The 141,751-nt window shown below is 39.4% G+C and overlaps 12 protein-coding genes and 1 long non-coding RNA gene across 20 annotated transcripts; 7 read left to right on the forward strand and 6 right to left on the reverse strand.

The window, feature by feature from the left end:
* The first annotated feature begins 2,549 nt into the window (after positions 1 to 2,549).
* Positions 2,550 to 38,124, forward strand: rorb (RAR-related orphan receptor B). The gene is made up of 10 exons (XM_023803252.2): positions 2,550 to 2,841; positions 24,452 to 24,537; positions 25,097 to 25,238; positions 25,825 to 26,235; positions 27,558 to 27,679; positions 28,923 to 29,055; positions 29,211 to 29,318; positions 30,136 to 30,246; positions 30,922 to 31,034; positions 31,678 to 38,124. The coding sequence occupies exons 1-10, from the start codon at positions 2,835 to 2,837 to the stop codon at positions 31,831 to 31,833; spliced, it is 1,389 nt and encodes a 462-aa protein (XP_023659020.1). The 5' UTR covers positions 2,550 to 2,834; the 3' UTR covers positions 31,834 to 38,124.
* A 393-nt stretch (positions 38,125 to 38,517) lies between these two features.
* Positions 38,518 to 60,100, reverse strand: trpm6 (transient receptor potential cation channel, subfamily M, member 6). 2 transcript variants are annotated; one of them, XM_023803250.1, is made up of 39 exons: positions 59,964 to 60,100; positions 59,371 to 59,450; positions 58,402 to 58,440; positions 57,764 to 57,998; positions 56,805 to 57,018; positions 56,495 to 56,619; positions 56,095 to 56,266; positions 55,506 to 55,680; positions 55,303 to 55,426; positions 54,079 to 54,151; positions 53,052 to 53,152; positions 52,657 to 52,791; positions 51,424 to 51,474; positions 51,099 to 51,239; positions 50,644 to 50,772; positions 50,285 to 50,550; positions 49,909 to 50,137; positions 49,631 to 49,783; positions 48,670 to 48,792; positions 48,437 to 48,565; positions 47,797 to 48,048; positions 47,522 to 47,696; positions 47,312 to 47,426; positions 47,014 to 47,207; positions 45,893 to 46,025; positions 44,898 to 45,784; positions 44,379 to 44,485; positions 43,706 to 43,832; positions 43,510 to 43,556; positions 43,306 to 43,370; positions 42,695 to 42,720; positions 42,124 to 42,174; positions 41,888 to 41,953; positions 41,084 to 41,370; positions 40,270 to 40,352; positions 39,787 to 39,992; positions 39,635 to 39,686; positions 39,340 to 39,449; positions 38,518 to 38,758 (listed from the first exon to the last, which is right to left on the reverse strand). In XM_023803250.1, the coding sequence occupies exons 1-39, from the start codon at positions 59,979 to 59,981 to the stop codon at positions 38,676 to 38,678; spliced, it is 5,778 nt and encodes a 1,925-aa protein (XP_023659018.1). In that variant the 5' UTR covers positions 59,982 to 60,100; the 3' UTR covers positions 38,518 to 38,675. The 2 variants fall into 2 exon arrangements, with proteins under 2 accessions (XP_023659018.1, XP_023659019.2); XM_023803251.2 differs by lacking the exons at positions 56,805 to 57,018; positions 57,764 to 57,998; positions 58,402 to 58,440; positions 59,371 to 59,450; positions 59,964 to 60,100 and having other exon boundaries at positions 56,085 to 56,266; positions 56,495 to 56,697.
* LOC111839388 (uncharacterized) lies at positions 50,342 to 57,139 on the forward strand. Of its 2 annotated transcripts, XR_011984859.1 has the most exons (4): positions 50,342 to 50,486; positions 52,729 to 52,955; positions 56,150 to 56,371; positions 56,538 to 57,139. It is a non-coding gene; the product is annotated as an uncharacterized lncRNA (long non-coding RNA). The 2 variants fall into 2 exon arrangements; XR_002837091.2 differs by lacking the exon at positions 52,729 to 52,955.
* Positions 60,101 to 61,619: 1,519 nt separating the features above from the next.
* Positions 61,620 to 63,372, reverse strand: LOC140581845 (uncharacterized). Its single transcript, XM_072705386.1, has 2 exons — positions 62,852 to 63,372; positions 61,620 to 62,204 (listed from the first exon to the last, which is right to left on the reverse strand). Exons 1-2 carry the CDS (start codon positions 63,236 to 63,238, stop codon positions 62,055 to 62,057), a joined length of 537 nt encoding a protein of 178 aa, XP_072561487.1. The 5' UTR covers positions 63,239 to 63,372; the 3' UTR covers positions 61,620 to 62,054.
* An 855-nt stretch (positions 63,373 to 64,227) lies between these two features.
* Positions 64,228 to 68,804, reverse strand: carnmt1 (carnosine N-methyltransferase 1). The gene is made up of 8 exons (XM_023803188.2): positions 68,487 to 68,804; positions 67,615 to 67,810; positions 67,355 to 67,521; positions 66,908 to 67,048; positions 66,114 to 66,292; positions 65,801 to 65,914; positions 65,246 to 65,349; positions 64,228 to 64,895 (listed from the first exon to the last, which is right to left on the reverse strand). Exons 1-8 carry the CDS (start codon positions 68,633 to 68,635, stop codon positions 64,701 to 64,703), a joined length of 1,245 nt encoding a protein of 414 aa, XP_023658956.1. The 5' UTR covers positions 68,636 to 68,804; the 3' UTR covers positions 64,228 to 64,700.
* A 1,160-nt stretch (positions 68,805 to 69,964) lies between these two features.
* LOC111839390 (alpha-1-antitrypsin-like protein GS55-MS) lies at positions 69,965 to 72,420 on the reverse strand. 2 transcript variants are annotated; one of them, XM_023803256.2, is made up of 5 exons: positions 72,310 to 72,420; positions 71,519 to 72,154; positions 70,881 to 71,148; positions 70,473 to 70,623; positions 69,965 to 70,265 (listed from the first exon to the last, which is right to left on the reverse strand). In XM_023803256.2, the coding sequence occupies exons 2-5, from the start codon at positions 72,132 to 72,134 to the stop codon at positions 70,068 to 70,070; spliced, it is 1,233 nt and encodes a 410-aa protein (XP_023659024.1). In that variant the 5' UTR covers positions 72,135 to 72,154; positions 72,310 to 72,420; the 3' UTR covers positions 69,965 to 70,067. The 2 variants fall into 2 exon arrangements, with proteins under 2 accessions (XP_023659024.1, XP_023659023.1); XM_023803255.2 differs by having other exon boundaries at positions 71,519 to 72,406.
* Positions 72,421 to 73,481: 1,061 nt separating this feature from the next.
* LOC111839392 (nicotinamide riboside kinase 1-like) lies at positions 73,482 to 77,600 on the reverse strand. Of its 3 annotated transcripts, none has more exons than XM_072705404.1 (9): positions 77,233 to 77,600; positions 76,936 to 76,985; positions 76,688 to 76,778; positions 76,310 to 76,358; positions 75,806 to 75,977; positions 75,533 to 75,606; positions 74,934 to 75,047; positions 74,463 to 74,546; positions 73,482 to 74,063 (listed from the first exon to the last, which is right to left on the reverse strand). In XM_072705404.1, the coding sequence occupies exons 2-9, from the start codon at positions 76,962 to 76,964 to the stop codon at positions 74,053 to 74,055; spliced, it is 624 nt and encodes a 207-aa protein (XP_072561505.1). In that variant the 5' UTR covers positions 76,965 to 76,985; positions 77,233 to 77,600; the 3' UTR covers positions 73,482 to 74,052. The 3 variants fall into 3 exon arrangements, with proteins under 3 accessions (XP_072561505.1, XP_023659028.1, XP_023659029.1); XM_023803260.2 differs by having other exon boundaries at positions 74,934 to 75,040; positions 75,535 to 75,606; positions 77,233 to 77,598; XM_023803261.2 differs by lacking the exon at positions 75,533 to 75,606 and having other exon boundaries at positions 74,934 to 75,040; positions 77,233 to 77,599.
* Positions 77,601 to 77,642: 42 nt separating this feature from the next.
* Positions 77,643 to 85,815, forward strand: ostf1 (osteoclast stimulating factor 1). Its single transcript, XM_023803258.2, has 10 exons — positions 77,643 to 77,821; positions 79,665 to 79,711; positions 80,144 to 80,194; positions 80,415 to 80,478; positions 80,979 to 81,032; positions 82,903 to 83,010; positions 83,229 to 83,278; positions 83,703 to 83,781; positions 84,327 to 84,425; positions 85,177 to 85,815. Exons 1-10 carry the CDS (start codon positions 77,788 to 77,790, stop codon positions 85,233 to 85,235), a joined length of 645 nt encoding a protein of 214 aa, XP_023659026.1. The 5' UTR covers positions 77,643 to 77,787; the 3' UTR covers positions 85,236 to 85,815.
* Positions 85,816 to 90,108: 4,293 nt separating this feature from the next.
* cd8b (cd8 beta) lies at positions 90,109 to 95,198 on the forward strand. 3 transcript variants are annotated; one of them, XM_023803194.2, is made up of 7 exons: positions 90,109 to 90,229; positions 91,617 to 91,976; positions 92,229 to 92,315; positions 93,005 to 93,091; positions 93,394 to 93,427; positions 94,078 to 94,118; positions 94,487 to 95,198. In XM_023803194.2, the coding sequence occupies exons 1-6, from the start codon at positions 90,184 to 90,186 to the stop codon at positions 94,094 to 94,096; spliced, it is 633 nt and encodes a 210-aa protein (XP_023658962.1). In that variant the 5' UTR covers positions 90,109 to 90,183; the 3' UTR covers positions 94,097 to 94,118; positions 94,487 to 95,198. The 3 variants fall into 3 exon arrangements, 2 of the variants coding, with proteins under 2 accessions (XP_023658962.1, XP_023658963.1); XM_023803195.2 differs by having other exon boundaries at positions 93,394 to 93,418; XR_002837081.2 differs by having other exon boundaries at positions 93,394 to 94,118.
* Positions 95,199 to 103,913: 8,715 nt separating this feature from the next.
* Positions 103,914 to 108,033, reverse strand: dnajc25 (DnaJ (Hsp40) homolog, subfamily C, member 25). Its single transcript, XM_023803295.2, has 4 exons — positions 107,668 to 108,033; positions 107,235 to 107,387; positions 105,747 to 106,214; positions 103,914 to 105,328 (listed from the first exon to the last, which is right to left on the reverse strand). Exons 1-4 carry the CDS (start codon positions 107,941 to 107,943, stop codon positions 105,209 to 105,211), a joined length of 1,017 nt encoding a protein of 338 aa, XP_023659063.1. The 5' UTR covers positions 107,944 to 108,033; the 3' UTR covers positions 103,914 to 105,208.
* Positions 108,034 to 115,030: 6,997 nt separating this feature from the next.
* Positions 115,031 to 117,567, forward strand: tal2 (T-cell acute lymphocytic leukemia 2). Its single transcript, XM_023803296.2, has 2 exons — positions 115,031 to 115,270; positions 116,182 to 117,567. Exon 2 carries the CDS (start codon positions 116,225 to 116,227, stop codon positions 116,513 to 116,515), a length of 291 nt encoding a protein of 96 aa, XP_023659064.1. The 5' UTR covers positions 115,031 to 115,270; positions 116,182 to 116,224; the 3' UTR covers positions 116,516 to 117,567.
* Positions 117,568 to 126,420: 8,853 nt separating this feature from the next.
* Positions 126,421 to 131,599, forward strand: LOC111839406 (UDP-glucuronosyltransferase 2A1-like). Its single transcript, XM_072705422.1, has 6 exons — positions 126,421 to 127,191; positions 127,544 to 127,692; positions 130,058 to 130,189; positions 130,481 to 130,568; positions 130,682 to 130,901; positions 131,162 to 131,599. Exons 1-6 carry the CDS (start codon positions 126,471 to 126,473, stop codon positions 131,442 to 131,444), a joined length of 1,593 nt encoding a protein of 530 aa, XP_072561523.1. The 5' UTR covers positions 126,421 to 126,470; the 3' UTR covers positions 131,445 to 131,599.
* A 3,508-nt stretch (positions 131,600 to 135,107) lies between these two features.
* Positions 135,108 to 141,081, forward strand: LOC140577624 (UDP-glucuronosyltransferase 2A1-like). Its single transcript, XM_072705421.1, has 6 exons — positions 135,108 to 135,836; positions 136,208 to 136,356; positions 138,076 to 138,207; positions 139,858 to 139,945; positions 140,059 to 140,278; positions 140,525 to 141,081. Exons 1-6 carry the CDS (start codon positions 135,116 to 135,118, stop codon positions 140,805 to 140,807), a joined length of 1,593 nt encoding a protein of 530 aa, XP_072561522.1. The 5' UTR covers positions 135,108 to 135,115; the 3' UTR covers positions 140,808 to 141,081.
* Positions 141,082 to 141,751: the final 670 nt, after the last annotated feature.

Raw genomic sequence — 141,751 nt, forward strand, 5'->3', positions numbered from 1 at the left:
TTGGACGAGTACCACCTACCCAAACATCATTGCAGAACATGTACAGCCCTTCATGGTGTTCCGCGATGGCGGTGGCCTCTTTCGGCAGGATTATGCGCCCTGCTACACTGCAGAAATTGTTCTTGAATGTTTGTGGAACGTGGAAAAACAGTTCAAGGTGTCGAAAATTCCCCAGATATCAATCCGATCAAGCATCTGTGGGACATGCTGGACAAACAAGTCCGATCCACGGAGGCTCTACCTCGCAACTTTCAGGACTTAAAAGATCTGCTGCTAATGTCTTGGTGCCAGATACCACAGGACACCTTCAGAGGTCTTGTGGAGTCCATTCCTCGATGGGTCAGAACTGTTTTGGTGACACGATATTATGCAGGTGGTTTTAATGTTATGGCTGACCAGTGTAGGCCTTCATGTTACATGAGCATGCAATAATGTTACCTGCACGGTAATGACTGATAGTACAGCAAAAATACACAAAAAAGTAATGTGGATTCCTCTATTTCAATCAAAATCACTACATATAATGTCACTAATTTAAGGTTTTTCCCACCCATCCATTTTAAGGAACCGCTTATCCTATTCAGGGTCGTGGTAGGTCCGGAGCCTATCCCAGAGGCTACTGGTGCAAGGCAGGGAACAACCCAGGATGGGGCACCAACCCATCGCAGGGCACAGCCACACGCCATTCACTCACACCTATAGGCAATTTGGTAACTCCAATTAACCTCAGCATGTTTTTGGACTGTGGTGGAGAACCAGAGCACCTAGAGGAAACCCTACAATGACACAGGGAGAACATGCCAACTCCACAGTCCACACACATGGAGCTACAGTAGAAACTGAAAGTCTCGCCCCAGAGGTACGAGGCAACAGTGCAAACCACTGCACCACCATACCACCCCTGTTCCATGTCTGTGATTGTGCGTGTGTGTGTGTGTGTGTGTGGATAGTGTCTGAACAGTTTCTCATGCATCACGCCATCACACTCCCTCCTAGTGAGCCATTAACCCCTTACATTTTGCAGTTACAGCAGCTCTTCTTGTTATCTGTGCAAAAATAAAGCCTACAATATTGCTTTTTACCTGTGGACATGAGGAAACAGTGGTTCCCAGTGAAACAGAAAAACATTTATTTGCAGGAAGTGCAATAAACTAAACATGCAAACAGCACTAATGAATCCTGAGAGCCTCGTGTCAGAGGACAAAGTTTTTCACAAGACGCTGCAGCTACATCATCCACTGCACTATATAAGAGGGGGCAAACTGGGACCTCCGTGCGCAGAAGATTTTCCAGTTTAGGAAATGCCATCTAGCTGCTTGAAACTTTCACGCAATATAGCATCACTGCAGGTGTTAAAGTCCATAACACAATCTAAAACAAGTAAAATATTAGTACAGTGAAATACCTGAAGCAGCATTATGAAATAACACAATACTATAATACAACATTTTCTCATGGGACTGGAAAAAAAACCCAGAGCAAAACATCTGCATCGGTCAACCTTAAAAGGTGTTATATAAAACTTTATTTCCAAAGGCCAAAGTGTTCTGACAAGTGACGTATAATCTGATTCACACGTCTTTGACATGAATTAATAATCGGTAAACATGCACGTTACCGTACAGCACCACGTGTAGTCTATTTGAGAAAAGTGAATGTCACATTCTGAAACCCCTAAATTTAATCTAAGATGGATTAGTGGGTTTTTATTGTTTGTCATGCTAAGACTTAAGAACGATTCCAGTTATTTGGACGATGAACTATAGCTGTACCTGATTGAGTCATTGTTATTAATGTAAATATTCCTAGTATCTGCTTATGTACTATTATAGCTTCCGCATTTTTTCACGTTCTGCATCCTTCAAAGCACTCGAAATGTCAAGAAATAAGTAGTGCAATTACCACAATTATCAGAATTTGCACCGAGAGTTCTTGATTTAAAAAGAAATCACATTTGCTGATTAAAGATTATTTTTATTCACATATAGATACAATGGATGTAAGGGGAGCATAGTTCATGTTCTTTACGGTGACAATCTCAATTCCACATAATATACAAAACCAGATGAACAGATTTTCAGCATGTCCTTCGTTATATAGTGAATTTTTAAAGGATTGAAACTAATTTATTTATTTTTTATTTGATCCCCGTATAGCCATATGTTCACAACCAAGAAATCAACAACATGCAATAAATATATATTAAAAAACCAGGGCAACAAGTAGTTCAAAGGTTCGTTTTCTACACAGACAGACAAGCGATCTTGGGTTCGAGTCCGAGAAGATGCCTCCTTAAAACGAATCGCTTAATTCGGACGTCAAGCTGTAAATTTCTTGAAACTTTGCACATCGCTTTGAATAAAATCCTGAAAAGCCACGATGCAGCGGAAGAAAACGTCAGATTGACTTTTCTAACGCAAGCAATGTATCTAACGCTGCCTCGCCACATTCAGGCCAGACTGCGAGTGTCAGGTAAGTAAAACTTAACGATTGGAGACTCTAGAAAGTAGGAGGAGCGGGAAGTGTCAGTCCAATCCGGTCTCCTATAAGCCTCTCAGGCGCTCTCTTTTCGCTCCTGGAAACAGTGAAAACCTCACTTGGATCTGCGGACACAGATGTCATGTGAAAAGCCGCATGCTCTCTTTTTAGTACTGTTGATCGTTATTATCAAACATTAACTCCGCTCGTCGCCCTCTGGAATGCCTTTTTTACAATAAAAAAAAAAAACTCCTGACTCCTAGGTGCTTACAAAACTAAACTTTTACTAAGGATCCTGTTTTAAATGTTTATGTTCGTATCTTCATGACTGCATTCAGAAGCGAGTCGCCACCACCATGCGAGGTAGGATTGCAACTGTTTCTGACAGCTCATTTAATCCCTATGCCACGAAATTCGTCTTGTTGATCGTATTTTGTTTTTCGTGTATTTTTCAAATAGAGATTTAATACGCTTACTGCTTAAAAAAAATCTGATTCCACTATAGCCAAAAGCTTGCAGCTACCCCGATTATTATATAGTATTAGACATCTTATATTTATTTATGAAGTATCTAGACCCATTTATTTATCAATACCTTTATTGCGGTGAAGAAGTCAGAATCAGAGAGAGTAAATAACATCTTTAAGGCACCATGCGCTTCATGACGGCTTGTTCCAACGCTTTTATCGTTTAGCCGGTGCGACTTCGGAATACATTGCGCAACCTGGAATTAATGATCCTGAGATTCAAGTGTTACAGCGAATGGTGAAACAGTGCTGCGCAGTTTATTGCAGGACATGTTTTAGGACTTTTAAACAGAATCGTTTCATTTTATATATGACAGACACAATAGAATATGCATGCATTATATGTTAAAAGTAGGCGGAATTATTCAGTTAATTTGGTTACATCGCCAAGTCTGGATTTGTGCAAAAACGGTAGTATGTTTAAAGTATATCACGTTTGGGGACATCCAAGTAATATACAGAGCACTGGTAAATGTGGATAACGCTTTTCGATATTGCTGGATGTCATGAGTTCCACTGACCTATTTCCGTCAGTCAAGCGCCTCTCCGCGCCGGAAAGCCGAAGTGCAGCAACCGCGCCGGTACCTTCGGACGAGCTGTGGAAGTTGAAGCGCGTAGCGGTCCGTGTGGCTTCCTCTCGGGTGCGAGATCATGTGGATCGGATAAAAGGCTTTAAAAAATGCCGAATGCCGTTTCCGACCTCCTTCATTACACGTCTGACGATTATAAGGCGTTTAAAATGGTGCGTGGTTATATACACCGATTGGTTTTTGAAGTCTTAATGTTTAATATACTATGAAGTTCATTTCAGAAAGCAGCATAGTGTGTAACGATGTAATAAGTAAACAAAGATAAACGTATTTAGTTCAAATAATTACTTAGCAGTTGTGCGTTTTTTCTGTGCATTCTGATATAGGCCTACATTAAGAACCAAAGTACCTTTAACTTTTCTGATGTATACACGCCGCCTTATTAGAGCCTAAACACGTGTCTATCACTCACAGGTCAATACATCCAATAAATATGCTAAGAGAGCAACTATATAATTTCATAAGCTCCTAAATGTTAATTAAGATGTAAATGCTTTAAGTGTGAAATAGTTTATAAAATAACTGATTTGCAAATGGTTGTTTTTTATTGCTGATTCTACAGTTTTTTTGTTTTTCATTTCGCTGAATTTGACACTTTTAGTCCTATTAATTACATATTGAGAAAGAAAAACTTGACTATATTATTGTGTATATATAGGTGTGTGTGTGTGCGCGCGGGCGCGCATGTGTGGTTGCTTTGTTTATAACAGAAAAGGGCAACTGGAGACTCATTTCAGACTGCCATACAAATCTGTGCCCTTTCATTTGTATAAACACTGCTCAGAAATATTGTAAATCCTTGTGTAAGTATGTGTATACACGTGGTTTAACTTTTGTTATAAATCCACAGACTATCTGGCATGGGGTGATCCAATATCTGAACCTTTTAAGCACTTCATTATACAAAAATTGAGCCATTACCCATGTAAGCACTGGTACAGCAAATATTGTCGATACTGTGCTTTAATTTGCATTGTGGCTTTTCTATTTTATTATGCATTAAAGTAATGTATGTCATAATACAGAGAATTGCAACAGAAATTATTAATATTGTGTAAAAAAAAACTGGGATATTCTTAATGTGACAGAAACAATGTATTATATTCTTAGCAGCACAAGGTAACTAATGACTAACACTGATAGAATAGCCAGTATAATGTAAAAATAATCTATTACAATTTCATCCTGGCTGAAATAAAGCATTAAATGTAAAAAGAGACATTTCAATTGTGTAAATGTCAGTCTGTCTTACATAATCTTATTGTCTGTCTTAGTCCCATTGTATCTCTTGTCTTTGCTTATGGAAGATCATGTTTCACGCAGGTCTTACTTCCAGACTTACTAGTTTCAGTGTTAAAATTCAGAAGTACCATTTACAGTGTATTAATACTACTGGAAATGTATGATAAGCCTAACCCTGAAACATTTAGATGTCAAGATTCCTGGATATTACAAAAGCATTGAGGTTGAGCATTAACACAAATATTAAATTTTAATGCTTAAAATTTTTTCTTTATATATATGTGGAGTTAAAACTATTCCACAACCAATTTGAAGCCACAGAATTATTTTTAAATGAGTTGAAATGTGTTCTGTTTTTAATATGGTTCTTTTTTTAACTAAGTAGCAAAGCAATGGACCCTAAGAAATGAACGTGCGATATTAGACAAAGGTTTTTTCAAAGTAAATGTGAAACTGGCCAGGGACCATAAAGGTAGGAACATTCTATGCTGGTGAAGTCATGTGAAGTCAACAATATTCAGTCTAAAAGCCCCACTATACAAAGAGGGATCCTGGCAAATCTTGCCTCTGTAACGTGAGTTTGAAGTGAAAATGTCTGTTCAGACAGCTCTCTCAAAACGAGATCTCCAGACAGCGCCAACATATTAATTATTGAATATTAATGAAATATGAATTACTTTGTTGTTTGGAAGTTTAGCGTTTACGTAATTTTATACCACTTATATATGCCACAATTTAAGATCATTATTTGTATATTACTAATTATTATGAAAATAATACATTTAAAACAGACTTAGCAGTTGATTTGACAGAGTGGTTAAGGAACTGGGCTTATTGCAGGAAGGTGCAGTCCCAAGTCCGTTCATGTTGGTGCTATGACACCTCCAGTGGTATGAATGATAAAAAAATGTTTGTAAATTATTTATTTAAATCTAAAGCAACTGAATAATGTATTAGTTTAGGTAATGAAATAATTTATTACCTGCCTTAACTGTAAATCATTTTATCCTTATGCTTTTCAAATCACATAATTTTGTTGTTGGTGTGTAGCAGTGTGGTTCTTCACTTAGCGCCTATAATGATGCCAGCAGAACAAGTTCCCAAGTGGCTGTTCAGAAGACGAAAAGTTTAAAAACTGATATTTCTGGTGGAAATGAAGGTCAGGGCCATCCTTGGCCCTCCATACGGAACAGATGCTCGCAGGAAGATCACTGTGCTCAGTGCAGTGACATAGCTGGGGACGTACTTGCACTGTCCTGTTTTGAATCTCTGTGCGTTACTTAGACTTTCACGGCTATGGGCAAATCGGTGTCGTTCTCGCAAACATACTCCTTCTTAAGTCAGGCTGCTTCCGCCTCATGGAAATCTGGACGAGCCGTGTCTGAGATTCAGTCACGTTTGGTTCACTGGGTTGCCGTATCAGAATGGTGAGGTTACACTTGGAAGTGAAGCGTCCTTTTATTCCTGGAGTACAATCTCAGCTTTTCTGACTCCTTTGCAAGGGCCAGCCTGCTCCAGGGCTTGTATCAGCTTTCATGTACTGCAGTCCCGCCCACTAAAAATCACAAACTTACACACACACACAGATACACAGAAGCGGTGTAACTGGTGGTAGTGCCTTAAAAATATTCCAGCTCAGGCATCTTGAAAAGTCATAAATTAAAGTTGGTGGTTCACAGTTGGCAGTCCGCTTGTTGATATTCTGAGACAATTTAAGACGGATCACTTTACCTGCCTTTAGTTATTCGGAGTTAAATTTCTTTTAATCTTTTTGTTCCCACAAAAAAATTAAGTGGAAATGATCTAAACTCATTGGTTTTCTGTACACACCAATTCCAGTTAGTTTCTGCAGTCGTACTTATAAAGTCTCTGATATTGTTTCATTCTCAGCTCTCCAGTTTCTTCTCTTCGTTACGTATTTGTGTCCTTTGGGTCCTTTTCAGGAAACGACAGCTGTATTCACAGAGCATATTTTGGCTGGGGAGCAATTCTAACGAACTGCCTTTTTGTGGAGGCCGATACAGATGCTCGAAGAGATGGAGAAGTTTATCTGTTTGAACAAGCAATGCACCTCAGCACTGTCTCCAGTATTGCACGATATGTTATTATGCTATACTCTTAGAATTAAACACAATTCTCCACAGCTTATTATTATTTTTTTTTAATTTGCAGAAAAATCAAAGGGTTGGCTTTTTTCGTTTAGTTTTTAATTAAATGCTTTCATCTTAATATGGCATGTTTTTGTCAAATGTGTCCTCCTACAAGGCATTTAGCTGCTTAAGGTTGATTGATTTATTTCCATGTGGATTCCCCTGTACATATCCAGATCCATTATTTGATGAAGACTTCATTCACAGAATTGGTGCAGGTTGATCCTTGATCTGCTGGCAGAGTTTCCTGTACTGGCGTGTTTCTGCGGAAAGACTTCCGACTACATAATAGGTCACTTCAGTGTAGCTACTAGTAATCCTTGATGGTTGCCTTCATAAATACATCATCATTAACATATTAAATAAGCTGAACTGGGACATTCAGCCCCTCTGCCCAGCAGGCTGTGGCTCTTCCAGAACCACACTTAATGTAACAGTATCAGCCACTAAAAATGTATGAGGTGTAGCTGTCTTTGCATGAATGTAGCTGCATCCAGCTGGTTGTCTTACTTCACCCCTGCTACCATCTAGTCCGCGGGTCCCTGTGTGCTTTGCAGTCTTAGACAAATTGCAGCCTAGTCGACCTATTTGTGGAGAGGACAGCCTCCTATATCTTTAAGGATCTCAGTAATAGAAGGGAGCAGGTAGGCAATAACAAAGATTTCAGTGTTAGAGATTTGTTCCCAGTAAAAGTCACTGGATGGCGAGTTACCTATTGTCACATCAATGGGCTTTGCTGCACTGAGCAGACATCGACATTTTGGAGCATTCTGAATGGCATTGGCCTGACCTACAAGCTTCATTGAACTTCAGAGGCTGTGTGCTAAAACAAAGCAGTAGATATTGTATATGGAGCCATTTCCACAAACGATGTCACAATGCCAATATCGTTCAGTAGCCTACTAACGGTGGACGTCTCTGGTCTGAATTGCCTTTCTTTTAGCTTTAGTCGATTGTTAGTTGGTATTGTAGTTGGTTTGTAGCTATTTTTTTAATTTTTTTATTAAAGTTTGTGATTTGGGGTTCCATTTGTTTATGTTATTTTTCTTTTTTGGTGCAATTATTTGTGGTAGTTTTTTCCAGTAACTATTGGCTTAGATTTATGTAATTTACAGCTGATTACCCAAATCATTAATCCCTTTAAGAATGGATGTGTTACAACACATGAATAGTACCTGATAAAAATGTATGACAAACATATGGTGTTTCTGTATTGTGTCCCTAGTTATGCGTATGACTGAAAGCAATTTTGCATGTGTCATTGAATGGCTCAGTACATTTTATAAACTTAATTAGTAGGAAAAAACAGAAAAGGTGAAAAATGCGTTTTAAAGCCAAAAGTAGAGAAATTACCCCGATAAACAGGCTTTATGTCTACAAATTTGTGCATAATGTTTATTTTACACAAGCTCTGTCACTTTTAAAATTCTGCAATCCTGAGAAAGCCCTTTTTTATTAACAGCTAAAGTATCTCATAAGTATGTTTATTTTTATTTAAATTCCCTAAAGCTCTGAATTAAGTGATGGAAAAAGTAAATAAACAGCGCTGGACTCATCTTTTTTTCCTAAATATAGAGCTTTTCTCATTAAAGTTTTTTGGTTTAGTTTTATGTGTGATTTTTCTGCTTTACGTGTTTCTTAATTGTAGGTGCCATATATTAATGTACCAACCTGAGCAATGAGGCTTCACAGTAAACTCGCAAGGAGTCAGATTACTGTGTGCTGTCAATCACTGTCTGGTTTAATTCACTGGGAAGTAACCAATGGGGAATTGAACCTATGAATGACTGACAGGGAATGATAATCCCACCCATTGTGGGTTTCGAAGTTGTACAGCACCCATCGCTACTTTAAACCAGCAGATCCCTCTGTGTACGCAGATCAAGGTCACACTGGTTACAATGGGCCTCTTGACCCTTGACCTCTTGCACTTTTCCACCCATGCTGTGTGGGTGCAGTGTGAGCGCCCGGATTGCTCTTTGAACCCAGCTTCACAGTTCCTCTGGAAGCAGTTATATTTACTGACCACTCTCTCGATGACTAGATACTGCTATTCCAGAGGCACTTGTTTCCCTACTGTACACAAAGACGCCAACGAATGCAATGTGAAAACCTGTCTCATACGATTCGTTAGCTTATCAGCCGCTCCCTGAAGCTGAAGCAGCAGAGCTTCATGACGCTGCTCTTTGGACAGACTGGTGTCCGCTCTTGCAGGCCTGCCCCTTTGGCTACTCATCACTCCTGCTCTTTGAAGGTTTGTGGGGTTTTTTTTGACCTTACTTATTGTTTCCAAGGTGAGCTGGCAGGAGCACTAAGAGCAAACGCCGTGCGTCTTCCTGCAAGTGGACATGCCGCCAGACCCCAGAGTTAATTTTAGTGCTGGTGTTGCTGACAAGCTCCGACTCTCTACAGAATCTCAATAGCTGAATATAAATAGGACTAATCTCTTCTTGTCTCTCCTGAGTGTGTGAGGGAGCCTCTAAACGCTATCAGCGGTTACATAATGCCGAAATCCGATCTGGTGAGCTGTTCATTCTGGTTTGCGGTAATGCCAGTGTATGGTGGCAGCCCAGGACGCCCTCACATGTGCGAGGCCCGCAGGTCACTAGAGTGTCTTTTGCCAAGGCCATGCGATGAAAAATCGCTCAGCCTTTGAAGGGGGTGGGCGGGGGGACACTCATCATCTTCAAAGTTGGAAGAGGGTTAATATCCCAGTGTGTGCTTGTTTATGATGTTTATCCAGCCCAGCGTCTGACGCAGCTGGTCTGCGGTGCCCCTCGTGACTTCACGTCTGCCTTGAAGGCCGCGAGTGTGCCTTTCCTCCGAGATCGCCGCTCTATTTCCGCACCGTGGGTCACGTCGCTGGCTCTAAGCGAAACGCCAGTGCCAGGCTCGCCTGCACAAGTCGGTAGAGTAGCAGCCGTCCGAAAAAGCCCTGGTGGATTTCAGTCCTTTGTCCACGGTAAAACCACGCCAATTACATTCCACTGTGACAGAGCTCCCGGTCACAGCTGGCAAATGACATAACAGAGCTCAGACAGTGATCTGGGTTACAGGGCCCAGCCCACATCTGCCCTGGCAGAATTATCTAGACTCCCTTCATGTTTTTCTGACCTTCTTCCGGTTCACTGGGAAGGTGAGTGCAATTTCTTCATAATACCTACAAAGTAACTTCAGTAAATCAAATAAGCCATTTTTGCTCTGCCGGATCATATTCTACTGATGATGAAAGTTTTTACTGAAGATATGTTTGCTTTCTAGTTACAATAAAGTCTTAGAATATGTGATGGTAAAAACAGGTTGCATAAATGAACATGTTGAAATAGACAGTGGCTTTAGATAAACACCATTCAATGTAGATTTGGATTAAAGCTTGCTCCTTTGTGCAAAATATCTTGGTGTAAATAATAATAATAACAATAATAATAATAATAATAATAATAATAAGTCTTACATACATGTTTGCATGACATTGAGGTCCCAAACTGTCTTTGTGATAAATTTGCTCTTTTAATAAGAGCCCCTTGAAGGCACTATGGAAAAAAAAAAAAGTTCACTGAATTAAATTGTGTCCCACAGCAAGGCTATTACTAAGGTATCCTAAGCGACCAGGCAGTGGAAGTCCATTATAGTACCTTCTCCATTGTGCCTTTTTGGTTCAGGCCAACAGTAATGAGCTATAAGAGGCCCTCACTGTTTCCGAGGGAGCGTGGAGAACGAGTCACATCATTTCCATGAACATCTCCCTCTACACATCCTTTTTTATACTTGCGTCTAATTCTCTGGTAAAAATAAAAAGCATAGTTACATTTATTACAAATAATATGAAGGCTGCACTGGATGAGCAGTTGGAAGACTGATGGATGAAGACCTTTTTGATAATTGTACAGCGCATAACAGCCATGAGGAAAAAAGAGCATTGTGTTAAATAGAATGATTCAGAGAGTCATCAGTTGGGAGGATCCAATTCTTGTAATTTACCATTTCCTGGGTCTGACGTTCTCACTAACCTCCTTAAGCTATGCCTACTGCATATGCACCACGACCCTGTAATAGAGAAGCGGTTATAGATGAATGGATACTTCATATGGCTAGTTTCAATGAAACTATTGTAGTGTAGCTTACTACAAATTTAATTAAATTTTAGCTCAAAATTTGTGAAGGAGGATATGGAAACAGAGCAATAATCGTAGCAGAATTGTATTCAGCGGTCAGGTAAACACTCACTTTTTCAGTACAATAATATATAATAATTATCCATGCAAACTAAATAGATGTCACCTCAGTGTCCTTTGTGATAGTTGCAGCCATACATTATTGTCTGAGAGAATAAATTATTTTCCTACGCATGGTAAATGTTTTGCAACTCTTGTACAATAGACTATTTTGCATTAATAGAAGGTTGCTATTTTCTTGCCATGTTGATTTTACGTGTCCTACTTTACGCTGGGCAGCACTACAGTGCGCTCAAACTAAGAAGTATCTTTTGAACAAATGCGCGCTAGGAATTAAATGCATGTGCATTTCCAGCTAATGTTACCTGAAGAGCAAAATATACATCTAAGACATGGATTTAGACAATGAATTTAGCATGAATCTAAAAGTGTGGCTAAATGTGTAATTAATACAGACTAATCCCACACTGCATCGTAAGAAAATCATCCGTGTAGATCAAGTAGTAGATTTGTTTTGGGGTATCCGTCATTGGTCACATGAAGGTGGATAAGAAGAGGTCGGCCAGAGAGCAGTGGCGTGGAACACTTTCTGGGTGTGTCCTCTGGTGTTTGTGTGTGTTTGCAGTGGCTCTTGGCTGTGTTCAGAGAATGGGGGAAACAGTACTCTCTAGAAGGAGAAGCTATTCTCTATTGTCTTCTTGCACCCTTGGCTTCCTTCACTCATGGAGATTACCATGTCTCCACAAAGGCGGAGGCAAAGGCCACGGCTCTTCAAGCATTCATTATGGGTGTTTAGTAGCGCATCAGTGAGTTAAGTAGTGTAAGTGGACTGGGGTGTTCCTGGGGAGGATGTCTTAATCTGTGAGAACAGGGTCCTCCTGACTTTGCCTTTTGGGTCACTGGTCTCTGCAGCACTTGTCAGAGAGGCTTAGAGGTCAGTATAGCCTTCTTGACCTTCAGTTCAGGACTGTGTCAGTCTGCCCGTGCGCTTTGACCCCAGGTTGCTCAAAATTCAAGAAGACCTCAAGACTGATATCTTCGATACCAGCCATCTTCTCCTGTGGCAGAGTCCAGTTTTTTTAGGATCCTAAACCATGAAGAGATGATTTGAACTATTTATGTTGGTAGTTAAGGAGATGAAAAATCCTTATTCTTTACAGTATTATGTTTGAAGATGAAGTCATGAAGTCATGAAGATACAGGTGTCACTTAATCCATTAATTAATTAATTGATTGATTGATTGATTGATTAATTAATCAATCTGTGTGCCTGTAATCACAAGGTCCTTGGTTCAAACCCGGCCTCAGCTTATCTGCAGGTCCTTGAGCAAGACCCTTAACCCCCAGCTCCCTGGGCACCACTGTGTGTGGCTGCCCTTCACAGACAGCTTACTCCACAAAGAGCAAGTTGAGGGAGGCATAAAAGACAATTTCCCCACAGGGACAATAAAGTATCAATTATTCTTATTTACCCTAATGACAGCCAGAAGTGACTTTTCCTGCTATTCATAAGACCTATTAAAGTATTATACCAATGAATACAAATGATCATTTCTGCTGAAATTAAGAATACAAGCAGAATTTTAAAAATTAAAAAGAAACTTTTTCTGTTTTCTTTGGATTTATAATCTTTTGTGAAAATACAGGCGTGTTTGGAGGGTGGTATTGGCCAATCAGCTGTAATAAAGCTACGTGACACAGCACTTGCATGTTGATGCAGCTGAAAGACCGAACAGCTAATTAGGCACCACTACAGATACCAACTATGTATTCAAACGTGTCGTGCTTTTCTCCTCGACACTCACATTTTTGTGTTTTATTTTCGCCTCAAAGAAAGGAAATGATTCCATTCACTAGTCACTTTTGTCAGGTTTACTTGATTCATCCTCCAGTCTGTTGGAGGGGACCTTTTGAAGGAATCAGTGTATGTCCCCTCACCACTGTATGTCCCCTCACCAGTGTATGTCCCCTCACCAGTGTATGCCCCCTCACCAGTGTATGCCCCTCACCAGTGTATGTCCCCTCACCAGTGTGTATGCCCCCTCACCAGTGTATGTCCCCTCACCAGTGTATGCCCCCTCACCAGTGTATGCCCCCTCACCTCCGACACGTTACACTGATAACGCAGCTCTATTAAGAGTTTTCTGCTGGTATTCATTTGACTGGCAGGGATATGGCAAGATTAATTTTTATTTACTCATATTTTTAAAATTACCCTATCTGTAAAGCATTTGAATCAGATTTTTTCATCAGCAAATTTCAGATATCTGTATTGGTATCTGACTTTCTAAATAAATATTTGTGTTGAAGACTGCAGGGCAAACTCTGCAGATGAACACACTCATTTGTATGACTATTCATCATATCAGGCTACTTGTGTTTTCTCTGGCTCCCAGTAAACAATGCTGGTCCCAGTGCCTGACCGCACTCCTGCTCCTAGCCTTGCCTGAGCCCCTGTGCCTTTTTCGTCTCCATGGGTGTTTTCCCCATTATATTGATGCCAAAATGTCTATCTTTTGTCATCGCTCCTTCCCGCCGGTGGTTAAGACCATCTCCACTCCCGTCCCTAAATAAAGGCCCTATTGCTTCCTCCCATACCTGTGTCACAGGTTCAGATGGCTTTTATAGGTTCAGTTTATTCAGTGGCTTGGCGATTCTGTTGTTTGGACAAATTTGAATCCTTTGTTGTCTACGGGTTTAGTTCAGTTTTGTGGTGAGCACAGATTTTGTCTTATAAAGTCATGGTGGGAGGTTTTATGTGTTTAGTCTTTCAGACCTCAGCCAGGGACACTCGGCATGCTTTCTGTTAACGGCTGCCGTGAAGGTAACAGGCTTGTAGTCACCGTGGTTAAGCTGTATTATAAATGACAACATACAACAGGTGCAGTGACACCAAGTGGGTTGAAACATTAGATAGAGTGTGATGATACTGACGTCACGGGTGCTCTGCCCTTTACAATAATCATTATACACATTTACTGTGTCTCCACTTCACTTTTGAAAAACGAACTAAAATTAACTAAGTTCTGCGGAAGCATCTGGTATTTTTTATTTATTTTTTTTGGCCAATGTCTTTGGTCTAAAAATGTTTATCAAAAATAAATCAGTTCAAGCACGCAACAACAAAGATGTGTTAACATGCTGCAGGATAATCCAGTTTTTGCTTTTGTTCTGTTGTTTATTGAGAGTCTCTCGAATTTCCCTGCCGTCTAGAGGAAGTGCTACAACAATGAAGCCAAGTCAATTGATCAAATCTCCCTTTACTTCAAGGCAATAAAAAAGACGATACTAATCTATTTTCACTGCACCATGAAATTAATTCTTACTGGTAGATGATCAGTCCAAAAAAGATAGTATCTTTTTGTTAATTTTTAGATATATTCCTTTTTGTTTGATGTTTGTCCTTTTATTAGTATCTTCAAAGCGCATGAAGTCTTCAGGGTCAGGAACATTTCTTTCAGTGAAATATCCTTGGTGAATTGATTTCTTATGTGGTAAAATAGGATTACATAGCAGTTAACGTGACATCTCTTTTTTTTTAGCCCAAGGTAATGTCGAGAAACCTTTCTAAACGATATTGGATTGTTTTCTTTTTTTCTTAATTTATGCAGTGATGTTCTAATAAATAGCACAAATATTACTGGAAAAGTTACCCGAAAAATGAATATATGTTATATATTAATTATAATTTAGTGAAATTAAGTTCTGCAAAAACTGCTATAATTTATGGTGATTAAGTAATGTCACGTGATCTTTATTTTGGTAAAACCTGTTGAAAGAAGTTGAGGCAATTTTCCTTGCTGGATATCATCATTATGTTTATAGCTATAAAAGAAAATAGTTGTTTTATTGTAATGTAGAAGAGGAAAAAATGGAAGCCAGAAAACATTTTCATCAAACAGGTCGTTTAAAATCAGAAATTATATATATATGATGCATTATTTTGGGTGATGAAATCCAAACATGAAACCCTAATACAGGAATTTCGTCGGCACCAAGCCTCACTTCCTTAATGGAAATGCTAAGGTGTGGAAATATATTTATTATCACTGGTTTAGTATGTAGCCTGTTAGCCGTGACATTGCGTCGGAGATGCTCATCCCACCTCGTACCCTGGGTTGCCAAGGACAGTCTACAGCCCAAGCCCCTTCTCTCCGCCATCTCCCCTCAGTAGATAAGTGGATGGATGGATTATTAGTTGGAAAGTCATGCACAGAATCATGGGTTAAATTCAAGACCGAAGCCCTGAAGCTCTGGGCTCGCAGTGCTACCCAGTGAGTCACTGGCCCACCATGGACTGAGCCATATAAATTAGTACTGCATCATATGGAAGAAAATAATTGTGTCAATTCTATGCATACATAGTAGCTGATTATGCTCTTTGGCCTGTCAATTAATTCATCAGTTGCCTCAGTGATGAAATTTAAATTGGCACCAACACAGAGTGCAGAGCACAGCTGATATTTATAATGGACAAGCCTGATGCGCACTGGCAACTCATCTGCTCTTCAAAACATCCGTGGACAGCGTGTGATTATGGGGACCTTGCTGTATACACACACTGAATTGAATTATCACGGTGCTCATGTCCCCTAATTAAGCTAATTAAGTAACTATTTAGAGACTGAGAACCCCCAGAGATGGAGAGCACCTCTGATGATTTAAAATCAATTAGCTCACTTCATGTGGCACTTCATATCACTGGGGCAACCACGCGCACTCCGGCTCAGAAATGCGTTCATCCCATATTGAGTGCATTATGTTGCGCATATGCAGGTCCTTTGTGTTGCAGTCGTCATTTTTTTTTGCAGGTTGGTCAGTTGATATAAAGAAAATATTAAATCAAGCAAATGGCCTGCCAGATGTCTCATACTATATATATATATATATTTTTTTTTTTTCTTTTAATTCCTCCTTGGTACAATTTGTTCCTTTTTTCCACTCCATTTGGTTCCTCTGGTCTGATAAACAGTACATATACAAGTATTGTCCTGCTAAATGCTTTTTAATCTGCTGTGTACAAAATTCAAAGCTTATATAAAACACTAACCGATTCTATTAACATATACCATAATAACCAAGGTCGCTGTTGTTATTCCCAAATACCATTCTGCAGTTTCTTAACAGCCCTTGTTATAAATCTAATGAATATAAAGAGCAGAAGGCCTACGTTTGTTCTGGGTTCTGTTTCGGTTGTTGTGCTCTGATAGACTGAAGGCCAACATGAGAATCGGTTATTTAAAAGTGGCCAAAGCAGTGTGCAAACTGCCTGATTCATATAGTTCAGATTGCTACCATTATAATTCAGTCATCAGAAGGATATTGTGCAATTTTTATAATGTGGATCGCTGCCTAAATACGGTAGTGTGTGTGTGTGTGTGTGTGTGTGTGTGTGTGTGTGTATTATTTACCAGACAGCCAGCATAATCCGCAAGGCAGGGGGTATGCCCTGAACAGGAAGCTAGTCCATCACAGAGCAGCATGCATTATGGGCAATTTAGACACATAGGGTCGGTACTTTATTTATCCCATGACAGAAATTGCACCTAGCTGGCCTCATCTCATTGTCCTTTGTGAGGAAACCCATACAATATGGGGAGAACATGCAAACTTATGCACAGAGAGGAGAATTGTAACCCCCCCAGCCCTGTAGATATGAGGAGACAATGCTACCCACTGCATCACTCTGCCTCCCCCAGATAATATAATATTTATATTGTTTTTTTTTTTTGTCTTTTTTGACATTGCTAAATGTGTTAATTAATTTGAATACTTTGCACACAGTGAGTTTTCATTCAGGAGCTGTAAAATGGCATCAGAATTTCCCACACTGCCATTTATAGCGGAGCAACCCTACCTAACCAACAGGAATGAATGAAGTTTCCGTGCCTAATAAGCCACGCGTAGTAACGGTGTTAATGATTGTGCACACCCGGGAACAAAGAGGGTTCTGATGGGATTGACGAGCTGAGCCTTACTTAAAGCGGAAACGCTAGCGCGGCACTCCTGTTCTTACGTAATGGCCGGCCGGCTCTCTGGGCTGGCTTTAGGGGGGTGCCTTCGGAAGGACCCCCTGCAGGAGTTAATAGCCAGACCAAGAGTCTGTACACTGCATTGGCATTATCATGCTGTGATGGTTACTATTATTTTGGGGGGGAAACTCGAGACTGGAGCATTTCTCTTTTGTCACAGAGTCAATTGAGGTTGTTTTTTTTTTTCTCTAGCTACAACACCTGGACAAGCACAAGAAATGCATCCACAAAACTCGAACGAGTTTGTTCTAAGGATCTACGCTCTTGTGTCCCATTCTACTTGTCAAGTTGACTCTGCCATTAGTTGCTGCAGTATGGCGATCCCAAGCTTAATTATGAGGATCGTTAAACTTAATTTGCCGCCCTCGTCGTCTAACAGCCAGGTACACAGGTCATAAAATACATGTCTTGCTCTCTGACTTGAACAAGAAGTAAAATCCATGAGAGCTGGACAATTGCTTCTATGCTCTCATCTTCTTTATGCTTAAAACAGTGAATTGCCGAACCCTTGACTCCGCCCCCTTCCCTGACACATGGGCACACTCAGATAAAAATGTACACAAAAGGTACATGATCAGTAGCTGAAATTAATTCCTTGTATAGACTTTTAGCAGTGAGATGTTGGCTAGAAACACCGGTTCAGCACACATAGTATTTATTACGCTTAAGATCACACACATAGTGTCCGTTACGATTCACCACTAGCTTAATATTAACAGCAAGCTATGTACAAATGTGACAATCACTTTACTGTGCCAATGTGCCAGTGATGAATTTGGGACGTATCTGTTATAGGAGAATGAAACCCCTCGGAATTTGTCAGTCTGTCTTTACACGTTATTGATGATTCTTTGAGAAACAGCACAGCAATCTGTGATGATCAGCTAATGGATTCTGCAGTGCTGCAGATAAATCAATTAAAATAACTAGGCGAAAATAGATTAAAAGTGTCTCTGTTCAGAAATTCTCTTGCATTGTGAGATTGTATATTAACCAGACAACTGCAATTATTATATACCAGAGCAAGAGAGATTTTAACCATGCATTTTGGGTTAATGCCTAAATTATCCATTTCACGCAGTTCTGTAGATGTATATTAGACAAAGGCCAATTATGTGACTATCAGAAGTCACCCTGGATTGTAGGATTCACTGTCTGTCCAGCTGCAGGTTCAATGTCGCCTGGAATGGAAAAATATTTTATGGCGGGTCGCCATCAGTCAAAGCAGTAACGACTAAATGTATTTTAGATTATTGTATTGACAGTAGTGATTTTATATTTCCAACAGATTAACATTCTGGCTTTTGTCGTCTTCCTCTTTTTTGGGGTCCTGCATTCGGGACTCCCCATCTCCGTGTCCGAAATGAAGAGGGCTACGTCCTGACAGAAGAAGCTTTATAAAATAAGTTTGACGCCCCGGTTTGCAGGATCAATAGGAGGAGCCCGGTACTGCGCGAGCTGGGCTTTGGATCCGTGGGCATCTCAGGTCGAGCGGAAGAGGATGCCAGGGCGCATTTGTCAAGCACACGGTGGCTGCTGGACATGCCGCATTCATTATGCATGTTAGGGTTAGCTGGCTTTATCTTGCATGGCATTCGATTGCTTCATTATTTATTGTATTAAAGCTGTATCAAGGTTACGCAGTACAGCACTGCTCCTCGTAAAACAGCATATGTAATACGTATTAAATATGGTCAAGTTAGGAGAGTACGGCAGTACAAAGAGATGGGGGGAACCTCTTAAGTTGCAGATGGACAAGACAAGGATTGTGAAAGCCTCCACCAATGCATAGCTTTTTTGCTGCCTGGAGAAATCGTACACCGGCTATGAAGCTAAAGCAAGGCTGGACAGGAGCTCCTGGTCTCTGCAGATGAATCAGACACAAAAGTGACCACAACAGACGACGCGTCACCCTAAATCTAGCTGAGCTGCAGCCCACGGCTGACTCAGCTGTTTGAAATAATTAGCCATGGTTGGAGGTTCCTGTCGTTAGCGACGGAGAGCCAGCTCCGTCGAGGCCTTCATTTCGGCAAGAGACGGAGGCAGAGTGCCTCACAAAGTGACTTGCTAGGGGTGAGCTGAGCACCTGTATGCTTCTAGCTACACGGGGCCAGATGTGCATCAGACCTTTAATCAGTGCTGCTGTGATCTCCGACGCGCGAGAATAAATAAAACCGGACTGCAAACCATTTGAGGCGGAGAACCTCATGCCCACTGACCTCTGCTTCCTAGAATGAACTTTGTGGCCCATTTATGTCAGTGGAGCATGTGACGCAACTGGGAATGACTACATTCGGGACAAAGCGTGAGGAAAGTAATAAGAAACCACATATAAATATTTCAATCCAATTAAGAAATGAGAGGCAGGGAGGCAAACAGTGCAGAATTGGAGCTTGTACCCATCAACATGTGCACCGAGTGATTGTGGTATGTGCAATATGACAGACATTTTGACATAATTAAAACACAAGAATATGAGAAATATTGCAACAGAGAAGCTACAACATAGTCAGTTCTCATGATTTGGCTACTGAATAATTAAGCATTGAATTAGTACTTCTAAGAACTGTGGCTTCTTCATTACCAGCAAGCTTATTACAAATCCCAACTAGGTCTATTTTTTCCTTTGTTCTGATTAAGTTGGTCAACAAATACTTTCCATTTGTCTATGGTTTCTTGAATCGTTACCGGTACCCTACTAACAGTGGTACTATGTAGTCACGATGGTACACCTTGTCTTCCTTTGAAAATGACATACATGAATCAAAGCCTTCTTAGTCGCTGTTCTTCAGGGATTAAACTCATTCCATTATTTTCCATGTTTTATTGTACATGATATATATAAATGAAGCCTCTGTTGTGTATAATTCACATAAAACATTGGGACGTCATCAGTATAATTAATATCATCTTTGACTGGACTCTACATCATTTTCTGAATGTACGCAGGAATTTGCTCAGTCCAATGAAATCCTGTGGTGAATCAATAGGTTATGTTCATTCATCCATATAGAAACCTAATAGAAATTAATTTCTGACATTAACTTCTGTCCATGGAGATGAATTTACACAACAAACCCCCAATGCTTTTGGTCCCTCCCCCTAGGAATAACTCTTTCATTCTTTGGGTTATTATCTTGCATATTTATATACTAGATTTTGAATTTCATTTGTGTTTACATTGTGTTGTCAAATAAGTTACTTCCTTTCCTAGCCCTTGCGAAATGACCTGTTTTTGGAGCTATTTATAACACATGGTCATTGGACATGGTCTCGATGCAGTAATAATGTGAAGGCTTACAATGACTTTCTCTGTATGCGGTCACCCTGACGGGAGTTCTGTGACCCAGTTTGGAGTTGGCACCGCTAGTTTGTGGGAAGATGGCTTGGTTAAAGTGGGTCAGTAAAATTACAAGTCTATTAACCCTGACTGTTGCTTGGATGACACTGGCCTTGCATGGACACCGACTACAACCATGACCAAAATTGACACGTACCTTTGTTGCACTGTAGAGACACACTTATTATTCATTTTTATTCATTTTTCATGTTTTTCATTAATATCTTCAGCAACATGTTATAAAGTAAATATCCTAAGGTCTGATTTCTCATTCCAATATAAATCACATCCAGGCACGTCTTTAACCTCACTTTCCTTTGGGAAAGTCTTTTGGGTCAAAAGCTATCTGCAAAATCTACTGCTTTGTAAGTAAACCACAGCGGAGAATATCTGCTAAACAGCTAGGCTCTGTAGATGATAATTTAAATAGAAGAGCATTTTATTCATTTTTAAGCATTTTGTTAAACAGGTTTTATTTTCAATGACACATTCAAAGCCAGTGACGGTTCTCATTAATTCTCCCACTGCACAATCTATTGTCTTCTTGAAAGCGTTGTTTTCGCATTCTTTATATGAGCGAATTAATAACTGCCATTAACCTGACGAAGGCAGGAGTCTGATAAAAGACTCCTCCAGATTGTTCCTGTCACTGCTTCTCCATGGTAGGTTCAATTGGTAAGGAAGTGAACAGAAAACAAAAAAAAACTTTCTCTTAGATCCTCCTTAGAAGTTCAGGTCCATGTTGACTCACTACTCATTACTGATAGAAGCTCGTGCCAGTCAGTGTGCGTCCATCACAATGCACATGAATTGATTCTTAAGCTGTCACATGACATCGTTACCTGAGATAAAAGAATTATTCTTTTAATGATACATTAAAATATGCAGTTACATTAATTAGAAAAATATTGTGCTTTTTAGAAATAAATTCACATTTGATTTCCACTGTTTAATCCAGGTTGAATAAGAGATTAAATATTTGTGTCTCACGATTGTGTACCTTTACAATGTCATTTGCACCCCAAACAGTGTGAGTGTTTCTGAGCACTTACAGGTACGCAGACCCATAATTCCAATTAGTCAAGAGCTTTTAAGATATTTTCACCTACTACTCTGAGAAATCACAAGTACATGTGTTTGTCAGATTCTGTATATGATACGAATTACCGCAAATTAGTCTCATATTCTATATATGCATCTTTTTGATTTCGGCAGCATTTTTGTAAATAATGAGACATCCCATGTTTTTCAACCACATAATCCGTTACACAAATTGCCAGAGACACAGTCACAGTCTGCATTCTGCAGCAGTGGCGGATGATGGTCCTCACCTCTGATTACAGTCTCACTCCTGCACTACTTTAGCCTGCCCCTGATTCTCAACAGGGTCCAAGCATCTTGACCTCACACTTCACTTTATAGAGTGCGCTCAGAGTGCCTCAGACACCTCCTGAGAGGCTGCCACAATCGGGGCAAAGAGTGACAACTACAAGGAGGTGAGGACATCATTGATTTCTACCTTCTATCGAGGCTTCTTACTCAACTATCTTCAGATCTTGCCTTCCCACCTTCCTGCCTGTTACACATTTTCCTTCTTTTAAATATGATTGCAGTGCAAATTGATGAGACATTTGGATGATGACATTCATAAAACATAAACAACTTATATCACATGTAAAATATATGTGTATAATTTTCCCTCTTTCCAAATTCACAAAACAAAATGTCAATACCCTGCAAACTCACACTGAATAAGCAGTTGCAAGGTGGATGGATGGATGGATATTCAAAATAGAACAATATATAGTGACACGATACTTCTGGGTTTTCTTTAAAGATGTTATTTAGTTGTTCTTTGCAATTTTCTTACAGTGGGGCAAATTGATTTTTGTTGATATTCTTACTGCCGTTTTCAAAATATATAACTAAATTATACAAAAAAGCACCATATGTGAGGAAATTAATAAACATCTTTTTAATATTATTTTTAATTTGGAAATGCCAGGCCATTTTGTGAAACGTGCACCGCAGGATGTTTCTCACTGAGTGCTTTGGGTATTATGGAAGAAAAAGCAAATGACCTTCTGTTAAGTATCCAGAGATTGAGGGTGTCCAGCCTTTCATCAGCATTAAAACCCATCCGTGACTGAAACTTAAGCCAGAGAGGCTGATTTTGCAACTGGTCCTAGATGATGAAAGTTGGCAGGGACCAGTCAAACAGGTCCCCGGCAGACTGGTCCGTAGCTTAGCGAAATGGAACATTCCATATCCGACACGTATTCCCGTTCTAATCTTATTATGAGGTCGCTGTCTCTGCTTATCCTGTCAACCCAGAGACAGCGGTTGTACATGCATATCCACTCTTCTCACACACACACGCACACACACCCATCTCACACACAAACACATACACACACACGCTCAGCAGGTCTCTGTGATATTGCCGAGCACCTTACCATACTGACACATTAGCATAAGGCTGCAGAAAATGAAAACTGAACTTGTGGGTAAGTGTGAGGTTTGCTGTTGGCACGTGACAATGTGAATAAGTGTGATAGCAGTGAGAAACGTTAGCTTTTATGTCTGCATATCCTTGTCTCTCCGACCCTTTACTGGAGAAGCAGTTATTTCGATGGATTGATGAATAGATGTGAATAGATGATGAATATCTTACACTACAAAGATTTTGAGATGGATCGTCATCCACTCTCCACAGACCCTCCTCAAAATCTTTGCAAACAAAATCATAATTGCATTTTCACTGACTATATTAATTTTGCAGTAAACCTTAGGATTTATCATACTGGTATCTGTGGCCAACATGTAGAAGTGGGTACGATTTAATTTGCATAATGCTAAAGCAGTAATTATCCTTTCTATCAATGACGTTTCATTCATTCTTGTGTCTTTCTTGTATTCCTGGTCACATCTGTACTGTAGCTGTTTTCTCACTTTAGGATTTTACTTGAACAGAGTTACGAATTACTAAAGTTGTTGTACAGTGTCCCTGTATTTTACACTTCAGTAGAATAATTCGTGGTCAGACCTTAACGGTGGTTTTCACCATGTTGCTGCAAGAGAAAACTTTTTTTTTGCTACCTGACTGAAACAGACTAGTCCACAGCTATGAAAGATAAAAAGGGATTTTCTGTATCTGCTAAACCATACTGAAGTACAGTAAAGCAGGTGTAGAAATGTTTTAGGATTAGGTTGCATAGCTAATCTCTTTATGGTGCGTGTGCAGTCTCAGCAAGTGCTATATGTGTTAACTCACCTGTGGATACATTGTGGGACAGGTCTCAGACGGTTAACTCTCATCCGTGGGCCGTCAGCAAAGCTATCACATGCACTGAGTATGTGGCATTAAACTGTGCTGTGTGAACTAATAAATAGCATGAAACCTGTGTTCAGTATTGATACAACTGGATGAGATAAATTCAGGTATTTTTCTTGGAAAGTTGGTCAAAACTGATACAGAATGGAGTACTTGGTTAAAGAGCAGAATTGACAGCTAGTTAGAATGGATACGTAATAATTTTCAATCAGTCAAGCAATCATTTAATAAATCACTCAGTCACATTCCAGTCGGAGTATGAATGTATGATCCAATACGGTAAGAATCAACCCATTATCCATTATTATTTAGTATTCTGATAGGTATTCTGTCACACAAAACACAGATTGTCTGTCTTCTCTTTTTGCCTTATATGCACACATTACAATTTTACAATTTTTTTCAGATGGAGTAAATCATAACGTTTCTGCAATGACACTGAAGCTGTACATAGTATATGATGAAACTTACCAGGAATGCGACAGGAATGATCTGTATGGAGATATGCTGATTTGAGTTCCGGTGTGATAAACAGGCCTCTTCATTGATGGCTTAAATACCTGCAATGTTATTTACTTTTCAGCCCAAATTGAAGTTATACCATGCAAAATCTGTGGAGACAAGTCGTCTGGAATCCACTACGGGGTCATTACATGTGAAGGCTGCAAGGTGAGGAGGACATGCTACACATTAGTGTGTTTGGAAGCACATTCCAACTAATCTTTAAAAAACTGTATTTTTTGCATAAATACAGTTAAGGAAGCCAAAGGGTAAATGACACCCACAAAACAAACTTCGATATAATCCATAACCTGAGCTCATCCTTAAACTGCAAAACAAGAAGTTCTACAAACTTGACAAACAGTTTTGTACCATCTTTGTCATCCTCACATCTAATTGAAAAACACTCAAACTAATATTTGTCTTCCTTTTATACCTCATAGCTAGGTTACTTTGGTGAGCCTTAGCACTCTCTTTCCACTCATCATAAAGTGTGTGATTATTCTGTATTAGTTAAGTAAATAGCTGCTTACGTCGGTATATCCACTATGTCAGTCGGTCAACATGCGTCAGTAATGTGATGAAATCTGTATATACTTATTCCAAGTAAAAGGAAAATTTAAATCCATAATGAATCGATTCTCCCTTTTCCCCTTGTTGTTAGTAGATATGTTGAATCGGCGCCATTTTATTTTCGGTAATATTGTCCAATTTTGGGTCCATGCAGGGATTCTTCCGAAGGAGCCAGCAGAATAATGCTTCATATTCCTGCCCTCGTCAGAGAAACTGCTTAATCGACAGGACGAATCGAAATCGATGCCAGCACTGCCGTCTGCAGAAGTGTCTCGCCCTGGGAATGTCTAGAGATGGTGAGAAGAGCACCCTGTGCCTCGGTTTAACAAAGTCTCCAGCTTTAACCCGAAGTAAACTCGAACTAATGTCTCGGTCCCACCACCTTGCAACGTCTGGGGTCTGAATGACAGAATGAATATTAAATATCAATTCCAATACAGCAACTAATATACCAAACCCCAGCTACAACCTTTGTATTGCTGGAAAGTTGCAGTAACTTCTCCAATAAAAGTGAAAATAAAAAAAATAAAAAAATAAAAGTGTTATTAGAACAAAAACAGTTTCAATATATCCACTGCAGGATTTCAATAAGATCCCACAAAGCAAATCAGCAGATTATATGTTTTTGATGAGTAAATATCTGGTAGCAGCAAGGGATTCTGAGCCCCCTGACAAGATGCTACCTTGGGCCTCCTCAGTACCTTCTGCCAAATGGGAGGGGGGGTGCCCTGGGACCCCCACTCTCATACAGGCCCAGAAAGGCATTCCCTCCTGGTGATGACCCTGGAGAATGCAAATAGTTTTATGCTATGCAGTGCAGACCTCAAGTGAGACCTTCGAATAAGTGAAAGCCCCCCGCCTCACTCTCTTTGTCCCCTACAGCGGTGAAGTTCGGCCGCATGTCGAAGAAGCAGCGTGACAGTCTGTATGCGGAGGTGCAGAAGCACCAGCAGCGGCTGCAGGAGCAGCGGCAGCAGCAGAACGGCGAGGCGGAGGCCCTCGCCCGCGTCTATACCAGCAGCATCAGCAATGGCCTCAGCAACCTCAACACGGAGATCGGCGGCACCTACGCCAACGGGCACATCATCGACCTGCCCAAGGTGCCGGCCGGCACCGGCTTCTACAGCGTGGACTCCACACAGCCGTCCCCGGACCAGTCCGGCCTCGACATGTCCGGGATGAAGCAGATCAAGCAGGAGCCCATTTACGACCTGACGCCTGTACCCAATTTATTTACATACAGTTCGTACCCAGATGGGCAGCTGGCACCCGGCGTCACCATGTCTGAGTTAGGTAGGCAAACCTCATCGCTGTCTACCCCCGTAAAGAACACTCTTTGTTTGTATATACCTGCCTAAGGAACCTCATGGCTTTTATGAAATAAAATAAATGAAAATACATTTTCGGCAACAAAAGAGGGGATGGAATAGGATGTTAATGTTTCACAAAAAAATGTGTAAATGTGATTTCTGATATGCAGTTTCTTTTTTTTCTTTTTTGGGGCTGGTAGTAATATTAGAAGCTGGCCACAATGCCAAGCCTTGTGTTTGAGGAAGGGTCCATATGGGCTGAATGATGACGGTGACTCATGTTGATAAGCACTGACTCAGAGATGACTCCGCCTTAAAGGGACTTCAACATGTATTAGGGTTAGCCGCCCTATCAGTACATTTTAAATATACACCATATATAACTATATGCCTAAGTGTATATATACCGTATATAAGTATATGATGATGAGGCATGGCTGTACTTTTCGAATTGAAAATACTAAGACATCAATTGAATAGTCATTATTTGTCCACTATGATTTCTGCTACAATGCTGAACCTCATTCTCCCGTTAATGTATCATAACTTAATGCACTTCATGCACGTTGAATCCAAATCATTAACAAATCAGATCCAAATATAGTTCTATTCATGTTTTAAAAGCAGGGAAAAGGGAAATGTGCACAAAGAAAAATAAGATGCTATTAATCATTCTCACACTCTTTAATTCCTTCTCTAAGTTTGAGTAACAGTGACATTCAAATTCAAAGAAGGCAACGCGGAATTAAGAGCAAGCCAGAGACTCGTTCTGCCTTAAATGGGGAGCATTTAATTACTTTGTGTCTTTAGATCATGAGTGGTGTGGAGGGGGCTGCTGCTCTCCCAAAGAGACGCCCGGTATATTTCATTAACCAAGTGTTGTCACTTATCAATCACAGCACGTATGCTGCCACCGCATAACTCTGTTTCTTTTTATGTGCCTCTGGAATTAAGGGAATGTTGCAATGTAGATGAAGATATAGAAACTGAAATTGCATCATGTGAACTTATCTGTTTTGCAGATAAGAGTGAGAAGGTGTCTAAATTTTTGAGTTTAATTATCATTGAACTCAATTTAAGATGGAAGGTTTCTTCGCATGTAGGGTCAGGGGTAAGGGTTACGTAGACCTGTAAAACGATAAGGTAGTTAAGCTGATCTAATTCTGTAAAATATTCAGCTACCTAAAGGGAGATGAAATTCTGTTAACAACTAGCAAGCGAAGCAGGAAATGCGTAAGGTGGCTTCCTCTGGTCTTGGGGCTGGTTCGTTCCAGCTCCTTAGCCCACTTTCTGTGTCCCCCACAGATCGAATCGCACAGAACATCATAAAGTCCCACCTGGAAACGTGTCAGTACACAGCAGAGGAGCTGCAGCAGCTTGCGTGGCAGACCCACACGTACGAGGAGGTCAAGCTGTACCAGAGTAAGGTGAGTGTTACAGAGGCAAGGACCCTGTGATAAACAAACACACCACTGCATCACCCTTCACATCCCTCACAAACATTATCTTTGAAAATCCCTCAACCATGTTAACCCCCGACAGATATCTGGTCTTTTCCTGCCATCTCAGCCCGCTTGCTGTCAGTGGTGTGCTCTGCATTTTTTCCCCTCTTTAAGACTAGACCTGTCCTCTAATGGTTTGGCTACTGGCTTGCAAGAATTCCACCGCTTTTTAAATGTAGCATATGACCTCCCTAAGGCTCCATCGCAATAAAGGAAAATGCCGGTACCATATCTAATCCAGCTAGTGCAGAAATAATCCCACCAACACCGGCCTATTGTGCTGGAAATAGCAGAGGCACAGCATCCTCCCCAATGGAAGACTTTTTTAAATTAAATGCACAGATTTGCAATTAATACCAAATAAAAAATGGAATTGGAAAATGATACACAAAGTCAATTCCCACTGTGCAAAATTGATTATTGGTAATTACTTCAGAAGGCTTTGAAATGTCTTCTCTCATAAGGAAAATCAAAACTATTTTTACATTTGCTTTTATACTTTACCTTGTTCTGCTCATGTTGTTTTTCACTTAAAAACGAGGTCCTTGTATTTGTGGTAGAACCCAGTAGTACCTCAGTTCAAGCATCATTATTCTGAGAAAACGAGGGCACTAAGGAATGTGTCAATAACATTTAATGATAAGAACACAATGTGGCAAACCAAATAGGTATAACCCTAGTGCAGTGGTTACCAGTACACCAAACTATAATTAACTCTGGATCGCATGATCGATTCCATTTACTCAGTCAGCCAGTTTTATCATGGAGGGATCCCCCTCTTCTCCAGTTGGTAAATGTTTCTGGAAACAATGGACCTTGGTTTTGTTATTGCTGATGGAATTTGGTCCACAGGGAAAAATTGTCGAGGACCCCTGCCCTAATCTTTTACGTCCTTTCTGTCCAGATGCTCATGTGTGTGGGACCAATTGTGTATTTTAGGCATCTAAATGGACACCCCCTATGTGCTGTTACAGTACTGTACTTTATTTGAAAGTTTTTAGTTAGCTCACTGTAACTATGCTGTTTTCATTTTAAAAATTTTTATTTTATTTTAAAGTTATCAGTTATCTAGGCACTTAGGGCAGCTAAAAATCAGATCAAGCTGCCTGTGCTTCTATTTCATGTGCATTTACTGTTTTACTGTATTGTTTTATTGTTCGGTCTGAAGACGCGGGACGTGCTCTGGCAGCAGTGCGCCATCCAGATCACTCACGCAATACAGTACGTGGTGGAATTTGCCAAACGCATCACGGGCTTCATGGAGCTCTGTCAAAACGACCAAATCCTCCTTCTCAAATCAGGTAGGCTGGAGGCGCGTCGAAAAAGCAGTGCGAGCTTCCGTCGGTTTTAAATTAACGTTAATCTGGCACGTAACTGGGCAGGCCTTCTGCCGCGATGTCGGGCAGCAGTGAATGTGGCCGCTTGAATACGGCTCATCTCCTCCCTGTCTCTGAAGGTTGTCTGGAGGTGGTGCTGGTGAGGATGTGCCGCGCATTCAACCCACTGAACAACACCGTGCTCTTTGAGGGAAAGTATGGAGGCATGCAGATGTTCAAGGCTCTAGGTACGGCCTTCGCTCGCGGCCCTGCTGGACACGCTCAGCCCAGCGTTCCAATTTGGGTCAGAATGTTGGCATCTGATTATTAGATAATTAGTAACACAGGAAATAAAAAGCAGAACAGAGCTCCCAGCTTGTGTGATGCTGTTTATAGGTCAGAGAAGTAGAGCAGGTTTGTGGTGGGGTGGGGGGGTGTAATTAGCATTGGAAGGGGAGGGGTAGAGGTTGTTTGTAACTTGTTACCGTTAACATGTAGACTTGGACATACAGAACCACCTTTAATGAAACTGATTTGAAAATTATTAAGCAGATGGATCTCCTATTCAAAATGTATCATCCTACTAAGACGCATCTCGAAGCACAGAAAAAAAACTTGTATACCTACATACCACATACAGAGCAAGCAATGTCTTGTTAAAATACTCTGGACAATCATTTGGTGTTGTTTTCCACAAAAAAATTAGGAATATTTATAAGAGTAATTGAATAGCAGAATGAAGAGAGCATGTAAATAAAGATATCAGATCTCAATAGTAAGTGCAAGAGTGTCAGGCAGTATGAGATGCAGGTATCTTTGAGTAAGTCCCTACAAACCTTGTGTACCATTTACTTTACAGGCACTCAAGTTGCTTAGAGATAGCCTATAGACAGCTTGTGAGGTACTAGTCATTGTTTATATAAGCATTCGTATGTAACTGTACACATTGCATAACAGTAAGTGTGTGCACATGCATCGCTGACGAGTACTGTGTGTCTGTACGTGTAGGTTTAACTCTAAGCTCCTTGGTCTTTGTCTCGCTCTGTTTCCCTTCGTTTCCATCAGGGTGTGACGACCTCGTCAGTGCAGTCTTCGAGTTTGCCAAGAGCCTGTGCTCCCTGCAGCTGACGGAGGAGGAGATAGCCCTGTTCTCTGCCGCGGTTCTCATCTCCACAGGTGAGGCTGTGGCTCTGTCACGTCACCAACCCCTGAGTAATTTCTCCACTTCCTAGTACAGCAGGTTTTGGGGTCAAGGGCCAAAAAAGCAGAGGTTAGGAATAAAATCTCAGCTGAAAAGGGACAAGGTCACATCAGTTGTTGAAAGAATAATATTTAACAAAAGAAGCAACTCAAACTAAAAGATGACCTGCAGATGAGCATATCACCCTCTTTCCGGGGAAGATGCCCCTAACTCTCAATAATCAACCTGGCTGACCCAATTTTAACAAGGTGACCAATGCAATCAGGGTGAAATGGACTGTAACAGTTTGTGACATTTGAGCCTTACGCATTTAAAGACTTGCCTCTATCTTTCTTCACATGGGGGTGAGGGAGTCAGAACCCATCAAAATCCCTGAAAGAAAGTCCTCAAAGAAAGATAATATCCAAACAAAATTTGTCCATGCGTCCCCTCCCATGCGTCCCCTCCCATGTGCCCGGCTTCCTGCACTGGATAAGCACTTGTACTGGATGTATTGATGGATGGATGGAAAATATCTGTACTTTTTTCAGATTTTTGATTGTTACAATTTTCACTACCTGTATAATATCCTTTGTACACGAGAAACTCAAGAGCCAAAATCTAAAATGGCCGTGAAGCAGCTATGGCAGTTGTCCTTCTTGTTGTTTTAGATCGGCCCTGGCTCATTGAGCCACGAAAGGTGCAGAAACTCCAGGAGAAGATCTACTTTGCCCTGCAACACGTCATGCAGAAGAACCACCTGGACGAGGACGCCCTGGCAAAAGTAGGACTCTCTCCCTGGCAGCTTCGTCTCTGTCGTCCTAGCAGACGGCCACACTCCCTAGACTATAGTCGTACCTTGTTTGTGAATAACGTGACAGAATTTGAGTAGTAACATAAGTAACAGGTGATTACGCAGCCCCCCCCCCCCCCCACACACACACACACACACAGGATCTGGGGCCGCAGGAGGCAGTGCTCATGTTCCTTTTAGGTTTTCTGTCCTTTTATCGTGCTCAGGCAAATGGCAGACTTCACAGACCCCAGTGTAATACTGTAACGTCCCACCAGAAGGAGAGCTGAAATTTCTCGTTTAGTCCCTACAGCAGTAATCCTCTGGGGGATCTCTGGAACTTCCAGTTTGATCTTTCCATCAGTTAACAAGGATGTCTAACACTGTTCTTGCAAACTCTTACTGAACCCTGTCTTGTTAAATAACTTTATTTTCTCTCAAGGGTAGTGAGCTTTGTTTGTATTAAAAATCAGGAATCAATATGTTTTTAAGAAATGTTAGCATTCCCACTAGAGGCGATGTCTTTTCTCGCTGTCGTGTCGGAATAGCCCTCGTGATTCCCACACTTGCCTGTTTTTCAATGTCCTTCTTTGCTGACGGTTTCATTCTGCTGGTGCGCCCTTCGTCCTCTCAGCTGATCGCCCGGATCCCCACGCTGTCGGCCCTCTGCACCCTACACACGGAGGAGCTGCAGGCGTTCCAGCAGTCGCATCCTGAGACGGTGAACATGCTCTTCCCGCCTCTCTACAAAGAGTTATTCAACCCGGACTCTTCGTGTGGGACCAAGTGACTGTCTCGGGTTAGCTAGCGTGAGCGTGGAAGTGGAGTGATGAGTGGGCCCAGCCATCTGCGAGAATTAGCCAGTGCTGACAGGAAAGCCACAAAACACAACACAACAGCAACGACAAGCAAAACATCTCAACTGGTACAATGGGAATGTCCAGCACTTCCAGTTTTATTCACCGATACAGTCTAAGAATGTAAATACGCACCTGCTATGAGGAGCTTTCAAAAACTGACCAGAAATGTACAGATTTTAGAACAATTTAAGTTGTCTTTTAATTGGGTAAGTTTGTTTTTCTCTTCAGTTTTTTATGATGTGATATTACTGGCTCAAGGGGAGGTGTTGATATTTTTTTTTCAAATTTGATTCAGAAACATACTGTAGATATATTCCAGTGTAGTGTGAATTTTCAGTATTAATTCTCATTCTGTTTATAATTTAGTAATAATTTAAAAAAATATTAGCCTAAAAGGCTAAGAACTGTCTATGTGTTTTTTAGTTTTTCATGTACAGAATTTGTAAAGTTGACTTTAAAAAAATGTTGTTTAACGGGAACATATAAGTAGGTTGGGTACATTTTAAAAAGCCTTGTCTGGATTCTGTAGATTTGTTCACTTTACAACAAGGGTATTACGATTATTATAGAACTGTAATTTTTTTCTTAAAATAACTAATTTTCCACATGAAGACGTATTTTGTGAAAAAGGTCTGGCTGAACAAAGTCTGCTTCTATTGTCAGACACTTTTTGTAGCTGCAATAATGTTAGTGTGTGCTGGACTGTTGTCGAACAATCGCTGAGAGCCACTTGTAGGGAAAAAAAAAACAAAATTTATATTGCACTCCAGTTGACGCTCAACGTTTACTGAAAGTTATTACAATGCTATGTTGTGACAACACTTGGTCACACAAATCCTGGAAACCTTTTGTGAATGATGTAACTATGACCTCTTAATCTGTCAACATTTTGCACACTTGGTCTGCAAAGACGTCCTGCCAGAGGCCGATTGGGAAAAGGACTCTCGGAGAACAGCAATAATTGTTTTTTTTTTATGACTCAAAATTTACGAGACGAACCTGAAGCAGGGGAGTTCTTATTACTGGGCCTGTTTAAGCAGAAACATGACACAGGCACAAAACAAAAAAATGAAGTATATGTATAAAATAATGCAAATGGTATAATCCAGCATTTAAATAGTTTTCATTTGTTTTTGCTCCTAATTAAAATAGAGGAGCAATTCTTGTTTAAGAAAGATAAAACTGCCACATTGTGTTTTAATTGCTTTTTATGTGTAAGTTATAGCAAACCATCGTAACCACAAAAATCACATAGTTAAGATCCAGTTTTCTATTTATTTTTCATCTTTCCAGACCGAAGCCAGATAGGGGTTTGCAGCAAAGGCCATGTAATACTTGAAAAGAGCGTTTGTTTTTCATTCTACAATTATTGGGATTTTTTTTCTCATTCCCATATGCATTTCTACAAACAAGACATGCTATTTATTTCATTAAAGCTGGGTTTGCCAAGAGTTTTCACATTAAAGTACCTTTTTTAATTACCCGATTGTACAGGAAGTCTGCATGATGACCAGGGGATGTAGAGGTCATGTGATGAATCTCATAGGTTCCCTTGTGCCACACCTGCAAAATTTGCCCATAGGGCTGCCATCTGTTCAGTGACCTTATAAACAGGCATGTGGACATTTTTAAATTCCACTAACATTCTTAAGCAAATGTATGCTTAAAAACTCATCCACAAAGAGATTTAATGTTATGGTGTGTGTCATCAAGCAATTGGTCCATTTAAATGAAGCTTGTTTCTATATGCAATCAATAACAGGGTAAATATCAAATGGTTTTCCAGAAAAAAAAATATTTTATCTAATAATAATTGTTGAAACCTTACTGGTTGTGACCTTATGGAAACCAAGAAAAGTGTGGCAATTGAGATATTACAATGAAAATGACATCAATTTAAATTAACGACTATAAAAAAAATGTTTTTTAAATTACCTGATAATCATGTCATATCAGGTCATGAAATATTGCATTACAGTACATTGCGGGAATACAGATGTCTAGATGAAAGTGCCCCAGAAAGTCCAGATGATGTTTGTATAACACCATTTGTTCACAGTCTACTGGAACTTTCCACACAGAGCCGTTCCCCTCGCTTCGGTTTACAGCGTCTCACAGATGGGAACCCGGGACCCTCACACAGCAAAGCACTTACCAGTGTTTTATTTTCTTCCTCAAACAGGGTAAATGAAATCATTCCACTGGAACTTCTGCAGTTTACAGTTGCAATACTTTATTTGAACTTTGTAGTTAACTGTGCTAGACAATCAGTGTGTTTTATTTAATTTTTTTGTAGTATTTATATGAAATTATCTTCATGTTTGTCTATTGTTTTTGCATTATGTAATTAAAACATATTTTATGGCCACTCAAATAACTGCCTTTGGTTAGTATACGTCCAAATTTATTTATTTTTGACTTCTCAGGGCGCCTGTCAGTTACTAACTTTTTCTATTTTCACGGCAGTTTAAGTCTGACATTTAATAATAATTGATACTTTATTGATCCCTATGTGGAAATTCTCTTCACACCTCCACCAACTTACTCTCTGTGGGTGAGAGCAAGCTCTCTGTGGGTGAGAGCAAGCTGGTCATAAAGGGCAGCCACCTGTAGCAGTACCCAGGGAGCTGGGGGTCTTGCTCATAGACCTGCAGATGGCCTGAGGCTTGAACCAGCAACCTTCTGATTACAAGCACAGAGGCTTAGCCCACTGAGCCACACGCTGCCCCCAGTTAAAAAGGTAGTTTACTAATAATAATAATATTGCTAAATTTGGAATAGTACTTTGCAATTGGTCTTTGCTCCTAGATGCAATGTTTTGTACATTTTTATATAAATTAAAAGAGGAAAAGCATAATGATTAATTTCCAAATAGGTTAAGATACAGCATTATGCCACTAGATGGAACCATCATAAAGACATTTTCACAATTTTACGTGGAAACTGGATGCATTGTGCTTTATGATGCGGGAACCTGTACCTAAGTTATGCAGTATATGTAATATCATATAATATGCATAAAGTATAACATAATATGATCCATATAATAGGGCATAGATTGTAAAAATTTAATTGAACAGCTTATTAGTCAATCTGACCAGTGCAACTTATGGGAGAGAAAGAAAATATTTTGACACCTACTTTGAATTTAAAAGATTAATTAAATTTACATTTGCCATATTTAAATAAATTTGGAAATACGAAAAAAAAAAGAAATATTCATAGAATATTCCGTTAGTATATTAATATTATACTTTTTTCAAAACCCCTCCTGTTTCTTTCTCATTTGTTAATAGAGTGCACTGTGGTAGAATGAAAACCAGTCTGAGAATCCCTTTGTATTTTGACCTAAAGATGATGTTCTTAATTATTCCTACTGTCCCGTCCATTCCGACTGCAAGCCCTGTAATGCCCAGAGCCCCCCTCCTCTCGAAGAACACCTCCGAAAGACAATCACTTCTTGATGCAGCCATTGCATGGTTGAATTTTTTCTCAGGGAACTGTATTTCTCCTTGAAAGAGAACACAAAATTGTGACCATTTGGAATTATTTACCCATGGTGTTTAAAGTAGGAAATACCCAGACAAGGCTTTCATGTGTATTTTTATATTGATGACAAAAAAAGGCTGAATTTACTATCTGAAACAACAGTACTGATTATGTGTGCTTGTTCAAGAGCAAATGGCAATAATCATTCCAAATGAAACCCATGCTTTTCTGTAAATAGATTTATTTGCATAAAGATTTCTTTAAGCCGTTGTGATGATTGATCGAAATTTATGTTGAATAATTCTTATGCAAATTTAAGTTTCTCATGTACAGTAGGTCTCAGATTGCATTGATTGGTTCTTGATGCACATTCAAAAGTTAAATTATTGAAATATATAGAATAAATTAGCCAGCACCCTCCATCCAATGCACAAGAAGCAGTGATTTCAGGTGAAATCTTCTGATTGTTGTTGCAATGAGGTTATTTTTCTGTGCGGTTTGTTTCTGATGAGACTGTGAAGAGAGACGGTCTGGGAGGAAGTTCAACACTGTTAAGTACTGTAGCAATAATTGTAAGCATTTACTATTGTCATCTTAGCATTGAATGACTGTCTTAATTTTGTTATTATATTATTATTGTTGTTGGTACTGTTTTTTTTTTTGCATGCCGTCCCATAACAATGAAATGTTTGATCTTTTGGAATTTTTTTCCATATGATGCAACGGGTGGGGTTATGGTAAGGGACTAGGAGATTTCTTCTCTTTGAATGTCCTGAAGTTGCAATTAATATGTGCTGTGGTGAATGCATTATGGTACACGTGCCTCGGTAGGATTCTCATTCACACTCTTCACATTATTGCGACTCTTCTGAAATTGGTATTCTGTTTTGGGGAAGGACAGTGACCTCTCACATTGGAGCTTATGGGTGGATCAAAGGTAGGGGTGGGGCATTGATGTCGTACTTCAAAATCTACTTATGCAGAATGCATGCGTGTAATTGGAATAGAAGTAACTTTCACTTTTGTTAACTTATTAAATAGAATGTTTCTGCGTCCCAGAACATGTAGCAACTGTAACCAAAACTTCTTAACAGTACTTAGTGTACATGTTTTTAAGAACAGAATAAGGTCTTAATAAAAGAAAAAAACAAGGAAATAAAAATAATTATTTAAGTGCCATAGCTAGGCTGAATAATTTGAACGGCATCATTGGATAGATGCGTTACCGTGTTAGTTAACTGGACAAACAATCAGAAGGGGAATTCATAAGCAAATGTAATTCATTTGTTTTGTTTTGTTTTTTCTGACCTGTGAACTTTGACCCAGCTGTAAAGGAGATGTTACGAACCTAGTCCCTGTATCAGCAAACAGTCTAGGTCTCTTTAATAGGCCTGCGTTTGTGATGTGCAGCGTTTGTCTAAGTTCTTTATTGATACAGCCTCTATAGTGTTTCTTCCTTCAAGTTGTAAATATAAAGCGAAGATCTAAATCGATTTTGTTAAATTCTATATATTTTACGCTTTTGTAGACGTCTTTCTGGGGAAAAAATAAAGGAAATTTTATTGATGCATTTCCTCATTTTATAATGCAGATATTTCATTTTTGTTTTTCTACCATAACTGATTGTAATGCATCTTTTCAAGCATACTATAAAAAAAGAATACTTTTCAAGCTCCTTTTAGTACAGACCAACCCAGTTTTACTCGCGCTTTCCTGACTTTCCAAAGAGAATGAACTGAATGTTCACTGAGCAATTTTGCATCCTTTATGCAATGGTTTGTCATGTACAGTTGGAAGTCACGCACAACACAGATGAGTCTTTTCAGAGACATGCCCAAATGGGCAGTTGTATTTTTTTACAATTACATGCTCTGGGCAGAGCAAAACCCTTACTAAGAGAGGTCGTTTATAAACCCCTCATGTTCAACGTGGCATTCCTATTATAGGATGGCTTGACTCTACCATATTGTTCACTGGGAAGGGCACCTCTGAGGTGCATCAAAGGGACAGGCTGGCCGCTGTACGCAAAGTTTGATCCTTTGTAGAGAAAAAGGCAAATTGACAATTAAAAACAAGTCAGTGCTAAATCTACACTCCACTTCTCTACGCCACCCTCCAGCAGATACATGCAAATACAAATATAAAACCATTTTTAAGAATTAAAAAACAACGGAATATTTTGAACTTAAAACGAGATTTAAAAAGGGTAATTTTATGTATATGTGACCTACGTCTTATTTTGAGATAAGTACATAAAATGCGTAATTTATACTGAAACTACAAAAAAATCCTTAGCGATCATTTGAGAATAAATTCTTCAGTTAAAAGAGACTTCTTGTGTTTTTTTTTTTTGTAATTCCCAAGTCATTTTAATAAATTTGCCTTCATGCTTATTTCTCCTAAGAAATTAGTGATTTTCCTTTATAATGTACAAAAAATATTTTGGTAGCAAATACTTTTTCTGTGTTAACATCCCAGCAAGTGGTTCAATTAAAAAAGGAAAGTGAAAGGTAAGAATTTATTGTTTGTAATTGTAAATACAAAATTATGTAAAGCATCTACTGTTTTACATTACATTAGAATGTAAAATAAAGTTCTTAAAGATGTAGTTCAATGCTGTTAGAATTCATTTTATAATGTACAGAATATTCTGAATGTTTGCTGTATATGACAATCAATGTTTGTTTTTGCTCCTTTGATGCTAAGAAATAAAGTGCATAAAATCCTTCACATACTCAGGCATCTTTATCGGTGCAAATGTATATATCTACAGGAAGAGTTGCTTTGGATTTTTAAAATGACTATTTAGATATATAAAAAAAAAAGATTATTCCTCATGGTCCTGACCAAGATAAGGGGATAGAAGATAGATGGTTGGATGGATAAATGGAAAACGATCATGCTATTACTGGTCTGTACAAAGTATATTTTGTAGTATAAGTTGATTTCACATTTAACATAACAAAACAATAAAACAATACCGGTGCGTAATATGTTACTTGCCCTTCTAGTGATGGTAATGTTGTTACAGAACATTAAGTCAATCAATCAATATAACAAAGGACCCAATGTTTCTTCTTCAGCAGAATATAAAATGGAGGTCAACTGATCAAAGCACTACTCTGTATGTTTTTGTTTTTTACTTTTCTACAGTAAAAAATGATCCAGGTCTGTTCAAGGAACCTATTGCTCAAGTTATCTAAGATGTTTTGGAAACAAATATATGCATATACATTTTACATAGTTAATTATGAAAATCATATTCATTTTCATCGGAACCCAGTCAGAGCCGAGTCACAATCATGTCAATTTCCTCTTCAAAAGCAAAATTTATCTCCCCTCTGATGGCGTTACTCCTCTTCAAGTCTGACAAGAAAAACACATAATTGAATAAAATGCACTCAGGCAACAGGAATGAATACATTATTACAAATCAGGCATTTTAATAAAGTTAAAATAAAAGCCAAATATGTTTAATAAATAACAGTTTTAAAATAACAGTATTCTTGAAGAAGATCTGAAAAGAAACCACCTTTGAAATATCAAAACATGTAAGGATGAGGGTTTTCATTTGTTTGTTATTTCTTCAACTTCTGAGGAGACGTTCCCACTAGATCTAATCACCATCTTGTGTTTACCATGAGATAGTAATTAATATATAATCAAAGTAAAATTGGGCACAGCACAAAAGAAGGTCCAACCCCCACATCTGCCTTTGTGTTGTCATAGAAATTAAATAATTTTATATTCCATAAACATTTCTTCCAAATATTCCAGGTGTAATTAGTTGCTTTTCATTCATTTGAAGTGCAGCATTTAATTTCAAGGGAAGAAGTGCAGGACTGTCAAGCAAAGGTGTCACAGGCACACAGGTCCTTCTGGCTCAGAGATCTGAGAGATGGTGCTTATTGACACAGACCTCCATGTCCTTGACAGGCTGTTCTCACCTGAGAGTTGAAGCTTTCTGCAACAGGAGTTGCAAGCGTGGTTCTGGATGAAGCTCTGGATAGCATCATTTCCGAGGTTGGCAGGGCCGAACACCAGATCGCCAGGTGCACTATGGACGTGCAAAAGAGACAATGCTGTTAGGCCCAGGCCAAATTTTGTTGGACATCATAAGACGTTAAGACAGTTTACCTAAAAGTTCTCCTTAGGAGCTTATAAGCTCCTGATGCCACAAATATGACTCATCACTATCTAATTTCCTGTTACGGTTAGTTACCAGGACAAAACCGCTCTTACGTTTTATCCTCCGATCTGATGACAGATGGATCTGTCAGTTCCACCCCAACACCTTGCAAAAATTGGATATTTGCATTGTTACATGTACAAATTAACTGCAGCAGTCAACAGACTCTGTTACAGTTCTCTAACTGTTCGTGAATGAAACAGACCTTGCAGATCGAGAACAAGAAGCTCTCCTTGGGAGAACTGGTATGTCCAGTGAGAGAAAGCCAGAATGTTCTCTTCCAGACAAGTGCTGGGGGATATCTCTTCACCATTGTTGTTGTTATACTTCTGAAAATCTCCAGGCATGTACCTTTCAACGGTGAACCACTTGTCTTCCGAACGCCAGTGCAAAAGAGACACATCAAGAAACCTGACAGCAGAATCCAAGTGAAGCACCAAGGCCATTAGTATCAATAAAAGAAATGCAGAAAAAAATGCAGAAAAACATGAACTGATTAATATTTTGAAATTAATTTGTCACCAGCACAAATTCGACTAAGTATATGTATTAAACCAGTTAAACCTTACTTCAGACATTCTCAGCTATTTTTTTCAGTGTGATAATAAATTTTCATTATAAAAAAAAACTTTTTAAAGAGTTTGCTGATAACACTTGGCTGGCAAGATTTGTATTTCAAGCACCCTACCTCAGAGAATACGGGATAATACAGGGTTTTATTTTGTTGAATATGTGCATGAGTTTCTGCGCAGCCTGCTGTTGCTGGACTTCCTGTGAGACAGTAATCAAAAGTGAAGAATTTTGCAAAGACTGCCTGCAAATGTACTCAACAGTGACTTTCAAAGCTATTGTTTCCGTGGTGATGTTAGAGTCGTATCCTTGCCAAACATGATAGTGCACCATATCTCAGAAGTTAATTTTCACGATCTTTTTGCAATCCCCAAGGTCACAAAGCTCATAAAGCATAAAAAATTCACAATGGCGTTTGATATCTGCAGAGGGATGAAGACACTGGGAAGCAGGGACCAAACGGTGAAGCTGGTATTATATTAATATATTTTTTATAAAGGGCAGCATAGAGGACACTTTCTTGTAATGCTATTGACATTGAGCCTCTCATTGAGCCCTGTTTTTCCGCTTTGGCCTCAAAAAATACTAACACTTTGAAGGGGCACAAATAATGCAGTAGCACACTCTTAATTAATGTATTAATTAACCAGAAACTAAGTGTTAATTACATACTGATCCCATGTTCGTTCATCAATAATAAATTATAATGGTTCATGTTTTTCATGCAGGTACAACATTTGTTCATGATTTGTACTTAACTAGTAATGATTTGTACTTGAGTAGTATTTGAGTTACTAAGTTACTTGTGCTCCTTCAAGTAAAGTGTTACCAAATACTGTTCTTTCATGCCCACATGTAAGATTACCAAATAATCCTGCCCCATCACTTTAACATTGAATTTGAATTAAAAAAAAATGAGAATGGGCAGCTACCCTGAGACAGAGCTGAAGAAGAGTGTTGCTGTGGAAGACACTCTGCCAGGTCTTCATCACCTCTGGGCGGAAGGTTTTGACGATATAGATGTTACCAGGCTTGAGAATGTCCCCCTCGGCCCAGGTGCAGAGCACACGCATTGCTTTTCGCAAACCCCCATGCAATCCTTCACAGGACAAAGGCTGCAGTAGGGCTGAGAAGCCACGCTGGGACCACGAGAAGACGTTAATGCCTTCCTTAGTCTCTGTGGCCTCCTCCAGGGTGTAAACACTCACCTCTTCACCGCCTGCTCACCACCAAGACAGAATGACATATAACAGAAGAAGTTCTGCAGCATTGGACAAGAGAATCTGATAAACTAATACATGAATAACAACAGTTCAAGACCAGCCCTTGTAAATAAATTATTACTGTCAAAGTGTCATTTGTATTCACAATTATAGTAGAGATATTAGAGGGACACCTTTCTCCAAAGGAATTTACAGGTCACAGCATAACATAAGCATAACAGAAAAACAGATGGTAAGTGGAGTTTATAAGTAGATGTTTCCATAAAATACTGAAGTCTCAAAATATTGTCACTGTGTTCCCAAAAGAAATTAAAAAGCTTAACAAAGAATCAGACATACGAGGTAAGGTGATGATGGAAAAATAAATTCAATGTGCTAACCAAAAATACGGAACAGAAGAGGGAGAAGACTTCAGGAATCATGCAGTGGAATGAGGGAACTCACACCATGGACAGGGAAAGAGCTAAGCATGTATGCTATTATATGGAGGAGGTGGATTTGCTCAGCACTCACCAAGAAGAGAGACAGGAGTGAATGGTATCGTGTAAGCAAGTCTCATTAAGTTATTCCTCTCCACCGCTGAAGTACAAAAACAGACGTCATTATTAGGACAACAGTGTGCCTTAATTCAGTGGAAAAAACTAAGAATGTAAAAAAGACAGAATTCAACTGACAATGTATAAGCAGTATTAAACAGTTCCATTTGGTTCTAGTTTACAATGATTATATCTAACTGCAAAATTCCCCACCTGAATAATGAGGATGTAGATCTTCAGCAGTATGAAAGGAAAGGTTCTTCACTAAAACACAGAACAATACCATAATTATTCTTGCGCAAAAGATCCACACAGAACAATAATTTCACAAGTCACCTATTTTTATGAAAATACTCAAGAGCATGTAAGGCCATTTATATATAACTGACAAACCTATGATGAAGACAAACATCCCAGTTTAATCTGGAACATAATATACATAACATAAAATATAAAAAAATGTGTTTTTTACCGTCATATAATATAAGCACCTCTGCAGTTATTTCAGATAATGTACCAGTTATCCTACAAAAGCACTGGTAGAGTTGTAGTGTATCCTGCTACAAAAGGCTTAATTTATTGAGAATATTAAAAGTTTTGATTATGCTGTATATTTGCTAATTGTTACGATGTCATGTATCATATCAGAAGACTTTTCCCTGACAGAAAACAAAAGTTTTCTTATCTAACGCTGTTGAAGTTTATTTTGCTCTCACAGGCTGTATTTTACAAACAGTTAGTGCCCTTTTACTGAACAGGTTGAGTTAGCAGTAAGAAAGCTTACCATCAGCCCAAGTGCCATTCTGAACCCTAAAATACAAACATTCGTTTAATGCGACATTTCTGTTGTACAATAAGGGTTTATTTCACAGTGACACAGACCAGCAGACTTTCTGTGTATCCAGGTACCTTCCAAAAACTTCAGATTAGTGTTCCTCAACCTGCTCCTTGGGGACCCCCCCCCCCCCAAGTCAGTCCACATTTTTGCTCCCTCCCAGGTCCCGGCAAAAATGTGGACTGCCTGTGGGTCCCTGAGGACCCGACTGAGAGACACTGCTCTAGATAACATGATTTGCATTACAAACCACATGTGGATTTGTAACCAGCCTGGCATGCTGGATAGCGCAGTGACCTCACAGGGCCAGAGACTTGAAACCAGCCCCTGCTTTGCTTTAGCATGTTAGCATGTTAGCATGTTGTCCCCATATTGCGTGGGTTTCTGCCAGGTGCCCCAGTTCCCTCCCACAGTCAAAAGACATGCAGTCAGTTGAACTGGTGTTTCTGACTCACAAAAAGTGTGCGATAGTGTGTGTATCCCTGCCTTGTAGCTCTTTGTAAAAGTAGCTCGCACTGTATGGTTGGAGACGCTATCAGTGATTATCCACAGATACTTACAAAGATGTGCGGCTGACTGACTTCACCAGGCTGTTCTGCGCATATGGACTGGCACACAAAGACACCTTCATTGGAAACGAGAGACAAAAGCTGCATAAAATAGCCGTCATCATTTCTTAGTCCATAAGCATCTGATATGTTAAGTGCACACATTATACACCTGTAGCTGCATGACAAAGGTGTGCGATGTTAGCGTTCAGTTACCTGGCATGAAAATGAACATTTCAGAGGCAAATCCATTGGCTCCAAATCTGAAATAATGTTGTGTGAAATACGTCAGTTTACATATTCACTTTTAAAATATAATTTCACCAAAATACACCTGTCGACAGAACCACTCGTACAAAGAGTCTGCACAAAGTGAATGCATGATTCATTCGGGTGTATGTGTAATACATACTTAGGTGTGTTAGGCTAGCAGAAGCAGACCAGTTCTTGTAAAGGGAATTCCCTTCTCGCCGTTTTCTCCAGCGACAAGAGTCAAAAATCATGCAGGAATGAGGAATGCAGCCATCGCTCAGTCTCACCTGAAGGAAGGAAGGTGACTTTGATCAGTGTTTGTCAACCCAGTCCTGGGGGATCCCCAGTCAGGTCCCATTTCTGTCCCCTCCGAGCCCCCAGCCAGACAGTCCAAATTTTAGCTGGGACTGTCTATGCATCCCAAGGATGGGGTTGAGAAAGACTGATTCATATCATTTCTCCAACAACAGATATGGAAAGATCACAGTTTTGTTACATCTGTATGACTTCCTTTCGTATGATCACTGCAGGTTACATATAAAAAAAAAACTATATATATATATATATATATATATACACACACACACACACACACTAAATTACTTTCTGACCATATTCAAGTAATAGCAGCAATATGTATGGTAATATGGTAATATAGTGACATTGTTTCAATGGAAAAGCTGCTGTACAGAGGGAAGGTTGACAAAGATTCGGTGTAATAATGTACAGGAACAGGAAAATAGTACATCAGCATACTAACATATAGTATAGTAGTGAAAGTGAAGCTGTATCAACTGTCTAAAATACTATTAATACTAATAACCAAACCTTACAGGCGTGTTGCTGCTGCCCTCCAGAATCTTCACAGTCTTTCGGTTTCGCGTTTTCATTTTGCTCCTTTGTCTCTTCAATAGATATATTTCAGATGATTTTGATAATCCTACAGGTGAACAACTGATTTTGAGTTTACCAGCAGACCCCATTCATAGATAACAAAGACAAGTGCTTCTCCTTCACCACGCCTTCTGTATTAGCCTTTACATATGTCAAATGTGAATACTAAGATGACAAAAAAAACTAAATTTTAGATTGCAGTAACTTATTCAGTGTTATATAGTCAGTCGTTCCTGGGGCAGGTTTATTGTTTCTGGATCTCTCTCAAAAACTCATTTAGAGGTTCCCCACTGCACCTACTGTAGAGACTCCATGTGGCCAACAAGGGGCTCCATGCAAACACATGGTTTACATGGTGGTAATCATTATCGCTGAGTTGTTTGATGAATAATAATGAACAGTGCACCTAAATCTGCATGCCAGTCTACATATTTTGAGCTTCTTTTACTTGTTCCCACCTCTCTGCTGGGAGAAGCTGGAGAGGCTGCTGGAGAGGCTGTGACTCCCCACCAAGCTGTGTCTCTTCGAACGACCATGAAGCGCCGGAATAGAAGAGTACCTGAGCCTGTGCGTATGCCTCATAGTCTCAGGACTGGCAGAAAGAGAGCAACAGTGTCTCAAGCACTGCTGGTCTCCGTCTGGCCCTTGGCTTTCTAAGTCCTGTAAGGGGGATGCATCACTGGAGGAAGGGGACGTGTCAAAATCAGGACTTGATTCACATTCTTCGTCTTCTCTGTTCTCCTCCACAGAGTCCCCATGACCTAGGGCCAGATGTGACTCATGGATTCCGAGCTTGTTGTAGAAGGCTTCTCCAAACTCGCCACTGACTAAAGGTTGGGAAGTCTGGGATGATTTACAAGGTGTCTTCTCTTTACTTCCCAATGGAGGAAAAGACAGACAAGTATGCTGGGGACTGGTAACTGGGCTCTGGAAGTGGGAAATATTGGAATTTCCTTCACCCAAAAATTCTGAAACCACAGGGTTCCAGTCCTTCCGGTCCAGAGATGGCCTGCGACTGCGGACAAGGCAGCGTAACAGCGAAGGCGGGGTGCTGCGATACTGCTTCTGCAGCTTGGGGTAGAAGTCATCCATGCTGGCTGCCAAATGAAGGTGGCTCCAGCTGTGTGGAAGCTTCTGGCAGATGTTCCCCACAGGCCACCTCTGACCTATCAGGGCTTGCTTCACCTGCCGTGTGTCCTTCGCTGAGATGACAGACAAGGTGTCCACTGCAAGGGCTGACAAGTCCTGCAGTCGACCAAGCTGAGTATCCAAGGCCTGCAGGGTGTCTCTGATAAAGTGGACCTTTTCAGCTACCTCTTGCAGTTCTCCAGTCATCTCCTCAACCCTGAAAACAGGATGTGCAGAGCAACGGGAAATTATGAATCTTCTCACTAACCTCATAAAACGACTTCTTTAGAATTCATACAGAGTACTGTGACATTTGGAATCCTACTTCTCTGATGTAGTTTTGATCCTGTTAGTTACACTGCAATCTAGAAGTTCATTCTTCTTGTGAAAATACCCAGCAACACAATTCTCCTCAAAGTCATGGAGCTTCTTTAGGTCCTCTGGATTCAAGTAAAGCTCTGTACAAAAAATACATTTGTTCATAATTCCATAATTTTTTTTTTTGGTTCTTTTACTGAGATCGTAACCTATAACCTGCCCACACTAACCTGCTTTTGCAATTAAAAAAAAAATTTTTTTAGTCCAGAGCTATCATACGGGCGTTGATTATTTTTGTGTTACCGTACAGGTAGTTCTGGCAGCCTAATAACAGTTCTATATTCATCTGTTAATGTTTAATTAAAAACCTTTTTACTCATTAAAAAGAAGTCATTTATATCAACATTTCCTTGGTTTTCAAACCTAAGCACCTGATTGTTTCTCAACACCAAGAACGCAACAGTCATATTTGTGGCCTTGGTAAGACTGGTCTAGCTAATTTGCCTCCCAAGAATGAACTTGGGGTGCAATGAATCATGGGATTGGTCTCGTTTGGCGAGAACGCAATCGACATATCCTTGACATTTGGGGAGGGGCAAGAACGACATCTAGGCATTTTTTCCATCCTCTGTACTTGTGATCTTGAATACTGGAGCTGGTTTTCACCAATGGATGATGACATAAAACAGGTACACAAGAACACAAGTACAGTCAAGTATACATATTAAGAAACACCCCCTGTCTGTTGACGATTTCTATGGTAACTTAACGGACTTGCAGCTTCTAGTGAGCAGCCTGACCAGACGTTGTGCCCTTATGGGCACCGTATTTTTAAGAGCGCATTGGAACATTATTAAATGCTACTGAAATAGTTTGAGGTGTGCAGATACACAAAAATAATCAACTCCAACTAGGAGTTGGGCCACAATGCACCAAGGTGCTGTTGATTATTTTCATACAAGCGCACATCTCATAGTGTTTTATCCCCTACTCAATACATTGCTAAGAATAACGAATGTTCATAATAATGAACTAAGAAACGTTGTGCTATATTCTGAATTTTAAGGTTGTCAGAAAAGGTCTAGTCTTAGTGTAGCACTTAATGTAATTTTTATAGCATGATCATACTTAGGCCACACTGATTTTCTTGCTGGGATCTCCTGGTCCGATTCCTGTAAATCGAGCAGATGCACATGCTTATGTGACTCAACATAATGAAGGGTGGGGGCAGCCAGGGCTTCTCCTGATAGGTCAGGATGTAACGATAGCGGTTGTATTTCCAGATTTTGTCCGATATACTTTTCATATTCAGGTACACGTTGCTGTAATGACAAGGGAATAAGCAAAAAGACAACAGCAAAGTGTTAATGCATGCAAAGGTAATTAGAACTTTGCCAAGAGAAGCAAAAAAAATATATGTACATACTTGAATAATGCTATCAGGGTATTGACCATGATGATATACTGAACAAAAAGGTACACTGCTTGCAAAAATGGAGTTATGAAAGAACCGGGGGCACACGGCTTGTTTTCCGCACATGCTGTTTAATACAAGAAGAAGACGGGGTTACAGAACTGCGTTATATAAGCTACTAGACTTCTGAAGCATTTTAAAGTCAAGCAACCCATGACCAACCATCAATCTCCCCAGCGTACACTTCCCCAAACATCATCCAGTATGGTTGGAAAACCACATCTTTGGCCAGAGTCCAGGATGGAGTTTCATTTGGAGACAGGATGGCTTTTCTGGAGACCCCAAAGGTGACTAGCACGACAGCCATCATTACCACGATGTACAACATGTCGGTCGTCTACATGGACAAAAAGGAGAATCACATAATTGAAAAAAACATCATCAGTCTGTCTTTGAAAACCATCGGTGAGGCCCACATCTTGAGCTCTGTCACGTACCATCTTTATGATCATTGTTACATATGGTCCTACATGTTGGTGGACTGTAAATAGGTCCAAAAGTCTGAGATACCAGAAGATGATGTCCAAGCAGTAAGCAATACGGCCTGCTGTTCTCAAGGGAGGGTCATGCCATCGCAATCCGAACCCAATGAAAAACAAGATGACAGCGGTGAAATCTGAGATGTTCCAGTACTCACTACACCACACTTCAAGCTTCTTGCTCAACTTCCTTGGCTCAGATATGAAGACCTTGAAGACAAATAACAAAAATGCAAATCACTACAGACCTGCTGCTACAATATGTTTTCGATTTTGTAAGCCATTCACCCATTTGTAACGAGAGAGAAATCTAAATACTACATGGTCAGCTTCAAGAAAGCACTTAGTAAATGTTCCCTATAAATTCAAAGTTTCAAATGAAAAAGGAAGTTCAGTCGAAACATTTAATTTTTATGAGATAAGCTTACATTCTTTAACTGTAGGGTCAAAGAGTTTTCTGACCTTTGAATTGAACACACTGAGATAAGATAACAAACACACCCAAAGGCCACTTTATCACGTACATTTGCTCGTCAATGAAGGCAACCCCATACGCCTTGGCTAATTAATCAACTTACATTCCCAGATGCTTCCTCACCTCTCTTATTTTTTCAATGGCAGTGGCAAAGATGCAAATGATTACTATCCATTCTTGGACAGTGGGTTCAGGCTCCATTTTCACCAGCACAGTGTAGGAATACAGCATGAGAAAGACTAAGTAAGCTATCTGCAACATGGTGGGAGAGAAGGCTGTATGAAAATGAACCTGAATGCAGCAGCATGGGTTGATTATCTTGTGAGCAAGAAATAGTAAATAGGTAGAATACATACCGTATGAAACCAGAATTTAACGACCGGGGCATTGTAAAACTCAAAGACCTTTCTTGTCCAATGTATCTCCTGTGGTGTGAGGTGTGTCGGACATTCAGATCCTTTCTCTGCATCATAGTGTCTCTTCAGGGATCAGAAATAATACCAATTGAATAAAAACAGGCCTAATGGAACATTAGTAATAGAACACCCTGAATGGGATGCCAGTCCATTGCAGGACACACTTATACACAATAGACAATTTAATTACACCAATGCTTTTTAGACTGCAGGAGGAACTCTGACTAAATGAGGAATCACATGGGGAGAACATGCAAGCTCCACACAGTACTTAAACCCCAAACCCAGAAGGTATGAGCTATTCACTGAGCTACCAAGCCACAGAACTTCCTGAAATGTTTATTGACTGTATCATCTCTCAGACTACTGCAACTTGTACTGAGAGCTAACAACTTGCAGAAGATTCAAGATGGTATTCAGTCAGTCGGACTGCTTTCGTGTCACACGCCGCCTTGTCTGTCAACAGTGTCTCCTTTAAGGTGCTCACATCTAGTTTAAGTCTTTGGCACTGGCTTTCAGAACCATCAATGGACAGGCACTCATGTGCATCAAGATGCACCTCAAGACCTGCATCCTGTCTCACACTCTTTGGCCAGCAAACCAACTCTTCCTGGAGATCCCTCCCCCCATGGGATGTCTCACTCTAGAGTCTAGAGGTTTGACATGTGGTTCCCCTGACGGTGGAATGAACAGCACTAGCTGCAGCACCTGCCTGGTTGATTCCTTGACAGCATGTATGTTTGTAATGTGCTGCATGCCTCACTTTTATGTTGTTCCATGATTCCTTTTATTCACGGACATATTCATAACCCCCCCCCCCCCCACTCCCACCCCCCATGCAGATTTAGTAAAATACTCGATATACAGCAAAGAACCCCAAAAGACCCAGATGTGTGTTTACCATGCCTACATGCCCAGTATCTCCAATTCCTTGAGTCCCAGTCTCTCGGCACGGCTGAGGATGGTCATAAGTCTGTGGGACATGTGACATCTCAGCCTGGCTCTTGAACTCCAGCATCAAGATGGCCGGGGGCAACAGGATGCTCAGTGTAATCTGATACACATTGATAGAGTCGTATTTTGAATCCATTAAAGCAGCAATCACCATAACATTTCAAGTTAAAAAATTTATGACCAAGAAGGACAGACAAACCAGTATTCATTCAAGGGCCTGTTTACCTTAAACCAGGAGTTTTTCCTCATGTTGAGGCGGCCCATCCACAGGTCTGTCAGTAACATCTGGGTGCAGCTGTGTGAGACAAAGGACTGCAATCCAGACGACGCTGCCATCTGCAGGCAGGTGAAGTTACTGAAGTCCTTCATCTCATAGGTCAGCAGTTTCATTGCCATCCTCTCATTCTGTTTAAAGGCAGTGTCCAGAAGGTCCACAGCTAATTGACCAAACTCTCTGTAAATCAAACAAAAATGTTTTTTTTTAATACTTGACTGATATTAGCAGTAGCTAAGTAAAAGCAAAATGGTGAGGACATTGGCTTCTGTTATGCAAAGACAATTGTCCATGATCATTGTGGCTCCATCTACGGATGGTACTGACAGGGAGTAATTCTTCAGCTCCTCTTCAGTGTTGTCCCCCGTGTTCATCACCCTGGCTTCATGTGCCATAGAGCGATACAGTTTGCAGGCCACCACTGCCTTGGCCATGACCTCCTCGCCGTGCTGCCACAGAAACAGCGCCATCTCCTGGCGCCTCATGAGTACCGCCCACGCAAACAGGTCGCTGAAGCTGTATACAAACGGTGAGTTGTCGCTCTGCTCGGCTTTATTATCTGTTCTCAGTCCCGGGGGAAGATCGGCACATTCCTGTGGAAGCAAAAACACGCATTTAGCCATTGCCATCTTTCGCTTCTGTTTTTTGTCTGCTTAAAATACATGGCGGAACATGGTTTTAATGACCTTGTGTCCGTATGGCTGGGCAGTCCTGCAGAAAGGAGGGCAGAACCGCGCATTGTCCTCCTTTTGTGGCTGCATTCTGGGCACTTTGCCCAGCCTGTTAAATTGACTCAAGCTCTCCTTGCTGTTCTCCTTCAAAAACAAAATAAAACAAGATAAGAATGAATTAATAGAAACCATGCAATGTTCTAGGTTACACAGTACATTTCTTTATTTGCTTTGTGGAACAGGCATATTAAGGCCTGATCTACGCAAGTTTTGCAAACTACTTAAACAGACGAGCGCACATCGTTTAGTTAAAACAACAGAAACAACAAAAACGAAACAAAAAAAAAGCAACTAAGAACCAGAAGCAGGATTCTGAATAGCTCTAAATTAAGCTGTTAATTAGAGTTTCTGTTTCTGGAATTTATTTAGAATGACAGATGCATTGAGTGAGACTGAAAAGGATGATGTACCTTCCTCTTTCCGGAGATATTGTTGTAGACAGCACGGAAACGCTTGTGCGTGTAGGTGCTGCTGTATGCACTTCCTAGCAGATATTCAATCACCAGACCAACGTCGATCAGCGAGATCCGGTATCCCACGGGGAGGTGGCTCTGGAGACCGCGACAAATGAATGTAACAAAATGACTGAAAGTCTGGGATATGCGTTCAAGGTTTTTCTTCTTCTAGGTTTGAATGAATGGTACTATTTTATGTATTGATTGTATTGTCACCTAGACGGCTGATGCACATACACTTGACAAAAAAAACTGGCTCTTTATTTTTAAAATTTCCCACCTGTTTCACATTTTCCACAAGATGATACAGAAAATTGTTTGTTGGTTCTTGCTGAAGAAATAAAAGAATGATAAAAGTAAATTGGTAAAAACACAACTAAAATATGAATGCAAGTATAAATATTAAATAATTTGCTACAAACAGATAAACAAAATAGCTTTAAATATTTAGAAACTATGCATTTGTAAAATCATTTGGGATTTAATATTTTCTGAATTATTTGGTCACTGAGATGCAAGAGTGATTTTTTTGTGAATAAAAAACAACATCTAATGCAGGATATAAAAATAAAATGTTAAAACTATACCATTCCTGCAGTGCCTGGGTAACTTCCACTCTGAGTTGCATCATTAGGTAAAAATAAAGCAGGAGTGGGAATTATATATTTTTTGCTTTTTTAAGAAATATTAATTATTCATTGTCCTGCAACAGAATAAAGGACAGCCTGGCTTTTTTTGGGTGAAGAAAAGAATTGTGTGGCCCCATAAAAATGCACTTTGTGAAACTTCTTCAAAAAGAAATCTGCTAGTCATTAATACATAAAACATCAATAAAAATTCCAAGGAAGAGGAAGCGCCTGTAATATAACAGATGCTTTAAGAGATTTATATTTTGAGAATAAATATTAAATAAATAACTGCTCTATACTGAAACATATGAAACAATTATTTGAGGCATCCATTACTTTCAAAAATGTTCCCAAATAATCCTCTTCATGGGTACTGAAAGGCACAACACTTTAAATGCTTTCTGAGAAGGAGAAAATATCGGTATATTTTTTGGTTCTATTGAAATGTCGCTGTCTGATTTACATTCATTTGCCACGAGATATCAGAAACAAAGATTAATATACTGCATAGGTTCAGACATCATATTACATTATTTCTATTCTTTATATCTGGAAGTTGTAGAATTGTAAAAGATACTTTTCTTAACCAAAGCTTTATGTTGAAAAATAAGGCACAATTATTAAATTATCATGTTATAGTAAGACTTAAGCACTTTGTCAAAACTAATTGTACACTAGACAGCCCATTTAGATAAGATTGTTGTTAATGAAACAGTATAAATGATTTTCTGGGGGGGGAAATTGGAATATCCCACAAATTTACAGGAGTCTGTAGTCAAAGGCTATAAAGACAATTCTGCTATGCTTCTTCTGCATTATGACCATGTGTGAAAACGGGACCATTTGTATATTGCACATGTGTCTGTGCTGTTCCTAGGGTTTACCGCGTTGTAGAGCTGTTCCAGTCGAGACATGGTGAGGACGCGATTCATGTTCATTCCATTCTCAATCAACAGCTTCACGAAGCTGACGCGGTCCATCACCAGGGCGTCAAGTAGGGCCTGTTCCAGGGAACCTACCTTTGGCACAAAGATGACGGGTAGATCATCAATCTCCAGACAGAAGCACTGTGCCTAACTCAAACATCACTCAGCTTCAGAAATGTAAGCTTAGTGCTTACCTCAAACATCACTCAGCTTCAGAAACATAGTATCTACCTCAAACATCGCTCAGCTTCAGAAAGGTAAGCTTAGTGCCTACCTCAATCATCACCCAACTTCAGATATGTAAGCAGTATACTTTTGCTTTACAGTCTCTAGGGTGTAATACAGCACAGTACCTTCCAATGCTGCCCGTAGACCAGGATGTGTTTCTTTGCAATGTCTGCTCTGTTCCATGCCAATGTCAGGCCTAGCTGATAGGGGGCAGTGGCTTTGGTGCCTGCACAAGATGTTTGGCCAGCATAAATCCATCAGCAGCAAAGCAACAAAACGTGCAATAAACCTCAATGTTATTCAAGTGATTCATTGTTTATAGCCAGAGTGAGGCAATATTTCACAGTGAAGCATTTGGTATAGATAACAAAGATAACAGCTTTATAAAAACATCCACGCAGGACATTCATTCATCTTCTATGTTACTTGTTCTATAAAGGGTTATGGGGTCTGGAGCCTATTCCAGAGACAATGGGCACAAGGCAGGCGCCAAACCATCATACGCAATTTGGCGACTCCAGTTCACCTTTGCATGTTTAAGGAAAGCCCACTGCACACAGAAGCAGGCTGAGCAACCCAACCCTGACCTGCAGAGGTGTCAGCTGACCATGCTAACCACTGCGCCACTGTCACCCAGGCTACATAAAACGACACATGCTCAGAGGGCACTCTCTTAGCTACCCCAAGGTGCAACCTTTTATGAACTATTTTCTCCAGAAGATCACTTGGTAAATTGTGTATCTTTACTGTTATTTTTGCTTACTGTATTATATTAATTTTATTGAAGGTTACTGTTTGTAACCTTCCTCATAGTCTTAACAAGTCTGGCTATGCTCCTCTGACCTCACACTTTAACAAGGTGTTCATGACTGAGAGGATTTTCTTTCATGTTTTCTGTAAACTCTTGACACTGTCCCCAGAAGGTAGCTGTTGCTGAAATGCTGAAACCGCTACATCTGGCAGCGACATCCTGCATTTCAGCTATGCTAATGCTGAGCTAGCTGCACTGTATACGTGAACCTCTTGAGCCTATTCGCATGCTGTATGTATCGAGTTGCAGTCACATGATTCACTGTTTGGATGAATGACCACTGAACTTATATTTTCAGGTTATAATATCAGCGTTTTAAATTTTATATATATTTTTTTTACCTTTAAGTAATGCTGTTAGAACAGATGTATCCAAGTCTTGCTGGTCCTCAGATTCTGAATCAATTATTGTTATCTATAATTTAAACGAAAAATAAGTAAATAAAACTTAAGTGATCAATATCAACATTAGGGGAGACCTAGCCCATGGTGCGATTCATTCCAAAAGAACATCAGAAAAAAAAAACTTGTAGACCACATTTTTCATGTTATTGTGTTTAATTAGTTGTATTAATTAGCTGTATTTGATTAATTAATTTCCCGATACACTTCATGAATAAGCATTTGTAATTTTTCAAATATTAAATAAATGCTAATGTGTGCACAAACAAAAAAAATAATTATTATTTAAATTGACTGACACTGCCTTTAATTGGCATTAAGTTTCTCTCCTATCATCAAATACGATCTCTTTTCTCTAGTGTAATAGGTCTTTTACATAAAAGCCCTAATCGCTACGTCAAGGTATGGAGGGACGAAATACGAACACGGTTCATAAGTCTCAAATACGAATTCAATCCTTTGAGTGATATATATCCAATTGTTCCGCGCCGGCTGTGTCCGGGGAACAAATTAATATCCTCAGTTTTATAAATATGTAAGTATGCTCCATGCTTATTATTCCAATTATTCTGTTAACGCTCAATTTAGAAATCCAAAAGCTTTTGATTTGCGGCTGACTGCAAACTATACGATTCTGTTTGATTGAGATCTAAGCGGAGCTGCGCCCCCCCCCCCCCCCCCCCCCCCCCCCCGCCCCGGTCTCAGAGCGCTGCTGCGTTTGAAAGGCTCGGGGTGCCGAGGCGCTCTCTATCCGCACTGGGCAGGTTGGCGCACAAAACAATGATTATTTTCAGCCAACAGTATAAGTGAGGCAGAGCGAGACGGGGGAAAGATGGAAAGAGAGAGAGAGAGAGAGAGAGAGAGAGAGAGAATCTAAGCAAGCATTAAAGCAGCCAGTAAAAACCTCGTTCATCTGAAATTCGACACAGTTAAATGAGAGACTATCCATTGTGTGCCTGTGTGAAAATGAACAGAATTGATTTATTAACGCATAGTACAAAAGGGCTTTGCTTAAACCCTTAAAACTGAAGTCTGAGGACAAAAAAACTAAGGGACACAGGTCTATGTAAAATATATTACAAATATAAAACAATTGCAGTCATTTCAATGAGACAAATACATAACGACTGACATAGACTGTGTTCCAGGTCTTCATGTACTTACTGAATCTCTGAAGTCTATGCATTCCATCAAAAGTTTAAAAATATTACTGGCTTGTGCCTTTCCAAAGTTGAAACCCTTCTGAATCCTGAGCAGAAGGTCTTCTTTGATATCTGGATCAAGTTTTCTAAAAAGAGACAGACAGAATACAACATATCGTTTTGGGTAAAGAACCATTGACTCGCTGTTACGGACAAGCTTCTCACCTGTCAACCGAGGTCTGTTTGTGTACGAACGCAATCAGATCTGCTGCCCTCCCTGTTCCCTCATATACGATAGTTGGTATTGGCGGGACACTCTTCACATAATCCAGCACCAGGGAGATGAGGTCAGGGCCGCCATCCATAATCACGCACAGGACAGGCATTCTCTGCTCGAGTCCTAGGAAAAGGTGGGAGAGACACACATCTTCACATTCTTATTATATTATTGTGTGTATTTCTGTGTTTGAGCTACTGGGTGCATAAATTTCCTTTGAGATCAATAAAGTATCTATCTATCTATCTATCTATCTATCTATCTATCTGTCTGTCTGTCTGTCGATCTATCTATCTATACAAACACACTTAAATAGACTCACGTTCATTCAATAATGAAAAAACAGCATTTCATGGGCACTCTGTACCACCTGGAAGGAGTACAGGCAGTTCACCATCTTTTAAACCGCTAATAGTATTTTCATCATAATTTTTTCGTTATCGTAATTTGTTCAACCGAGGGGCATAAGTACTTGGACACACACTGTAGCCCTCCAGGACCACAAAGGAGAAGCACTATTCACACACCCCTACTCACTGCCATGAATCCTTTGCAGTCGCATGTGACCCTCCACTTTTCTCCGGATTTCCAGCTGGCAGCCGTGCATTCCCACAGTGCCATCGTCAACCAGCAGAAAGTGGGAGTGCTGACTGTTCAAAGACATCCTCTTACTCAGAGGGTTCCCCAGAGTCTGGTAGGGTCGGACAACCTGGGTCGGGGAACCACAGCTCAAGCACAGCGGAGGACAACCAGGAATTAAACAGCATGTGCTGACCTCTGTAATGCTCAAACATCCATAGTACCTCCTTAAACCGTGAGGATGGATTGTTTTATATAGGTTATTGCTATCATCCATGAGAAATTAGATTGTTTTATGCATGTTAATATACACAGTTGAGTTCATCTTCACTATAGGAATAATTTAAAAAGCATTTACATCTCTCCCAATCAATTCACTGTGGTTCTCAATTATCCCCCAGGGAACAATTCCAATGATGTGTCTTCTACGGAAATCACGGGTGCCGTACAACTTAGCGGCATCGCCCAAGTGCCTTGATACACCTGGAAGAGCGGAAACAAGTGCAACGCATTGTTGTCAATGTTGAAGTCATCCTTTATCAATCAGGGTACCCAGCAACAGATGGAAAAATCCACACAGATTCATATCAAAAATTTAACAGCTGCGAGAAGACGTGTAGGTCTGTCGATTTGCGTGTCTTCACACAAATACACGCTGGCGCACAAACCTCTGTTCATCCCATCCGTCAAGATCCACGCTCCTGTTGACTCTGCAGCCTTGATCAGACCCTTGCCAAACGTGTGCTTCACCTTCATGGGAAGGTCGAAGTTCTCCATACCTCCGTGAACAGAAATGACCAGTTTTGGCATTTCCATCTGCCACTCGATCAACATTAGCTGAAGCAGCTGCTCTGGTTTGGCATCGCAGGACAGCCGAACATACTAATGAATAGCATGGACAATAGGAGACAGAGTGAATAGAATTTGCTTATTTCCTTTAATTTATCTGAGTAACACATTGACAAAATAATAAACAATTGGTATTGATTTAAAACAAAATTAATTGGTAATCTCTGCAGCTTTTTCATACCTTTGACAATATTACTTTTCCCTCACTGATTATTGATTATGATTTAAATCAGTCAAGACTATTTCTAGTCTTTTTTTAAGAACAATTCTTGTTCCACAGTATCAGTTAAAAGTCTGGATGCACCTGCTTTTAATGCATTTGTCTCTGTTTTTGCTGTGATATTCATCTCATAATAGCCCCCTTTTGCTTTGATGACAGCAAACTCTTGCCATTCTATCAACCAGCTTTCATAGTAACCACCTGGGACGCTTCTCCGACAGTCCTCAAGGAGTCTCCACAACTTGTGGGCACAAGATGGCTGCCTTGCACTTACTCTTCATTCCAACTCATCCCGAAGCAGCTCTATAGGGTTTAGGTCGGGGGATTGTGGGGGCCGGTAACCTGTCACAGCGCTCCATCTCTTACCTAGTTCACAAGATAGTACTTACTACATAACTTTAAGGTATGCTTAGGGTCGTTATCTTTTTGAAAACAAATAAATTTCATTAGGTGAGCCTATACTTTGGGCTGGTGCTATACGTCCAGATTTTGACTTCTGGTCAGAACTCTAAAGTGTTGTCCCCTGTCCCCCCTACCCTGCTTGACTTCCCCACTGACCTTGGCACGACCCGAGTGGGTGCAGTCCTGGAATTCAATTGTCCCAAAGGCATCGGTGGGGCTGGCCTGGGTGTACAACTCAACGGACCACTGCTCTGAGCCCTTGGTCCTGACTGACGGCTGTTCACTGGGGATCACACTCAAACCTACATGCTTCCCAACTCTAACTGGGGTTTGTGCCGATGCACTTAGGTCCAGCCTCTGGTGCTCCCCAACAAGCCGCCCACAGCAGCACCTAAAAGAACAGCCCTTCTCAGTAATGATAAGAAAATTAACAGCAGTTGCTTTTAGGAATATCAGTTACATTTGTTCTTGCTTTATAGCCTTTGACAGGCACTGTCAGTGAAGGTTACTGTGATATTGAGCTATGAAGAATTTACACAAGCAACTTGTCATGTTTACAGTCATGGCTGAATGTAAGGTCATAAACCTTTAAGAATATATAAGAATTACAAAATATGCAAATGGACACAGTATATAGATGTACAACAAAATCTTCTATGCTGCTTTTCTTTCTCACACTGCTCTGAGTGAAGTGATATTTACTGTATAGAAGTATTGTAATTCACATTACTATAAATATCTCACTCATGAATTAATATGACCAAGGATATCCTCAGTACTGGGGAATTGCATACCTGATCAGGCTTTGGCATATCTGACACTTTGGATAGCACCTAGAAGAAGCAAGGAATTATTCTTAATACTGGGATCTTTCGTTTACCATGAGAAAAGTATTCCGTGGAAGCAGCAATGTACTAATTACAGGAGAGAAAAAGGAAAGCATAACAAAAGTTACACTTTATGTAAACTTCTACATAAAATGTATGATGTTTTTGGTTTTCTTTTTCAGTAATATTCACTCCATCTACATCATATTAGGGCATCAAATGAATTCAATCGTAAATGTGAATGTACAGTAATTAATCATACCATTCTCCTTGACTACTTCCCATCAATACTTTCCACATTTGCATGTTACTCACTTAACATTTATTAAAAATACACTCAGTATTCTTTGCTAACAATTAAATACTGCTCTATTTCATGGGATGAAAGTTAAAAGACCTAGAATTTGACTCTGCCATCACCACACAAGCTGTTAACAGGATGTTAGACATGCACTGTTACATACTCTTTCCATGCTATAAAGGAAACTTGTTTTATTTGACTTACATTTTCATTTATAGTTGTTCACTCTACTCTACAATGTATAACAAGAATGAAAAATCTGGAGTTTATGAAACAAATGGAAACCTGTGGTGTACAAAACCTTCTGACTTGCAGTGCATGTAATCTTGGGGTTTTAGGTACGTTAAAAAGCCATGGATTTGAGCTGTAATATATTACCAAATGCATCCTTACCCATGGGCGTCGCCGCCATTAAATCTGAGGGGGTGTCCCCCTCACGTTTCATAATTATTCGTTTGGACCCCCCCACATTTAACATAAAATATTAGTTCACCCAGCGCTGTTTCTATTGCTTCACGAAAGAATCCATTCCACTTGATCGATATGAAAGTACACAAACGGCATCTAATTCATTAAAACATTTCTGGGGGAGGGTCCCCCCACATTTAAAATGCTTCTGACGCCCCTGTCCTTACCGGTGCTGTTGCTGTGACACCGGCATAAACCTGACACAGTCTCTTTTAAAGAAGGTTTCTTCAACCCAGGATCTCTTGCGCTACAAAATATTTCAACCCCAAGTTTCATATTTAACAATGAACCAATGCACTGCCTGTAGCAAATTAAAGACATTTCACAGTAACGCTCATATGCTGTACGACAATTTCATTAGCAATAATTAAAAATTAATGTCATTATTGAAGTATTTTGCATCTGTGTCGCATATTATTCCTGAAACTGATTCAGTTTTGTAAAGAGACACAAACATTCTTGGCCTGTATACTGTTAATGGGAAGTTTGGTTGAGAAAGAATCAATACAAATTCTTGCAAAAAACACATTTACACTTTAATATTTAGGGCATAGGAATGCAAAACTAAGAAAATGTATTAGTCCAACATTTTTCAACTGGAAATGTGTGTTTTCTGAATTACATTAAGTATATGAATATATTATACAAACTCCAAAGAAGTGCACATGTATATAAGCCCTAATAGGATCTAAATGCATGCATGTAAATGACATACACAGCATTTACACATAACCTTACCCTCCCCCGAGACACACATTACCTCCTGCTGGATTTCCATTCTTCCTAAAACTTTAATGGGACATAACAAAAAATGTTTTCGCTTTTTTTAACAACCACGCATGTGATTCTGGTCAAAGAAAAAAGGATGAAAAAAAAATCCTCCCTCTCATTCCAGCTAATGTGATCTTCAGGTCGGTTCTGTTTAAAGTCCAGCAGGAAGTCTCAGATTCGAAGCAATAACAGGAAGTATGACGCTTATATCACCACATATTCACATAACTAGAAACGTAATTTTATAAGCACCAAAGCGGAATGACAATGCTTAGCTGCAAGATGACTTCCAAATATTAAATAAATTAATGCAAACATTGAATTCATGATTCCTTCCTAACAACCTTGGCATCCGATGTTCACGTTTTTTCCCTGCAACTCTGACTATTACCCACATACATATTTTCTCATGATTGTTTAAGCATTTCTTTAACCAGAACAGCTTTATGATAATTGCAGTTATTGCTTAACTAAAACCCTAGAAGCTATAAGCCTACAATGGACTTTGGAAGAAAATGAAGCCATATTCTGCACAAAGATTCAAAGCTACACATGATTACCTGCTCTATTGCTATGTTGATAGTCTCACACCTTCGTCTTTCATTGTAACTATTGTTTTCATTGCATTATAATTCATATTTAATATTGCTTCACCCGGAGCTAAAAACTAGGCCTAACACTTTGTTTTGCCTTATATAAAATGTGGTCAAATAACTTGATACAAAATCCATTTATAATTAGACAAACCAGCTGAATGCTCTACTGGAAAAATAAGATAATCTACTTGTTCATACCATTGACAAACATCTCATACTACAAGAGGTTCCACACTTTATCACAGCACAACAGAAAGTAAAGTTCTAACAGTATATTGCAGGCATATCCATCCATCCATCACTGCTTAATCCCAACTGGGGCTGCAGGGGGGATTGGAGCCTAACCCAGGAACAATGGGCACAAGTAGGAACCAACACTGGCTAGTTACCAACACACCACAGGGGCAATTTAGACTTACCAATCAACCCACCCTGTGCACTTTTGGAGGAAACCAGAGCCCCTAGCAGAAACCCACACAAACACAGGGAGAGCATGTGAGCTCCACACAGAAAGGACCTGGGCCTAAACCCAGGATCTTCTTGCTGTGAGGCAGCAGCGCTAATCGCTGTGCCACCAAACCACCCACATTCTAGGCACATTATACTTTGAAAAGGCTACATTTGAATATATCATAGGAGGTACATACTATACATTTGGTGCACATTTCAATACAGATTAAAATGTTTTTATTCAGAGTTTGGACACAAGAGATTGTCCATCCATTTAAAACTATACTCCAGTTGCAGAAACATGCTGAATTGAGATCTTATACTATGTATTATAGACTGGAGAGTACAAATTTGTATAATATACTGCGTCAGGTTACCAGAATACACTAAGTACAAAAAAATTGCTAGTTACACAAATCTGAAACTTTCAGCACTACAAATGCTTTTGGAACCAAAGGTCCAAAAGGATTTTCCAAGACATTAACTTCTGTAATGTATTTAACTATTTTTGACTTTGAAATTGAGAATTAATATCCTCCTAAGATCAGACCAAAGTTCTCAACTGCACGACTGAAGGTAAGTGAAAAAGCCATACAACATACATAAAAAAGTGCTTTATTTCAACTTCTCTAAAAAACAGACATTTTATCAATGTTACTATATACACAGTACAACAAAGAATAAAATTAATCCACAATCAACCAAACCTGAAGAAGTTATAAAAGTGCTATAGCATGGTTTAAGCAATTTTGTAACACACCATGTAATGGTCATTTTTATAACAAAACTAAAAAAAAAATCTAAAGGATCACTAAATTCAACTTGGTGACGTTTTATAACATCATGATTGTTGTTGTTTCATTGCTTTTCACAAATTAAGCATTTGAACTAGCAAACCATGACTTGCCATGAACTAGAGATGGAAGAAGCAACACTGTTGAGATTTCTTTGATAGTTATTCAAAAGAACTACAATTAAAGAAACTGCTTATATGTTCGAAAGTATGTGCCCAGTTGAGAGGCCAGAAGCGCTCTTCAGGTTTCCATGGAGTCAGCCTCCGATGACATGCTTCTGGCAGCTTCCGGGCCGTCGCTCTGTAAGTCTGACAAGTCCAGGCTGGGAAGAGGCACTCTCCAGAACTGGAAGGAGTTGAAGGTGGAGAGGTCATCCTCTGGTAGAATTCCCTAAAAAGCATAAACAGGAATAAACAGGAAGGTCAGTGATGTCCTGATAGGTTCTTCACTCAGATACTTAGGATTAATTTGTTTGAATAGGAGAGATGGACTAACTGTAAATTCATTTATTCGATACTGTTATTTTAAACTGTAAAAAAATGTATGTGGGGAAATGGAATTTTATGGAACACCTAACATTTAAGGAATGCATAGTTTACAACCCAAGCTCAGTATACGGGACGAGAAATTTTAAGAGTCAGCATTTCAGATTACCAACTTACAAACTCCAACAAGACAACCCATGGAACATTTAAAATATAATAATAACCTAAATCATAAAATCGCCGGAAGACATGATAATCCCGAAATGTATAACACTGCACATAATCTGGACAGCAATACTGTTGTTAAACTCAGCACCTTATTTTCAACATAAATTTTGGACTTAAGATAAATTTCTACCCTTTTATAAAACAACAAACACAAACAAAACGGTTGTGAAACGTGAAGTTTGTTGATATTCTAGGTGCCTTGAACTGGAAAGTCAGAATTAAGATTTTGGCGACACCTCGCGGCTGAACAAAGTACAGTCTCTACATAACCGGGGAAAACGATAACAAAACTTAAGCTTCACGCGGAAGAACCACACCACCCACCTCTTCAGACTTGGACAGTTTATGGGGGACCTCTTCTGCCTCTCTGCGGCGTTTGGGAGTCGCTCCTGAAGCCGGCTCCGGATCGCTCATCTGCTCGAATCTTCCAGAACTTCTCACCGGCCCATTGTGTAACGTGCACTTCTCCCCGGTGGAGCTTGCGGCGTCCGCGGGCCACTCCTTGTGTGGCAGAGCCGTCTCCTGCAGACCAGGCTCCTCAAGGGATCTTTTACGGTGGTTCCCTAGCAAGGTGTGCAGTGGCGGTGCCTGGGTAAATGCTCGGGCTACATCCGTGCCAGGCAGAGGTGTATCGATCTTGGCACACGAGCGGATAAATCGCTTACACGGGGCATTGCAGATCACGGCGTTTTCCGCTCGTCTTTTCGTCATGCATGCAAGTCTGGCAAGGACGCTAAAGGATGGTCAGGTTTGTGGACAAAATTTAAACCTTGCCGTGTAAACTACAGTCGGACACAACGCATGCTGGTCGCTCTAGCCAAACTCATGTCTTTAAAATGCCACAGCGCCCTCTATAGGGAATGGGTCGAAATGACCGACCTTGTCTAACGGTAATCAAATTCCAAATAAGCTAGACGCCTGTATAAAAGCTGCTTAAATGCAGTGGTGATATGCTTACTTGAGTTTTAATAACTTAATTTAAAACACGACAGTTTGTTTAAGCTTTGAATATGACATCCTCAAAATTAATGTATTCCAAGTACACTCACGAACATAAATCATCCAAACATCCATCCATCCATCCATCCATTTACTTCCGCTTATCCGAGGTCGGGTCGCGGGGGCAGCAGCCTCAGCAGGGAAACCCAGACTTCCCTCTCCCCAGCCACGTCATCCAGCTCCTTTGGGGGAATCCCGAGGCGTTCCCAGGCCAGCCGAGAGACATAGTCCCTCCAGCGTGTCCTGGGTCTTCCCCGGGGCCTCCTCCCAGTGGGACATGCCCGGAGCACCTCACCAGGGAGGCGTCCAGGAGGCATCCTAAGCAGATGCCCGAGCCACCTCATCTGGCTCCTCTCAATGCGGAGGAGCAGCGGCTCTACTCTGAGTCCCTCCCGAATGACCGAGCTCCTCACCCTCTCTCTAAGGGAGAGCCCAGCCACTCTGCGGAGGAAACTCATTTCGGCCGCTTGCACTCGCGATCTCGTTCTTTCGGTCACTACTCATCCAAACGTCATCTCATTGTAATTGTACAGTAACAAAGATATCATGTGTCTTATAATGGGGGGATAATCAAATAATCAAAACCAGTCAATGCACCCCCTGGACCCCCTTAAATGGGTGGAGACCTCAATCCCCTAACGCTCAGCCCAAAGTCATGCCCTCCTATATACCCACTATAGAAAAACACAGTGAAATTCAGATTTTAAAAAGTTAAAAAAACTCTTTATTATAAAGAAATCCTGATTCGAGTCAGATGTTATTTTGACATGGTTAAAATATCTTTTCATTCCTTAGAAAATAAATACACGGTTGAATATACAATTCCCATCTGAAATGAATGCCAATGAATGAAACACTTCAGAATAAGAAACTTTCTACATATTAACATGACAAAAGGCACGATCATTCAAGAGAAACATATCTATCCTTAGCAGACCGGTAGGCAAAAACCACAATTGTGACCCAGCCATATTATCAACCATTTCACAAATCATGAAAGTTAAAAAAGAACATTATTTACACAAAGGTGTTTCCATGGATACCTGCCACTCCCATCATGGGTGAAATGGATAAGATTATGGACAGCTGACAAAAATGGTTGGTACTCCATATTCCAAGTACTGTACATTCCAACATTCATACAAAAATCCTTGCCCAAGTTTCCATTGTTTTGTTAGCTGGCCATTCCTGTATTGTCATATCTCTGATTTCTTGCTTTCTTTCTGTTGTTTTCCTCAAGATGACTTCCATCTCCATTATAATAAATCCGAGCTGGTTTCCGTGCCACAAAGAAGACACAGTCATATAAGTATTTCAGCATGGAACGCTCATTCTCAGTGTAGGTTGTAGGGACAGACTCCCTCTCCACCTAAAGAAAGAAAAAGTTTTACAATGCAACCAAGAACTGAGATTACTATGTAAACTTGTGTGTAGCATGGGCTAAAAAGGTTGCACATTCTAAAATGAGTGCAGGTCCCCCACAATTGATTTAAAGGCATAAAAATTGCTTTTATTCTGAAGTAATTCAGATGGATCAATTAGACAGATGGGACAGGCATACAGATAGATAATATTGTTCAGGTATAATAAAGTATTTAAAACACAGTCCGAAATGTTTGAGAGTTGACAATTTAACACACACACACACACACACACACACACACACTTTTTATAAATAAAGGTGAACATTCCGTCAGGAGGAAACAAAAACTGGTTTACCTCAATCTGGAATCCATACTTCAGAATGGCTGCCTTGACATCCTCATAGCTGAGTTCGATGGATAGTTCATTGGCCATATTTTCAAAGTGGTAAAGCAGCGGGCCTATTTAACCAAAAGGGTAAACCGTTTTCTAAAGTAATGACATTCAGCAATATTTAAGACATTTTAGCAATGTGAAAAAAAAATCTCCCATCCATACACCCTGGATGGGATGTCAGTCCATCACAGATCACACACACACCCAGTCATAGTGTAACTTCACTGTAGGTATTTATAGTGCAATTTAAAGACACAGCTGAGCCTAACTATATGTCATTTGACTGTGGGAATAAACCAGAACAGCCTGGAGGAAACCCATGTAACACAGATATATCATGCAAACTCCACACATACACAGAAAGAGTAAAATGGGACTCAAACCCCCAACACTGGAGGTGTCAGGCCAGTGCTACCCACTGTGACACCCTGAAAAATCACTCTCATGTAGAAAGTGTAATGTATCCTGTTTGAAAACTGAATTCCTAATCAGGGAGATATTCTGTAATTAACTCACCTAAATTAATCCACACTCCATCTGGTTTAAGAATGTTCCAGATAGTTTCTATGTAGTCAATGACATTGTGAGCAGTATCAATAAAGAAACAGGTTGTAACACAATCCCAGGTATCTGAAAGGACACATTAATTGAAATTTTAATTGAGAATAGAGCAAAAAAAGATAATTTATCAGTTACGTTTTCATGACTTACAGAAAAAAAAGAACAATACCATGAACCTAACAGCAACAAGTTCCATAGGACAGTGTGTCACATAGAATACAGATCCAGCTTGCATTACGCCTGACTGGGTAAAGTGTGGGCAACTTACTTGGTTCTGTGTACACTTCCTGGAAATCTCCCGCCGCCATCGAGAAATCAGAATCTGCTGGAAGGCTTTGAGGGTTCACATCTGGGAAAAAAATGGGCCGGGTCTGATCTGACGATCGTTTGTTATTGCTGAACTGATGGATCCAGGGATAAAGGGTCAAAGAGTTGACCTTATTGCACCTGAGAAGATACCCATCTCACATCATTCAGTTGTACAGCTGTCACAATTCTGAATAGTGTTAAATGTCCAAATATATGTATGATATTTAGGGGAAGGTTCTCTTTCCTAGCTTTTATGCAAGATGCCTTCATATTATATGTGCTTAACAGTACGTGTGTGAAAGGTCTTAAGAATGTATGGTGACATATCACTTAAAGCAGTCATCATAATGCATTTCATAATGCATTATAATGCATTATGAAGGTATTTATAGTGCATTATAGGCGAGAGCTTCACAGAGCATTCATAATGCATAATACACACAGCTATAATGTGTTATACCTTTTTATAGTTAAAGCTGTGTTTTTCTTTATGAATGCATTATACTGCATTAGGAAGGTATCTAATGCATTATACATGAGTGCTTTCAGTGTTACAGAATTTACTTTTAGATGAATGTATTTTACAGCAATACAATCTTGTCACTTAACGCTAATAGCTACAGTAATAGGAGTCAAGGCTTATTTGATAATCTGCATTTATATTCCACAGTGAGGTTCAATTATGTTTTTACAGTTTCAGTTTGAAGGAAGCTGGTTGCACTGCAGGCTCAGGCAACAGCAACAGTCTTATACCTGTTTAAAACAAAGTGGGATGAGAAGAGCATGAAGAAACTCCATTCATTGCCTTGGCAGGCGTAGCCCAGCCGGGCAATCTCCCAGGCAAGCCGCCCAAGACCTGCCCCCGGTACCAGGATTCTCACTTTTGACACATCACTATAAATAACAAAGAAAATTATTCACAGGTCATTCCCATTACATGCACGTTTACTGCACTGACTAATGACGTTTTCTAACTATAACCTGTTATTGAAAAAGGATACAAGAAAATCCATTTCATATTTCAAAATTTACCCCATAATACCTGATACTAATAAAATGTTATGTATAGTTATGAATATATGTTTATGTAGTGGGTCATAAAAATCTTTATCCAGAGCTTATTATTTAAAACCTCAGGTTTGTGGGAAAAAGTGCTTTAATATTTTCTTTTGATCCACCCATATTTCTGTATATAATTACCATTTTTCCCTTGGAAAAATCTTGAGAATCTCATCAATAAGCGGCTGGTAGCAGGAGTCTCTCTCAGCCTTGCCTGCCTCACTCCAGTCCCGTACAAACTGCTTTATTGTTGACTTCAGTTTGTCCATGTCAAATGTGGACGAAGGCCGCACCTTCCTCATCTCGTCCTTGCAATGAGAAAAATTGCAGAAAAGCTGATTTGGCAGCTACTTTATTACCTGGCAAAACAAACGATGTTATTCTAATACAAAGAAACTTACATCTTCACCGTACTCCATGTTTTCAAACATGTGGATACAATTACGTACAATGGCCTTGAGTACTTCCTGGTTCTGATCAATGCATTGGCGGATCTTTGCCAGGTTTGGCAGGAAGTTGGGGATTAGCGCCCGCTGGCGCTCCGGAAGAATTCGGAATTGTCGTTCAGCACGGCTTACCCGCTCCTGAATATGAATCCTGAAAAGGGGTAAATGGTATTCATTTATTTCTATAAAGCAAAACCAGAATATGCCAAAATAAATATTCTCTCTACTATTTATACTATCCATTAGCAGTTAAAAAGTTGACAGGCAATGGTATTATAAAAACATACCATGCATTGATTGGAGATCCCAAGGTGCATTAAATTATATCAGCATCAGAGCAAAAGCTCACCCTGATAATCATTTGTCATTTAAACAGCATGTAACTGTAACAATTCGCAAAATAGTAACTCCTCAGAGCAGAAGGAACACCTGCTTTAAAGTGCAGAAATTCAGAATTACAACCCAACGTCCTCCATACTCTAGCTATAACATATCTAAGCGTTCTTATGATGAGTACCATAAAGCGACATAAACTCTAAAGATACTTTTAATTTTAAAAAGTAAGAAAAGAAGGTAGATTATGTTTAGAAAGAAAGATTACAATATTCCCGTTGCTACTACAATATAAGATGCGTTGAAAAAACTAAATTCCTGCGTTACTCTAAAGAAATATACGCATAACTGGATTAAATAAATCTAAATAGTATCCGCACGATTCTTATAACCCACATCTCAGGCAATACAACGGAGCATGTTCTAGTTAGCTAGATAGCTAAACAGAATTAGCTCCATTCATAAATTCGGTGAACTGGTAATAGACAAATTACCTATAATATTTAAAGGCATCTATGACTTTCCAGAAATGCTGTCTTTCAAGCCTCTCTTCCTCTTCTTTCGAGCATATATCCCTGTTTTTACAAACATATTTCCCTTCTCGCTCTCCATCTGCAGTCAGATCCCCGGACCCTTCAGCCATCGCTAGCGACTGATGTCACCAGGCAAAATCAATCGAGTACAAACGCGATCAGGTAAATTAATCGAGTTAGGCCAATTATGCGCGCTCTAAACATATGAGCTGGGGTGGTTTTCAGCCGAGGCTGGAGTCGGCTTTAACATCGGCCCTGGACTGTGCGGTTTCCCACGATAAAATTTGCAAACGCATCGGCCCAGTCCAGCCGTGTCAGTAACCCTTCAATTTATTATATCTGGCTCAAAGTAACATAACTAAATTTGATATTATTTCAAACAATGTTTCATCCAATTATCATCAAAAATGTTGACGTAAAAGTCATTTGTTGTACATTGTTGCTTCAATTAATATACCATCATGACTTGGTACAGAACCAAAATACAAAATTCTTTGTGTGCCTGACAATTATTGTCATTTGACAAAACACATTTAATATTTTTCTAATGATGGATGCTATGGTCTCATCGTATATGGTCCAGAAACATTTGGTTATGCAAGATGGCATCTCTAACTAGCTGTGTGTGTGTGTCCCGTAAGTTCTGAGACTGGCTTCAGGATCACTGCGATATCATATTGTATAAGTGGTTGGACGATTAATTTTAATGCTCACTGTCCTCTTTCTGGGCCCTGTCCGGGCGTCGGGACGGTTTGTTCAGGTTTAGTGCTGCAAGTTACCGCGGAGTAACAAGCTAAGGAAAAGTCACCAGTTTTCTATATACGGCAGCCACTCAGTATCAGAATCATCACACAGCGCTTGGAAGGCTCGTGCACATGTTTACTTTAAAAATTAAACGATATGCACACCCCTACGTGTCACACTACTCGCGAATGACGTCAGCTTCCGGAAACCCCTGGCACTTTGACAATTTATTTTTTGTTTTCGTGTGAATAGTGAATTGCTTGAAATTTAACTAACTATAAGAGTTAACTGTAAGGTCACCATACACCTGGATTTCCTCAGGCGCGAATTTTCGGTTTACAGAGTGGCTAGGGAGAACTAATTAATATTCATAAGAGAAGCGCTAACTGATTGGTCAGTGAACGCGAAAGCTCATTAATATTCTTATGCCCGGAAATTTCCTCTTTTTAGTCTCACCAAATATGGTAACCCTAATCAGTAATCTCAAAAAAGTATTGATATATCATTAATATGGTGAAAAGTACAACAGGAAATATTTGTCATATATTCAAACCGTATACATGTATGTGTGTGTGAGTGTGTGTGTAATGAACCTCGTTAACTCTAATTTATCTAAATTATACACACAGTTCAAAATATAAAATTACTAGAAAAGCTGATAAATGAAATATTGCTAAATGAAATATCCCTGACAGTCAAGAGTCTTTTTCTACATTTATTACAGTTCTTCTCTCAGACCTAGTTAACAACAGCTTAATTTATGTGGTGATGTTGTAACATTAAAGTATGACAACAGATCTATGAGTCTGCTGGATTGAGAATTCTTCCCAAGAAAAGTATGCTCTTGGTTTCGTGACTGTATATGACAAGCAAAAAAGGACGATTAAAATTTAGGGTATGTGGAGAAAAAAATGAAAGTGGTTTTATGGCAATTGTTGTCACTGCCGATCCAGTAGTTCCCAGTTCATCAATGTCTAAAGTAGCATGGTGGATAATCTGAACATGAAAAGGATAGTTAGTTTGTAACAGTCATACAGGGTTTAACTGGCATAAATGATGGTGAATTTTAAACAGTTTCAGTTGCACAATACATTTGCTTAACAGTGTCTCCTCAAAGCAAAAGTAGAAGCTGTCAGTATATTTAAAACTATATTTATTGTAGCCGTTTTTTCTTTTTTTTCTGGGGGGGGGGGGGTCTCTTACCGTTGAGGTCTTTGGTATTCTTGGGTATTCTGAAATGCCTGCAAAGTTAGCCTTCTCACTGAAAATGTCGATGATTCCCATGTTTTTCAAAACATCTTCAAGAGAATATGATGTTGATATTGAAAATTTGGGCAGAAAGACTTCACATTCACTAGAAAGATAAAACTGATATTAGGCCCAATATACATTACTTTCCTATGGTATTTTGATACTGACTTTTGGGATTTTTTGGGAGTTTTAGAAGGACATAGTAGTGGTAAAATCACAAAAAAATCAAATCTGCAAGCAATAACTTAACATTTAATAAATTATATCTATCTTAATTATCTGTTTAACTTTACTCGTTGGCTCCTGATGTACTTCTCGTACATCAGGAGTATAGCATTGTTAATACCTAACCATACTTACGTTTTCTCAATCCATTTATGCCATTTTTCCACATGATGTCCCTGTAAAATTTCTTCCAATGCCTTCAGTTCGTTTTCGGGAAGAACCAGCATCATAGAAACCGAGTCTCGATAAAGCAGCTGAAGAATATCTGCTGCTATTTCTTCATCATGATATACAAGAAAACTATTCCTTTGATGCATCATTTTAACAGAAACTGTTGTATTTTCATCAACATAAAAGTTATTCTCCTTAGTGTTAAGAGGATTAAAAGGCAACTCCCATTTACCTAGACAAAAAGAAGCAAATTATAAAGTTTAACATAGCTTCATCAAATAATAGACAAGATATTCTTTATCCATCCATCCATCCTTTGCCCATAACCACATATCCAATAAGGGTGATAATAATTTATTTATTTTTTTGTCTGCATGTGTTTCGTCCCACAGTCCAAAGACATGTAATCAGGTTAGCTCACATCTCTAAATTGCTCATAGTTTATGAGTGTGTGTAAGCACTCAGTGGTAGAGTGGCACTCTGATCAGGGAGTACCCCTCCCTTGTATTACCTGGAAGAAATTCCAGGTCCCCCAGATAAGAGGATGGATGAATGGATAACAAATCCAGTTGTTTTTTAATTCATTAATTTACACTACTTACCTTTGAAATAAATGTAACTGATTAGATACATCATTGCATCTGTGTTCAGATTTTTAACTAGGTTAGTTATTTTACCATGGGTTTTTTCTTTTACATAATTATTAATAAGTTCTGTGGCCTCAGCAGTCTTATTGAAATCCACAGTAAATCCTTCAGCGTGGTAAAATCGCTTCAGATTTTCTAAAAACTCAGGATGGGGCTTGAAGGTGTCTTTGACAAAGAGGGCACTTCCTACAGAGACCTCCACTTCCTTCTTTTTGTTGAGATTCATCAGGATGCCATGGAAGGCCTCATTCACCTCTTCTGGTGCAATCTCCGTCTCGTTGAACCCCAGACCGTTGAAAAGCTGCTGGTGTGTTTGTTCTCGCGCCCCCAAAGACAGAGCAGCCAGGGCCAGCGACAAACTCATGGGGGAGAAGAAGATGTTCTTAGACTGGGATTCCGGCTGGGCAGTGATGTGCTTGTAGAGCTGGAAAGCAAAGCCAGCATTGTTTTGGTAGATATCCAGGCCATCGTTACTGTGCTCATTTCCATGGGAGCTGCTGTCATCGTAGTCATTTTGGATGGTCATACAGGGCAACCCCAACACAATGCCCAAAAGCAGGACTGGTCTCATTTTAATAATCCAATAAAAATCTGAAAATAAATAACACATTAAACCAAATAATTAAAGTTAATGCTTTTGTCCCCAGAGTAGATCGAAGTCACATTTTAACTGTGTTATAAAATGAAAAATATAATGTGCAAGATTGTTTTAGAACCAGATACTGAAGAGACCTTGTAGACCTTACCGTCCTGATCTGCTCCGGGTTTCGACTTTCACGTGATCTTCATACGAATCTATATATTTTTTGAAGACTTTTTTTCTGCTCAATCAGCCTTCAAACTTTGAACTGTTCGAGCTATATTTGCTTTGGATAATCATTAACTAAAAAACAAAAATACTAACTTAACAAATTATATATGAAATAGTTTTTGAGTTAAAAAAAATGAGCAATCAATGTGTTTTCGAAACTGCAGTGATAGACCAGCCAATGTGGAATCAATGTAGATAATTGGAAAAACTTTATCACTGACTGTTTTTATTATGTTTGAAGTATTTAATGCAAAACAGAAACATGAAATTTATATTATACATTATTAAGAGGACGAGCTTATGTCATTATAACATTCATACATTTATGAAGAGGAAATCCTGCAAATATTTTCTGTGGAGTTTCTTTATAAAACGCACATTATGACACCATTGGCTAACATGGATGCTCAGAGCAACATATCACCTTTTTCAAGGTTTATGTAAACATGTCGACTCTTGAGCAAGACAGTAAACAGCAGCTGGCTTGTGGTGGCCATGGTAGTTAGTTGACATGAGTGGAAATTTATGTGCTGATGTAGTACATTGTTGTTGCTTGAATTGGACACAGTTTTTGGAGAAACTGGTGTTTCATGGGACTGAAACAGTACAACTGGCATGGAGCTAAATCTGTTTTTTGGATTAGCACCTTTCTGATGCCATGTGGCGTGAAATATGTGTGAAATACCTCCCACTCAAATGTGTGTGATTTGTTGAAGTGTGGGGAATCCAGCAAAAAAAAAAAACCTGATATCCTGATTTGCAAGTGACAACCTTTCCATATTGTTATATATGAATTGTAGTCCTTACCAGGCAGACTACAACAACAACAGTAATAATTGCTTTGCATCATGTGATCAAAACAACATTATACTTACGTGAGATTATCGGGGCAATTTTTCTCTATTTCACATTCTAAGGAAACAGATTTGCTCAAATTCTCACAATGACATTTTCTTACTTATGTCTATCCATAGATACTCCAACAAAGATCAACAAAAAAACTATTAATAATTATTCTGGTATAAAATAATAGTACACGCTATACACATTTATAAAGAAGTGCATTTTAGAAATTTCCTTTAAGATTCAAGAGACATGAGAATGAAATATTTTAAATAAAATATTTAATGCCCTAGCACTGCATTGTTTGTGACGGTGTTTGCCAATCTCAGTAGGGCCTACATTTTGATAATATTAACTTATTCTGCATATCAGTCAATGATGCCAAATTAAACCGAGGACATTTATATCATATATATAAACACAGAACATTCCTGTTAATTAGTTAGGTAAATAAGCAAGTGAGTAAGTGGTCAGTGATTAATGATCATTTCTGATTCTGAATCCCAGTTGTACAGTACAGGGTCCATCAACCCCTGCATTCATTCGTTATTAAACTGCATCCACATAAACATAAATAAATAGGTGTCTGGATTGGCCCTGTTACAAACTGGCATCACATCCTGTTGGAAGATCAATAGGCAGATGGTCTTTGACGTTCATTTCCCTTTTTGAAGTTAAACCATCCATTTAAATTAGAGTTTTAAGTAATCTGTGTGACATCTTCAACTGTGCTGACGTTAGAGCAGTACGTCTAGCTATTTTGTGGCATTTAAATGTATTGAATATTTAAAATGAGATGAAAGAAACTACTCTTGAAGTTCCTTGATCACATCCTTCAGTCCTTTCCTAAAAATAGAAAACATAAAAATGAGTCTTCAAGCAATTACGTGATTACACTGCACACTGCACTTTAAACTGACTATACTGTAAGCATTTCTTGCACAGTATTTCATCTTGTAATTTGTATATACACTCTTGTAAATTCATAGGTTATTTCTCTATTTTTTCTGTTTACACTTTCTACAATTTATTTTACAATTTATTTTATAGTATCTTTGTTATTTGCACAGAGTATGAGCGGTTCAGGATACATTTCACTGCATGTTGTACCTGTATAACTATGCATGTGACAAATAATGCATAGTTATCATAGTTATCTTGATTACCACTTTCATACATGCACATGCATTTTACTCTGCTTTTTACAATTTAAATGTAACACCAATACACAAAGATAAGTCTTACCTGGCATCTTATCCATTTCCATTTTGATTCTTTTATAAACATTGGCAAATATTTTCTCTCTTGACTGCGTTCCATCTAAATACACTATAATGAAACAATGTATCAGTACTAATAATCAAATCATCAAAAACAAATGGCCGCTGAAGCATCAGAAGTCAATCATTTCTGCATTATACTGGGCTAACTGATATGCCCCGAATCTCGACAGTGACGAGTGAAAAGACACCATACGGAACTGGAGACAGGACTGCAACTGGCAATGCACAGACAGCATCGTGGTTTTACAAAGGGGCTTTTCCACAATGAGCAATAAAATTATCAACAGAATGATGTCAGTTACACTTGTGTAACACGATAAGAATATTAACTGGCTGAGCCATGTGGAAACCAGCCACAACTTTTAAAGTAGATATACTAACAGTGACATTAACATTACAAACTGAAAAAAGGCCTGTGAAATCTTTAACACACCCAGGTCTGAAACCGTGTCCTCTATCTCGTTCCGGTTCTTCAAGTACATGGGCCACACATGTCCGTCAAAGTATCCGCAAGGGTCTGGAGGATTATATGTGCGCAAACTCCCAAACCAGATAAAAAGATGGAAGGGTAAATCACACAGTCGAAGAAAAGCAGCACCCAGCTTTCAGTACACATCTCCCACCCACCCTGGACTCCAGATATTCTATTTTCATACAGAAACACACACACACACATATATATATATATATATATATATATAAACCAAATATGACAATATACTAAGAATTAAGGCATCCCATTTTTCACTTAGAAAGCATAAACATTAACACTACTTCAAACTGTTGATGGAGCTTAAGATTAAATTTATAAAAGGACAAAGACATTCCAGGTTGAAAGCATGTTTCTAGGAGTTTTACTGATGGTAGATTCTGGTGCACTGGATTGCTATAAAGTATCTGGCAGTAATGTATGCCATTAGAAGCTTTGATTGATTGTCCATGCGGGTCTCAAAACTGCTGCATGTCTGGGTGTCTGCCTTAAGAAAACCATTTCTGGATCGATAATTTAAAAAAAAAAAGACATGTAACCTTACCACCTTCTTTCCTTGCATATCTCATAAGGAATGTGCAAGAAGTATTTCATATCTATTAATTCATTCAACGGTCTGAAAATAACCCAAAAAAACAGGCAATCCATGACCAGCATAGTACTTCAGCAGGAGAACATCACAACTTTTTCCACACTACAAACATTAATCAAATTTTAGTGGTTTTCTAAACATGTGTGTGTGTTAAGACATGCTTTATTACAGTGGTGCATTTGCTCATTAATACATCTCTGTTCCCATGTGTTTATACAGTTACCTGTAATTGTAGATAAGGAAACCCTCTATGATAAGGGTATACATATCAGCTGCTGCCTCTGACATTTTTGGACACTGACTTCTCAGTCTACAGGAGTCCTGAAATGCTGCCGGATCCTTCTGCCAGGCCCGGACTTCACACATCATTTCATCCATTTTGAGAGAGTCAATGACTTACGTTAAAAAAAAGAAAAACCCACACAAACGTTTTGTTAATGGCCATTCATACATGTCATTAAAAATGAATATTCAAGATAATGCTGCCAAAACTTATATAAACATATTACACCTGTAATAAAAACATTTAAATAATATAAGAATAACACAATTTTATTTTGTGGTACATGTTATCAGTCCTTCTTTCTCTTTTTAATGATACACATGGTTGCAATTGTTAGGTTTTTTAAATATTTTAATATACACAGATTTTATTTACCATGTTTAAAAACAAATTAGTAATGAATAAATTGGAACACAAAAGAGTATTACAGAAAGTAATCCTTACCATCATATTGCGTAAACCCTCTGCTGTCAACGGGTACCAATGAGTTATCCTAAACATTTACCATAACAGTGACCATTACTACCATTTGCAAGATAGACATCCTTGCCCTTGGCAGCTGAATATACCCATAATGCAGCCCATTCATAAAACCACAAAATGACTAATTTAAGTAAAGCACCCATCCGCAGGAGAAAACAGTTCATGACTTTATTTCTTCACGATTAAAAATGTTGATTTAAAGCTACGAAGAAATACTATTTTTGTAATATAGACAAACAGATGTAAAATGAATCTAGAAAGTTTGCTGTTAAAACTGTAGTTTCCAAAAGATATGTTTTTACTCCTCGGTAATATTTTAATTGCATAAAGTAAAATTACCTTAAAGAACGTGTCCTGGGCAATGACACAGCTGTTTGGAATGCGCGCGTGGAGGCTCATGGCAAGAGTGGACTTGCCACCATTAGTTACTCTGGAGAATAAAAAACTATCATTAAAACATTATTATTATTAACACAGACGCCTTAGCAATATGCCTATTATGTAGTTTTCATTTTTTAGTAAAGTAATACAGCTGCATTGATTCACTCAACAAATACTCAGACATAAAACTGACATATTATACTTACCCTCCGATACCAATAATCAACTGTCGCATTTTCTGTTTACTATAGAAACTCTGGAAAATGGGAGGAAAAGTAGTTTGTTTGCACAAAGACACAGACAACGATGACCCCCCCCCCCAAATAAGTTATCAAAATTAATTGTATATCGCCATCACGCATAAGAACCAGATTCTACGTTCAAGAAAAACATAATCAATTATTTAAACAAAGATTTAAAGCAGTTGCAAAAAAAAACTGCATGACCCGAGCGACTTGAATTCAAAACAACAATTTGTGTAACACACTGGAAAAGCAGCTCACCCAGATATTGCTTATATTTAAAGCAAGAGAATTGGAATAATAAAATGTTGATTACGTGCAGAGATATACAACATATAATTGCACAGTCCCGATCTTTTACCAGCAGCCCGTAAATACTACAACCCTGCACACGAGTGTGACAGGACAGCAGCCCACGTCACCCATGCTGATTTCAGTTTGTTAAATGGGGGCGGAGGGATTTATCAGCCTGGAAAGTTAGGAGTGGGGAAGAAACTGGCAGTGATCACTATCTGCATATTCATTTTTATCATAGACGGGAAAATAACACTACTTTACTATTTATTAAACGGATCGGTGGGCTTTTCCAAATAAGTTAATGCTTTCTAATTTGCTGAGGTTGGGGGGATGCAGCGATAGTTTATCAGTGGCCTCTCGAACGCGCACGCGCGCTGCGGCCTTTCCGCATATTGCGTTGGCGATGCCACTTCCTCATTGAAAGCTGCAGTCTGGACGAGCGCCGTCGGTTTGCGTTTCATTTAGTGCATTTGCTGGTTTATTTTTTGCGCATTTATTGTGTCCCGTGGAGTACACGAAATGTCAAAGCCACCTCCTAAACCGGCGAAACCAGGTGAGGGCGAAAGTGTACCTGTTTTTTAAAACCTGATACAAGAAACTTCCTTTCGTGGAAGAAGGGGGGGAGAAAACTTTCGCGCTGGGCTCCAATTGTATTCCGAAGTTGGTGCCGCAAAACAGTACGTGGTGGCTCACCGTTAACCTGTGTATGTGCTACATTTGAAGTGCATTTAAAATGCTGACGCTTGAACAAGACTTCGTGAGTGGTCCGGCTCGTTTTCGGCGTTTCTTGCATTGTCTCGGCTCGCACTTCCCATTTTCACCATGCAGAACAGGCAGTTTATTTACGGACGCACCATCGCGTCAGGTGGGTGGGGTGAGAACGACGGGAGCTGTCCTCCTAATTTGGACAGTTTCGTTTGCGTTTAACCTGATTGTCGATCTTTTAATTTGATAAGAAAGCTGAGTGTCCAAGTTGTCATGTACACACGGATTAAACCCTGTTGATCATTTTCTATATGCATAGAATAGATGCTTTGAAAATCGAGGAGTGTGTCTAATAAAATCGTCCTAAATGGTCTGCTGGTTTTATTGATACCGGTTTTAAATATCGTTTTGTAAAGGGAGCGCAGTTGTGCTCAGCTCAAGCAGTGCAGTTCAACCCCGGACTGGGGATATTTGTAAGAGCTCCGTGGAAATGGCCGACTCGCCCGTCATCCCAGTTTCTTGAAAGTGAGCCCTCAGCGGAGGCTTTGGAGCAGCATCTGCCGATGAGTTTTCAGAAAGTGACATTAAGTTCCTGCTCATTTCTCCTTTTGGTGTGTGGAGTGAGGGATTTAATATCCGGCAGGAGCTGTGCGCGACCTCTGCAAGTCCACGCTCGCCGCGATCGTCCCGGAGGCAGAATGGCATGTTCTCTCTCTATATCCCCATGTGGCGTTCTTTTAAGCTTTAGACTTTACATACGTTGCTTATTTTTGGAATGAACCAAATATGTTACTGTATATAACGAAAAACAAGAATTATGATTAACGTGACAAGTTTTCCGATTGCAGTCAAACAAGAAGGACGCAGAATTGTTTGCAAATTACGTTTAAAAACAGGTATTTCGCTGATATTCCTGTTTACAGCTTGAAGTAGTGTTGTTTTATTGCATAATTCAATTCTCCAATACTGAATTGGTCTGTTTAATTGTGCATGACCTCGTTTTCTGGGTTATCTATCTGCTGAAGTTTTGAAATGTACTACTGGATGACAAACCTTCGGTCTTTGGTTTGTGTTCATATCTGCTGAATTCCGTATCAGAATGGGGAACTGAGACGCTGGAGTGGAATGGCCTAATTCACAAATGGTTAAGTGGCTTATTTATTATCTATAGCCTTTTTAATCATTATATGAGAATTACAGAACATCTCCAGTGTCAGTCAACGGAGTGCATTTAAGAGGTGCCTTATACTGGTACCTTTTATCTGCAGCCAGCATGCAAACCTATTCACTGTAGCCTCTGCAAACATACCATATTTTGACATAAACGCAATAACACATCTAAAACCATCTTCCTCAGAAATGTTTGGTAATGCAAACCAGAACATGGATGTCCATCTCTATAGCTCGCATCTGAAACTGTTTTATGCTGGAAAATGTACATTTTATAGTATGGCCAGATTAAATATTAATATTAATTAATTACTGGTTGTTTGGTGTTTGGCATTTGTAATGTTTGTTACTAATTGTGTTTGCTAGGTGTTGATTAATTCACTTTTAAGAAGTGGATGTGACACTGGATAGTAAATACAGTATATCATAAACAGTTATTTTTCAGAACAAAATTAGTTTAGGTAGATTGTAATAATGTGGCACTGATGCATTCACTTATTTTCTTGTTTGTTTTGTGTTAGGGCAAGTCAAAGTATTTCGAGCATTATTCACCTTTGACCCCAGAACTGTAAGTATTATATTCTTAGCAGTTTTTAAAATTTAAATATTGTTCAGATATATTAAATATAATGTTCTCGTCATTAAAGGTGCTCGCATTGTGAGCTCCACTGTTCTGTTTACCTGGATTGAATCTGTCGATGTAGATCTAGATTCAAACAAAAGCACCGTTACACCTTGCCAAACAGAAATGAATGTATTAATACATTATGTCAGGTTGATTTCAGTTTCTTTGACAAGTAAATACTTGCTTAAAAGAGATCGCCACTTGATTTTTGGTCTGTTTTTGTTAAAGGAATAAGTATATTCATTTTTTGCTTGTAACTTTGTCTCAAATGAGCGAACATAAAAACAGGATTTTAATAGAACTATCAAGAAAATGAAAGTCTGTCTGTATACTGCAACATGCATCATCTTTCTTGCCATTGCTGTTACATCCTAGCCCGATGAACTGTACTTTGAAGAAGGAGATATTTTGTACATCTCTGATACGGTGAGTGTCATTTTAGAATGAAATACATCCTCCATTCTGTAGTACACATTTTGTATTGTTGCTGGTGTTGGAGTAATTAACATATGGCCTAATAATATGATTTATTCATCAACACTGCCTGATATCAGTCTTGATACATCTGCGATGCAGATCATGTATTGTTTCAAGGTAAAGCAGTGTCTTAGTGTTGATTGGTTGTTTGCCCCTCACTGCATCTCAGAGTGACAGTAACTGGTGGAAGGGGACGTGCCGAGGACGGACAGGCCTGATTCCCAGCAATTATGGTGAGTGCAGCCTGAGTCAAGCAGTCATCACTCTTGTGTAAATGTCACGCAGCAGTAATCTCTGGCTATATCTGATATACTTAAACCTCTTGCTTTGCCCAGCCTTTGCTATCACAAGATCTTTAATACAGCATAATGCCGTGTGGTTCAGTGATATTAGGATTTATCTTTATTTTGCTGTGAATTTTTTTTTATTAGAATCTGCATTGTGATGTATAGAATAATACAGAAATATAATTTTATAGTTTTAAGTAATACATACTCACTGATACTTGCAGAAAAATGACGATTGTGGCATTGTAACTTTGTATTCTTTGCATATTGCAGTTAGAACACCTTGCCTTAGTCCAAACAAAAGAGTGCAGCAGGTGGTTGTGAGGAGGGAATGAATCATTTACTTCATCTTACTCTGCCACATGAGCACAGCTATATTGTTGTTTAACTTTTATAGTTTCTGCTAAGTGTGTTTTTTTAATGATTTTGTATTTGTGAAATTCCAGTTGCAGAACAGGCTGAATCTATAGACAATCCACTCCATGAAGCTGCTAAACGAGGTGAGAATCACTCCTTTGTGTTTTATACTTAGAAGCAAAGCACCTGTATTTACACAGAGTGCAAAGGGGTCTGCCAGTTCCACCTTAAGACACCTGCCAGTATTGATGTTCCACTTATGACAAAGGATAAATTAACGCCATGTCTGACCCTTTGGCTTCAATACTCAGACACACATTGAAGGCAAAAGAATATTGCATTAATAAATTAAATTAATAAAATGAATAATGTTGGGAAATTTACCGCATTAGCGCATTGCATTAAATTTTCAGATTGTAATACATCATAATTTCTTTGATCGCGTTAATGCGTGCAGTGTTTTGTTGCCCGAATGGGAGAAAAGTATAAGCATAGATTTTAATAGAGTCCTATAATATTCCTTCTTGGTCATGAACAACATAATAGTTTAGCTCGTGATGTTGCACAGAATCCCAGAGTTCATTGTTCCAAAACATTGTTAGCATCTCACAGGAATGCCATTGTTTCCTGGATTATTTCGCTTTTAAAAAAGACCTGATGGAGGCATTGCAAAGGACAAAAATATTGTGATTTGCAATATTTGTTTAATTTTACAGAAGGCTTATATTTTAGTATTTTAAGATCTTTCATGTTATAAAATGTACTCTCAGTGCATGTCAAATGTCTCTCTTTAGAGCCATTTGCCAAATACATTTAAAACTTTAGATCGATCACATTTGGGATTAAATTGTTTTGATTTGCCTGTTGAGTACATGCGAGTATGTGTACATGTGGAATTCACAGTTAATGTCCAAGGTGCGTGATTAAAAAAAATGAACTTCCCTACTTAGAATATAACGTCCTCTCCTTTCTTATCGCCATCTGTTCAGCAAGCCTATTTGAAAGCATTGCAATTCATCTTATATTTGCTTTTAAGTAGTATTTTTGTTGGAAATTAATAATCTGTATATTACAAGATTACGTTAAACCATATGGGTCAATTTTACAAATTTGAGAATTAAAAAAAAAAATAATTAAGGTTAAGCTTTTATTTTTATATAGAGCAATTGACATTAATTTAACTTTTTAGGTATATTAGATTTTTTTTTCCTGAAATAGGTATCTGAAAATCAATAACACACAAACACATGAACTGTCTTTAAATCTTTCCATTTTATTATGTGTAACCTACGATAAACAATCAATTTGTACGATAAAATTGAGCAAAAATATACGTCTTATGTTAATTTTCTCATTTTTTCTCATCTCAGTAACGCTTGCCCTGGATTTGATGAAACACTTTTTGTTCATTAAAAAATAAATGGTAACTTAACAAGACTGATTGATTACCCCAGAGGCAAAATTGACAGTTTACAGCAGGGGTGTCAAACTGCAGTCCTGGGGGGGCGGAGAAATTTATGATAATGAGTCTTGGACAATGACGTATGTACTCCGCTTTGTGTTAATTGTACATTAATTTGGGGACTCAACGTATAAATATTTTTAATAGTTTTAATATTAGTGGGATTAATCATGATTAATCATAGAAAACCATGATTAATCAGTTCTTTTTTAAAAAAAAAAAAAATCAATTCCCAACCCTTAAAATTAATACATTTGACTTGATGATAATTATCTAGCTGCAAATGGCAACATCAGATGCACATTTGTTTTAGTTTGAATTACCAAATAATTCTGAGGAAGATGGGTTTTAAATCTATGAAAAACTATTCTTTTATGATTGCCGATATTATTGTTCTTTAATGCAGATGTACTCCATCTGACCTGAGGATTAAAGACAGAAAAGATATTGTGTCCCTAATATGCTGTTAAAATGTTCATGAACCTCAGTGTTGAATAGGATGAACAAAGAATAGAGTTCATGTAGTAATGGCTTAGGTGTCTGAATTGCAGGTAATCTGAGCTGGCTCCGGGAGTGTCTGGACAATAAGGTGGGGATTAATGGCCTGGACAAGGCTGGAAATACTGCCCTCTACTGGGCATGCCACGGAGGACACAGAGGTAAAGCTACTGTAATAGCCTGAACTGTTCGTTTTGGTCACAATTTTTGTGTTGCCTGTTGGTATATTGGTTTCTTGGCATATTTAATTGGTTTTCTTCTCTGGGGCAGGAGCTGTTTTGCTATATAAAAAGTTTGTCAGTTATGCTAATATTAAAGGTAAAAATTGACCTTTCATCTTTTGATTTGTCACTCATTTTTGTGTTGTTCCTTTTAACAGATGTAGTGGAGCTATTACTGGGACATGCTAATATTGAGCTCAATCAGCAGGTGAGTCAGCTTGAGTATAGAGACTTGTCAAATGCTAGCAATAGTTTGTGTTATCTTGTATTAGTAGTACTGGGGTACATATGTAGTATGGTGTTAGAACTTCACCACTAGGACAAAATATAACCAAACTGTTTTTCAGAACTGGAGTTTTAAACAGAAATAAAGGAATATTTTTTTAAAGTCCAAATTTATTTAGTCCAAATTGATATAGGATATTAATTATTCATATTCCTGGCTTCAAGATTTGACTAGACATCATAACAAAATGCAAACACTGCTATCAGTTATCATTAACGATATTGCGTGAATAGGCACAGGCAAAATGGACTGATATTATTACTTATAAAAGACTACAAGCAAAGACAGCATCCTACTGATTTATAAGATTATTTATGGTTTAGTTGTCATTGTTTTCTTTTTGCAGAATAAACTGGGAGACACAGCCCTACATGCAGCCTCTTGGAAGGGCTACTCCGACATAGTGGAGATGTTACTCAACAAGAGTGAGTGCCTTAGCTGGCCAGCCTGAATCGCAGAGTGGGTGCTGCAGTCACAGGAGCGGACACAGGGCATGCATTTTGAATGGCTCTCAGCTGATGTTGAGCTGAAGATATGTGACCAATTTCCCCAAGTTACAGTTCCTGCAATGCAAGCGTAGCGTCATGTTAGGCTCTGTCTAGGGGGGAAGTGAAGTTTTCAGTTAAAATGTTCAGAAATGACTGCTACAAGATAGATTAGATAATAATTACAGAATATGAATTTTTTCTTTGGTTTCTCCCCAGAATTATGGGTAAGAAGAAAAACTTTGTAAATGACTTCTTTAACTTAAAGTGCATTTAAGGTCCTCTTCTCCCATAAGTGCATTTAAGGTCCTCTTCTCCCATAAGTCTGAGTTTGTGTGTGACACAGGGAGCTAGGCTTTGCTAGCCTTGGATAAGTTTGCATGCATCCCAATTGAAATTAGAATTGGAAATTGAAAACTATTTCAGTAATTGAATTGCTAATTCCTTGCATAATAAATCTGACCTGTATTCTTGTTGTTGCGCAGATGCAAGGACGGATGTCCTCAACAATGAGAAGAAGCTGGCTGTGGCCATGGCCACCAATGCACAGTGTGCTTCCCTGCTGAAGAGGAAACAAGGAGGCAGTAAGTTCTTCACCAGAAGAGGGCAACCTTGCTGTTTTCATTTTATAAAATCTAACGTGAACTTAATTCAATATTCAAAATACACCATTACCTAAGAATACTATGAGATTTATTATATGAGATATGTTGGTTATCTATATAAGATATTTTCTTGCAGTGAATAACTTGCGGTTAAAATGTACTCATGCATTTATGCATTTTACTTGTAATTTTCCCATTTTTCTCCATAACTGGAATAGCCTGCATTCTTCTTATAATTCTCCTTAAATACATAATGTTTATTCCTATTTTGGAGGAATGCAGAGCTGCACGCACCGCTTCCGATGTGTGTGCCAACCACTCCTCAATTAATACTCTGCAGGCTTCATACTTGCTCAGGGGCCCAGTTGACAATAGATGTTACTATAAGGCAATGGGGGGCGAATTTTCTGGACCTACTTAACAAACCTGTGTGTGGCACAGCTAGGAGATGTACCTTGCTTTGGCTGATGCAGCACTGGATCTGGTACAGCTACATCTATAGCAGCAAATCGAGTGGATTCTGCTTGATGCGTCTGAGAGCCCAAATGAATGGTGTATTTATAATATTCAAAATATCTGTGTTGAGAAATGGAGTACCTAAAAAATAAGTACCTAAAATGTGATATTCAGTATCTGGGAAATGTATATAGTTGCGTTACTGTAAAAACAGAATTTCATGTTAATATAGTTGGAAGTATTTTTATATTTCTCTTTTTTTTTAATTTAACAGATATTAGCCGAACGCACAGCAACGCGGAGGAGTACCTTGACGACGAAGACTCTGACTGAACCCTAATTACTCATTTTTTTCTTTTTTGTTGGGTGTTTGTTGAGGATTTTAAGTGGGTAAGAAGTATACATACACATTCCAATATGCTAAAAAAAAAACACATTTGCTTCAGGGATGGAATATTCTTTCCTTAAAAACGAGTTTAAAAAAATCTGACAATATTTTGAATTGATTAACTTGTTTGCACCATACACCAGTTTCCAAAAAGGAGGGAGATTCAAGCCATTTGTATGAAAACGGCACCTTTCATGGGGTTTTCAGTCTGGCTAATGCAGGTGCCTCTTAACATCTCCCCATTAAATTAAATGTCAAGTCTTTTTTTGTATATTTATCTTCAAAACTTGTGCTGCTCCAGTACTTTTTAAATCAGTAACGCCTGAAAAGTGCTACTTTTTTTTTTTTTCCCCAGATTGAGACAAAATACTGTGCAGTAAAAATTTCTAAAATTATATCGGAGTATATTATCTTCTATCTGCAGTTTATTTTATTAGATCTAACTCGAGATGTTCATTTTAATTAAAACTTCGCTTGTACTTCCTTTTAAGACTATGCAATAAAAAAATTTCATTTTAAACTGAATTGTTTGTAAATGTGTTCTTTAATACTTTCAGGATAAAATGTCTTCTTTGAGAATGATGCTTATGTTAAGGAAAATGTTTGTCAGTAATCATCATTTTGGATTCTCTATTCCCATTTATAAAATCTGAATTTGAAAAATTTACCTTGGAGGAAGTTTTTTTTTTTGCCAAATAGTTGGAAGACGCATAATTTTTTAAATGATAATGAAATTTTGTATCAATACTTTCTGATATAACAGTGATTCCTCAAAACCATATTCACACAGGAAAAGATTTTTTAATATGTATTTTTTTAAATATCGCTGATATAAATCCTTCTCCTTATTATACCACGTATTTAGTTACCTATGTATATTGACTATGTGGTTTGTAGCAATTATTATTTTTAATATTTCAACCTTTAAATGCTTTTGAATATTTCACACAAAACTGAAAATTATCTGAATGAAGAAGAATGAGAGTGAACCTTAGATTGAGTAAATGAGTGGGTGAGCTGGAGGAGGGGTAGGTGGTACAGTGTGATCCGGGACAGTTTTCTTCTTCTTTATGCAGCTTTGGAGTCATTAACATTTATTAAATGTAAAAGCAGTAATAAAACTTTCCTAAACTTGCACATGTACAGAATATACCTTTGTAACCTGTAAAAGTAAAAAAGGTCATACAGGTAATCTGTTTCTTGCTTGTTATAACGTAGTGTTATTGTACTGGCTATAAATGTATTAAGCATACTGTATGTATATAATGGTAAGAATATTGAAAATATTCCCAATTGTCATAAGCTGGTTCTCTAATGGCTATTATTTTGACGGTTATTCTGATCAAGCCTATTAGGAAGCAGTATAATGCGTTTAAAAATACAGAGCAGGCTTCATGAGAAACTTATTTTGGTACTTGTCATAATCAATATAATGAAAATTCCAGCTAATTGAAAAAAAAATGCTTTTTTGTGTTTGAAAAAAATTGCACTTTTGTTAGATTGAGCCTTTGAAACAGCCAAATAGCCCAAAACAATGGCCGCAACTTAACAATAAAAAATTTTATTGAAAATTTGAAGATAAGCAATAAAAGAACACTAAATAATACAATAGCACTATTTGCATCTAAAATATTAAAAGTCAAAAATGTTTGATTTTAGCTATTAAACAGTGATCAAGCAGAGTTCGTGAAGTCTAATAACATTTTGAGTGTATCGTTGGGTGTTCAACCCTAGTCTTGCTGGGGTAGCTCTTTGAGAGGTAGATCTTTCCCGTGCCTGTGTCAAGTATCCAAACAACAAGGTCACAGCCATATAAACCTCCCCACTATGTGTGCGACCGATGGTGCATGAGCTTGGTGCAGCTTGCGTCCCAGTTGAGCAAGTGCGCATTGGACTGACAGGTGCTTCGTTCTGGGGGTGGGCTGAGATATGGAGCTACTGCAGAAAAGCTTTGGAGAAGGTCTTACTATGGTTCATCAGGCATTAGAAACATGTAATAATTATAATAATCTTTTATTTATTGGAATCCTTCTTTTCACCTACCCTATCTTGCTTTTCATATCTTGAGGGTCAGAGCACAGGGTCACAGGCCAACAGGTGGTGCCCCTTGAGCTGGGGGTTAAGGGCAATTGGTCAAGGGCCCACAGACATGTAACTATTCTGCTGTGACCAGGGCTCGAACCAATGATGTTCCGATTGTAGACCCAGAGACCTCGCCCACTGAGCCGCTCACCACCACAGTCCATGTTTTGATAAATGATAATCAGTGTACTACTCAAGTCAAACACTGTCAGATGATGTAACAGCTCGCCACAAAATACTGTCCTCATTTTCTGATCTTTTTTTTATTTCCAATGCATGTCACTGAGGTCTCAGTGTCTCACTCACTGTCTGAATTTGTTGCTGATGGTACTCAGAGTGCAGTTAGAGACAGGCCATGTTCTTGCTTGTTTTGTCTGGTTAGCGCCGTGTGTCACTGGTCCAAATCCCAAAGCCAACAGACTGATGCTACTATCGAGCAATATCCTTAACCCCAAATGCTGTATGTGTGTCTCATGGAGAGCATGATGGGATAGGAGGAAAAACTATTTCTCCTTGGGGATGAATAATGTATCACTATTATATTCTAAAATAGCATCCATCTCTACTATCTGCACCATAGGGCCCCACTCATGTGTGCTCCAATTGTTTATGCTGTATAGGCTTGTAGGTTGTGGTATTTAACTCCCCATAATGTTGCATTATGCTACATTTTGATTGCATTAATACAATGTTCGTACTGTCTACAATTTCACATCTCACACTTACATTTTAACTTGAACTTCAATAGATGGATTTTTTTTTTCTTATGGAGACGTTGAAGTCACTTCACATCTCCGGTTTTCAAAGAAATGTGTGGCTTACGTTCCCGTTGGCATTGAAGTGTCTTTCAAGCCTCGACCCTCGTTCAGTGCGGTGAGCCCGCATCCTCGTACCCGAGACCCCCGCAGAGGCGTCTGCTCGGGCTCCAACTTGACAGGGACTTGAGCAACCTGTGCTCCTTTTAGTATCTTTTTCTCACTTTTTGACAGCTAGTTCCACTAATCAACTTCTCTCCTGTTACATTCTCATCTTGTGTAATTTTTTGAAGATAAAATATACAATTTAAATGATCATTCATATCGAAATGACATACTTTGGTGCAAAGATTGTTGCCCATAGTTGCAGAATCATAAAAGGAAAACCATTTGAAAATGAATAATAATATTTTGTGGAAACTGTAAACACCATGTGCCCTGTGATGGGTTGGCGTCCCATGCTGGGTTGTTCCCTGCCTTGCGCTCTAGCCTCTGGGACAGGCTGTAGACCCCTGTGACCCTGAATAGGATAAGATGGATGGATGGATCTAAACACCATAGAGTAAAAATGTTATATACAAATTTCAAATATCTTTCCAAAATATATTTTAATATTCTTTCCATCTTTTAAAATTGAAGTGAAAATTATTGCAAGACAATTTGAACATGAATTTAAAGTCGGGAATTCACTCTCAAGGCCTTTTTTTTTTTTTAAAGAGAGAAACGGGCATTTTGTTTGAATGTTTTAAATGAATTGTAGTTGTTTTTTTACATAAAATTTCAAGCCTTGCGTCGGCGGCCTTGTTCGGTATCTTGTCCGTACAATGTGACTCTTAACTAAACCAATAATTGTTTCCCTGCCAGATCAGGTTATTTATGAAAGACACAGCACGGTACTTGTATTTTTCAAATATATATCTTCATGTTGTACAGCTGTACAGTTCATTCTTGAGTAGCAATTAATCTCTCAACCCATTGATCTCTTCCTCAGAGTCATATGGGAATTTCATATACACCCATTCTCCTTATTTTATTTTAAAAACTGCTAAAATAAGTGTTATTAATAGTTTATAGATATATTTTTTTCATAGTTATTACCTGGCAGTTAAGTAATATATCTATATTTATAAATATAATATATAAATATTACATAGTGCCCGATATACCACGTGCAACGTAACTTACAGAAATAACTGAAAATGTAATTTGCTAATTGCATTATTGGAATGTTTTGAAGCATTTTCACAAGATGTTTCACTAAAATGTTTTTTATTGTCATTGTATCATGCGCGTGAGGGTTTGCAGGTGCACCTGCAGCTGTGCGGCTCAGACCAGGACATCTGGGAGCTGCAGTCTGCAAGCATGCACTACTGCTGGGTGAACTGCATCCTGACATGCACCTTCCTACTCATCAGGCCGTACTGCATCCTGACATACACCTTCCTACTCATCAGGCCGTACTGCATCCTGACATACACCTTCCTACTCATCAGGCCGTACTGCATCCTGACATACACCTTCTTATTCATCAGGCCGTACTGCATCCTGACATGCACCTTCCTACTCATCAGGCCGTACTGCATCCTGACATGCACCTTCCTACTCATCAGGCCGTACTGCATCCTGACATGCACCTTCTTATTCATCAGGCCGTACTGGAGGTCTGACTTTGTGTTTATCGTTAGAAAAAATGTATTTGATATTTATATAATATTTTTTATAATAGTTTGTACTGCAGTAAATTTTATTTATATTGTCTATTACAATATACCTATTTAACCAAAATAATGGGCAAAAAAAATGAAAACCTTTTTTTAAGAAAATGTGTGATTACAAAACAGCTGTGATATTAGAAAGCTTAACACTGATGATTCTCTTTCAGTTTACTAGTGTGCCATTTTTTTTCTACTGATGAAAAAGGTTTGCATTGATTGGCTGAGCAGTGACGTGACAAAGCCCACATTTATAGAGAGAGGGGCAGTTGGAGACAGCTATCAGCCCTACCCTGGATGTCAGGCAGACACAGCATAGTAAACATTGCTGGGACACCAGGACTATGGCCCGACTGGTTCAGGTGTGGACAGTGTCTGTATGGACGGCAGGTAGGCTAGATAATGAGAGCGTTTACCTAGGTTCATGACAAATCTTTCTGGTCTTTTCCTCTTTCTTTCATTCTCTTTCTCTCTCTCTGAGCATCCTGGTCATAAAGACCAAATACATGTGATTATTTATATGTTACTTTCACTTAATCAATTGGTATTGATTTGTTTTTTTGTTTTTTTTTCTCGATGTTTTTAATACATATCAGAAAATGCGGGTATAAAAAACAAATGGAAATTTTAGCCAGACCTTGTCTTGTACCGTTGCGTAATACACACTTCTGTTCCGGTGTTTCGCCATCACTGTAAAATGTTGAATTCTTTCCTTATTTCCTGATGAACTATTATGCAAAGCACATGACTTATATTGATTTTATTTATTACTCTTAATTGTGCTGAAATATAAAAACACATTTCTATGAAAACAAAATATTATTACATACTAGTTAATCGCTAGAAAAATATTAATTATATTTTTTGAGTAGCAATGTTTTTTTAAATGCTTCATTTTTATTGAGTCATCATGTATATGATCGTTCAATATTTTTATAATTTATTCTTATTACATTATTAACTTTTGTAATCAAATCATAATTTCTTGATTTTCAAACAGATCTGACTCTTTAATAGCACCGATTTCACTGCTCCCAATAATACCATTGGTCAGCTCAGATATTTAATAATTATTCTTAGTTGTAAGTCATGTATTTTTGAATTATTTTATTTGTAAAATTAATTGGGGAATTATGTCCTCTTATTTAGACAATAGCCTTGGTAAAAAAATAATAATAAGACATCATGATAATCTGTTTTTATTATATTACGTAGACATCTGAGATGGCATGATAACTATATTATAATTTAACTTGGTTTTTAAGATTCTTGTCATAAAAAATAATATGTATTTTCATTATTGTTTGCAATAATATCCTGTGTGAAATGGTGTTCACGAAATGGGTCATTATCCGTTTAAATTATTGTTTATAACAACAAAATATCACCATATTAGCTTTAAATGCAACATTGTATCACATTTTGCATGAGTTTGAATCATGTGTGATTGCAACATTTCCATTTTTTTCATCATTCTATGTGACACTTACATAGGTGGAAATCTTAAATCTGTAAAAAATATTTTTAGGAACTTGCTGTTTATTTATCCATCCATCTTTTGTACCAATTACTGAATACAGGAGTCCCAGTAAAGCATTAATATAATTGATGCAAAATATAAATCTTACCAGGTGCAGAACAGTTTATTCTTCTACATTCGGACATTGATTTAAAAATGTTATATGTCATAAATGGGCATGATCCTGTTTTTATATTAATTCCCAGTGAAAGGCTTGTCACCTTCTCTCTCCACGTTTTCATCTCCCTCCCACTATAGTGACCTTCCATGCCCTACACGCACTGGAGGTCCAGTACCCTGCACTGGGCACATTCCACACTGTTAGCTGCGAGTGCAATGAAAAGAACTGCCCGGCTGTGCTCTGGTTCCGGAAACGCCATAATCACAGCCAGCATGAAATGGAGTTCCTCCTTTACTACAACAATGCAAACAGAGCCATTTACGCAGAAAGTAAGCTGGAGAATTCATTCAAGGGTGACCAAAAGGGCAACTGGAAGATAACCTACAACCTGAAGATCATGTCTGTAAAGACGGAAGACGCGGGCCTTTACTTCTGCCTTATGCAGTACCATAACCGTTTGGATTTCGGGAGCAACGGGGTTGACCTGCAACCTGGAAGTGGGTCTTCTATCGCATCAAACCTTCCCTACTTTCTTAAAAGCTAATATGCAATCTGTATTCATATATATATATATCCGTATTACATTCATGTGCTGGTATTGACGGCCATCTAATTCTGCAAACAATTCATTTACTGAGCCAGTCTTCACATCCGAATAAATGCTACGAAGCTCCTGACGCATCAGCGTCTTTAGTTCTTCGCCTGTCATGACTTGGGTCATTTTTGCTCTTCCCCTCCGTTTTTTCTAGAAACACCCCCAACTTCTGCGCCAGCTGTGGTCAAAACGCCGAAGAAACCCTGTCCCTGTCACAACCAAAAGCAGCCTGAACAGAAGGGTATGAACCAGGCAGCTCCCACTGACCGTAACCCATCCCTCACTCATCTCTCAACACGTTTGTCCTCCACAGCTGGATAGGAAAAGAGTTCTTTGAAATGATAGATAGCTAACAAATAGCTAAAGCATTAAAACAAACACAAAAATCATATACTGTACATCAGGCAGGAATTGAGCAGTGTTTACATAGATATTATAGCTGGAAATAAATACGGCTAGTCCATAATCACAGTCCGCATTAAAAATGAACCAGTTGCTACCAAAAATGTAATGGTATTATTACTGTGTAACAGTATACTATGTTTGTAATAATTGCCTGACTCGTTCACTGTTTTCAATAAAAGTGTCTGTTACATAGATAAATGTGAATGTATGTACATATACTTTATTGATTCCAGGGGGAAATTTGTTTGCATATAGTAGCAATGAAACACATAACTCAAGAGAAAATGCAAAGACAATGCACATAGTGCAAACAATGTTGTATGAAAACGAACAGAAATAACGAAATATCCACGGGCTGTACAAGTGATGGACATAGTCATACGCAGCTACGCGCAGTGGTTTTACGTGCTTTCCTGGCATGCTGGATGTGCAGAATATCCCAGCTTTTGTTAGGCACATGCTCTCATACTGTGTCCAGTAAAACGCTTATACTTGACAGCCATGTTTCTTTTGTGCTTTGTGCAGAATGTAGTCGACACATCCTATGGCCATTGACTGGAGTTCTCCTAAGTCTTGCCGTAGTACTCTTCAGCACACTGTATTACTTCAGTCGTAAGTAAAATATCTGGCATATTAAATGGAGCCATGTGTAAATAATGCACAAAAGGACATTCAAGGAATGAAAATAGCATTTTAAATTATTCTTAATTATTCTTATTTAAATTAGTCGCAGTAATTATTCTCAAAATTGAGCCGAATGCAGTTTAAAGTTTTTTCATGTAATATTTAAGCTAACTGTAGTTCTTTCTGATCTTTGATGCCTTTGGAGTTGTAGCCAGTAATTGTGAATTGAATGCCTTTGTGAAGTATTTGAATTGAATGTTATATCCAGTGCCACTCTATTTGTCTTTCAGGACTTCCTAAGAAGTGTCGTCACAGGTTTGCAAAGTCAGTCTCTCAGACAGTCCCACGAAAAACCAATATGAATATATAACATTATGGTATATAATATATACAAAATTTATCGAGAGGCATCCAAGCTATACATTGTGGACGATTCAGCACGTATTTCGCCACTTGCGCCATGTGGCAAGAACCAAAACAAACAGATTGTATTGCCACTATAGGGTTTAGTTAAATGTGCGTGATATTGTATCTCATGTTATACAGTATATTTGACCTCTTCCATACATTGTGTGTATGTGGATTATTTTTATATTACATTGTGGGGACCAAATTCTCCCCTCAATGTAATGAAAACCTGTTATTTTAACGTTGTGGGAATCATTTTTCAGGACTCCACAAAAAACGAAAAAATGCCAAAAGTCTCGTATTTAGTTTGGTTACTTATGATTAGGGTTAGGGCTGGGTAGGGGTTAAGGTCATCATGCTGGGATTAGGGTTTTCCCCATAGAAATGAATGGAGAGTCCCTAGAAAGACATAACTACAAACCTGTGTGTGTGTGTGTGTGTATACACATAATACCAATGTTGAACATATTCAAAATTACAAATTTGCAGTTGAAAATTTTGCTCATGTGATGTTTCCTAAGATCATTTCACCTTTATCTCAGTGTTTCTGTTTTTTGTATCCTTAGGAAGCAGCCCCTCATGTGATATTTGGACACCATAAGGACAAGTGAGTATTTTCCCCATATCTACTACTTTGTTATTGCAAATGCATATAGAGTACAATGTAGTGACCACGTAGATGTGTTTGTTGCAGCATAATTTGATAGGATTATGAAATTAATAGACTTCCAATAACGTAACAACATAATAATTTTTCCATTTTTAACTGACCAATAATGTAATGAAATTTCTGAATCATATAAATGTAATATCTGTTTCTGCATTATTTAATAAGTTATTACATTATTGGCAGCCAATAATGTACTAGCTACCATTAATGTATTAAAAAATAGTTATTGACAGTTATTACATTACTAGCTGCTACAGTGAGTGTTCTGACTGTTTTTTAATTTCTTTCCTCTTGTTTTTCTTCAGATTTTTAATGTCTATCTTCCATCTTATCCTGGTTTTTTTATGTGTTATACATAAATGCACCACTCACCTCACACTCCAAGGGAACGCCCAAATTTTTGTATCAGCAACATTGAATAAGAGAAAATATATGATAAAAAAAAACTATATATAACATTTGCAATAAAAATCTATGAAACATTAATGCAAATGTGTAATAACTGACAGTAGATTTCTCTTTAGCTGGTCATTGTATTTGTCAAAGCATTTCTATTTTATCATTGTGGCCATAGATTGACATACGTTTCATGTTTTGAGAAATGTGTTCCTTTTGATGACACTGTTGACTTTCGGTTGGGGGTCCTGATAGCTGGTAACCCCCAGCTTCAGTCAGCTCTCACCATGGATTTCCCCTTAGTGCCTCACACTCACAATCATATTGCTCTGGCAACGATTACAGCCGATGCTACAATTTTCTTTAAAAAAAAAAAGGAAAAAAAACTGATGCTAGATCATGTGTTAATACATAACAAACAGTATTGTGCTTTGTGTGGGAAAAATGGATACAATTTCTGCTATTTGTTTTTAGATGTTTTTTGTACAAACTGTATATATTGTTTTCCATTTGCAATACAAACGTACATATATTTTAATAACATCATGTATTAAAATATTTTGTGATATGTCCTACTTCGGCTCAAAATCTTGAATAAACATGTACTTTGTGTATGACATATCTATGGCTCATGCAATCAGAACATGCAAGTGTCAAAGAAGGCACGGCTGTAGAGTATGTTGTTTATTTAATCTACCCTCCAACACTCATCGCTCAACAGCCCAGCGGAATACTACCTGTGCACTGGTGTCATATAGAGAGAGTGGTGACAGGGATATATTTTGTGTAAAAGGAGAAGTGTAGTGTATAATTAGGAATTAGGGTAAATGGGTGTTAAAAATACCTGATAGTGAACTAATAATAATCAGTACTTCATTGATCCTCTTGGGGAAATTGTCTTTATGCCTCCCTCAAATAGCTCTTTGTGGAGTAAGCTGTCTGTGAAGGGCAGCCACCTGTAGTGGTGCTCAGGGAGTTGGGGGGGGGGGGTTAAGGGCCTTGCAGAAGTGCTGAGGCTGGGTTTGAACCAATGACCTTGTGATTACAGGCACACAGGCTTAGCCCACTGAGCCACACACTGCCCCCGCTGCTCCCTGTAGCATATCATTTGCAAGGACTGTTGTGAGGTTCTGGCTTTACACAGGTTCTGTCCCATTTGCGAGGACTGTTACAGCCCTAATGTGTAAGGTTCTGGCTTTACACAGGTTCTGTCCTATTTGCGAGGACTGTTACAGCCCTAATGTGTAAGGTTCTAGCTTTACATAGGTTCTGTCCCATTTGCGAGGACTGTTACACCCCTAATGTGTAAGGTTCTGGCTTTACACAGGTTCTGTCCCATTTGCGAGGACTGTTACACCCCTAATGTGTAAGGTTCTGGCTTTACACAGGTTCTGTCCCAATTCTGAGGACTGTTACACCCCTAATGTGTAAGGTTCTGGCTTTACACAGGTTCGGTCCCATTGAAAGAATTGCCACAAATGATCTTGCCTCCCTCACTCCGCTTATCTCCTACACCCTCACACCTCTCCTACACAAAACATCTCATTCATTAGACTTCTTGCATTTTCACTTTCGTTAATAATAGCCAATAATGAGTAACGGAATTTAACTGGAGAAAAAAGTAGTAATGAAGCTTCCTGTAACATGCAGGGTAAAGGAAGAACAGTGGCACTATCTATGCTACACAAACAGCGGCTTTCAGCCTCCGTCTGCTTAGCCATCGATCCATCCTTCGCAAAGCATTACTCATTAATATGTTGCTAGGAAATGGAACGTACACAAAAGATGTGATCGCGAATGTTCGCAAACGATTAAGACACTTTTCCTGTGTAAGTGGGGGACGGAACACGAGAAAAAGGCTCTGTTTGCAATGCTATCGCTGCATCAGCTTGCGAAGTGGAGCCAGATCGGCACTTTGCCTTAGAGCCGTTCAATAAAGCGCAGAAAGAAAGAGACCACACCAAAACCACAGGCCTCACCACAGGCAGAGAACGAGAGAAACAAGCAAAGAGAGAAAGAAACAGACAGGGTGGGTGGGTGGGTGGGTATTGAGTTACTAAGGCTGAGAATGTTTTCTTATATAACATTCACAAAAATAATAAAATGAAATAATGTATTAAAGAGATCATAATTTTATTGCCACAAAGTGGCATTAAATTAAACGCAGATGGTTTAGCAATAGGCATGATATAGCAGGACATTAAGGACACAGTCCACTAACCTTATGGCTCTGGGGTGCGTTTCCCGAAGCCTTCTTAACGCTATGTCGTTCGTTCGTAAATCTTTTAACAGAGAACTTACAAACGATGTAGCGTTAAGAAGGCTTGGGGAAACTCGCCCCTGGTTAGTAACATCTGCTTGAGTGCCCTTGAGCAACATGTCCAAAGAGAAGTTTCGGTTTGCTGCTTTTTTTTCCATTAGCAACCTGTAAACGGACCAGCACAGTGGAATACAAGCAACACGGTATAGAACATTTTCCAGTACATTACAACATGCACAACACAAGCAAGCTCTATAATAATCAGACAACTACATGCATTCTGTATATGTGAAGAAATGAATAACCAGATACAGCAGAGTAGTACAAAGTATGGCTGTACGCCTCGAAAAAAACAGATGTACCTATAGATTCAAGATTCAGCATTATGGTTCATTTATCTGTTTCTTTGCACCTATAAATTAAGGTGCAGGTCCAGTAACACAATAAATGCAATTATAATTATCATAATATAAGAGAGTCTATCTCATGCATAAGGAAAGGAACTTGGAGAGTCTGGATGGAAGGATCTATGTCCCAGTATGCTTCCTTCCAAGCTGCAGTGGGGCGTGAATAGTTGGTAGCATTGCTAGAAATTCCCATAAGAGTGGAAATACTAGGCATTGAACCCCGGACCACAAACATGCAAAGGATGCTTGCTACTGCTTCATGTTAAAGCCTTAAAATTCCCAGTAAAACACCCAGCACTGTGAATGGTTGGTGTCTTGAAGTGTAAGTATTTCTGTCTGATATGTGCCAGTATGCAAGATCGGTGTAGCATTTTCTGGATATAAATTATGTTAAAAGCAGTATGTATATGTAGAGTAAAGTGAGGGTGATTTCCAGTATGAGGCAGCACAGCTGTGCAACAAAGAGAGGTGTGCATGTGTGTCTGAACTCTGTGGTGGATTGTATGTAGGGCAAACCATACAGGGGTCACACTCTGCCTCTCCCTCATCCAAAGCACACACGTCCTCCAGCTCGTCTCAGGATCACACAGAGGTGCTGTTACATTACAATAAGTTAGCAGTAACTTTATTAATCTCACTAAATGTTCGATATTTCCTACATTCTACATACAAGTCAATATTCTAGTAGACTGCACAAATGATAAATGTTGCTGACATTGTATCACTTTTACTGTCCCTAAAAAAGTCCTGGTTTTCAGTTACTGTGTACTTGCATACACTGTACCTTAAATAACCCTCTGCCTCACATCACAAGACAAGAAAAGGTAGAAAACTTCAGCTCCATGATGCAGTTGATAAATGCAGTACCTTACAGCATGATTATTACAGTATTAATACTGTTATTGATGTACTATTGTTACTGTATTTCAATATTTATTATTAATTTATGTGATGTATGTATGTATTCTAATGCAGGATTGTCAATTTTGGTCAGCTGGCTGGAGTGACATTATGAATTCGATACTGGCCTGCACACGCATTTACATGTATAGGGTTAAAACAGTTTTATTACCTTGTAAATAGTCTGTAGGGATTGCAACTACCCCAACGCTTTTGATGTACCTAATTTTACAGTTGTAATATAATAATATAGATTTGCCGTAAGAGTCTGAAAGCACCAGTGTCACGCCACATGTGTGAGAGTTGGCAGCCCTGCCTAATGTTAGCTTAGCATATCTTAGCGTAGCTTGGCGTAGCTTATGTCAGGTCAGGTGTATATGTCAACTTGCTTACTGACGAAACCCACTAATGACACTCTGATCAGAACCATATGCCGTTGTTAGGAGAAACACAATTAAGGAAAAAAAAATATTAACCAAAAGGAGATAAGAAGGTTATATACATCTGCAAAAATCCTTATGTCAGTCATCTCAGCCTGTTTATAAAGCAGATTGGATGTTTATCTAGTTTATTATGTAGCTAAAGTTCAGTGTAAGTGCAGAAGAATGAGCAAATGTGCCACTGGCATTTTTCACCAGCTGATTGAGTGATGGCCCAAGTTTTGATTTAATCGTTTGGGATATATGGGTTACACTGGTTTGGACTCACAGACGCACCAATATCTGGCTGCATCGTAGAGAATAATTACGGTGCTTTTATATCGTACATCTGCAAATATGGAGAGGGTAAAGCTCGGAATCAGATTTAAGTTTATTGCCAACTTGCGGAGTACAATGCCAATGACATGAATTAATGTATCCCAAATTTTTATATTTGTACAAATTTAATTAAATGTTCTAAACTATTAAGATGTTAGTATTGGAGCACTTCAAGAAAAAAAAAAAACTTCAATGTTCAGTAAATAATAAAAATCATGAAATAAAATCTAAAGTAAGCATGGAATTCTGACTGAAAATGGGCTCTGCATTTTGGTAGTCTTCTATAGTAGATCTAACATTGTGCATAAAAATAAATATTATATTACTATTCCACCCAGAGTAAAAGGAAAATAAACCATTAAAAAGACATTTCCAGTCAGACCAGATAAAAACAAGCAAACAGATAAATAGGCACATCTTTGACTTTTATTCCATCAACATTTTTGTATACAGCAACAGCACAATTATATATATTGTATGACAGTTTTCTACAAAACAATTATGAAATATATACGAATTATTATCATAAAGGCATTATATGTATTAACTCCTAGTACAGTTCTTCAATTAACATCTTTGCCTATGAACAATGTCTAGTGATTGTTAATTATAACTTTAGTTTATATAAAATATCTATATAGTTTTTTATACTTGACATCTATACTTAGCATATACTAAATATATAGGCAGTTTGTCCCCATTTTTACACGCTGCTAAGACCCTCCAACCCCCCCTTGACATATTTAATTGTGGGGGACCCAGGGGAGCGGGGGGGTGCCCTGTATCTCTCCAGGGGGACGAGCCCCACCAAGGGTCAAATCCTAGAATTGCCCTTGACTAAATGAGTTACCATAGTGCCGCTAAACTGGCACATTGGTACATTTATATATTTGCCACTTGAGAATTTTACATTTTAATTATCCACATATTAAATATGGACTGAGAATTAATATTTCATATCACCGTAATACCTTAGACTTTTTTCCAATAAGAATAAATTTTTCATTTCCTAAAGATTTGGTAAAAGTACAACATGCGCTCTTATCAATGAACTATTCAATCTGTTTAGACTAAATCTCAGCTCTCGTCACACTGTGCTAATGTAAGTTATTGTTGGAACTTCATTTCTGCAGATAAGATAATGGCGAATGTAATACTTTGTATCTCATGCCATTTTATAACAAGGCACTAAACTGCTATTGGCCCCATATTTCTGTCAAATGGGTCATTCTGCACAAAATCAGCCATGATCTTTTACCAGGAACAGGATACGATCAAGATGAACAAACGTAGAGTGAGTCAGTGTAGGTGCTTCTCTTATCAGTTCAGTTGAATTAATACGTATATAAAGCCATTTCAAAATTAAACTTTATACCTACAAACCTATAAAAGTATACAGCAATCAAGAAGAAGGTCCATATACATCAGAACTAGTATTCTAAATTTTATTCTCTTTATGTTGAATCGTGACAATACTCACAGGTTGGCCTGGTCTCCATGGTGAACACTATTAAGTCGGTCTGGTTATCCACCCAGATTATGGACACAGATCCAGGAAAGAAGCCAACACAGCAAAAAGAGCCAAATGAGGAGAGGAACACACATGAAGACACACGACTGCTGATATGGGGGCAGTTTCAGGTGTGATTCCAGCCTCTCAGAAGCTCCCAGTGAGTCAAACAGGGAGCCCCAGGTGGGCCTCCCTGATGACAGACACCACTCAAACAGAGGAAGATCTGACTCAGTGCAGTTGCTGGTGGAAACATGAATAGCCTGACTTACAGTAAAACCCCCTCTCAGTTTAAGGTCTCTCTATTTTTCTCTGTTTCTGGACACCCACCTCTTCTCATAAAAAACAGAATCCCCTTGCTAAACAGAATTAATTAGGCAGAAGACGTCAGGACAGCACCCTACACTCTGATTAAAGTATTTTGGCGATTTCCATACCGGAACTTCCGTTCCCCGCCACATTACGGCTTATCCTATAATTCTAGAATCAGGGTTCTCAAACTGTTTGATCAAGGGTTCACATCAGAATTTTGTTCAAAGTCCGAGGTCCAGATCAATTTTCAACGAACAAAACAGCATTTCATGAACTTTAATGAATTAGCAATAACTTTCAATATAGGAATCAATATATGACAATAATGGGACCACAGGGTAAAGACTGGTTTAACTCTCACTGATCATTTCGACTCATGGGGGCGGGGAATCATGGCAAGTTATGTGTGTGCGAGGTTTGGTGGTTCTATGTTGTATTTTTGTACTTCAAACCACGTCAAGCCTTTTTACATTAACCATATTGATTCATAAGGTGCTTTATCAGCATTATCCGAATTAACTTGTGGTTCGGTCTGCATCCGGACCCCTTGCTCTAGAACATAATCTAAAATCCAACTGGAAAGGACAAATTACTACACAAAATTTAATAAATACTGTGAAAACTCGAAATTCATATGATGTATTTTTCATATATTTATGTTTATTCTAAATTTGAAATTATCCTAGCATTAATATCACACTTGATACCTTTTGATTTACATCAATTTACTTCGGGTTTGGAATTATTAATTTTGCCAAATAATTGATTTTCATTTGCATTTCACACTCAGTCAGTCATCATAAGAACATCCTGAAAATCCTTTCAACCCTGTTCTTGCAAATACGGCAAGAGGCTAAAAACCTGTCTTAAACAGAATAAGTACATATTTCAAGAGTTTCCTGGAAAAACTGCAAATACCACTATGCTCAGGTGACGTCAATATTCTGTTTTGCATTGGGAACCCATACAGAAACAACACGTATCCAGAAAAAACCCTAATTTGCCTCAAAGATGACAAGTAAAACTACAATACCCTTAAATTTAATCTGAATCACGTTGATAAGATTGATCAATGTAACTATCTACTATCTCTCTAATAAGCCTCAAGTAATTATTAAACTAAACTCCTCTGTAAACAAGGAACATGTATCACTTAAGGATTCATAATATATACTTACTGGTAGTGTTTGAGCACAGGTAAATGAAAGTTGGTGAAAACGGACGATTATATCTTAGATAAACAGTGTGCCACAGCCGGTAAAAATGGAGGATGCTGTTACATGGAGGAACTGTACATCACTAACCAAACGCCACCACTAGGGGCAGCAGACTCAATAACTAAGACTGAACAGGCCAAATGACAGTAACAAGTTATTTTGTTACAACACGTTAGTTCCCTGCATCCCTGGTCAGGAAAAGTGGATTACACTGGATTAACAGTGGATTAACACACACCCTTGTCAAGCGCCTTAGGGTTGTGAGAGGTGCACTAGAAAAATAAACTGAACTGAATATGTACAGAAAAGCACTAAAGGTGAACCAGCTCTTTAGAATGTCAGTTCTGATTAGTAATGTGTTACTAAGCACCACATCTGACTTTTGCCAAAAGTGCCTGACAGTTATATTTAATAAAACTTTGCAAATGAAAAAGCCTACCCAAGCCAGCACAGGCCACTGGTACACCCTGGATGGGATGCCAGTCCATCACAGGCCACTGGTACACCCTGGATGGGATGCCAGTCCATCACAGGGCACGCACATGCAGACGGTCCCCCACCGTGTGTGTGTGTGCTATTTGCGTGTTCTCCCTGTGTCATGCGAGATTCCTCACAGACACACATCTAGGCCAAGTGGTGCATGAATGTGTGTGCGCCCTGTGAACAACTAACAGCCCATGCTACCTGCCATAAGGTCCCCCCCCCCCCATCACCCTGACCAGGGGGGTATTCCACAAAGCAGGACTTTTTTCATTAGCCACATAACTTAAGCCAAATGTATGGATTGTCCAATAGGAATGTCACTTACCTGTCTTCCAACTGGGCAGTTGTCACGTTTGGCCTAAGTTATCCAGCTAACTGGGAAATTCTGCTTTGTGGAATACCCCTCAGGATAACTGGTTGGTAGATGGGAGGATATATGTTCTTATGTCCCTTTTAGACTCTGAAGGTTAACACCAACATACAGCTTATTGAAATAATTTATGTCCAAAATCAGATTTTCTCGTCAACAAAATTATATTGAGAGATTTTTAAATAATCTTTGATTGGCTACTATCTTGAACAGAAACCAAGGATGATCTCTTTGGTGCCATGTTCTTCATTTTATTAATAAAATCATTTGACTTCTGCCAATGTTACTGATGAAATCACAGATAACCATTAAGTTCTCTAAACAAGAAAACGATACGGCTGGGAAGATACTATGGTTTAACAATCCCACGTACTACATGCTCTGATGCTTTAGATTCATTTGAGAGCTATTAGCTGTGGAAAGAATACAGATAATGTAATTTCGCATGAGCCCCATTTCAGCTTATTTTTTTTTATAAAAACTATCCATCCACTCAACAGAAAGTCTCCAGGACCTTTCCTCTGAACGCAGGTAGCTAAGAGAGGGCCACCAAAATTGCCACTTCAATTTCCTAAATTGTTCAACTAATTGACCAAGGACACAAGAATACATATTTTGAGAGCATTTTGAAGACAGTGGACATAAAATACTCACCATATAAACCACATGGGTCCCCACTTGACATTTTCTGTTTTCACTGCTTTTTTTTTTAACAATAACACAATCCAGGAATGATTAAATTATATGAAAAACAGAACAAAAAAAAAAAAACTCATTGCGCAGACAAATCACTTATTGCAGAGAATTATGTTACAAAGTAGACGACACTTATATTTTGTAGATCTATCTTAAATCATGCAGGCCACACGTCAAAATGCAGATAAAAAAATATATAAATATTTCATATTTAAAATGGAACGATTATATCATGCGGGCCCCCCATCCTGGGTTGTTGCCTGCTTTGCACCTGTAGCCTCCGAGCTCTGGACCCCCTGCGACCCTGACTAGAATAAGCGGTTACAGAAAATGGACCAATGGATAGATAGATGGATGGATGGAAGGATGGATGTTGATTTTATTCCAGTAATTCCAACAGTTCTAGAAAAAAAAACCCATTGGTTTATTAATAAATGTATGAACTTTTATTCTTCAGAAATTCATTTTACAGCTTTGCACCCAAAAAAATGGATCAAGCCAATTTATTTGAAACGCAGTTTATGGAAACACTGCCGACATGTTTTCACCAACAGTACAACGTGGACATTTTAACACAAGGTTTCAGAATGTCCTCGTCCTGCGTTCCCTGCCATTTCTGATTGATGTATTCAATTCTAACAACATAATCTGACATCTTGAACCGGGCCTCTTTTCTAAGATACTCAAAGATAACATGTCAGACATTAACTTCCACCATCCCTTATGCCTTTAAATGCAACTTAAACAGCAGATGCCCAGAACCAGGTCAGGGAAGCCTTGATCTAATGTAAACAACTACTTAACCCAAGAATACAGGCACTGGGAAGACGATCCCAAGCAGGATTTCCGTAGACACATCTGAGGCAAATACACCTCATATCAGATTCCTCCAAGGCTGTAGGAAGCGATGATATTCAGCGGAATCAGCATTCATCACATTTTGACATACTTCAGTAAGTGGAGGTAACATATGTTGTAGTTTGTTTAAAAAAATAAGTAATATGTGATGTGGACAAAAAATAAAAACCACCTACTTATCTACAGCTTTCGGTGACGATTGCAGTTGTGCAGCCACCATTTTCCTCCAAGGCAACCTTTAAATTTGTGCTGCAGCTGCTATTATGTAAAGACACACCATCAGAACTTCCAAACCACAACCAAAATAATTCATAACATTACCGTGGAATTACATGTTGGATTCTGGGCAGAACAGCGCCTCCTTGTGTGGGCTCCTGCGTATGTACCTCAGGAGGAGCCATAGGTAAACACCATTCAACACTAGGGTTGGTAGTAAAAACTAATTTTTCAAAACAGACCCAAAATTCATTTCATAAAAAACCCCAAATGAAGAGACCTGGGTAACAGATGCGCATCAGAGCTCAGACAAGGTCTCTGCTTCCTTCAAAAAGGGCAACTTAAGCCCATCTTTCTGGGTTAATCTCCTACCATCTACACAGATTCCTGAGTAAAATCCCAAGCCATCATTTGGCATTACTGGTATAATTTAAATGTGAAAATTTTGATATTTTATAATCAGTATCGAATAACTTTTAATATGGCACACACGTATGTATATAGAATACACAAACGTATGTAGATATTTACATAGACTTATATACAGGCATACAAACACGCACACATATACATACATGACAAATAAGTGATGTACGTATATGTAGAGAGAAGAGCATATGCATGCATGTCCAAGCACAGGGTCCTCAGTCTTCAGTGAAGGTCATTCTGCTAGGTCCATTCCTCATCCACCGTCGATACCTCTTCCACCTGGGATCTGTGGCCATCTTGACTTTCATCTCCTCCTCCTGCTCCTCCTTGTAGACCTAACAAAAACCCAAGAGGTGGATAAGGAGTCCTTGCCCAGCTTATTTTGTATGCAAAGCAACTGAATTGCCAAAGAACCTTCACAGTCTCAAAAATAAGTTTATCAGTAGCATTTTAATATGACTTATAACTCATCTACTGAGAGTCAACTGAGGTACTACTGTCTATAGAAAATACCTCTATAAATATTGATGCACAGAATAATTTTGAACTACAAACACTGACCTACACATTAATATAATTACACATGTACAGGACACAGAAGACACTGTTTTCCCCGTAGTGAACCACACTGAACTTCTGTGATAGATTCAGGTTTGTCACATTACTCAAACGAGGGAACCAAAGACAGCGGTGACTGAAACCCCACTGCAGCTCCACCTGCGTCATAAAACCAGTGTGGATCCTTAAACTCACCTGGTAGTTCTCCTTGATCCAGAGCTGCCTCTCTAGGAAAGTGTTCCTCTGGTGGTCCTCGAGGCTGTCAAACTGAGCCTGAGACATCTTCATATGCTTGCGGATGATGTAGAGCTTCTCAGCGTGCCCGTACTCTTCTCTGCAGATGTTGAAGCGGTAGACCCAGGTGCAGTACCACACTGCATAAACACAAGCGTAGTAGGGGAAAAGAACTATCTGGCACAGGAGGATATCGAGGACGTTGGGCTTCTGGTAGCCGCCTTTGATGTCAATCTTGTTTTTAATGATGTCACGGATGATCTCCTCCTCCTCCTCCCGGAGCTCCTCCTTGGAGCGCTTGTTTCGGCCCTTCTTCGTCTTGTTGAGCAACCCCTGCTGCTTGGCCAGCTCAGTGGCTTGGAGGCGGTACTTGGGCACAGTGGACAAGTAGTTGATAGCCTCAGTGTAGCTGCTCCACCAGCTGTAGTACTGAGGCGATTCGAGGGGAACAAAAAGCAAGGTTCATGTCATTCAGACTTAAGTCTGGTGTTACAATAATCACCCATAAATCAGCTGTATGTTGACCAAAGCCCTGCAAGTTAAATATTTTGCTACAACAATTCTTCTTTGTGGATTTGAACTGCATCACTTGGATAAGGGGCTTCCAACCCTTTCACTGGGAACTAAGAACCAGAAGCAAACCATTTTGAGAATTATTGGCCTTGTTAAACCATCGAGTTCTGAAGCTGGAACAGAAAAAAAACTCACCAAACAACTTTGCCCAGGCCTAGCCATGCAAGCTACGCATGATGTATGGAATATGGAACATGAAGATTCAAATAACTGTTAGTTTATCAATAATACTGAGTTACCAATAACATTGATCACACCCATTGGTGGTTGCCATACACCAAACTTTATATAAACATTGAAGAGAACAAGCACAAAACAAGCTGCCAAAAACAAACAAGATAATAAACATATTATGGCATAAAAATCAGATTTCTTATATCTTCTCTACAGGATAAGAAGTAAAATTAGATTTTAAAAAGCATGGTGGTTATATATTTGTTGTGATTCTGCTCACCCAGGTGAATCACTGGTATACTGATTATTATCTGCTGTGTGCCAGCCAACAATAAACTGCAACAATAGAATAAATTGCTAAAACAGCAGGCAAGTTGTCATTTGATATATATCTGTAAAATGCTGATTGTGGTATTACTACATATTCATATGTTTTATGCTGTTATATATCATCATGATTAAATGTATCCCTTCTCTATAGCTTTAATTATTACATAATTTCACCTTGGTGAAAACTAATGGTACCAAGTGTAGCTGGAGAACCATAGAATCAAGGATATATCTACTGTCAATTTTACATTTTTATCATTACATGCATGAATACAAGTTTCATTTGAACCTTACATTTAACATTTTGTGTATGAAAACATTTTCCAGAAAGAAACATGGTATGCCCAAATCGCAGAAAACGTAACCAATTACCTGGAAGACTGAAATAGCACAGACAGTTACGAGGATCACTATCCTGATGTCGACCTTAGGCGCCAGCCGCCTGCGGTAGTACGCATAGTAATGACGGTAGTATTCCTCTGGATGATCCAGCATATTATCATAATCCCTGCGAGTCTCCTCATCCTGTGGGATTGTGTGAATTCATATTAATAACACAAATTTATTAGTATTATAATTAAGAATATTCGATGAATAAACTAGTAGCATTTAAATATGCAATTTTCATTCTGTCACTATCAAATGTTTTATATAAACCAACGTAAATAGCTAGCTAACTAGTAAACATTTTCATGGAAAGCAATTCGATACATACTTCTTATAAATAGCTGTTGACTAGTTTTATAGAACACGTGTGTTGCTCAGCTTTGTCAGTAGTTCTATTTACTTGCTTACTAGTACTTACTTTAAGCGTCTCGTAAGCTGTTGCCAGGAGCAGGAATTTTTGCTGGGCACTTTCTCTGGTTTCCCCCTCCAGACTTGGATCAACGCGAAATCTGTCTGGGTGATATCTCCTGGCCAACTGTCTATAAGCACGGGCAATTTCCGATTTGGTAGCCTCTCTTGTAACTCCAAGGACATCGTAGCATATTTTTGTGCCACAATATAACCCCTCGATCAAAGCAGTCGCTGAGGGAATGCAAACGCCAAAAAGGAATACAACATTTATAAAGGTGCCCATTCTTAAACTTTTCAGAAGCAAACCCCCATCTGCATCTGGTCGCCGGAAATAACCGTCAGCATTAGAGTCGATGACATTGCATGCTGGGAAATGTAGGTATTCTTATTTAAAACGCTAGAGTTTATTTCATGAAATTCCGTAATAAAAATGTGCTTGAATGTTAGCTGTTTTAGCCAGAGATCAAGTGTTTATTATAACAGGTCAAATGCTTCGCACGTAAGTATGTTTATCTGTAAAGACAGATATGCAGCTGCCAAGTCTACACCTTTTTCAGATGAAAATCTCACGGGTTGTCATGCGCCCAAACCAAAGAAAAAATGACGACGTGTCGCAGAATGGATGTGCAGTGGCTGATCCTAGTAAGGGTGGGCAAACGCCCAGGGTGGCATCTTCTGAGGGGGTGCCAATTTAGCACACCGCCGCCCCCCGGTCTACAACTTTTAACGTCGCCATGAGCTGATATAGGCCCATGTGAACGTTTATAATTCTACGTACAAAATAATCAATTATAGAAATTCAAGTTGTGAATTTGTAGCAGGCAGAGATTTACACGTATGATATACCCAAAAACTAAACTGAGCTTAATTTTGCCGTTTCTGCAACATCACCAGCAATTTGAAGAAGGTTGCAGAACTGGCCTGGTGACAGGCGATACCTATACTGTAGACAGACCTATGGAATGCCATAACACTCAAAATGAAATATACCGAAAGGGTGTGTATGTGGCATGTTATGCTGTCTGAAACCACAGATAGGTAAACTCTCCCCAGAGGGGGTGCCAATTCAAGATCTCCACCCACCCAAGCAGAATGGACTCCTGGCCGAAGGAGAACTTATTAAACATCTGCTTCATTGTTGTTGGCGTTCATGGCTGAAACACACATTTTCCCAACTATGTACAGCTGCTACAACCTGGGCGCAGAGTACTGGCAGAAATTCAAAATTTTGCAGTTATTAATTAAATTGCCACTAGATGGAGCCATGGCCCTAGTGCAGAGACTATGGTGTTATGCAGTTGTGCCTTGAGTCTTTCCTTCACTACTGTAAAGCGGCACCTCATCTGCAGACCACAGGTATGCTCTCTGTCACAGTTCCTTTGATCTTCTTCTTGGGATATGTCCTGAAGATCCACTGGGTGTGGTCACCCCCATCATCCAGAATCTGGAAGAACAGGAAGAGGAAGGGCCTGTAATTAATTCTACCAAAGAAAATGCAGTTTTCAGCAGTTACAGAGCTGTGCCAGTGATTTGTGGTTTTGGATGATCGCAGCCTACCATATTGGGCTGCAAGATCTCGATGTTAACACAACGGTTGATGCACCACCAGAAGTCATCTTCAGACTACCTCTGGCAGCCAGACAACATCAGCAGTCATGAGATCGATGCTGCTCTGTGACTGATCACCTTCCTGCAGCCTGAGAGCAGCTACAAGCTTGCAGAACAGACTGCTGGTGCACACACAAACACGCATACTGCTCTGCGATCTAAATCTACCCCCGGCCCTAGTTTGGCCGGCTTGATCTTCTTGATGCAGTAGTCTCTTTCCTTTGGAGTTCTTCTGCTTTTGATCCCGTGGTGGGAGGGGGGTCAAATCATCGGAGCTGTCTTAATAGTAGGCAAGATGTAAGGGGACAGCGGTTTCTCTTGGTCTAAAAGGTCATAGATGTACTGAGGCGCAGAGAACCTGTCGTACAATGCAGAATGCAGCTAAATATGGGTTCATGACTGTGCATTGGTTATGGACGCCCCCATGTGGCCATTTTCCTTCTGGCCAGCGTGTGCATATCCAGTGCCCGAACGTTTTTTTTTTCTGGATTTTAAAACTCAAATTAGATTTTAAATTATTTGTAAAACGATTATTCATAAGTGTGTGTATTATTGTGTACTCAATCATTAAATGCCTCTAAAAGTAAAATAAAACAAAGTCTGCTTTCATATCATTTTCTCTACATCCTAAAAATGCATTCAGCCATCTTGCTGTATTTGAAAGATTACCTGTTGTTTCATCAGGTTTATAAATATATTGTAAACTTTAATTCAGCATATGCAGCTCATTACTAAGAATCTCTATATTACATTGTATGTCTGGTAAATTCTACCTACTGTATATCATGTCAGTGTTTAAAAATGTAAAATTCCGACTAGATGCATTTCTGCATCTTATAGTATTCGTAGGGGGTGACCACCTAATCCATGTCGGAGGTGGACACTACGAGCTACTTCAAGTTTTACAAACTACTTTAAAACTGAAAGGCTACTATGCTTGGCTAATTACTTCAATTTTTCTTGTGCTTCAACTGCTTTGTTTCCTTGATTGAAAGATTCATCCAGCTGTTTCACATTAACATTAGTGACACATGCATGATTAGAGGACACTGACCAATCAGCACACGGCAAGCTTTTTAATTGAAATGGTAGTTTACAAACCCTGTCCTAGCTCACAGTGTCCCCCTGACATGGATTGGGTGGTCGCCCTATATTCGTATGTGATTAGCGGAAATTAGCGAACTTTCTGACATCTTACTAACCAAAATTTTAAACCAATCAGTTAACTGCGATTTTCTCTAAAGGAACTAAGTCAGTTCTCTGTGCTAGATAGGCCTAGAATGTGTCTGCGGATGGAATCATAGAGGAACCTTTGCCAATTTTATGTTGGAATCAGCTACCTATTGACTGAATGAATATTCCATTCATCAGTCTTCTAGCTTGGACATAGGTTAGTGATAATGAATGTGAAAATAAAAATATTCAAGATAATTAAATAATGGAGGATCAACAACATACATTAATAATAAATATACGTTACTTTTGTTTTTAAATAAATTATGCAAAGAGTTTGAGGGTAGCTAACTTTCCATATTTTATTATAAAACTAGAATTATACAAAAATTTCAGTCATCAGCGATAACCATATCTGTCAATTCTTATCTCTTACACCTGAATGCTTAGTCATACCATTAAAGAAATCACATTCTAGTCTTCTCCTTCATAAAGATCTTTACATATGGATAAAACAGATACATAAGGGTTTGTGTTTATAAAGTAGATAAAGTGGACTTCCATTTTTATATTCAGGTTTCGTCTCTTCTCCAGTGACTCACGAATGATTTAAACCCAGTTCAGTAAACCAGTTCAGTGTTCAAACCTTTTACAATGTTGCCTATAGATTCATGTCATCCATCTCCTTTCTTCGGGGGTTTTATGTGAACTGACACCAAATGCCAAAAAGCAGCTGCTCAATCCCTGTTAAGCCGCTCTGTTTACTAGCAATTAGAGACAGTCCACCCACAGAAGCTATTCTGACACTAATACCAAATAAAGTCAGTTTATTTTTATACTGTCGATTTAGACGTGATGTCATAATGGTGGTTAACAGTGACATAACAAACCATAGTGTCTGAAGAGAATGTGTTAGGAATAGTGTCGTATTTATATATTAGGAAAAATGAGTACTGGTGCAGGGGACGTGTGTTGCTCTGGTGGATCATCTTTTGCGTAGAGTGAGTCTGGTTCCAGGTCTTTCAGCTCTCAAACGTTTTCAGTGTGACGTGTGGTGCTAGGAGGCCAAGCAGAGACCATATGGAGATTAAGTATGGATATAGAAATAGACAATATAAGAAAGCATGCTTCAATCTATAATTACAATAATTACATGGTATCAATCTATAATTACAATAGATAGCTACCTAGCACATGTATTTTAGGTAAAACAATATCAGTTATATAAACTGAATTAGAACAAACTAGCTGAGTGCATAAATTTCAATAGTAAAATGGCATATTGCCCAGTGTTTTACAATAAAAATGTGAAATAATCCTTGCCCTCATGTGCCAAAGTTTGCTTGTCATTAGCACAGCCACCCTCTTATCACTGGTCCCCAGCACCGAGGCTGCTTATCTCGCTAAGCCAGCCGACTGCAGCAAGCTTATAACAGACCCAGGTAGACAAAGGAGCTGGCCGGGGCCTAAAATACAGCCTAAATGGGCAAACGGACACCTCACCTGCTCCAGTGGAGTCTGACAGTGGGCCGCACAGCTTTATAGTCCACTGAATGGCGCTAGAGCGGCTTCTCCTGGGACTTTGACTGGCAACTATCAGCTTATAAGTCCATGTGCTTGACTATCACCATACCTACAGATACGATTTTTCTTCTGCAATGTCATGGTTGGTTGAGATATGACTGCCCCACCTGCCCTAAGTTTCCTATTTCCATCTAATCTCTATACGGAATTGCAGAGTTACCTCATTGATTGGTTTTCCGATCGGCTTCACAGCAGGGCTGACTGGGAAAATCACTTTGACAGAAACGTTTGTGTGAACATTTTACATTTGAAGCTGGATAAATAGTGTGGCAAGCTGTTCCTGGTCAACTGGCCACAAAGAGAATGAGATTTATGTGAGAATGGACATGCTGGCCAAACTCAGGCATTGTACGTGCCCCTGGATCGCAGCCATTGGGATCATCCTGATCTGTGGTTCACTGTGAAGATGTGACTCGCGGGCAAAATTAGGGTGGACAGACAAGGGGCCAAGAGACAATGGACAGGAAGAACATGATAAGGAATGGACAGTCGGAGAATGGACAGGAAGAACATGATAAGGAATGGACAGTCAGGGAATGGACACACATAACATGATAAGGAATGGACAGTCAGGGAATGGACAGGAAGAACATGATAAGGAATGGACAGTCAGGGAATGGACACACATAACATGATAAGGAATGGACAGTCAGGGAATGGACAGGAAGAACATGATAAGGATGGACAGTCGGGGAATGGACACGCATAACATGATAAGGAATGGACAGTCGGGGAATGGACAAGAAGAACATGATAAGGAATGGACAGTCGGGGAATGGACAGGAAGAACATGATAAGGAATGGACAGTCGGGGAATGGACAGGAACAACATGATAAGGAATGGACAGTCAGGGAATGGACACACATAACATGATAAGGAATGGACAGTCAGGGAATGGACAGGAAGAACATGATAAGGAATGGACAGTCGGGGAATGGACAGGAAGAACATGATAAGGAATGGACAGTCGGGGAATGGACAGGAACAACATGATAAGGAATGGACAGTCAGGGAATGGACACGCATAACATGATAAGGAATGGACAGTCAGGGAATGGACAGGAAGAACATGATAAGGAATGGACAGTCGGGGAATGGACAGGAAGAACATGATAAGGAATGGACAGTCGGGGAATGGACACGCATAACATGATAAGGAATGGACAGTCGGGGAATGGACAGGAACAACATGATAAGGAATGGACAGTCGGGGAATGGACACACATAACATGATAAGGAATGGACAGTCAGGGAATGGACACACATAACATGATAAGGAATGGACAGTCAGGGAATGGACACACATAACATGATAAGGAATGGACAGTCGGGGAATGGACAGGAAGAACATGATAAGGAATGGACAGTCGGGGAATGGACAGGAAGAACATGATAAGGAATGGACAGATGGGGTGGAAACGAAGAACGTGATAAGTGATAGACAGACCGGGTTGGACAGGAAGAACTTGGTTAGTAATGGACCAACTTGGGTAGACAGGCAGGCGACTAGGAAATGATGAATGAAGGTAAGTGATCTGGAATGAGAAATGGTGGAGGCTTCCTGGATATGGTGGGGGAGTCTGAAGTTGGTGGGATGCTGAGTGGGGTGTCTACTGCTGGTTTTCATTTGGGGGGGGGGGTGTTGCTGCTCTTCTCGCAAGTCTGTTAAAGAGGGTAGAGCCACACTGCAGGTGCAACTGTGGGACGCGCCACTGGCCACTGAATGCAGCCCATTCAGCTGGGCCCACTGGGGCTGTGCTACGGGCTACCGGATAATCCCTTTGGTAATCGGATTATGTAAATTCATACTCCACACAGAGAGGCTTTCATGGAAGACTGCATCTCTGAAACGACACTTGAAGGGTGGAGAGAAACAGTGACAATTGCTTAAACTAGACATTATTTCTAATTTGAGCTGGCTGGAAGTGGGGAAGAGAGTGTGGCGATGGTTTGCCGATAGGGGGGCCTTAGCACTGGGCTGGGCCTGTAACAGGACAAGAGCAGCTTCCAGACCTGCCTGGGCCCTTCGTGACGCTGTCACGTCGACTCACACTCACGTTCTACCCCATGCCTGTGCTCCCAAAATGGCTCAGCCAGATTACTGCACGACATTGTCTAAAGCCTGCTTCTGCTATTGTGCCATTTTACGCTCCCATACGGCACGGAAGCTCTCTTTCTCTTGACTGCATTCTGGAGCATCTCTTTAAGACTATTCCTCAGCCCTCAAAATCAATGAAGATGTAGCACCGGGCATTTGTGTAAGAAATGCTAACATTTACTGCGAAAGTTCTGAAGGCAGGATAGGACTGAAGGCTAAGGTAAAAAAAAAAAAAACACAACTGGAGGACAATGAAGGAAAACAATGGGCGCACAAAAACATAAGAAACCTGGAGAAGCTAGTCTGGGCTTAGAGATCATCTCACAATGCCTCTCACTATGATGCCAAAAGAATCGTAAATACAAATGCCAACTCCATAATCATATTCTTCCTGCCACATTTTGTAACATTGTGTTCACACACTGATAATACGTAAGGTTTTTAATCAATAACACTTATTAACTGCTTATTAATTTGCAAAGCGTCACTAACATATGGTTATGTTTTTATCAATTTTATTAATTTTAAGTATAACAGAAATAACAGAAAATAACAGAAATAACTAATTGGTAATTGTTAACTATTACTTTCTGGCTAATGAAGATTATATATAACCAGATCAATATGGCCAATTTTTGTGTATTTTTTCTCTTGCAATTGAAGAATATTAGACTGTAATGCATGTTAATATGAAGTCTCACAGGAACCATCAACTTTATCACAGATGCTAGCAGGAAAACACGTTGTAAATCTCCTAGCTTAGCATGCTTGTATTGTTTTTAGCTTTGCATGGTAAGCTTAGTAAGTACATAAGGTAATGTAATGTAAATGAAAGCCTGCCGTGCCATAAAGCAGGCCGTGGGAAGAGCCCAGGGGCAGCACGCGTCACACAATGAAGTCCAAGCTGCTATAAAGGGGCAGGCGTGCCTCCTCTCCCAACAGAGAGCGCTAGCATAGAGAGCGGCCAGAGAGGGCTAGCAGCACAAACCACGCAGAAATCCATCGCCGAGAGCCTGTGGTCAGAGTCAGCAGTCCTGACAGCTAGCCGTGGGAGCCATCTTTAAGATCTAGCAGAGAGTATGGAGAGGACATAAGGAGCCGGAGCGAGCAGTGACTCAGCTGGCCATCGCATCCGCCCGTCCACAGGTGAGCAGGCATCTGCACGTATTCATATAGCGGTGGCGAGAGTGTACACCAGTAAACTGCGTGAGAAACGATGTGAGTCGTCCTGTGATGTCAAATCCCTTGTACATCCGCGAGACTATAAAAATTGCTATTCTGTGTTATACTGTAAATTTTCTGTACTGAAAGGCACTGTCTCACTGTAAAACATGAATGTTAAAATATATATGCTGCAATATTCCAGTTTCATTTCTATTAGGTTGCACTCATGTATTTTATTGTATGGAAAGTATTATATTCATTTAATAATTTGTTGTTAAAAAAAAAGCTATGCATTTGAACTACATTACTGCAAGGTTTTATTAAATGCATAACTATAGAATATATTTTTACATAAAAATAAATTTTGACTTTCTTTTAAAGCAAATATACGCTTCTATTTGAGGGATATTCCCTCAAATAGAAATACTTTTGCGGTTTATATTCTGCTTCTGTTTGTGGAAATGAGTAGTATTCTACAACAGCGGCTGTCAGTAACATAAAAATGTGCGCATATGTACCCAGTTATTTAAACAAAAATTTGTTTTACAATTTCACTTTTCCAGTATTACCTTATAACCAGTGCTGGGCATTTCAGATCCAGAAGCTACAAATCCAGACCAAGATTTTGTTTCTACCAACTAGTCGTGCAAAAAGAGTCACAGTCACAGAGTACTCATTTGGTTGGTAGGAACAAAAATTTGGTCTGGATTTGTAGCTTCTGGACCTGAAATACCCAACATTGCTTATAACTTATTTTCACATTATAAGGGACTTTCACATTACTAAGGGACTTTCACATTACTAAGGGAATGTGCAATTAGAGCCCATGGCTCCAACAATAAGGCATCATTAAAAAAGTGTTAGTCAAGCGGGTGCCCTGATTCTTTCTGCAGATCAAGACGCCGACCCCCCCCCGCTCCCACCCCCTGCCTCACCATGACCAGGAAGGTGTTCACCAACACGCGGGAGCGCTGGCGGCAGCAGAACGTCAACAGTGCCTTCGCCGAGCTGCGCAAGCTCCTCCCCACCCACCCCCCGGAGAAGAAGCTGAGCAAGAACGAGATCCTGCGCCTGGCCATGCGCTACATCGGCTTCCTGGTGCAGCTGCTGGAGCGCCAGGGGGGGCGGCCCACCCTCCTCAGCATCCTGCACTCGGCCCAGGGGCTGGCCAGTGACACAGACCCCCCTTCTCCCGGCTCCAGCTGTGACAGCTCTGAGGCCTGGTAGCGCCCCCCCCCCCCCTCCATGCAGCCCTGCTATCTCTGTACATGTACAGTCTACCAGAACTGCTGCCAAACCAGTGCCAACGCATCCCATCTTCGTCCCACCTCCATTCCATCTCACCACGGCCCAATTCTAGCCCCAGCCAGGCTGAGCTCTTGAGAAGATGCGTAGGGGGTTTTCTGAACACGGTTAGAGGATATGCCGTTGGGATAGGCCGCTGGTCTTCAACCAAGTTTTGATACTTTTAACTGGGGTATACCGAACCTTTATGGCCAGCTTAGCACTTGCACATATCCAGGGATTCTAGTCCTAATTATATATAAGGTCAGTCTGTTTTAGATACGACAGATCACACACATCAGACAGCCTTGCACACCGGGGATATCCTGCAGGCAAACAAAATCAGAAACCTGACACCAAAAGAGAGACTCCATCATTTGATGCATTCAGGCAAATATCTGAAACACATGAAATAAATTCTCATCAAGGACTGCTGGGAGATTTGAGGGAAACGAGGAAGAATCCCTAACCATCTCATCAAGGGCAGCAGTGAGTTCACACAAAAGACAAAGGGAGCCCGGATGCCTTGTTCTGTTTAAATGTCAATAGGAAAGAAAGACAGTGCTTAACAAAAGCCAGGAACTGCGATGACTGGCTGGGGTAGAGCTCTGCTTTGGCTATAAACAGTACTGCGGGGGCCCATAAAGACAACCTCATTTCATCAACAAGGACCACAGGAATAATATGTAGGATTTTTTTGTCTATTTATTGGGGCATCAGGGATTAGACTCGTGGGAAAATAGACAATCTTTTTAGTGATATGTATGTTCTGTTTGATCACTGCTTATCACAGCTTAATTTGCTGTTTGTACAAGAAATATGTAGCCAAAGATTGTTGTTTTTTCTGATCAATTTTTCTCATCGGTGGGCTATTAATATTTAACGTTATATTGGTATCTGTATTGTTTTCCATGTTAATTCTATTGGATTTGTTTTTATGTCGAAATGTATTTATTATAATTGTATTTATTTGTCAATAGAAATGTGTGAAAATACCTCCTTTGCTTATCTGGAATTCTGAAAAACACCATTCTATCATTGCTATCTAAAGGAGTAAAAACAAATTTCAGAATCTGTCGTGATCATTCACAATGTTATTTAACACTGTGAAATTGAGTTGATAAAGGACTGACTGAATTTTCCTTTAAAACAAACATCTTTGGTACGCTGACCGTGGTTTGCAAATCCATGAATGAATTATGGGCCATTCTCCTTTAAATGTTTTCTTGAAATGTTCTACAGAAGTCAGTTCCCTAGGTAATGAGCAGTACTAATGGTCCATTACACAGCCTTTGATCCCCAGACGAGCACAGTGATGACCCCTGGGTCATGTCCGAAAGCAGTGAGGACAGGGAATGAAAGGACAGCTTAACTTGTGACCTGGAGTCAGAGGTCAGCCTGCAGTGATGCCCTCAACCCTCTTTCTGACCATCATGAGCCAAAAAGGCTGAACTTCAGAAGGGGTGTGGCCAAGATCCTGAGATGTGCAGGACCACAAAGCGCTGTTTGTTTAATCCATGAATTAGCATATTTAATGCCCACTGACTGAACTCTACGGTCCAGGGCTTTCCATTTAGTCCTCCCATTTCTTCCTGTCCTCTTTTCATATATTTCATGTAATGGAATCATTTTCTGAGTATTAAATCTCCACTTTTGGTATGGCTGACCTTAATGTGGCAGAAGACAAACAGTGAAATGTCTATATCATTAGTCGCTTTAATGGTATACCTACCAGCGGCCCCACTGAGAGTCTGAAGACACCAGACACCAGACACTGTCAGTTCAAAGCCAGGAGCACACCCAGCTGATTTTAATTGACTGAAGCCGTCAGGTTGTTGGTGAATGTTGGTAACTGCCTGTCATGCCGATTCGTGTGGCACGGTTGGACCAAGTTGGCGCCGTTTTGGCTGGTTGAGCATGTTGAACTGGTGTTGAAGCTAGTTGGTGAGTCGGCTCTCTGACCAGGCTGTATGTCGACCAGGTCCCCTAGTCACCCTGGCGTGTTCCATGGCAAAAACCACACGACCGACAGGAGCTGTCTGATTGTCTGGCTTGGTTGGCGCTAGCTTTTTGTCACGGGCTTGATGTGTACCCAGCGTAAAGCACACAGTCCTGGCCCTGCTTTCGGACTCCAGCTCCCACACCGTCAGTCCTGCTAACGCAGATCGTAGCTGCAGCTGACCACACAGAGCAGCCTGGACAGGCAGCTGACACATTCATGCTCGCTATAGTACACTTCTCACTTCTCCTTATCATATTTTGTTTTTGTTTCTGACTACTGTACATCCCATGATATGTACAGCTGTATCAAATACATTCTAATTTTTGTTGACTATCTATCCATCCACCTTCCAGCTGCTGCGGAACAAGTTTGCAGTTGCTTATAATATAGAAGTATTCAATGTATTTAGCCAGTGCTTTTTATGAAGACAGCATTTACAGTTTTACCCAAATTATTTACTCTTTTCAGATGATTTACTCTTTTCACGCTCAGTGGAAAAGAAGGAAGAATCTTCTTCCTATGTTTCCAGAACCACTTCAATGGTTTATGAGTTCAGAGATGCTTTTTTAACCACCACTTCCTACTCGAAACTCATTTTTGCACGTTTGACCTTCCTCTTAGCTTTAACAAGCCTGGCCATTGTCATCCAACCTGTCATTGACACAGTGTCTTTACTATGGTAACTATAGTAGTACTCCTTTCTCGACGTTATTTTTTTGTAGCACCATCCTCTGTAAACTCTACATGAAAATCCAGTGATGGTGGTTGTTTCTGAGATGCTGGATTCACCATGTCTGCCACCAACATCCACGTCACGCTTATGATGATTTTTAACCTTGTCTGCATGCTGCATGTATTGAGTTGTGCCACATGAGTCACTGTTTGTATTTACCTAATAAAGTGGCCTTTGCGTGTATGTGTGCGTGTGTGTGTGTGCGTAATGCACGCATTGTTTGCTGTGTATGGACTACACTAGAATACCTGTCATATGTCGCATGGAACCTGTCACTTCAGCCAGATGACTCCACTGTGCCTGTAAAAGTCCACTTCGTATTCCGTTAGTGTCCACCCAAGTGCACGTTTCTGATAGGCTATTCCCTCTAGAGGCTCGAGGTAATGGCCTATTGAGGGCACATTTCCTTATCTGTGCCTAGCACACTGTGTGAGCCCGCTATCACAATGGGCCATGTCGCTGCCTCTCTTCCAAGCTGAGGACGCATGAGAAAGGCTCTCAGACTGTGGCTGCCAAGCGTTTGCTCCTGAGCTCTTTATCCTACTAAACTGATTCATATTATGCGTGTTTTGCTCTCCCACTCTGCCTTTCTCCCTCTCTCTCTCTCGCTGCTCCACCACCTTATCTTCCACTGCAGAACGGCCCCACCACGGCTGCAGGTGCAGGCTGGAGGGGTGGGAATGGGAGGGGGGGGGTGGGTCTGAGGACTGGGCAATGCCCTCTCCTGTGAAGCACTTTTTATGGGCTGCTGCCCCACATTTTAATCAGATTATGTAAATATACACTTCAAAAAGCACTAAAGTGTAACACACACCAGAGTGGGAGGTGGGAGGAGTCCGGAAGGTTGCGGCCTGATGACACCCCCATCACCCACACAGAATGACGTCCTCTGTCTGCATGCGTGTAAGTCACCATTCACTAGGGGTGTGTGCCCGGGTACCCACCATGAGAAGGTCCTGGCACTGCTCACTGGTATTATTTCTTTAGTTTTGTTACAGTTCAGTCACTGGCCACTGCTCATTATATTCTCACACAAAAGAAGGCTAAGCGAGTTTAAAATAAATTGTAACTATGAGCTAAAGAGTTGAAATTTGGTAGCATTTCCATTATGTTCATTTGGAGGATTAATGGCCATTAATGAGGTGGGAAGGTCCAGTGGCCAGTGGAAAAGAAAAAAAAAAAACCTTACAGCAAAATAGGTTGCATTGTAGAGCAGGATGAGGGAGCCCTCCAGTGGTAAATTGGGCTATTACAGGGACTGAAGGCATTGTCAGTGAATGCAAAGCACATTTTCTGAGCGCAAGCAATAATTCTGGGTCAACAAATAAGCCCGTGTCTGTATTTACCAATTTATCGCACCAATCACCATTCATCAGTTGTCATTGTTTATCTGTGTTATTAACCATTGATTGGTGATCCAAACCTAAGATATATCTAAATAACCTAAGATGACGCAAATCATTTTAAAATGTGGTGGGATTGCTGTCGCCAGAAATGGTGAATCCAGTGTCTCAGAGAAAGCCACCACCCTGAGATTCATGTACTGGAGAGTCTGAAGTTGAGAGCGTTCAATGCGTAGATTTACGATGGTTGATGAAGTCGCGGTATACACCTCGCTTTTCCCGCCTGTTGATTTGCACAAAGTGAACACGCAGACAAAGTCTGTTCCTGTGAGAAAAATGAACTCACCAACACCAACTAACTCTCCACCGTGAAGGGTAGCGTTAGTGTAAATGGGCAGTGAATAAAAAGCTAGACGACAAGAGAGGAGAGGACACAAAACTACAGTTATTTAGGAGGGAAAACCTCAAGGGGCCCGATTGGCTGCCCTCCCCCTTTGGGACATGCTAACAATACGTTACGCTCTTACGCTGTCTGTAGTTCCGCTCTCTCTTCAAACATCTGCAGACGCTTCTTCACGCCACGTGTTCAGGACATGGAGGTGCATGGAGGAGAGAGTGACACAGTTGTTCAGTACTGATGATGGGCTATAGTGTACTTGCCACTACCTAATTTCACTTTCCCTCAGACAGGGGGCGCTGGTGGTGATGCTCACCTAGGGTGGCATATAGGATGGGACTGGTACTGTTCTGGCTACAGACTGTGGACAGAGTAGGTCTGCAGTACCATATAATCACTGATAACAGTATTATTACTCAGGAAGTGAATATTTAATACTCTGAATTACACATTAACTTTATTAGAAGTTTTGAGTTTGACTTTAGCAACACAAACCCAGAAAGCCTGCAGATTGACATTAGAATATGTGTAATATGATTATATTTACTTCTAGTTACATTGCCTACAGCTGCTTTTTGAATCACATAATAGCAAACAGATGTAGGAATTATTAGCACAGGTAAATTTTAATATCTCCACCAATATGTTTTGAAATTAATTACATTTTAATTAATTATTATTTTATGATGATTATTAATTAATCGTTATGCTGAATGGTTGGTTCCTCCAAACTCAATTGTGGTATCCCCGTGAGTCTGTTAATGTGAGACTTAAATGGGATTCACTAATTACCAGTATCGCTTAGTAACCTGAGTTAGAAGGCTCGTCTGGTGAGCTGCATCACCAGGTAATGTAAACAATCGGTAGCGAAGCTCCCCTCACGCCCGATGAGAGAGTCTCGCGATATTTCAGGCGAGTTTGAGGTTTCAGAGCGTGTAGCTCAGGGGTGTCCAATCTTATCCGCAAAGGGCCGGTGTATATGCTGGTTTTTGGGATAACCTGTAGGTCAGCTGTTCAAACCCAGGTGTGAGGACTTTTCAGCCAATCAGTCCTCTAATTAGTAATCTAATTAGGGAGTTGCAGCGAAAACCCGCATACACACCGGCCCTTTGCAGATAAGATTGGACACCCCTGGTGTAGCTAGATCGCACAGAGGCAGGGACTATTGTGATCACTCAATGAACGGAGGCTGAAGTTGTGTAAAAGACATGCATTTATTCCTAACTAACACTACAACTAACATAAGACAGACATTACACTTAACGTAAACAACAAACACAAAATAACGGAATAGAAATAAACAATGTAATTATGGAAATGCAATGACCAGATTTAAATGGGTAATCTTAAAAGGGAAATACTGTTCTGCAAAGCAAGCACAGTTTGTGGAAATACAACCCTAAAGTCATATGTCAGGTTAACAGAACAACTTAGGTTGTTAGAATGAAAGGAAGTTGGTTTACTTGGTTGCAGAGTGTGTGTGTGTGTGTGTGTGTGTGGGGGGGGGGGGGGGTCTTGGCAGTAGGTTGCAGAGGCTGATGAGCTGACGGGATGATGGCACTCAGGAAGGCGTGGCGTTTGGAGCAGTTGTTGGAGTGGAGCCCCTTGGATTCTCTCTCCTTGTGAAGCTTTAAGGTGAAAGGCTTTGTCTTGGTTGCAGTTCTCTGTTGGGTAGCAGGCCTTCACCAGCAGGCTTCAGGAGGGCTTCTTGCGGGCTTCACTTCTCCTGGTCTGATGTTCTCCGCCTCTCTCTTCGGGCTGATGTTCTCTCTGCTCCTTCCCTGGCTTTGTTCTGAGGTGCCAGGTTTTATGGTCTAAAGTTCATGAATAGGGATGACCAGGAATTCGACTCCTGAACCAATGATTGACCATCCATTTGGCGGGCTTTCGGAGGGGGTCCGTATCAGTCCTTTTGGGATTTATGACCAGACCGATTCCCCTTTACTGATGACTTTCATTAAGCTGGTGTAACTTTTGATCCATACACTTTCATGGTAACCACTGACCAGATTTGGAATCAGGAGTGATTTTCCATCAGTTTGATACCAAAGATGCCATACCAGCCTAGTGGTTCACACCTCATACCATCTGTATTAATTAATTAACAATTGCTTATATCATGTATGTTACTGACTCACATCAGCACCTCAACAGATGTTACACTTTGTACAGACATTACATCACATATTCACATTGAAACAGCACATCTTACCCTTAGATAGGCGTGGCCGTTAGTTTGGGGTAATACCAATTTAAATTGCACATCTGGGAACAACATATTTTGGTTGATGTGGCTTATCCTAATTGATCTGCTCTCCAGAATGGATAATGTACACCTTAATTCAGTTCTTTTAATGCAGCATGGTAGAACACAAAGAGCTTGCTAACGGGCTACAAAGATCAGATAAGGCCCACAGAGGAATGTGGAAGAGAAGGGGGGGGGGGGGGGGGGAGTTTGTTAAACAAAGAAAGAAGAATCTGAAAGATAGGCCACATTGAGATACCTGGTTACACAATTTAATTTTCAGGATTCTTCTGGTATAACCATGAGAACATATATGCAGTGGTACAGTAGCTAATACCTATTTATTTATTCAAATTTATATAAGTGTTCAAGTATAAAGCGGTAAAATAGGTGATACTTCGTGAACATGGTTATAAGGGTGGCACACAAAACACTAAGATTGTCTAAGGACACATACAAACATAACTTATATATTGAGACTAGCAATCATAAGCAATGAAATATACAGGGTATACAAAAGCCGACTTAGAAGAAACTTTCTTTAGGGTGTTGGCCTATTGGGTGAGTGGTATGTAAGGCAGGATGTCTGGGGAGGGGGTTGTGTACCAAGTCGAGGGACCCCTATCCTTGAGGTCCACTCTGCTGTCTGTAAGTCCCTAAATCTTTTTGCCATAAAAGTTTAAATGCTGGCCTCCCTTGTTATCTGTGTGTATGTGTGTGTGTGTGTATTAAAGTGTGTTTGTGTTTGTGGGGTCACTAACCCCCCTTTTGTGCATATGGCCAGCGAGTACCTCTCATGTCATATGTGCATGTGTGGTCCTACACAGATGAGACTGAAACTAAAGGTCCTCTGTCTGTTACTGCTGTGGGCAGTGGTGGCTTGATGGTTAGGGAAGCACACTTGGCACCACTGAGGTTCCCTAAGCAAGGTACTGCTCCCTGCTATGTCGCAATGTCACATATGGGTCAAATGCAGAGGATGCAGTTCATTGTTGTGTGCTGTGGTGTGTCAACAATGACCACTAATCACTTAATTCTACTCTTAATCAATCATTAGTCTTTTTATTGTATGCAATATAGATACCGTTACTATGGTAATGGTGACATTAATAGTGTCAGGGGACGAGAGAGATGATTGTATTTTGGGCACCAAGTCCAGAAGTCTAAAGTCCACAAGTGTGATGTATGATTTTGTATGTGTGTTGACCCAGTTACATGCTGGAGGAATCCAACAGAGACAATGATAAACTAACACCTTTAATAATTCTTCACTGATGTCTGTGCCCAGATAAATATATGTTACAATCACCTAATATTAGGATTCCATCTAAATGTAACGGTAACACTTTACTTGATGGGGCACAAATACTTAGTAACAGCTTAGTTACTACTGAAGTACAAATCATGAACAAATATAGTCACTACTTCAGATGTGTCACGATTCAGTAATGATGAACAAACATGAGATCTGTATTTCACTTGTGTTATTCATTAATTGTTCCTTCAGTAGTTCAGAAAGATTTATAAAATTAACAGCAATAGTAACAAATATAGTTACTGCTTGGGATAGAACATGCATCATTAATGATGATTCATTAATGATGAATTAACATGAGATTAATATGTCACAAAGACTTAGTTTGTGGTTAATTAATGTATAAGTAATAGCATAATACTATATTATTTGTGCACCATCCAGTAAAGTGTTACCGATGTAAGACTAAATATTATGTAACTATTTACATAGAAGTCCCTAGTGAAACATCGGCCCTATAATCCAAGGTTTCTATGTTCTGGTGGTACTAAGTAATGTAAATGTCTGAATGATTTTGCAGTTTATAAAATGTCCAGGGTCCGTGCCAGAGGTGGGAAAACATTTAGCCTGGGGGGTGCTATGAGCAGCCAGGGAGGCAATGTACCTTCCACTTCTTTGTTAATACGGAAGTCCCCATCCAGACCATCCTTCAAATAAAAACCAGACCTAGTTAGTAAAGGCTGTGCTTTTGGATGCACACCAAGTCTCTAACTACAATGTAGTGAGTATAGCCTACTGTAGAGTATAGAGAATTGGTAAGAGATATTGGTAAAACGGACCACAGTTGATCCATGATCCATAAGGATCAGAAAATCAGTACTACAGTATACTGACATGTGTTGGAACAAAACTGTATTGTTAATTGTAAAATGCCAAGGCTGTGCAGGGTTTTCCAGATATTGTCACTGTTACAGTTAAACATCATATTATAACACAGTGTTTGCCTTTTCATCTTGATTTTGTTTTCTGCCCATATTTGTTCACTTCACAGTAGAGTTTAAACATTAACTCAGCTAATCTTGCATATTTTTATGAACTGAGACAGTTTAAAGACGCAAAGCATATTTTTGTATTGGCTATATTTTTACCCTTTATGTACTTATTTACTGCTCCACTTTTAGTAGGTATTTGTAAAATGTAATACATCCATCCATCCATCTTCTAACTGCTTATCCTGGTCAGAGTTGTGGGAATACCTGGAGCCTAAATTTAATTCAGCGAAATGCAAAATGATTTTGATTCTGAAGCAGTCAATTGAAAATGAACAAAAAAATTAACAAAAATTAACTGTTTCAATTCACCATCTCGGTAAGCAGAGTAGAAGCACATTAATCTGATTTTATTAACCGACAGAATTTTTTATTTTACCGTGTAATTAAGTAAATATGCCCATGGTTGTTTACTGAACTCTATAACTGCAATATGGCTACAATTTAACTCTACTGTATAGTTCAGACTACAAAAAACCTGCATTGTTGCAATTTGGGTTAGTACTCCAAAATGCAGTCCATAGTTGCATAGGAAGTCAATAGCTCCAAAGATAGAAAGCATTACATGTTTGAAAGGGTACATTGTTTGTTGTTGCTGAAATGGCAGAGATGAACTTGCAAGTTCACATCAGATTTTCAAAGAAGAGTGTGCAGATGTTTAATTTATACAGCTTACTTTGACACACTTGATTCTGTCAGATAAAATGCGCCACCTCCCATGATTCCTGCAGATCTGTGACACTACTTCCTTATCAGTCACATGTCAAGGACATGTGATGGGGCACTTAGAAGTTTCAACCTTTTAGTTAATGATTACATTAATTCAGTATTGTATGAGAAAGTCGGTTCTAGTCAGACTTTCGTATTTGTCAACATGAAGTTCATGTATTACGGACTTGCTTATTTGTTTCTACAAAGTTATATACTACAGTGTACAGACTGTAGCAAAATTTTGGTGTGGTATGCCGAAAACAGTCACTGGATTAACCTGAAACCGGTGCTGGGAAGACTAGTAGAGAGAGGGCATGATGTCACAGTGGTGACTCCTAATGCTACCCTTTCTATGGACCCAACTGAAGATTCACCCTGGAGCTACAAAATATTCAATACCTCAGTTTCTGTGGAACTAATGAAGAGTTGTCTAGAAGAGTTCATTAGCTTTTCAATGTATGAAATGGACCACTTGAACCTCTTGGAGATATTCAGTAAATTCTACCAAATGGCAAACAAAAACTTGAAGGTAATGTTTCAGACTTGTAATGAGCTACTGGAGTCAGAACATTTCATGGAGAGTTTGAAAAAGGATGGATTCCAAGTCATACTAGTTGACCCAATCTATCCATGCGGAGAGCTGGTAGCTGCAAAACTGGGCATCCCTCTGGTGTACACGTTACGCTTCTCTGTTGCCAATGTCATGGAAAGGCTCTGTGGGCAACTGCCAGCACCCCCATCATTTGTACCGGGAGCGATGAGCAAGTATACTGACCAGATGGGATTTATTGATAGAATGATGAACTTACTCTTCTATTGGTCTCAAGATCTGTTTGCTACGATGCTATGGAGAGACCTTGACAAGTTCTACAGTGAAGTTTTAGGTAAGCAGATACTATTTGGGGCACTGAATTGAATTATTTTAAGGCTATCACAGCCCTGTATATGACAGGATTGTGATTCACTTCACCTGTGTTTTACACCATAACATGAGTTTGCTGATTTTTCCAAAAACAGGGAGCTCTAGTATTTGCTGTTTGTTTTCAATTGTATAAAGGATGTTATTTATCAGTTATGCTGATGTAATTACTATTATTTTACAAGAACATACTACTTCATACCTATAGTGCTATTAGAACACGAGACACATAGAAAGTGTTGAAACAATACTGCATAATACTTCATCATGAAATATCATTGATAGTGTAGTTTGACTTGATTGTTTTTTTCCAAAAGGGAAACCCACCACCCTTTGTGAAACAATAGGGATGGCTGATATCTGGCTGATTCGCACATACTGGGATTTCGAATATCCACGACCTTTTCTTCCCAACTTTAAGTTTGTTGGAGGACTTCACTGTAAGCCTGCTAAGCCGCTCCCTAAGGTAAGAACAAACCGATTTCCCCTTCATACACAGTATTTCCTACCTACAGCCACTGTATTTCCTTATCATGGCTATAATCCTTAATCACTACAAGAAGTGATTTTTACATTGACTTCTATATTTGTCCATATGACTTGAATTTACAATAACAAACACTGGAAGCAGAGATGCTGAAAGAGTACTAATAAGCTCTGACTCAATAACTCAGTAACAAAAGCAGCAGACAATATAAAATTAATAAGGATTAAGAGGTTATGGAAGACGGTGTTGTAAATAACATATAAGGAAACGCAAATTAAGGATGTTTTGACAACAAAGCCATTTTTTAACTTATAGATAGAAAATACAAAACAGTTATAAATACAAAATGCATGTACAAATTAAACTTTTAGCAAATGCATGGACGACTATGGGCTGATATTTGTGCCACTAGAAACTGAATATGAATTTTGTATATTTGAATCTGCAGTTATCCACATTACAAAACTGAATCTGAATGTAACAGTTTGAATCTGAATTCCAGTAACTCGAAATAGCATTTATCCTACCTCGAAAAATTCAGTTCGCGAATTCAATTTCAATCTAGTGTGATATACATAACTCGAGATAGCATTTATCCTACCTCGAAAAATTCAGTTCGCAAATTCAATTTCAATCTAGCGTGACACACATCCGGGTCCTTGAGAAAAAGTAATCGACTGCAGATTCACAACGCAACTCATTTCCACGTTTACGACAGTTCTGCAGGTCGGGGTAAAGAGGAGGCGTGTGTGAAGAGGACCCGGATGTGTGTCACACTAGATTGAAATTGAATTCGCAAACTGAATTTTTCGAGGTAGGATAAATGCTATTTCGAGTTACTGGAATTCAAATTCAAACTATTAAATTCAGATTCATTTTTGTAATGCGGATAACTGCAGATTCAAATATACAAAATTCATATTCAGTTTCTAGTGGCACAAATATCAGCCCATAGTAGACATTCTACTCAACTTTTCTTGCAAGAAAGTATATGGAGGAATGAATAAAGCATATTTGAAACAAAATATTGAAAATGATTTCTGAAAATCTCTATCACCCTTATCATTGTTCTGTAGTTGCTAGTACTTTATTTGGTCCCTTCTAACAGACCGGAGAGGGAATCCAGGGTTAAGAAAATCTTATAATCATATTTTGGAAAAAGCACATACAGATTAATAAACATTACATTTCAGGCCTGTAGCAGCCAGTAATGTAATAACTGCCAATAACGTAGTTCTTAATCCATTCTTAATGTAATAAAACTCAATAGTGTAATAGCTTACCAATAATGCAATAAACTATTTTTATAAAAAAGATAACTGTGCATAGTTATTACATTTTTGGCTAATAATTATGCTACAGTCGAACCTCGGTACAACGTACCCCGTTTATAACGTTTACACCAATACAACATTCAAATTTCAATGTCCCGAATTCGCGTAATGCATTATTCCGTTTGCCGGTATCGCTTAGAACATACACCTTTACAGCGTAAACTTCGATATAACGTATGATTTTCAGAGGAAAATAGGCAAACTGACCTTTGTTACAACGTACAGCCTCATCTTCCGAGCGCGCGCACAATTCAGAATCGGCTGTTGCCAGCCTTCTACATCGCTTAGCAACGCCTAACTGTATGAACCTATCCTCACGAAGCATTTCACGCCGGCCGGACTCCTTGCATGCAGCCCCCGTTTTTTCATGGTTTTGCATGGTGTCATGCTGCCGCATATCAAGCAAGATGCCTGCTAAAAGGAAACAGATTTCGCTGACCGATAAGGTGGAAATAATTCAGAATTATCGTGGTTATTGGGGTAATTGTGTGACATATAGTGAAAGAAATTAACAAAAGACAGGTGTCTAACACATGTATCGAAATTTATTTCAGCCAATTGAATCATACAGGTGCATAATTTCGGTTTGAGATTAGGTTACAGTAAGGCGATTTGAACGATAAGCCGGCAGTGGATTTTGCGTTATGTCGGCTGTCTATGAGTAACTGATATTAACCTAGTTTGAAGAATATAGTTCCTATTCAGAATAGGAACTATATTCTTCAAACTACACAAGCTGTATGTCATAGTGTCAACTTGAGGGTTTTTTTTATATACATTTTGTGTTCTATCATTCATTTTGAGGGACTTGGTTACAACGTACTATGGTTATAACGTACAAATTCTTAATGTCCCCCGAGGTACGTTGTAACGAAGTTTGACTGTACTGTGTAATTAATGCATATAAAGGCCTATGAAAAATAATATGTTCACACAAAATGCACATGAAACACAGTCTGGATAAACAGCTTCTTTGTAACCAACAAGTAAATGTTCAATTTATCATTCAGGATATGGAGGCGTTTGTGCAGAGTTCTGGGGACGATGGTATCATTGTGTTCTCACTTGGGTCAATGGTCAAAAACCTCACCAAAGAGAAAGGAGAAGTGATTGCTACAGCTCTAGGACAGTTACCGCAGAAGGTCAGTCATCCAGTTTTGCACCCATATGACTAAGTCGCTGCTTGTTCCTTGTATAAACTGCTGAAATATTTTTAGGCTGATAATATTTCTGCCTGATACAGCAAGTCTTTCAGGTAAAAGCACAAGTACAGCAGAACAGATATTAAAACATTAACTGTAAAGTACTGATAGATACAGAAGGGCAGAGTACTGAGGTCCATCCCAAGAATGTTTAGGTTGCATGATGTTAGTGACTGAGTGTAGTGTACTGTCCTCTTACCAAAGCCTTTGTATAACCATCATATTGAGCAGGTTCTCTGGAGATACAGCAAAGAACATCCAGAGAATTTGGCCCCAAACACCAAGATTTATGACTGGATGCCTCAGAATGATCTGTTAGGTACAGTGTTAAACGGAGACGTCCAAAAACATATAACATAACAAAGCAATAAAATGTAAAGAGTAATGCAAATGTAAATGTACTCCAGGTGAGTTCTCCTGTTTTGTCTCCAGGCCACCCAAAGACCAAGGCCTTCATCACTCATGGTGGGACGAATGGAGTGTATGAAGCTATCTACCATGGGGTACCCATGGTGGGAATCCCCTTGTTTGCTGACCAACCGGACAACATGATCCACATGCGTGCCAAAGGGGCTGCGGTCATCCTCGATTTTAACTCCATGCAGTCCAAAGATCTCGTTGATGCCATAAGGACCGTGATCCGTGACCCATCGTAAGCAATACGCAATGACTAAAATTCTTTGTAAACATGACAAGCTGAAACAAACATCCATCACCGTTATTGCTGCGCAATTTCATTTCTGATACAATGTATCACAATTTAACATACACAGCCCATATTGTTTTCATAGACTTTCAAAATACAAGTAAACATTATTTTTAGCTATATCAATCAGAATGAAACACAGAATGAAGTTGATTAATCACAGCTAAACCAAAAAGACATGTGTGATCTTTTTATGTGATGACCAGGTATAAGGAGAATGCGATGAGACTGTCAAGGATTCAACACGACCAGCCGATGACCCCACTGGACCAAGCGGTGTTCTGGATCGAGTTTGTGATCCGGCACAAAGGAGCCAAGCACCTCCGCGTGCAGGCTCACAACCTGACCTGGTATCAGTACCACAGTCTGGACGTGTTGGCCGTGCTGCTAACCACGGCGGTACTGGCGGTCCTCCTCTTCCTCAAAACCTGCAGGTTCTGCTTCAGGAAGTGCTGCAGGAAATCAAAAACGAAAAGCAAAAGCGAATGACTTCTGTACTGTTGCTTCTTATTGTGTATCTCATAAGTGACTAAATGTCCCTCTTCTCTTAAATGGTGCTATTTTGAAATGGCAGAATATGAATACCTTTTATTGTGTGGCTCATTGTTGAGCATTACATGTAAAAATACAATCAGCCAAATTGTACATCCAAATAAATCATGATTATTTATCTAGGACTGAGGTCAGTGGTTTGTTCTAGTCCACCTTAGCCGAGTTTGAAACCGTGTCTTTAACAAATCCAGTCTGAGTCATTACCGCGTCCGATGTGGGTGCGAGACCAAGACAAGACTGAGTCTGTTACCGAAGCTCAGCAGTCGATTACGATTCCAGAAAAATGTTCAGTTTTAGTCTTGGAATCACAATTCAACAACTGACAGGAAATTCATCCATCCATTTTTGGAAACTGCTGAATCCCAACTAGGGGTCACAGGAGCCTATTCTGAGATCAATGGGCACAGTCAGGAACCAACCTTGGGCAGTCACCAACTCACTGTAGGGCACACAACTACTGGGCCAATACACACCAATCAACTTAATCTGCATGCTTTTGGACTGTGGGAAGAAAACAGAGCCCCCAGCAAAAACCCACATGAACTCCACACAGAAAGGACCCGGGATCAAACCCAGGACCTCCTTGCTGTAAGGCAGCAGTGTTCACCACCACACCTCCCCAGACTGGAAGCATGAACTGAAAACTGAACAAATCCATATTAACCATTTATTTTAAATGGTTATTTTAAAATAATATTTAAAATACATTTCATTTTCATTTATTTAAAAATTAAAAATTATTATTTTCAACAAAGAAATAAACCATTTATCAAACATAGAGATAACAGAAACACACCTCCACTGCATCTTGTATTAATTTTTAATTTCAATGTAACAGGATTGCATCCTGCTGAACAGACTTTAAAATTGGCTCTGGTAGCAAACATGCATAAATCAATACAAAGCTCTTCTAAAGGATTCTTGTTAATTTAATGATTTTTAAATGTAACATTTATGTAATGTGCTTAAAGATAAAGTGCACACAAATATCTAATAGGATGGTACACGTATTCGTTGTGTACTATTGGATACATCATTTTCGTTTAGGTATGCACGATGAAACAAATGAATACATTTATGAACTAGATGTTCAACATGCTCATTATAATAATAGATACTTTATTGATCCCTGCGGGGAAATTGTCTTTACACCTCCCTCAACTTGATCTTCATAGAGTAAGTTGTCCACAAAGGGCAGCTACCCATAGCAGCACCCAGGGAGCTGGGGGTTAAGGGCCTTTTTCAAGGAGCCTCGGATGTGCAGAGGCTGGGTTTGAATCAGCAACCTTGGTATTACAGTACAAGCACACAGGCTTAGCCCACTGAGCCACACACTGTCTGACATAAGGATTGCACTTTTGCTTTTTAAATTTATTTTTTATATTTATTTTTGCAATGTTCACATAAGTCTTAGGTTTTTTCATTCAGACACCACACCAACAGACCCATTGCCTTTGATTTTCAGCTGTTCTGAATTGTGTTTGTAGTTCTAATAATAATAAACAAATTATGTTTTCCCAGTTGTACTGAAATTGCACCAAATTGTGACCCCGGAACAAGGTTTTTACCAAATAGTGAATTTTGTGTACCATTACACCCCTATTATGCTCACTGTAGGATACCTATTATGAAAAGGACTTTCCACACTACAGCATTGACATATTGCTTTTCAGAAATACAAGTGGTGTTAGCGGCCGTACGCTACAGCCATCTCCTTTATTAAAATGACCCACGCGCTCATCACAATATGTTTATTTGCTCAATGCAAGCAGGCTATCAGCAGGGAACATAGTAAACACTGATCAATCCAAAAAGGCTTACGATGTGATCTACTTAGACTTCCAGAAGGCCTTTGATGTTGTCCCCCACAAACGGCTCTTGTTTAAGCTCAAAGCTGCAGGGATTTTAGGAACTGTAGCAGCTTGGATCAAAAGCTGGTTAACAAACAGGAAGCAGCGGGTAGTTATTAGAGGCACAATGTCACAGTGGGCCTGTGTTCATAGTGAGGTACCGCAGGGTTCAATTTTAGGACCACTATTGTTCCTAATTTACATTAATGATATTGACACCAATGCATACAGTGAACTGGTTAAATTTGCAGACGACACCAAGGTGGGTGGTGTAGCAGATACTGATCTAGCAGCACAGTGTCTACAACAGGATCTTGGTTTAATTAGCAACTGGGCTGATACCTGGCAGATGAAATTTAACATAGATTAATGTAAGGCAGGGGTCTCCAACTCCGGTCCTGGAGAGCTACTATCCAGTAGGTTTTCTATCCTACTTTGCTTCTGATGAGCCACACCTGGCCCTGGTATTTACCTGAGAACAGGTGTGGCTCATCAGAAGCCAGGTAGGATAGAAAACCTACTGGACGGTAGCTCTCCAGGACCGGAGTTGGAGACCCCTGATGTAAGGTAATCTATGCAGGGAGCAGAAATATAAAGTACAGATATTTTATAGGTTCCACCAAAATAAAGGTAGCTGATTATGAGAAAGACCGCGGTGTGTATGTTGATGCTTCCATGTCCCACATGGCCAGTGTGGGGAAGCAATAAAAAGACCAAAAGGATGTTGGGTTACATCTCTAGGTGTGTGGAGTTTAAGTCAAGGGAGGTGATGCTACGATTATATAATTCCTTGGTAAGACCCCACCTAGAATATTGTGTGCAGGTTTGGTTACCATACCTTAAGAAGGACATTGCTGCCTTGGAAAGGGTGAAAAGTAGGGCTACAAGAATGATTCCTGGTCTTAGAGGAACGTCTTATGACGAGAGGTTAGCTGAGCTCAATCTGTTTAGCCTTGAGCAAAGGAGACTAAGGGGGGACATGATCCAGGTATTTAAGATTCTAACAGGTCTGGATGCTGTTCTGGCAAATAGCTATTTCAATATTAGTTTAAATACTAGAACTTGTGGCCATAAGTGGAAATTTGTGGGAGAACATTTTAAAATGAATTTGAGGAAGCACTTCTTTACACAGCGTGTAGTTAGAGTATGGAATAGTCTTCCTGCTAGTGTAGCGGAAGCTAAAACCCTGGGTTCCTTTAAATCAGAGCTAGATAAGATTTTAACAACTCTGAGCTATTAGTTAAGTTCTCCCCAAACGAGCTTGATCGGCCGAATGGCCTCCTCTCGTTTATTAATTTCTTATGTTCTTATATTCGTAAGGATATGTTTCCCGTATTATTCTTTAATTAAGCTTGTTACTGCTGTTCAGATATAGAATTGGAACAAGACATTAATATAAAGACTTAAAAGATTAATTTCAGTGCATCCAGATTGGGGCACTAATGAATAAAGAAAGTTCTGTTTCATTATCAAATGGCAAGAATCCACTTGCAGGTTTGAGACGGAGTTTGTTGGATTGCAGAGGGGTGTGCAGATGGCTAACTTATACAGCTTAATTTGACACACTTTATTTGTCAGATAAAATGCGGCGCTTCCCATGATTCCTGCAGGTCGGTGAAACTATTCGCTTATCAATCATATGTCAAGGACATGTGGCAGAGCACTTAAAAAGTTTCAACCTTTTAGTTAATGATTACATTCATCTTCATACAAATATGACACAGTGTTGATTCAAGTCAGACATTCTCATTTGTCAACATGAAGTTCATGTATTACGGACTTGCTTATTTCTTTCTCCAGATTTGTATTCTACAGAGTACAGATTGTAGCAAAATACTGGTGTGGTATACCGAATACAGTCACTGGATTAACCTGAAACCGGTGCTGGGAAGACTAGTAGAGAGAGGGCATGATGTCACAGTGGTGGCTCCTAATGCTACCCTTTCTATGGACCCAACTGAAGATTCACCCTGGAGCTACAAAATATTCAATACCTCAGTTTCTGTGGAACTAATGAACAGTTATTTAGAAGAGTTTGTTAACTTTTCAATGTATGAAATAGACCACATGAATCTTTTTGAGATATTTGCTAAATTCTACCTAATACTAAGTAGAGATATGAGGCTCTCCCTTGAGATATTTAAGGGACTACTGGAGTCAGAGCATTTAATGGAGAGTTTGAGAAAGGATGGATTCCAAGTCATACTAGTTGACCCAATCTATCCATGCGGAGAGCTGGTAGCTGCAAAACTGGGCATCCCTCTGGTGTACACGTTACGCTTCTCCATTGCCAACGTCATGGAAAGGCTCTGTGGGCAACTGCCAGCACCCCCATCGTTTGTACCGGGTGCGATGAGCAAGTATTCTGACCAGATGGGATTTATAGATAGAATGATGAACTTACTCTTCTACTGGTCTCAGGATCTGCTTGCTACGATGCTATGGAGAGACCTTGACAAGTTCTACAGTGAAGTTTTAGGTGAGCAGATACTATTTGGGGCACTGAATTGAATTATTTTAAGGCTATCGCAGCCTTGAATATGACAGGATCGTGATCATCCCCACCTTTAGGTATTGGGAACAAAACTGATGTGTTTTACACTCTAACATGACTTTGTTGATTGTTCCAAAAACAGGGAGCTTTGTTATTTGTTTTTTAATTGTATAAAGGATGTTATTTATCAGTTATGCTGCTTTAATTAGTATTATTTTGCGAGAACATGCTTCTTCATATCTATAGTGCTATTAGAACACCAGACACATAGAAAGTGTTGAAACAATACTGCATAATACTTCATCATGAAATATCATTGATAGTGTAGTTTGACTTGATTGTTTTTTTTCCAAAAGGGAAACCCACCACCCTTTGTGAAACAATGGGGACGGCTGATATCTGGCTGATTCGCACATACTGGGATTTCGAGTATCCACGACCTTTTCTTCCCAACTTTAAGTTTGTTGGAGGACTTCACTGTAAGCCTGCTAAGCCGCTCCCTAAGGTAAGAACAAACCGATTTCCCCTTCATACGCAATACAGTCTGTTCCCCAAATTCGTGTATTTGGCATTCATGGTTTCAGTTATTTTATATATATATGTCATGGGTGTGTGTGTTTGTGTGTTTGTGTGTGTGTATACACACGCACAAACACACACACACTACCAGTAAAAAAAGTCTACATTTGCATGTTACTCACTTAACACGTAAGAAAAGATACACTCAGTATTCTTTGCTAACAATTAAATTTACAGCATGTTCACCATTTCAGTACCTTAACATTAAATACTGCTCTGTTTCATAGGATGAAACAGTTCACTAGTGCATTTAAAGTTAAAGGACATCCTAGAATTTGACTATGTACTCACAATGAATAGGATGTCAGACGTGCACTGTTACATACTCTTTCTATGTTATAATGGAAACTTGTTTTATTTGATTTATATTTTCGTTTGTAGTTGTTCACTCAACTTTCCAATAATTAACAAGAATGAAAAATGTAGTTTGTGAAATAAATTGAAGAGTAGTAAAAAGCCTGCAGTGTGCAAAAACGTTTGACTGGTACTGTGTATATAGTGTAAACTATATGTTATATATTAAAAGGTATTTTTGGTAAAAAAAAAATACTGCATCTTGGCTTGGATGCGTAACGCAGCCAGCCTCACTCACATGTTAGCTCTCTTCGTGATCGTGGAATCTCACATTTCTCGCAGTAAAGGGTAGTTCATACTTCAGTTTTCCCTGTGCGTTTTCGGGCTGCAGACTGTAGTGCACGCGGAAGCCTGTGTTCATGCTACTTTAGGCAGCGGACGCCAATGTTACTGACTGTAATAAAAATATATGTTAAATATATGCATATTTAGGCGATTCTCTTTTGAAAGACATTAAAGAGGATTATCTTCTTCCACATCATGCCTCTGTGTATTCCATCACCCACCTCTTCCACGATATATATACACTGTTAAGTTGGGGTCTGAGCAAAGCCATTTATCATCCATCCATCCATCCATCCATCTTCTGAAACAGCTTAATCCGAACTGGGGTCACGGGGGGGACCGGAGCCTATCCCTGGAACAATGGGCACAGGCTGGAACCAACCCTGGGCAGCTGCCAACACACCGCAGGGCGCAAACACTCACACACTCATTCACACAACTACAGGGCCAATTTAGACTCACCAATCAACCTCTCCTGCACGCCTTTGGTCCGTGGGAGGAAACCGGAGCCCCCGGCGAAAACCCACGCGAACACGGGGAGAGCAGCCATTAATCAATGCTGCTGAAAATATTTCCAAATGGGGTGGCTAGCAACAAACAATTAATATTAATTTTATTATAAAATATTTAGAAAATCATCTTTTGCTTCACAGTTGTAGAATTGCTCAGAAGATTTACAGCTGCAGACTCTGTTTTTGCTCTCAGCTACCCTATGTTGGAATTTCCTGTTTTGCTTCCATTTGTTGCTGTAGTTACAATTTTGGTTCTGCACAAGTGTACATTTTTACGTGTAAATTTTCATCCATTATACTTATTTGGAATCCAGGGTTAAGAAAATGTATTATATAGAGTTTGAAAAAAAAAAATCAGATAGAGTTCAGATTCATAAACATTGCATTTCAGGTCTCAGACATCAATCATGTTCACACAAAATTCCCATGAAACACACTGACAGGATAAATAGCTTCTTTGTAACCAACTAATTAAAGTTCTACTGTTCTTCCAGGATATGGAGGCGTTTGTGCAGAGCTCTGGGGATGATGGTATTGTTGTGTTCTCACTTGGGTCAATGGTCAAAAACTTCACCAAAGAGAAAGGAGAAGTGATTGCTACAGCTCTAGGACAGTTACCGCAGAAGGTCAGTCATCCAGTTTTGCGCCCATAAGATTAAGTTGCTGCTGTTTCCTTACAAACTGATGAAAAGTATATGTACAAGTAATTCTTACAGGTAAAAGCACAAGTACACTACATGGAAAAAAGTATTAGGACACCTGGCCATTACACCTACAGGAACTCTTATGACATCCCATTCTAAATCCATAGGCATCAATATGGAGTTGGTTCCCCCCTTGCAGCTACAGCAGCTGCCACTCTTCTGGGAAGGCTTTCCACTGATTTTGGAGTGTGTCTGTGGGAATGTTTGCTCATTCATCCAAAAGAGCATTTGTAAGGACAGGCACAGATGTTGGATGTGAAGGCCTGGCTCACAGTCTCCATTCTAGTTCATCCCAAAGGTGTTCAATGGGGTTGAGGTCAGGGCTCTGTGCAGGCCAGTCAAGTTCTTCCACACTGAACTGAGCCAACCATGTCTTTATGGACATTACTTTGTGCACTGGGACACAATCATGCTGGAAAATTTCCTTTTCCAAACTGTTCCCACAAAGTTGAAAGCATAGAATTGTCCAGAATGTCTTGGTATGCTGAAGCATTAAGAGTTCCCCTCACTGGAACTAAGAGGCCTAGCCCAACCTCTGAAAAACAACCACATACTATTATCCCTCCTCCACCAAACTTTACAGCTGGCACAATGCAGTCAGGCAGGGAACGTTCTCCTGGCATCTGCCAAACCCAGACTCGTCCATCAGACTGCCAGACGGAGAAGTTTGATTCATCACTCCAAAGAACATGCTTGGCATTATGCCTTGTGATGTGAATCTTACATGCAATCTTACAGCTATGGAAGCCCATTATATGAAGCTCCTGGAACAGTTTTTGAACTGGGGTTAATTCCAGAGGAAGTCGGCCCTTCGTGACCCCACTCTGTTACATCACATGGTCTGCCACTCTGTTACATCACATGGTCTGCCACTCTGTGACTGAGACTCTGTGGTTCCTAAATGCTAGATACCACTTGCAGTTAATCATGGAATACATAACAGGGAAGAAATTTCACAAAATGACATTGCAAAGGTGGCATCCTACCATTGTTGAATTGACTGTGGTCTTCAGAATGACCCTGTCTTTCACAAATTTTTGTAAACCTGACCACGTGGCTAAATTCTTGATTTTATACACCTGTGGCAATGGGTCTGACTGAAACATCTGAATTCAACAATTAAGAGGTGTATCACAGTACTTTTGTCTTTATAGTGTATAATTTAATTCCAACTTGTGAAAAATGAAATTAAAACAAAAATAGACTTCAGGATGCCTAAGTACATAAACACCACATTTGTTAAAATTTCTTTCACTGCAGGACAATATTAAAACATTAATTGTTAAGATTTGATGGAGAATGGAGCAGTAGAACACAGAATAATTATGCATATTATAGTTCTATGACAAAAATATTTTTTCAAGTGTTTGAAAGATACTTTGCAAAGCCAGGTGGATGCAGAATTTTAAACTGCTGATATTCCTGCCTGCTGTTGAACCTTCAGCCTAGTATCCAGAGGGGGGCAGAGTACTGAGGTCCATCTCAAGAATGTTTAGGTTGCATGATGTTAGTGACTGAGTGTAGTGTACTGTCCTCTTACCAAAGCCTTTGTATAACCCTCATATCGAGCAGGTTCTCTGGAGATACAGCAAAGAACATCCAGAGAATTTGGCCCCAAACACCAAGATTTATGACTGGATGCCTCAGAATGATCTGTTAGGTACAGTGTTAAACGGAGACGTCCAAAAACATATAACATAACAAAGCAATAAAATGTAAAGAGTAATGCAAATGTAAATGTACTCCAGGTGAGTTCTCCTGTTTTGTCTCCAGGCCACCCAAAGACCAAGGCCTTCATCACTCATGGTGGGACGAATGGAGTGTATGAAGCTATCTACCATGGGGTACCCATGGTGGGAATCCCCTTGTTTGCTGACCAACCGGACAACATGATCCACATGCGTGCCAAAGGGGCTGCTGTCATCCTCGATTTTAACTCCATGCAGTCCAAAGATCTCGTTGATGCCATAAGGACCGTGATCCGTGACCCATCGTAAGCAATACGCAATGACTAAAATTCTTTGTAAACATGACAACCTGAAATAAACATCCATCACCGTTTTTGCTGTGCAATTTCATTTCTGATACAATGTATCACAATTTAACATATACAGCCCATATTGTTTCAAGACTTTCAAAATACAAGTAAACATTATTTTTAGCTATATGAATCAGAATGAAGTTGATTAATCACAGCTAAACCAAAAAGGCTTGTGTGATCTTTTTATGTGATGACCAGGTATAAGGAGAATGCGATGAGACTGTCAAGGATTCAACACGACCAGCCGATGACCCCACTGGACCAAGCGGTGTTCTGGATCGAGTTTGTGATCCGGCACAAAGGAGCCAAGCACCTCCGCGTGCAGGCACACAACCTGACCTGGTATCAGTACCACAGTCTGGACGTGTTGGCCGTGCTGCTAACCACGGCGGTATTAGCGGTCCTCCTCTTCCTCAAAACCTGCAGGTTCTGCTTCAGGAAGTGCTGCAGGAAATCAAAAACGAAAAGCAAAAGCGAATGACTTCTGTACTCTTGCTTCTTACTGTGTATCACATAAGTGACAAAATGTCCCTCTTCTCTAAATGGTACTATTTTGAAATGGCAGAATATGAATACCTTTTATTTGTGTGGCTCATTGTTGAGCATTAGATGTAAAAATGCAATCAGCCATGACTGCAAATTGTACATCCAAATAAACCACGATTATTTATAGACCTGAGGTCACTGGTTTGTTCTCGTCCACCTTAGTTGAGTCTGAGTCGAAACAGATGTCTTTACCAAATTCAGTCTGAGTCATGACTGAGTCCAATGGGGGTGCGAGACCAAGACAAGACCGAGTCTCTTACTGGAGCTTGGCAGTTGATTCCAAGCCCAGAAAAACACAAGCTCAGTTTTAGTCTATGAATCTGAATTCAAAAACTGACTGAAATGGTAAATTGAAAACTAAACAAATCTCTATTACCTATTTATTTTAAATTGTTATTTAAAATAATATTTAAAATAAATTTAATTTTTCTTTAAAAATGAAAAATATATATTTTCAAAATAGAAATAAACCATTTATCAAACACAGAGATAACAGAAACACACCTCCACTGCATCTTGTATTAATTTTTAATTTCAATGTAACTGGATTGCATCCTGCTGAACAGACTTTAAAATCGGTTTTGAAAGCAAATATGTATAAAACAATACAAAGCTACTTTAAAGAATTATTTTTAATTTAATGATTTTTTAAATTAAACATTTATATAATGTGCTTAAAGGTAAAGTGCACACACAACTATGTAATAGGGCTGTAACATTACACGTATTCGTCGTGTACTATTCGGTACATGGTTTTCGGTTAGGTATGCATAATGAAAAGAATGATTACATTAATGAACTAGATGTTCAACACGTTTATTATGTTTGTTATGATGTGTCACGTCCAGCTCCGTCCGATCCTCATGTGTGCCCCCCTCA

Source organism: Paramormyrops kingsleyae, chromosome 2, assembly GCF_048594095.1.
Source record: "Paramormyrops kingsleyae isolate MSU_618 chromosome 2, PKINGS_0.4, whole genome shotgun sequence".
NCBI classification, from domain to species: Eukaryota; Metazoa; Chordata; class Actinopteri; order Osteoglossiformes; family Mormyridae; genus Paramormyrops; species Paramormyrops kingsleyae.

Bases quoted from the DNA above. Each gene is read 5' to 3' on its own strand.
- rorb (XM_023803252.2), top strand. The intron at 25,239-25,824 runs GTGAGAAGAGCA...TGTCCCCTACAG, and splicing joins CCTGGGAATGTCTAGAGATG to CGGTGAAGTTCGGCCGCATG. The intron at 29,319-30,135 runs GTACGGCCTTCG...CGTTTCCATCAG, and splicing joins GCAGATGTTCAAGGCTCTAG to GGTGTGACGACCTCGTCAGT.
- trpm6 (XM_023803250.1), bottom strand. The intron at 45,785-45,892 runs GTAGGATTCCAA...TCCTGTTTTCAG, and splicing joins ATCAAAACTACATCAGAGAA to GGTTGAGGAGATGACTGGAG. The intron at 41,371-41,887 runs GTGAGTGCTGAG...GGTGGTGAGCAG, and splicing joins CACTCCTGTCTCTCTTCTTG to GCGGTGAAGAGGTGAGTGTT.
- LOC140581845 (XM_072705386.1), bottom strand. From the start codon at position 63,238: ATGACGAAAAGACGAGCGGAAAACGCCGTGATCTGCAATGCCCCGTGT. The intron at 62,205-62,851 runs GTGGGTGGTGTG...TATGCTTTTTAG, and splicing joins AACTGTCCAAGTCTGAAGAG to GGAATTCTACCAGAGGATGA.
- carnmt1 (XM_023803188.2), bottom strand. From the start codon at position 68,635: ATGGCTGAAGGGTCCGGGGATCTGACTGCAGATGGAGAGCGAGAAGGG. The intron at 67,049-67,354 runs GTAATTATATAC...TGTTATTTATAG, and splicing joins ATTTTTCCAAGGGAAAAATG to TGATGTGTCAAAAGTGAGAA. The intron at 65,350-65,800 runs GTGAGTTAATTA...TTGGTTAAATAG, and splicing joins TGGAGTGTGGATTAATTTAG to GCCCGCTGCTTTACCACTTT.
- LOC111839390 (XM_023803255.2), bottom strand. From the start codon at position 72,173: ATGTGTTATTTATTTTCAGATTTTTATTGGATTATTAAAATGAGACCA. The intron at 71,149-71,518 runs GTAAGTAGTGTA...CTTTTTGTCTAG, and splicing joins CAGTTACATTTATTTCAAAG to GTAAATGGGAGTTGCCTTTT. The intron at 70,266-70,472 runs GTAAGAGACCCC...TTTCATGTTCAG, and splicing joins GAATACCAAAGACCTCAACG to ATTATCCACCATGCTACTTT.
- LOC111839392 (XM_072705404.1), bottom strand. From the start codon at position 76,964: ATGCGACAGTTGATTATTGGTATCGGAGG. The intron at 76,359-76,687 runs GTAATTTTACTT...GTAAATGTTTAG, and splicing joins CCCAGGACACGTTCTTTAAG to GATAACTCATTGGTACCCGT. The intron at 75,978-76,309 runs GTAAGGATTACT...TTTTAACGTAAG, and splicing joins AGGGTTTACGCAATATGATG to TCATTGACTCTCTCAAAATG.
- ostf1 (XM_023803258.2), top strand. From the start codon at position 77,788: ATGTCAAAGCCACCTCCTAAACCGGCGAAACCAG. The intron at 79,712-80,143 runs GTAAGTATTATA...GTTACATCCTAG, and splicing joins TCACCTTTGACCCCAGAACT to CCCGATGAACTGTACTTTGA. The intron at 80,195-80,414 runs GTGAGTGTCATT...ACTGCATCTCAG, and splicing joins TTTTGTACATCTCTGATACG to AGTGACAGTAACTGGTGGAA.
- cd8b (XM_023803194.2), top strand. From the start codon at position 90,184: ATGGCCCGACTGGTTCAGGTGTGGACAGTGTCTGTATGGACGGCAG. The intron at 91,977-92,228 runs GTGGGTCTTCTA...CGTTTTTTCTAG, and splicing joins GGTTGACCTGCAACCTGGAA to AAACACCCCCAACTTCTGCG. The intron at 93,092-93,393 runs GTAAGTAAAATA...TTTGTCTTTCAG, and splicing joins CACACTGTATTACTTCAGTC to GACTTCCTAAGAAGTGTCGT.
- dnajc25 (XM_023803295.2), bottom strand. From the start codon at position 107,943: ATGGGCACCTTTATAAATGTTGTATTCCTTTTTGGCGTTTGCATTCCC. The intron at 106,215-107,234 runs GTAATTGGTTAC...GAATCGCCTCAG, and splicing joins GTGCTATTTCAGTCTTCCAG to TACTACAGCTGGTGGAGCAG. The intron at 105,329-105,746 runs GTGAGTTTAAGG...GGTTTTTGTTAG, and splicing joins GGATCAAGGAGAACTACCAG to GTCTACAAGGAGGAGCAGGA.
- tal2 (XM_023803296.2), top strand. From the start codon at position 116,225: ATGACCAGGAAGGTGTTCACCAACACGCGGGAGCGCTGGCGGCAGCAG.
- LOC111839406 (XM_072705422.1), top strand. From the start codon at position 126,471: ATGAAGTTCATGTATTACGGACTTGCTTATTTGTTTCTACAAAGTTAT. The intron at 127,192-127,543 runs GTAAGCAGATAC...TTTTTCCAAAAG, and splicing joins GTTCTACAGTGAAGTTTTAG to GGAAACCCACCACCCTTTGT. The intron at 130,902-131,161 runs GTAAGCAATACG...TGTGATGACCAG, and splicing joins ACCGTGATCCGTGACCCATC to GTATAAGGAGAATGCGATGA.
- LOC140577624 (XM_072705421.1), top strand. From the start codon at position 135,116: ATGAAGTTCATGTATTACGGACTTGCTTATTTCTTTCTCCAGATTTGT. The intron at 136,357-138,075 runs GTAAGAACAAAC...CTGTTCTTCCAG, and splicing joins CTGCTAAGCCGCTCCCTAAG to GATATGGAGGCGTTTGTGCA. The intron at 140,279-140,524 runs GTAAGCAATACG...TGTGATGACCAG, and splicing joins ACCGTGATCCGTGACCCATC to GTATAAGGAGAATGCGATGA.